The 113,489-nt window shown below is 41.5% G+C and overlaps 1 protein-coding gene across 1 annotated transcript; it reads right to left on the reverse strand.

Annotated features, from left to right (window-relative positions):
* Positions 1–1,033: 1,033 nt before the first annotated feature.
* Positions 1,034–113,156, reverse strand: grin2ab (glutamate receptor, ionotropic, N-methyl D-aspartate 2A, b). The gene is made up of 20 exons (XM_084931850.1): positions 111,792–113,156; positions 110,807–111,013; positions 85,063–85,287; positions 84,811–84,969; positions 31,336–31,502; positions 31,101–31,235; positions 30,900–30,999; positions 29,286–29,491; positions 25,766–25,880; positions 25,446–25,648; positions 19,763–19,931; positions 17,370–17,523; positions 15,733–15,858; positions 13,671–13,900; positions 12,804–12,964; positions 10,590–10,777; positions 9,584–9,822; positions 7,370–7,553; positions 5,715–6,492; positions 1,034–5,620 (listed from the first exon to the last, which is right to left on the reverse strand). The coding sequence occupies exons 1-20, from the start codon at positions 111,807–111,809 to the stop codon at positions 4,618–4,620; spliced, it is 4,767 nt and encodes a 1,588-aa protein (XP_084787976.1). The 5' UTR covers positions 111,810–113,156; the 3' UTR covers positions 1,034–4,617.
* Between the last annotated feature and the right edge of the window lie 333 nt (positions 113,157–113,489).

A 113,489-nucleotide genomic window follows, 5' to 3' on the forward strand; every position in this document is an offset into this window, starting at 1 on the left:
ATATTGACAGATTTTGATCCACAAAGCAATACCATCTGGAAAGCATCTGATTGGCAACAGCTTCATTAAAATCATACCTGGATAGAAAAACAATGGAGCGCTGTCAGTCATTGATTGGCCTCCCCAGAGCCCAGACCTCAGCGTTATTGAAGCAGTGTGGGATAATCTTGACAGAGAACAGAACAAAAGGCAGCCAACATTCAAAATAAGAGCTTTGATTGTCCCTGTAAAAGCCTGGAGAACTATTCCTGGAGACTACTGATAGAAATGAGAAGAAAGCTACGGCTATTTTGCCTTCCATACTGTATTTCCATGTATATTTTCAGATGTTTCCAAATCTATAGGTGTGAATAATTGTCTGACTGTATGTGTTAGCCCTGCAGCAGGTTGGCAACCTGTCTAAGGTGTACTCCACCTCTTATCCTATAACAGCTGGGACAGGCTCCAGCCCCTACCCCCCTGTGACCCTGAAGTGGAAAAGAATGGATGGATGGATAGTCATAGAGCTTATTTTTGTGAGGAAACAAAAGAACATGGAAAAAGTTCACTGGCTTTTTGTAAATGGAGCTTAGGCAAACCCAACTTAGGGGACTGGCCCACAAAAAGAAAATGTCTATAGGACCACTCTCAGCCCCAAAAGCAGGGTTAGAAGAAGTTTCAGTATTTCTTGCAAAGATGGGGAAGGAGTGAGAAGGTGAATTCCTCTGTCAGTTACAAGGACTGTGAAAGGTTGTCTCTGGGCCAAAAGCACATAATAAAGAAAATGAAGACATTGAAATAGTATTAAAAGACAATAAAGCATCAAAACAGGAAGATACTACCTGATGGTTGGCCATTACATCGCCTCAGAGTTCCTATTAGCCCTGCTAATGCAGACAGTAGAAATGCCAGGAAGGTTCCTGGTTCTCCGGATCTGTTTAGTCTAAAAGTGGCTAATGAATAATTGTGTTTTATTTTTCTTAAACTTCATGTTTAACACTTTAAAGGTGAATTAGTTAGTGGCAGACAGAAGAACTGACACAACCCAGACAAGTAGAAAAATGTAACCTTTACTTATTTACAGATTGTACAGAGGTACTGAGTGACAAGGTAGTATTTACAACACAACTAGTAGCTTAGAAACCCCTGAACTTATACACAAGTGAGATACACGGCAGGGAGACCCACAGGACTACACACCAACACACTCTGTCCACCTAGTACAGTGTATGTGTGTGAACACCTGGGCCAAACTGAGATCTGTACTGAGCCCCGGGAACACTAAGCGTGCTCCTCAATAGCGGCTATGTGGGAGCCAGCCGGGTGCCTTACCGCTGACATCATGGGGCCAGGAGCCAGGAAGTGTAACCATCCAGGCCTCTGACCAAGACATGGAAGGGTACGTGTTGGTTCGTGTAGTCCAGTAGGTCTAACTCAGGGAGAACTTAGGTGTTGCAGCAAAATATGTACCACCAGAAACACGAGCACGTCATGCAATTTGAAAAATCTGAAAGTAAAACCAAAAGGTTGGTGTAAAAACCTGTGATGGTGGACATACAAAAACGCATACCTCATGCTCGCTTAATCACAACGGTACAGACGCAACATGTGTGTGTGTGCCTAGCTGTATTTGTGTTGTATGAGTAAGAGCCAGGTCAGAAGGTTACGTGTGGGACGAAGGGAAGAGAGTCCAGAAAAGCACACACACACACACACACACACACACACACACACACCACAAACAACCTGTAAATACACACATCCTCTGTCTTATATAAATGCCTGCACGGTGTAAAACACACACGCACACAGACACACACACACTCACACTCGCTCACAGGTAAAACAGCACAGACTTGTAGTGGAACTACGTGGGTGGGAGGGGGTTTTTGTATTAACCACACAGGCTGGACGATCATTATTCATTGAGTGTGAATCAGATGACCCAGCTACGTGCAGCTAGTTAACAGGCATAGTTAACTAGTCATTAACCCAGCAGTGACGACTGTACAGTGAGGTCCCAACCAGCAACACACCAGAGGGGAAAAATAAAGAAATAAATGAAAAAAAGAAAAAAACAAAAGAAAACAAAATCACGATAATCTAAACCATGCCAGTCTTTTTTTGTTTTTAAGAAGCAGAATTAAAAAGCCACGCTGTTATTGAAATGAATTCAACACTTAATACCATTCAAATCAAACAAATGAAATCAGTTTCTAACATTTAAAACAAAGATTTTCTCTGTACAGAAGTATAATATTGCAACCTGATATTGTGCATATAACTCACACATCAAACCTGTTAAGATTACCAAAAGAGGGGCAGCGTTCACCGTTCAAAGGTGCTTTTTTTGTTGAAACTCTCTTGCATTTTTTGCAGCCAATATATATATTAGATATATGTGAGCGTGGTTTGCCTGTGTGTGTGTGCGCGCGTATGAGAGAGAGAATAGAGCATAGAAAGAAAGAGAATAGACAGACGCTCAGCTAATGGGATATCAAGTCCTTTTTCCATCAAAATCCTTGTGTTAAAAAATAAATAAATTAATAAATTTAAAAAACAAATCAGTGCCCTTACTCAGTAGATTATGGATTTCTAGAACACTCATACACACATTGCCAGCTTGTTGAGTGTGTCTGTGTGCGTGTGTGTGTCTGTGTGTGCGCGAGTGTTGCCTCTGTAACGAGTCACTTTGCAAACTCTCCGCGTTGCCACGTGACTCTCAGTGCTGAAACACAGCGCCGTGTTCTCGCCAACACAAGAGCCACACAAGTACCAGCTTACTCTGACGCGCGTCCAGGAGCATTCATTAGATGAGTAAATCTGCAACAGCGATACACTCAGCCTCTAAATTCACTACGGAGACATTAAAACCGGCTCCTTTGCTTGACATAGAAAGTTATTAGAAAAAAAGCACTGGGATCCTACAAGAGCCGAACGAGTTCTCACAGCTACTGATGTTTAAGTGATTTCCAGCAAAATGTTGAGTTTTTTTTTTCTTTTTTCTTTTTTAAAAACACCACGACTGAACTTTAATCTTCTCATACTCTGTCTACTCTACAGGAGGAAGCAGGGGGAATGAAAAAAGAGGAATCGAGGAGGAAACCTGGTTAAGGAGAGGGGTGGAGGAAAAGGATCAGTGGGAGGGGGCAGGGCGAGGGGATGGAGCGCGGGTAAAAGTTCAAAAAGAAGAGAAAGATTTAAAGTTTGTGTTGTGTATACTGTATGCATGATGCTGTACCCCATTATCTAACACTGTAAAACGTCCGACCTCACAATGGAACGGTGCCCTAAACCCCAATGCCGAAGAAGAAATTAAGAGAAAAGAAAAAACATCTATTCAGCGAATGACTGAGAATATTCATATTTTTCAGTATAAAAGTGTTTTTGGTCAAACGTCTTGTGTAGGTGGCAGGGTATAAAATCTACAAAGTGCACAAAATGAAGCTATCTTGTAGCCTCGACACACACACCCAACCCTACACTACTATCCTAGACTACTGCGTATGTGTATGTGTGTGTGTGTCTGCATGTATGCATGTGTGCATATATGACCCTGTATAGGAGTTTAACTGTAACACAGGGCAGTAGGAAGCATGCAGTATGACCTGAAGGCTAGCTAAGAGAGGAAGCAAGGATGCTATACTGTATGTCTCTAGATCGATAAAACACTAGAACACACACCCTCATCCTGAGAGGCTTTTAACTGGTGGCCGCGTTCGGACCACTTTTTGGAATGTTCAATTATCTGACATCAACAGTGACAAACAGTCTGTGGTCCCCCCCCCCCCCGTAACAACAGACAGCACGTGTGTGTGTTCGAGTGTTTGTACGTCTGCGGGCGGGCGCCGATACACTTCTCAGACCTGTTTCCTGACCAGCTGCCCGCTGCCCGGTCCGGTCTGTTACATAGATAGTGGTTTCCATTCAAGTCAAGGATTACTCTAAGTGAAGTTTACTACTCTTTAAGCCATGCTGGCAGTGCAGTTTGGAGGCTCAGACAACATACGGGTTGACTGTAGAAATCATAGTGCAACAGGAGAGTCCTAGAGAGGGGGTGGGTGTGTTTAGGTTAAATATGCGTGTGTGTGTAATCTCAGAAAGAAAGGGGTTTCTTGTGTGTCCCCTTTATCTCCAAGAGGCTGGTGAGAGGGCGTGACAGGTCGGCTCGTCTTCCAAACACTTCATCACAAGTTCCCTTACGTCCCACTGCTGGCGTTAAGAAACCGTGTACAGTGTCCCTCGTATTCCACAGGATGTCGATCCGTCTTGTCGGACAAATTGTCAGTTCGTGCCTCGTTGCCCGCGGCTCGAGGCTGGTGCACACACTGACACTCACACACACACACACACACACTCCCTTCATCTTGTATTGTGCCTCCAGCTGTCCCTGTGGCCCTCCCATCTCTGACCTATGGAGGGTGTGGTAAAGAAAACAATGATTTATTTACTCGCTGTTAACCTTTTTAGTCCCGAGCTTCCCGCTTTTCACCCGTGTGTGCGTGTCTGTCTGTGTGTGTGTTTCTTGTGCATGTGCTTAGAATCAGAGCTGCCTCGTCCGGTCGCACACACCTCTTTCTTTGCATGCGTGCGTGTTAGTGTGTTTCAGTGAGATTTTTAGTGTGCTGTGTGTGACTCTCAGACGTCAGACTCGATGCTGGGCATGCGGCGGTAGAGCCGGGGTCGGTTGCCGCCCGCGCTCGAGGCTCGCGGCGCTGTCACATAGCTCATTGGCTGCGAGGCAGCAGGTGGGACCATGTAGGCCACAACGGGAGGCTCCTGCGGAGGGTAGAACACCTGTTGGTCGACCTGGCCGCCATGCTGGTTGAAGTGATGGTTGCCATGGTTACCCAGGGTAAGTGACACAGGCATTCGCTGCTTATAGAGCTCATGGGCGGAATTTCTCTGTGGCATTCGTGTCGTAGCCTGGGAGGCGGGATCGCGTTGTGCCGTGCCCGGCGCCGACTGTAGGAAGGGGTTGTGGGATGGGCGGTCGGGGAAGAGGCTCTTCGAGCGCCGTGGCAGAGGCATCGGGGTGTCCAAACTGTGGTGGTGGGAGGGTGAGGGAGAGGGGGGGCTGCGGCTGCTCAGCGGACGATCAGAGCGCATTGTGAGAACATTAGCATAGGCCCCCTCATCCAGGGTCAGCTCCCTCTCCCTATCTCTGTCAGGCAGACTCAGCCCCCGCATGTGGGGGTGGGCCTGCGACTGCCGCTCGGGAATGCCGTCCGGAAGCACATTCTCGTAAGAGTGCTGGCGACTCAGCTGGAGGTGCTGGGCCGAGGAGGAGGTGGGGAGAGGGGACGGGGAGGAAGGGGTGGGCTCAAAGTGGCTGACAAGCCCGTCCCCCTCACCCACCAGGCCCAGCTCGCTCTGGGGAAGGTAGTGCGTGAACATGTCCGCGCTGTGTGGGTGAGGGTGTGTGTGGGAGTAGTGCGAGTGCAGGTGGTCTTCACTGATGTCATACAAATTCCCCAGGTGGGCGCAGGCATCGCAGCGAGCTTGTGGCGAGCGAACAGTGTAGAGGCTAGAGTAACCGCTCAGCTTGGTGAGGCAGGAGCGACAGTGGCCGGGCCTGACACTTTGCGTCCCTGGACCTGCGCTTGGAGCTTCGAATGAACCTCCGGCCTTCTCTTTCACACTAGAGGGAGAGAAGACGCCGCTGATTATACACAAAGAGACATAACAAGCACCTTAAACGGGGCTTTATGTGCGATTAATGCTAAATAAAATACCTGCTGTGAGTGTAGGTGCTGTATTTCTTATCCTTCAGAGAGTGCAGGTCGGCCTCAGCGCTGTGACTGTGGTGTAGGAGGCTGGCACTCAGCTGCAAAATGGGTGCGTCTGACTGGTGTGTGTGCGGGTATGTGCTGTCAGGTGGAAACAGGTCAGGGGGGTAAGGGTGCTCATCACTTCCCCCCTGGCTGTCTCGCTGGTATGGGGGAGCGGACTGGAGACTGGCCTGGTCTGAATCAATGGAGTAGATCTTGGATGCTCCACCTCCACCGCCTGCTCCTCCACCGCCCCCACCCCTCTTCCTCAGTTGATTGATTGGCTTAAATCCGCCCCTTGCTGCCATGGAGTCAGAATCTTTGTGTGACGGTGGCCGACTGGAGCACTCCGAGAGGTCCGAGTGTTGTGGGTCCTCGGGTAGGTAGCGCTGGCTCTTCATTTGTGGCGGTCCGGGCCCAGATGCAGGGGCGGGGCTGTGGCCTGGAGATACGACGCTCGGCTGAGTCTTCAGGGTCTCGACACTTTTCTTCCACAAGGCTCGGGGCTTTGATGCAGTGAGGCCCGCCCCGGTGAGGCGGGTCTGGCCGTTGTCATCTGTGATTGACAGCTGGGGCTTGTTGGGGCTGGTCTGGTGGGGTGGAGCTTTTTGTTGCCCAGGAAATGGGGCAGCATTATTGAGGAGGTTTTTGTGCCTCCCGGACAATGACAGGAAGCCCTGTGGACCCGCAGCGTTGCTATAGAGACCAGGACCCTTCTGAGGCAGAGTATGGAGGGAGTTACCTAGGAGACAAGGAGAGATGCACCTTAGACAGAAGATACAAAAGATGGACGATTGGTTGGATGCTCAGCCAGGTCAGCTGATACATCATCTACTGCCTCGACATGCAATGTGTGGCATCTAATGCATTTCTAATCACGAGGAACGCGTGAACATGTCAGTCAGCAAGGTGAAAGTAGTCACCTTTACTCACGCATACACACAATGTAAAGAAAAGGCAGCTGCTATGTGAACGATCTTATTACAGGTGACACGGCTATATTAGTTTTGAGCTCAGAGCTCAGAAAATACAGTTAGTAGAACCCCTCTATGGTTTAGAAATGCCCTTGTTCTTCCAATTAAAGCTTTTACTTATATAACATGAACCTGATCAGAAGATCTGCAAATGATGATTAATGATTCATGACATCATCATAAATTATGATTCATTTTTAACTGAATAACTGTGTAGGAAAACAGAGGCCCGTTTCCAGCAACAGTGTGTGAATTGCTTATTGCGTTGCCTAATGCAAGTTTATTAAGTTAGACAGCAAACTGATCGTGTTAGCCCGGCTGAAAACTGTTGATTTAAGAAGCAATAAATTGGATCAGTCATCGGTTCGTCTCCAAATGCCCCCCAAACAAGAACACTTTCTTCTGAAACTTGTCTACACCAGGCCATATAACAGTCGGTTTCACTCTTCAAAACCAGCACATAAACGCTTGGATGATTCTTTCAGTTGACGACCTTTAAGGCACCTCAACCGCTCATTGTTATTTATCATCAATGATTCCAACAACCACTAACAACATCTAACCAATGCCATTTAAAATGATAAAATAGACTTGTCTTTAAGAAGTAAGGACATTTCCAAGTGACCCTCTGAGTGTACTGAGTACCTTTCCCTGACATCATGTCTATGATGCTGGGCTGCACAACGACTGTGTTGCGTTTGGGAGAAGGCAAAGCGATGGACTTGGCAGACTTGAGCAGGTGCAGCATGTTGGCTTGAGGACTGAAGTCCAGCTCTGGTGCCTTCTTCTTCATATCTATGTGAACGCCGTGGATACAGCTCCATATGCCCTGAGAGGAGACGAGGAGAGGAAATTAATGGAAGAAAAGGAAAGGAAATGAGAGCCGGGGAGGAGGGAGATAGGAGAGATAATAGAGAGTTAGTGTAATTCACAACCCAGTGACTTCACAAAAAAAGTTCAGACAATCCCCGAGACTAATTTCCTTGTGAGGTAAATTAGCAGAGACCTCTGCATCCTCTCTCCAGTGCGTTTACTGCAAACCTTAACCTCATTTTGTTTTTGTAATGTGGCTAGAAGAGATAATCACCACTTTTTTAGATGAACTGCTTTCTGAGGCGCCTAGAAAATTAAATTTAGGTGATGATGTCACTGGAGGGGGCCTTTGAGTGCAAGGAGATGTTCTTCCTAGAGCCACTTAACCTCCAGCATCGCTGCTCTAACAGCATGTGCACGCCAAGAAACACACACAGTCACACAGACACGCACACACACATTGGACTCTTTTTGTAAAACACTTAATGTGTGAAATGCTGCTCGTCTGGAATAAAAGCCCTGCCTAACACAGAGACATGACATATGAATAATGAAATAGTGGTCTGTCTGTGTGTGCCCATTTTGTTTTTTGGGTGTGTATTTGTGTGTGCATGTGCATATATCAATGTGTACCCCTGTTTGGTCAAGCCTGTCCCTCATCTCACTCCACCTGCAAATGTGTTGCCATTTTTAGAAGAGAGCCAGCGACGCACCGAACGTCAGAATATTCGATATCGGATGCCATCAGCCTATCAGCAAACAGGATGACATTTAGCAGTGGTGAAACTGGGAGAATATCTTTGTTCTTTCACTATATTTTTTAACTTTCACGTGTGAGAGAGAAGGGCGTTGTGTGTATGTAAATGAACTCGCGTCCTCTTAGTTGTCTGATTCCTCTAACCTGTCGTCCGTGCGCGCAGCAGTAAATTCATCTCTGCCTCAGCTGGGCTCCATTATCACACTGCCCCTCCTTCCTTTTTAATCACACACACACGTGCAAAAAAATTATTGTATCCTAACAGTAACAACTGTTTGTGTTTCAGACAGTTTCAGACAGCTGAATCACAGCAACACACACAGGCCCGTAGATTTATGTGAGTTTCTGATTCATCTGATTCATCTGTTAGAAAAGTCCTTTCTGCACATCCCCGTGTGTATTTTCGATGCCCCGGAATAAGCATAAAGATTAGGCAAATTACAGAATGGATTAAAATTTGGATGCTTTGTTTGAGAGGAAATTTTTCACAACAAGACAGCAGCAAACTAATCATTTCTTAAAATTTACTGTGCTGTTTGAATTATTGCTGTTAGGCACCACAAATGCTCTCCACCGGCCCTCATAGCCGCAATAATGTGCTGAGTTGTTTTTCTCTGTTATTTCTCTGCTTTGGCCTGAAATAATCTACAAATATAGTTATGTTTGTTTCTCTTGCAGATTCTCTGTATGTTTAGCCCGCTCTTTCTCTTTATCCGATTTTCTTTGAGAGAACTCTGTTAGCCGGCTGTGCTGTTAAACATCAATAACATTATAAGACACTCACAGCCCTCATCCCATTATTGATATAGGAAGATCCAGTGCTTTCTTACAGTCTGAATGAGCGTTGTACATCAGTTGTTATACCCTATAGGGCCCTGTTTTATCACTAAGTGCCATTCACTGCTATGAATTCTAACAGCAGCTCTCTATTCCTCAGTCACACTAGAGTAAAAGAGGACGGAGACATCCTTGTGACTTGGAAAACTGGCGATTGCATTGCATTGAATATTTTCACATTTGGCAGCCAATTGCACATAGTTGAGGTGACCAACTCGTCAAAGTCTGTTTGAACTGACTGTGAGTGGTTGCAGACTCGGCCCCTGTCTGTGAAACAATCAAAGGCAACAAGACTGCAAGTCCATGCTTCAAAAATGCTGGCAATGCTCCAGTGTGACTGAAGCATTAAAGTCCTGCGTGAGATTTTGAAAACTAGGAACCAAAACTTCCTGCTGTGAAAATGTGGGTTCCTGTGCACGCTTCCAGGTGTGTGATGATTTCCTCTTTCTTACCCTGCTGATAGTGAAGAGAATGCCCGGCCTTCCAGAGCAGACACCAGTGAAGCAGTATCTCAGTCTCCAGTAGAAAAGGTGCTCTGAGATGAAGGTGAGGATGGAGAGGCCCATGGCCGTGGCCAGCATGTAGAATACCCCTGCCATGTTGTCCACATCCAGCTGACTGGACATTACCTCATTCTTCTCATTGTGGCAGATCCCAGTCAGCCACTGAGCTTCCAGCTCCTCCATCTCACCTGTTGCAAAGATGAATGTGAAGGGTTAACACTGGAGGGGAAAAAAGAACAACGTGAGGAATGAAGGCAAAGGAATTCGAGACGTAAGGAGAAAAAGTGAACGAGGTGATGGGTGGCAGAGGGCAAGAAAGGGATGTGGTGGGAAAAGAGGCATATGAGGCGAGATGAGGAGAAGGGAGGAGGGGCGAGAGGTGAAGTGGTAAATAGATCGTAATGGAAAGGAGACAGGAGGCGGAGTGGGAAAAAGAGGTTGTAGGAGGAGGGCGAAGAATTGATAGTGATGGAGTGATAAGGAAAGATGGGAGGAATTATTATCAAACTGAGTGTGTCTGAGAACGCGTGTGCTTGAGCACGAGGGTGTTTGCCCTGAATAAAATGGCCGTGTGTGAAGCGAAGCGCTTTAGTGGTTTCAGCAGTTTGATTTCTGTCCGACTGATTCTCTTTCTTCCATTCGCACCATCTCACAGCTTATTATACAGAACAATCTGGAGGAGTAAACATAACAGGACACGGTGGGCACACACACACACACACACGCATGCATGCGCGCACACAAACCCGGAGAGTAATGATGATGAAATGGTGTGTTAAGACTAGCCCTTGATAGCTTTCTGACAGAGGGAGGGAGGAGGGAGGCTGAGTGTTGGAGGGAGAGGGGTAAAGGAGAAGAAAGCTGAGCGATGGCACAACTGAGCAAAGTCCTCCAACAACTTAGAGACTATCAATTTCAGTACAGTGTGTGACTGAGATGGCTCTCCATGGCTTACCGTCTCCTATGATGCTCAGTATGGCCAGGTCAACCAGGCGTTTCCAGTAGGATCCTTTCTGCAGGGCAATGCCATAACCTGTAGTGGCAAAGATATAACCGCTGCCGATGGTCACCAGCTTACACCCATCATCTCTCCCCGCCATGTAGTTCAACACCGCAGCATCGTAGATGAAAGCATCCAGCTTCCTGTAAGTAGTATACAATATACTTATTAAGCACTAACAGATTAAAGCCAGAATATACAACAACAATCAGGACCTGGAGCTCGGTTTGGGTGAAGTCCCATTAGGTGATCATTGGGTCCAAGTTAGATGAAAGTCTCACCAATAACGTTGGAAGAGTAATGCTTTTTGTGAATTGTGGGCAGATGATGGATGTCTCACAGTGGCAGACACCTCACTGTTCCTTTGGTTAGATGAGCTAAAAAAAAGAGTTTACTAATGCTTGTACAAACTTTTATTTCACTGACAGTCAAACTGGCTCAGTTTTTACTGTGAACTAAATTATTAATAATAATATTTAATGTTATTAATTAAAATTGCAAGATTTTGAATGTGAGCCATTTTCATCTTCTGAAAGTGACTTTCTGGAAAAAGTTTGAGATCCACTGATTTAATACAAAGCTAAAACCAGTTAGCTTTACATATTACAGAATGTGTAGTCTTTAGGCTTCCTTTTTTAAACTAATATTGTGCTAATTATTCAGCTTTTGATATCATTTGGTGTAGTGTTCATAACATTTGGTGGAGTCAGGACAGCTGTTTTTGCTCTAAGCTAACTGGCAGCTAGCTTAAACTCCATTTTACATTTAGAAATCAAAGTGGCATCACTCTTGTTAAACAGTGAGAAAGAAAACGAATATGGGTACTTCCAAAATGCTCAGTTGTACAATAGCTGTAACAACTGGTTAGTAGTAACTGAAGTTACTATTTTTATAGTTTTTGTATGAACTTTTGCCTTTTTCTCATAAAACCAAGAAAAACGTACCTCTCCAGGGATTAACCCCCCCCCATTTCAGTTAAAAACAAATACAAGAAGGAAAGATAATTTTGTGTAACTGATATTTTTCACATAAACAGGCTTGTACTCTTCAGTTTTTAGATCTTGTTTTTGCACTGACACTATGGGCTGCTAGCTAAGAGGCCACAGTTTGTGTCTGATACTAGCCCAGATGTGAGCCTGATACATCTGAACTCAGCAAAGGAAAAAAAAAACGACAGAATAGAGCCTGATGAATGATTGACCAAATACAATGCAACAAGGACCCTCTATCATCATCCCATATAACAGAAGAAGCCTGCACTTAACTTCATTTTGGTTTTATATAATAGAATGAGTATACCTTGGGGCTAGACATGTGCATAAATATAAGTTATACTTTGGATGTAAATGCGCATATACTGTATGAAATGAATACATGGGCGATCTGTTGTTGCTGAGAGTTGCTGCTCCACAGATAATTTTAAACTAATATTCACTGGTGTAACTGTGCACAGCACTGGAAAACAATATAAATTAATTAAAGGATAGAGAGCGTCCTGACTGTGCGTCTTGGGCCACAGACCATTTCATGACTGGACTGAAATTTTAACTCAGACTCCCAAGTGTTTATAATTTTCTCTGTCAAAACAACATTTCTTTTGCCTAATAAGTTAGCTAAATACTGATGATGCTGCTGAACGTCTTCATTATACAGTTTTGATGCTGTATAAACAAAGCCTAGTGTATTAAAAAACAAACCTTATTTCTTTCATATGCAGTATCAATAAAGTAATTATTACGGAACAAGAAAACCAAAGAAATGAAAATTATTTCTGGAGAAAGATCAAAGCCTGCAAAACTAATGAACAAATAAAAGCACTGTAGCCATCCTTCTATTTTGTGTGTTTAGATGGAAGAATAAAGGTAGCAAACTCCAGAACAAATTACACTCTCCCTGTTTTGGCAGCTCGTTCTTTCCAGCAGCAACAAGACTCTATAATGAGCACTTGCAGACAATGTCAGCGACAGAAACACTCAGCACACTTACTGCAGCATTTTAGCATAAGCTACTGTTTAGCCCCATGGGGTCGAGTTCCTGCATGATGCAATGACTCTTTTTGTGTTTGTTTTCACATGTTCTTAAGCATATGTGGTGTTTGCCAACAGAATGACCGCCTCAGGTATAAAGAATCTTTCCTTGATGTGAGTTGGCTTGACAAGTTAACAGTACCCGGTCTTGAGGCTGACTAGTGCATCCACGACGCCGGTCTGATGGTATTTGGTCATGTACTGATGCATATCTGGGTAGTTCTTCCTGATGTTGCGCTCGGTGCTCCCGTTCGGAACCGTCCCGAACCGAAATGGAGGGGAATAGGAGTACGGGCTCTGGAACTGCAGTGACGAAAAATAAGTACAGCGAAATAGTGACATATTGTTCAAAGGGGGTAAAGACAGCGTGAGACAGGAGCACAAAGAGGGAAAGAGAAACTTTAAAACAGAAAGGCTCAGAGATGAAGAGCAGTGGTGAGAGACAGCAGGAAGACAAAGTAGGAGGGAAAAAATGGGGGGGGGGGGGTCTAAAGTAGGAGTTGGAGCTAAAGTGTGAAAACGAAGGAGAGGGAGAGGAGAGAGGAGGAAGAGTGGAAAGTGACAAGAAGAGACAGAGGAGGAAGGAGGTGGGAGAGACAGTGGAGTGGACTCATCAGTCATCATCATTGTGTGTCCAGTCTAGCGTAAGACTGGCTATGGTTCTGCTGACACTGCCAGCCCCTGGAAACTACACACACACACACACACACACACACACACACACACATACACATCCAAACACAAACACACACGGCTTTGATCTATGCAGCTTGTGTGTGTGTGTGTATGTGTGTGTGTGTGTGTGCCTGTAGGTCTGCTGTGCTGGCAGTGTTAGTGTGGTGACAGCTACGGCCAGAGGGTTTGGGCTGTTGAAGCCCAAGGGCGCTCCCTAGAGAGTCCTGTCTGGCTGCAGGGCTGGCATCCATTACAAGAGCAATCCTGACTGTGAATGTGTGTGTGTGTGCGCGCGTGTGTGTTTACATGTCCATTTGTGTGTGTTTAACCCCACCTTCTTGTCAGAGAGTCCAGTGACTTGGTCCACAAACTCTTCTTGGATCATGAAAGCAGCCAGGTTGGCAGTATAGGAGGCCAGGAAGATGACAGCAAAGAAGGCCCACACCGAGACAATGAACTTACTGGTGGTGCCCCTCGGGTTCTGCACAGGCACAGAGTTGTTGAACACCAGACCCCACAGCAGCCATATGGCCTTACCGATGGTGAATGAGGGGCCATGTGGGTCTGTGAGAGAGACGGAGACAGGGACCAGGCAGGGGAGAAGAAGGAGCAACAATAAAGAAAAAGTAAAAAAAAAACGGGGAAAGGACCCGTGTACAAAACCTTAAACTCACAACGTGAACTTCAAAAAGTTTGAACTTTGTGTAAAATGTAAATTAGAAAAATGATGCAATGACTTACAAGTCATTTCAACTACATTTAAGTGAAAATGGTGCATGTTTCAAAAAGAAAGTTAAGACAGGGGCAACAGAAGACTGGAAAAGTTGTATAATGCTAAAGAAAATAAACCCAGCAGAACTTATGAGGGTTTTTGGTAACGTGAGCAGCTGTTTCTTAACATAAAAATACAAAGAAACTGGGGATTTTATTATCTACATATACAGTGTTATTGCTCTTAATTGGTTCTGTGAAGCACTTTGGCATACCTCTGGTTTTTAAATGTGCTATATAAATAAAATTGTATTGTATTTTATTATTAAATGATTACAGTAATGTGTGGTAATTCCTGTGCACGGGCTCAGAAATACTACAGAAAATCAAAATCTTGGTGAATACAGGTCATTGCTGCACTAACAGTAAGTTCAAACTCTTCAAGAAAAACACAATTTAAAGCTCAAGTTGAGGGAAAAACGGTCCTGTGGTCTGGGGGAATCAATATTTGAAATTCTTCATGGACAACTTAGAGATGTTGTGTGCTCTGGGCTAAAGAGGAGAGGGGCCATTCAGCTTGTTTTTTTTACATACAGTTCAAAAGCTGCCATCTGATGGCAAAAAATGAAAAACTAAAGAATTAAATACATTTTTGTAACGTCTTCTACGGCTGATATTTTTAACTTCCAAGTATTTAAATGAATTTAAAAAATAATAATAACAATAAGAATCAGAAAACCCTTGTATTCTCTTACACCCGACTGTTTTTTTGCACAGGTTCTTCTTCCACCTCCTTCTCCTCACCATCATGTGATGCTTAAAACAATACGTTTTTATAACTGGCAGCCTATTTTAGAATAGAGACATAATTTGTAAATGAAGGAAAAAGTGCTTTATAATTTAATAGAATCAGGGGGATGATTTTTGTAAAAATGCACTCAACCTGAGCATTTTTCAATGTCACTGTGAAAAACAAGCATTTTCTTGGGTTTTAAAAAAAAGAAATAGTGGAAAAAGTTTTTGGCCAATTAAATCAAAGTCTCGAACAAATTTGTCCACTAACTGATCTAATTTCCAATTTGGTGGGTCGAGCCAAACCCAAATGAATGTTTTTCAGATTAATATGTTGCAGAGGAAAAGACAAAAAAGAAGATGAAAAAAAGCAAAAGAGGTAATCAGATTTCCAAATTGTGGCTTCAATCAAATCTAAATGGATCTAAATGTTCAGGTTAAAAATCTAGTTACAAAGTTTTAAACCTAGCATTCATTGTTCAATCAGTGGGAGGTGAAAAAAACAGCAAGCTAAACACAATGTATAGATTTCCTGAACTTTCAGAAGTGCTGAGTGGAAAATCAAAGGAAAAAACATTCACTTGCTACTTCTGGATCGGCTTTTAGCTGATTTAAATGTTAAATTAAGTCACAACATTTTATACAACATTAATCTCCAATTCAGAGCCGACAGGGAAGCTCCAAGTTTTGGTTTTTGATGACGCCTCAGATTACAGTTTTGGTAGTTCTGGGAGAGAAATGCTAATGCTCTGTAGCATTACCTGAACTGTCTGAAGTCAAGTGATAATAGGTCACTTCTTTTGCTTCAGGGCTTCTTGCTCCTGGGAAAAACGATTGGTGTGATATTCTTTGTGTGTGTGTGTGTGTGTGTGTGTGTGTGTGTGTAAGTCTACCTTTGCCTTGGGCCAAGTTGCGGTTGAAGCCCAGCGGACTGACAAACTCAAAGAGGAAGACGGCGATGGCTGTGACAATGAGCAGCATCACAAACATCATCACCCAAACCGATGCACTGAAGGGCTCTGAGAGGAAGGGGAAGGAGAGAGCGACGGAGCAGAAAGAGTTAAAGGCAAATCGAGTACACGAGACAGCGAGATATCGTGGAGGAGCAGGAGCGGCGTAAAAAAGTGAGGGACGTAGAGGGAAAGTGGAGGCAGACAGACTCGCGGAAATAAAAGAAGAGACGCACACACACACAAAAAAACAGGGATGAGGGGGGAGATAAAGTGAGGAAATGATGATAGAGAAGAAACAGAGAGGGGAAAAAGGGATACAGATGGAGTGAGAGAGGAGGGAAGGAGAGGGAGAGTTAGTCACAGAGAGTTTGACGGAGCACATTTCCATATTTCTCATTATTCCCTTGGATGAGAGCTGAGAGAGAGGGAGAGGCCTGGGGCGGGGGAGATGGTAGAGGAAAGGGTTAGAGAGAGAGAAAGGAAGAGAGAGGGAGAGAGAGAGGGGGAGAGAGAGAAGAACCAAGCCCAGAGTGATCTGCTGTGCCCTGCTGTGGGCATGTGTATGTGATCTATTTGTGTGTTTGGTGTGTAGCAGGGCAGGAGTTCAGAGAGCGGGATGAGTGCCAGAGACATTGAACCCAGACAAATTGTATGTGAGTGTGTGTGTGAGTGTGTGTGTGTGAGTGTGTGTGTGTGTGTGTGTGTGTGTGTGTCACTGCATGTGTAAGTATGCGACTGCCAGGGTTAGCCAACCCTGAGAGATTGTGCGCTGAGGTGCCTCTAATATGAGTGCGAGATACTGAACCGTCACTGATACCCTGGCGCAGGCTCAACACACACATTTGCTTAAACACATACACATGCATACATGCACGCAATCATACAATAAGCTTTAACATAAATACACGCACAAAGCATTCACCCCTTAACATACATACGGCCACAGCACATTCGTTCTCCACACATCCTTGTCTCACTACACAAACGTCCCAGTATATATATATATATATATATATATATATATATATATATATATATAATATTGCAAAAATGTCTTGTTTATTTTTTCTCCCAGCACACACACACGTGCATACTGACACATGGCTTGATACACTGGGACCAACACACGCATGGTCCAATACATCCCCTCGCTCCCTGCCTCGCTCCAATGACAATACAAGACATTAGGCAACCACAGAGGAGCGCTTCAATTCCTAGTCGTCTGAACAACTGGAGAGGAGGAGAAGGCAGGGGAGAGGAAAGGGGGGAGGGGTGTATCAAGAGTGCTTTGTCTGAGCTGATTTTTCAAAAAACAGCTGGCACGCTCCACTTCCTCTGCTCTGGTAGAAATATTAATGTGCTTAGGGTGTTGAGGCTCAGATAAAGTCAAGAGTACAAGTGGAATTTGGCCAGCATATACTGTCTGAATAAAAGATTCCATTTTATGTGCAAGACTTCGCCAACATGTAAGCACCTACCCTTTTCTCTGCCCCCAGTAGTCAACTGAGTTGGTGGACCGCCAGAGAATAAAAGAAAAAAAAAAGGGGGTCGAGTTAAAAAGAGAGCGATGGATTTACCAAGGAAGGCTGAAGGCGAGACGGTCCCGTTGCTGCGTGACACCATGACACTGATGCCAGTCTCCACAAAGGGCACAGAGAAGTCAATGACCTCCGACCTCTCCTCGTTAATGGTCAACGAGCCAACGGCCATCTCTGCCTTTTTATACACCACCTAGCAACCAGAGAGAGAGAGAAGCACTGTTATACCGAGAGCATGACTTGCTGCCTACACTGTCAGAAATAAATACAGTGAGCTCTGTAAATATTTGGACAACATCACACAGTTTCACTCTGACTTTTTCCTGCTTTTTATTTTGGATGTGAAATATCACATTGTATCACAGGGTATAACTCAGAATGTCAGTCGTAGTTGGAGGGCAGCTCCAGCCAATCCGATGAAAAGTGAAAGTACAGCTGTCTTTTTCATTGTGCCACCATTTGTAAATGTCTCAGTGTATTGTGACAGAGGGACATTCTGCTCATAAAGATGTCTTTTTTAGTAGGAAATAAAATATTATGTTTTTCTTTTTCAAATGTAATTGTTCACGGATCAGACCACTAGAAGCCTTTCGACAATCTGTGGATCGTAATGTCAGGTTTCATTATCTCTGGTGTAAATTTCAGTTTAAAGGTTTCCCTGTGGCAGCGTTTAGCTTTAATATGATCTGTGGCTGAATAAATCATTTCCAGATAAGATAATTGATAGGAATTGGGTAAGACTGATGGTGTCCTGTCCCCTTTTTAAATCAGGACCCACGGACATAACTGTTCAGTGAAAAGAAACAAGCGGATGGGCAGTTGTTGCATTTCTGTTACACTTTGAAGCTAATCAAAACAGATTAAACAGTACCTCCCAGTGCTGTTTTGAGATCTGAGAGTGCAAACTGTAGGTTTGAGAGCAAAGCTGATATTCTATGTTTTTCATATTGATAACAAACTATGTGAAACAACCAGAAACATTGAACTGATCCAACTAATCGCATTGTTTTTATAGCCAAAGTCTAAAACATGCCTCGGTGCCCCCAGGGCTCCATCGTTGTCCTTAAAGTAATAAAAAGAAGTCATTAGAATTACAAGTTCCCTCATTAGAATTAACACAGGCACTGCAGTTTATTTCAAGTTCATCCCACTTAAACAGTATTGCTCTTGTACTGAGACATTAATTAATTTAATTAAAAAAAACAAACAATTGCGATTACTGAGCCTCTTTAAAAGTGGGAAAAATGCCCCCCCCCCACAAAACATGATGAAAATGCTCTTACGGCTTATTCATTTTTACTTTGCTAAATATTATTGTTTAACTGGCCCCTTGCCTCTCAGCCCATTCACATTTCTGGGACCATCAATTAATACTCATTTGGCCAAACTAGCATGGCTCATTTACCCACGATGCCCTGACAGACCGGTTTATGGTTAGTGAGATAGGTCTGTCACCCCTAACTTGTCATTTGGCAACAAGTGTCATTACTAATGTGAAGAAGCATATTTTACACTGCATCTTTTAATAAACATAACTAAATGAGGGTATTTGGGAGTCTCGTTTGGTGCCTAAACGAAAGCAGAAAGTGAAAATAAGCCAAATTAAATACAAAACACAAAGGTCCCAAGGGTCCAACCTTGAAGCAGATGGCCTCTAGCAGCAGAAGACCACACACAGGATCTGAGGCTACAATTCGCACAGGCATACCAACATTTTCCTGGTCTTATCAGTCTGGATTTCTAATGTGATTTTTGGAAGTAAAGGTCAACAACATGAAACCATGGATCCATCCTGTCTTCTGATGGCTGCTTCAGGATAATGCGCCATGTCACAAAGCTCAGATCAACTCAAACTGGTTTCTTGAACATGACAGTGAGATCAGTGTACTCAAATGGCCTCAACAGTTGACAGATTTCAAAACAACAGAGCACCTTTGGGATGTGCTGAAATGCGATTTTCACATCTTAGACAATCAAAATCAGCAAGCAATGTTTTGAGCGGGTTGCTAAAACTGTTCCATGAAGAATTTCGGTAGTTCTGAAGGCAAAAAGGAATCCAACCCAGCGCTGGCAAACTGTAACTAGCTGTAACTAGCTACTAAGTGAAAACGTGGGCATTGTTGGTTTCCAAAGGCAGCCAATATATCTGTGTGCCAGTATGTGAAGGAACCAACTCTAAACGACATCTTGTGTGTAATTAGGAAACGCAGGTGGCATCTCACAGAACATCATTATATTACGCCCGGAGAGAGAACAGGTTTCATTTTGCAAAAGTAGCCCAGCAGCGTAAGCATAAAAGAACTTAGCAGGCAGCACTATGTCACTGCTATACTTAAAGTTCTATTTCATATCATTATTAATTGAAATGCTTGAACAGAAAGTCAGACTCACAGAGTAATACATTCATTTATTAAGACAGAGACAGGCAGTACCTCTCCAACCATGCCATTCCAGACGTTGTTGATCTTCTTTCCGTGTTTCCCGTTGGTGACCAGGTAGAGATCATAGGTAAACTTCACATTCCTGGCTATCTTCTTGAGAATGTCAATGCAGAAACCCTTGCAGCACTGCTTAATATAAGCGCCTCCTGATGTGCTGTTACTGCAACAAGCATATGCACAAACAGAATTAGGTCATTTTTTATATCAGAGGACATTTGAGTGTTATGTGTGTAACTGTGCGAGCTGCCTGCTCGCTCCACATCTGGTGGTTCCATCAAACTGTAAAACTAGAATTATGACACTACTAAAGGGCAGAGAGAGCTTTCACAGTGTGTGTGTGAGGGACTGTGTGTTTCCCTTAGTGCCAGCTACCCAAACCAGATGAAAACACAGGGGTACCGAGCATAAGCTACTGGGCTTTAAATAGAGCCAGGCTCTACAGAACAACATAATTAAAATATCAGCTGTCCTTTCCTCATCTGTCTTCTGTGTCCTTTTCGCTCTGCCTCCTCGGTGTTTCTCAGCTTTCGTCTGTAGGAAGATGCTGCCCCAAAAAACTCTGCAGCCACACACATAGGATGCACAGAATTCGAGCCGGTGTTTAAGTAAACTTTTCTGACAGCCGTCCCAGAGGACCTCAGAGCAGTGAACTAAACTGCATTGTTGGATCAAATGATTCTCATAATCTATTAAACCCTACCAGCATTTTCAAAAGCATTTCCATGAAAAGTTAATTCCGTTCCCATGTCAGCAATCTTTGATGTAGTGTACTGTATGCGGATGGGAGCAGCAGCTCTGTGACCTTTTCACTTGCCTTTTTCGCTGACTCCAATTCAGGAGAAAGTTCATGAAGAACTGAGGGATTCACGCGCACAGAACACCGAGAACGACTGTCAAAGACACGACACATCAAAGGATTAACAGATCCTTTAACTGCAGTCGACTGTATCTGCGGCGCATCATTACTGCGTGTACGAGAGAGACAGAAAGAGCCAGAGCGAGCACCGTATACATACGTGTGAGTGAGTCTGAGTATGTAAAATCTCAGTGTCGCAGGTGTTCTAATGCACACATACTGTATGCATTAGTTTTTCCCAGCTGGGCTCTCTCTGAACATGCAAACACACAGACACATATACACACACCAACAGGCTGTCTGAGGTTCACATACAGTACATCTCTTTGATTATTTTCATAACAACAAACAGATGCAAATGATATGGAAGTAGTGACTGTGTAAATGTAGCAGCTGTAGGGGGATGTATGTACTGTATACAGATGTATGGACATCTGCACATGAAGTGCTGCACATAAACATGACAACTGTAGAAGAAACTTGTCTTTTTACCTCAGATTTTACAGCAATCCCCACTAGCAGATGACTGGTTAAGGTCACAAGTTAAGCTCTGTATGAGAGGTGATTCAGATGTCTAATAGTCCTTGCCTGCAGTGCTGATAATCTCAGAGGTTGTTATGATGCATCCATTTCTCTGAGGCATCTCCCGTCTGCCTTCTTTGAGTTCTACAGATGCAAAACCTTTAATATGGTGGCTTCTGGCTGTTAAAGAAATCTTCAAAGAAAGTAATTACCGGTGAGTTTTTGCACTTCCCCTGTGGTTAGCAGTGACAGTCCTATCCTATCCTATCTATGCTAACCCACGCTAATGACTATCCTGAATAATTTCAACTATTTTCTGCTGTCTGGATGAACCGACGCATTGATGACACAGAATGCTTCGGAAAAGAGATGTTAGTTGAACATTAGGGCTGTGTTGTGGTTAATGAAAGCACACATATGGTACTCAATAAGTGACAAAATGAACCTCAGTCGATTATAATGCATATTTAGGGGCTCCAAACTGGACATCCAAAATGTGCAAATGAGCAAAAAAGAAAAGCTGCCTTATCTTGTCACGGAGAGCCACTGGTCGAGGTGTCCATTTGTAAAGTAGATAAATGGAGCAAATCCAAGAGGAGTTTAATTGAGAAAGTTTTACTTTCACTGAATATCTGAAAAATATCTTCTTTTTGTTTATACATTCAAGACGGCATGCGACATATTTCAGCCTCTACAATAATGCCTTTTAAGTTCTTTCAAAGAGAAGAGTCCTCAGTATTGTTTGACGTGCCGCTGCTGAAAAAAGGCTCAAAAGCTCTCTGCTGGGCTGACTTAAAAACAAATGTCATGTACGTTAAAACACATTGAACTGATACGACATCTGAGGAATCTATATTTGATGTTATTAAAGGCCTATTATCAAAAATATCTTTTCATCATTTTCATCTTAAATCAACTGAAAAAATATAAATTTGTTGCAACAGAAATGACATGCAGTGCAGAACAAACATCAATCAATGAGGTGGACAGTAACAGTAAAAGTGTACTATGTTGTCATATATATATATATATACACACACACACACACACACACACACACACACACACACACACACACACACACACACACACACACATAAAATAATCACATTAAATGAAGTAGCATGGCAAAGCCTGTGTGAATTTGTGATACTGTTGTCAAGAGTGCTGATAGCAGATAACAAAATGTTTTGGGATCCAGATAAATACATCAGATATCAGATAAAGACTTGCTAAAAATAATGATAAGAAAAAAATTTAAGCAAACGGGTATGAGGGATGTTTTTAATGTGAGTGAGGAATCGAGATATTCAAGGGAATATTTTACAACACAGGATATGGAGCAATTCTGCTTTCCCGCCTGGAGTAGAAAGGACATTTTGCTGTTGGGGAAGAGCAAGAGCAAAAAAAAAGAAAAAAAGAAGAAGAAGTCAAGGCCAGGTGAAATGACGACGAAGCTGCCGCAGGGAGCAGAGAGCTAAGTGGCCGGTTGTAGCAGAGCACAAAGCACAAGCTGGTGAGTTTGGATAGGCCGCAGCCTGCAGATATGGACGCACGACTCCCCGAGGAGCCTTGAGCGCCAGGACCAGAATTTAGAATTCGATGCGAACAGCCACCGGCAGCCAGTGAGGAAGAAGAGTGTGGAGGAGGTGGGGAGCGCAGGGAGAACTTGGGGAGGTTGACGGCAGGGCAGGCTGCAGCGTTCTGCTGAACAGAATACTTTACGAGGCCGGCTTGGTGGATGTTGCAGCACTCCAGATGGGAGATGACAAAAGGTTGGGCAGCGTCCCACATGAAACATCTTTTCATTTTCTGTCTCCAGGCATGGTGCAGGCTGGGGTTTGTTCTTTTTTTTTATAATATAAATTAACCTCTGCTAAAATTGTTACACATAACTGAGTGCCCCGGATTTGCCCAGAAAGCAAGATTATGTTCTTGGTATGAAAACAAAAAAGGCTGAAAGAAATTTAATGCCTCTGATGATCAACATTTTCTAATCTACTGAACACTGTGTTGATGCCAAGATAAGGTGCTTGTTTCACAGAATACCACATATCAATAATAAGTTTATTGATATAGCACCAAATCACAATAGCAGTAGCCTCAATGTGCTTTTTATTGGAAGGTAAAGACTATAATCAGACGGCTGCCTGTGAGCAAGTACTTGGCGACAGTGGGAAGGAAAAAGTTCCTTTTAACAGGAAGAAATCTCCAGCAGAACCAGGCTCAGGGAGGGGTGGACATCTGCCACTAGTGGCTGGAGGTGAGAGGAGGGAGACAGGACAAAAGACATGCAGTGGAAGAGAGTCGAATAATAACTAATGATTAAATGCACACTGGTGTATAAACACATAGAGAGTGAAAAAATGAAGAAATACTCAGTGCATCATGGGAAGCCCTAGCAGCCCAGACCTGTTGACATAACTAAGCCTAACTAAGAGAAGGTTTAGGGTCACCTGATCAAGCCCAAAAAGCTTTATCCAAACAACTGTCTTAAACCCAGTTATTTAGTGTACTGCATGTACTTTTCACATGTACAGTATATAATTTAAATAATCGGTCCATCAATTAATCAATTAATAAACAGTTAAGTGTAAAAATTTATTTTAAAAAAAAAACTTTTCTATAGAAAAAATTGTCCAAATTTAAACTGGAATTACCACCTTTGGGTTTTTGGCCTCTGCAAACCAATCAAGATGAGGTTTACAGCCATATCAGTCCAGATTCATTATGTATATTCCATGCAGGCTCTGATATAGTTTCAAAGATGGACACCCAAATATTAAAAATGGCCACAATGTCCCCTTCTGTTCCTGAGCTGTGACACAGAATAATAGCTACAAAAGTGTGTTTGCAGAACAGCAAAGATGTTGCTCGACCTTTTGGATATAAAATGTCCTTCTCTCATCATTTTATCCTGTTATAAAATTATGTGAAGTTTTTGTTATAATTGTCTTGTGAATTCTTGAGTTTAAAAATGTGTTTTGTGAGGTCAAAGTGAGCTTTGACTCTAAGACTCAAACCAGTGCCTCCTTGAGTCAGGCTGAACATCTGTGCCAGATGCAATGAAATTTAGTGTTCCTGTGACACTGCAATCAAAACAATGTTGTGTTAAATTTCCAGAATATACCCCCTTCATAAGAAAGGGATGGACAGAAGTACGTGATGACGCAGAATCAAAAGATCTTATAATCAAGCTCAGGCTGAGAGATCCGTTGGTTGTTTTTGAACCCATAAATTCAAGCCAACCTCTTTAAGAAAACAAAAACCAGGAAGAAAAAACTGTATTAAATAATATTTTGAATAAGTTCTCCAAGTCACACGTAAAACCCAAATCATGAAAGGTGCAGAGTACCACCGGGGGGGTTTAATTTTCCCATTATGAGTAATATCCACATTCTTCCAGGATCCAAGCACGTACGGCCTTAATGAGAGCAGTGTTAATGTACAATATGCAATATGAGGAAAACAATAAGCAGGGTTACTAATTAGCTGTATTGCAATATTTAAAAACAAGCAACACATTCAGAGCATTTAAAATAAAACACAAATCAAACCGAACTAATGAAACAATAAAACCACAGAGGGCTGCACTTGCCACTAAAGCGGCAGGAGAAACAAAAATCGAGTATACCGACAGATTGGCATTAGCGAGCTGACAGCAACAGAGAGCAATTAATTATTAATGCTGACAGAACTGATTACCTCTGAACCAAATGAGAACTCGGGCTGTGTGTGTCGGTTCTGTCTCTGACACAAGACTTTTATCTTGTACAACACTGGCAAAGAACAGACAGCGGGAAAAGAATACAAAAATTGAGCTAGGCGAAAGCTGCTCCTCTTATAAGTGCGAACGTTTTCGGTCAAGTTGTAACATGGGCTGCAGAGTTTGTGAGTTTAGTATTAAGTTGTGCTGAAGCATAATCGAGTTTGCCTCGATTACAGTGCAAGCTACGTACTGTACATTTGGATTTCAGACTAGAGGACAAACAGATGGTGAATCATTATTATATAAACTAAAAACGAGTGGGCCCAGTATAGATCCCGAAAAGTGCAAGAACAAAGGGCAGCTGATTGACAATCATCCCGTCAGACACACTGAGACTGGTTAGAGAGGTGTGATTCTGTTCAGCCAAGAGATACACTACCTGTGTCCTAATGAGACTGAACCTATTCAAAAAACAAACAGGTATCTGTCTCCTGTAGCGTCACCATTTCGGGGCATGCGAAGTATGGCTAACAACCTGGCTTGTGATTTTATGTGGGCAGTGGGCAGGTGTGGGTGCAGGTACTTACTTTTTGACGTGTTTGCGGCAGGGCACTGAGTTTCTCATGCAGGTGCCAGTGAGGATGTCTACGTTGTCCACAATGACGAAAGGTTTCTCTTCCAGAGTGACAATGGAGAGGTGGTTTTCATCGGCATCCTCGTCCCCATAGGAGTTATACCTCGGCCACACCGGGAACATCAGCGACAGCGTCCCGTTCTCCCAGCGGCCCATCTGTGAGCACGGGAGGAAAAACACACCAAAAATCACGGTCACGAAAATCACTCCAAAAATCCACAAAAAGACATCTTATTAAAGTTTTTTCTTTAAATTTTCGCGCTCATTTGTTACCTTCTCCCACTTCCTTTCCACATTTAGGACAATCACCACCAGTTTTGGGTTGGCCTGGTAACCGTCTGGAGTAAAGGATAAATCTCGGCCTTCGTTCCACACGTGCATCATGTGCCTGAAACACATGGGGGAGGGCAGGAAGATTTGTTGTTGATTTGCATCTGCTGGAGTGTTTGTATATGTGCACAACAGCAAATACGTTCAAAATAACAAGTTAAGCACTCTGTAATCACCGCAAGTGTCTCCACTTCAAATCAATGTTGTCTTCACCCACCGTGTGTGCACAGATGCCTGAGTGTGTACGCGTGTGCGTGCATATATTTGTGTGTAGGAGTGGGAAGAGTCAGAGGCCACGTATCTCCCATCAACATTCTGCATTGATTTCTCCACAGATATATGCCTGAAAGACAAGTCTCTGGTGCAACAAGGCTGCCCTCACTCTTTTACTCACTAAAGCTGTCCTGCATACGCAAACAGATCCTATGCTGAAACGTTTACACACTCGCTAAAGTGAAGCAGCAGAGAGAAGTAAATGAACCAGTATCACACACAATGATATTGGGATTAAAGATACACTCGCTCCAGTGAAACAATTTTCAGAAGGAGAGGATTTCTGAGTGTGAGGACTGGGATAATAGTGTGGATTCCCACTAGGGGAGAGAAGGCCTGTCCAAGAACGTTTACCTTAAAGACTGAATCACAGGCAGGACAGCAGCTGTCCAAAACAGACAACACCTTTTCTCTGACACCTTGTGTTCTGTTTTATTAGAAATTGTCTGAATCATCTCGACACCGCATCGTGTGATGCCGTACGAATGAAATATTATTCAGCTAAAACAGAATATTTCAGAAGGCAAACATCTGCTTTATAAACATATTCATACTCTGTACAAGATTCCCCTTTTCATCCAGAAGAAAACTGTCTCAGTCCATCAGCTATCTAAACATACATTATCTGAATTACTATTAAAAAGGAAGAGTTAAAAGCATTTTTTTTATGTAGAGCTAACCAGGGCATGGGGCCATGAAGGAGTCATGCATGCACTCAGATATTGCGACAGCAAGTCAAGATGCATAAAAAGAACCATGTGAGCACTGTTTAGCACGCACCCTGCAGCTGAAAACTATGATAATTACACTCCAGTTCAAACAGGTGGGATTTTATGTTGTCCCATCTCCAGGAGAGGTATTAGAGTCAACACACATAAATATTGTAGTCGGACAGTGGATTAGAGGGAGCTACATTAATCATCTGTTCTTACAAAGACTTGGAAAAAGGCCTGTGCTCTGTGAAAGCTGGCTCCACTCACACTGAGAAAAAGTAAACAAAAGGTCCCCGTCTCCCTCGTGTACTGGCACTGCAAAATAAATAAATAAGTAAATATAGATATATGCGGTTTAGTTTAGTCCTCTCCCAGCAAACACAATAATTAAATATAAACCTACACAGCCAAACATTACAGGCTTCACTCTACAACCAGACCTACCTCTGTCACCGATCACAATGCTTTGGACTATAAGGGGCACGTCAAGACAAATATATATTTTTTTGTGTTGGAAAAATCTTCCCGGTGCAGCAGGTGATGCCCTTGTCACAGCGCATCGCCACGGCTGAGTACATGTAGCGGAAACACTGTGGCAGTTTATTCTGGGAAACTGCTGTCGCCTCCTATTTCAGGTTTGTTACCATTTTGGGGGGAAAAAAAGTTTCTGATGTAAACGAAAGACGCCGCTGTGTTTTTGAGGCATGCAGGAGAACCAAATCCTGTTTGTATTGTGATTCCTTGTGTAATGAAAATGAAATGTAAAGCTACATTATGAAGTGGGTTCAGCGATTTTTATATAAATGTATCATCATCGCCTAGAAATTCAGTAGAGGTTTAAGTAGTACGTGGAAGAAAGAGTTGCATCATAGAAATATATGAAACCCCCTCCTTCAGTAAGTGCAGTTTTTAATGTGGATCCTGCTACCACTATGTGAGAAGCACTTTTCTATTAGCTGAAATACTCTCTGAGCACTTTTATGAAAGTATGAATAAAGAAGAAAGGCAGGCTTCTTCCCAAATTCTGTATTATGGCAGAGAGCATATTTTTAGAGGAAAGTGACAGCTTAGGGGTTTGCACGCTACACTGGTTCCATCAAAAAGAATAACCTTTTGAAATTTACAACAAGGACAAACCTTCCATAAAACCTGTATCATTGTGGAGACCAAATAAGCTCAACTAGAGTCTGAGATATTAATTCCTGTCAAGCAAGAATGACAGAAAATCCGGCGGGTCTGATAGTGTCTTTTAAGTGCCGGATTATGTTGTCCTATTCCTCCCCACCTCGCGTTGTTTATATGCACACTGCGGCAAGATTGTATCTAGACTAATGTATGCAGAATCCTGATCACAGCCTCACCACTTTTCCGAATCAGGGTGGGGGAAATCCAACCTGTCAGTTTATTATCACAAAAAAATTGGCTGCAGTTGTTTTGACAAATATGCAAATTCTATCTAATAAGTTAGTGAGACAAATGAGGTACCTCTGACAGTAAGAATAGAGCTCTGAATAAACATTTGAGTTCCTGTCGAGGTCTGAGTTATATTGGATTAACCTGTCAACAACAGCAGTGTTGTATATGCCTTGATATACACTGTAGCGGCCTAATGGGAGAGAAAAACGGGATAATAAAGCCATAATGGTGAAAATCGCACTGTGGCTCTCATTCTAATGAGCCAGCTCATAAGTCATCACCAATGTGCAGACCCTAGCAACATGACCTTTATATTTTTAGTTAGTTTAATATAGACTTCTGAATTTATAACAGCATATTAGCCACTGCATGCTTCATATTCAAGATGCAGTCACAATATCACTCCGAAAAAAAACTTTACAGAGGCAGTTTAGCTAACGGCCCTGTAGCAGCGACTGCTCAGTAGCTCAGTATGAATCTGCATGCTTGTGTTTCTCTGTGTGTATGTGTGCGCCTGTACATCACAGAGACTTCAGAGAAGAGTACATTATCTTGCATGCTGGTATGCACACCTACACACACCTTCTGACATACACTGTATGAGCCCCCCACAGATCAAGTAAAAAAGAAATCCAGACAACAAAGCTAGTAACACCTGCTCTAATCCAAACTTAATGGCAGTCGATGTGAAGCAAGGTGCACACGCAGAGGTTCACACTATCATACAGACACACATACACAAGACACATCCTAAGCTCTAGTTAACACAGGGTGGCAACAACAAGGAGGTCTGCCTGAGGTCTCCCAGCTAAGGAGGCAGAATGAGCTCACACACCGAGCAGCCGTGTACACAACATCTAACAGTGTTAAAAGCCATTAGAAATCACAGTGTTTAACACTGCTGTCATCTCTTCTTCCTTTCTCTCCTCTTCCCCTCTCATTACTACATTAAAAAGAGTTATGTAAGGCTGCCGAACAGTCAGCCACAAAGCCAACCGAGTTATGCAAGTCCCTGGACCTTGATCTCCTCGCAATCGTCACACATCCACAGTTACACACACCTGCGCAGGGCACTAGGTGGGAGCTTCCCCGGGCTCCTGTCTGATGCTGTGCTGTAGCAGCTGCTCTGGGCCTCTGGTAGCTCTCCCTTCTCCCGCAACATGAAGGTGGCTGCAGAGGAAATGATGCCCACCCCATCCCGCACCCGTGTCTCGAGCGGGTACTCCCAGTCATCATAGGACACAGAGATCATACCCAGGGGGAAGACCTGAGAGGGGGAGGAGAGGACATCTAAGAAACGACACATGTGGTTTGTAAGCTTCAAGTTTAGTTTAATTTGACATTTTTACCCCAGATTTGAAACATCCATATGCATTTCTCAAAGGTGTCAGGCGGATGATTTATTGGTTCTGTCTGTCCTCCGGAAATAATTCATAGCTGGCTACTAGATGCGTGTGAACAGACTGTATGTCTATAAACTGAATTACTCATTCAGGTATCGCCTACATCTCGCAGCTGTCATTGAAAAAAAAAAAACTGTATAGCTCAAACTTTATCTCTCTGAAGCAGATTGAGCAAACATCAGAAAAAAAATGCAGGCACAGCAATCTGTCTGTCTACCCTACAGTACTTTGTTTTTACATTTTAATTTGGCTTTAGTTGTAGAGTCAGATCCATGACTGAGAAAGAAATCAGAGGCGGAAACCCAACACAAACAGGACGACTCGAGTCAGAGATGGAGAAGAATTAGGAGAATAAACATTTGAAAGGCTTTTGAGAAGTGAGTATTTTATGCCTTTGGGGCTGATCATATGTTGTTACCTACAAAGTAGTGTAAAAGATGACTTTTTGCTGGATTATCTGTAAATTAGTATGCTCTGACGTGAACTGTATTAGCGGTCAACATGATTTGTCTTTGAAGCATCTTTTAATATGTAATACATGGATTAAAGATGAAGTTTCACAAATTCTGGGAATTCTGCACAGACACACAACGTCACTTGTCTATGTAATCGCATCTGCCTGCCAGCTCCTCTTAACCCTACTAATTAAGAATTTCTATCTTGCTTGTCTGATCTACAGACAAACAAAAACAGGTAGAAACACAATATTCCAACCAGGGTTCAACTGCCAGAGTAATTGTTTTGGCTGGAAGCTTTGATTTCCTGGAATCTTGCTGTCGTGAGGTTATAAAGAGTTTAACAGCGTTCAAGAGTCGAAACCAGCCAGCCCCTGTTAAAACATGTATCACAATTACATCTGATATTTTAATCTGTAATCTTCATATATATATATATATATATATATATATATATATATATATATATATATATATATATATATATATATATATATATATATATATACACACATACATACATACATACACATATATATATATATATATATATATATACATACACAATATGTCAGAGTTTTTATTCATTTAAACTAGATGTGAAACAATTAATCTGTGGGTACGGGGAATTATATTATTTTTTATTCAACTTTTCTCAAAAAAGCTGACCATGTATCGTATGTCAGCATTCATAAATAAGAGGGGAAATCTGGGATAGTCAACAGATGTCCTGCAACAGCCTGGGATCAAAAACACGGCTTGTTTTGTCAAACCACACAAAAGTGGCCACCTGTTACTACATATGGGACCTCACTACCTCAGGGGTAAAGTCTGGGTTGCCAGTGGTGAGACTGGACACGATCCAGATGTAACCAGCTCCTATCAGACCCAAGGACCGAGCCTCCTCCATTATATACCTGTCAAACAAAGGAGACAGATCCAAAGCTGAAGTCTGTGAAGGCAGTGTGTGACAAAGAGACAGAAATGGCGCAACGAAACAACACACGCAAACACTTACACGGCTTCATCCTTGGAGCAGTAGAGCAATATAACAGGACTCTGGATCCTCTTGAGTGCAATGTGTGATTTAGAGTTTGGGTCGCCATCCACAGCATCTAGAGTCACCACACTCTGCATGTCCCATCGCACAAAGCTGTAACAATAAACCATTAAACAATAACACACAGCTTGTCAGCTATCATAAATAAAGGAAAGAAAACAACATGTGCGTTTGTATGTGGTGTTTTCATTACCTGTGATCCACAGTTACCCTCAGCGTGCTTATGAATTCCTGGTACCCGGGGAACTTGGATGTAACGATAGAAAAAACATGCCAGTCGTATTCCTCCATGATAGCAAGCATGAGCAGAGCCTCCTGCTGAAGAGCCGCGCCGAACTGGAAGAATGTGGATTTCTCATCCTGCAATGACATGTGGGGCCAGCAGCACAGACAGTCAGCAGATTTTTCAGAGGAAGTAAATTAATTGCAGAAAAAGGGATAAAAAAAGGCACTGGAGTCTATGTGAGCAAAAAACCAGAATTAGAGCCCTTTTCAATTTTACAATCAGCGAGACAGACCGAGAGAAGAAGGGAGATAAGAGAGACTTGCAAGAGCTGGAGAAGCGACAAGTAGAGAGGGAAAATGGGAAAGGGGCGAAGAGATGCTGAGAGATTCAGACAACAAGTGAGACTGCACAGCAAGAAGAGTGACTGCCGGCAACAAGGGGGGCCTAATGGTAGGAGATAACTGCCTCATAACTCACAGGTTTGATTCACTTCAGCACTCCGTAGCCAATATACCAAACAGCCAGGCATTGTCTTGAAAGGTAATTGAGCCAAATACTGATGTCTCCGATCATGTGAACTGACTTAAAAACATTTGAGTCATTGAATGTTTTGTTTTTTTTCCTTTTTCCCCCCGTGCTAACTGCAACAATATATAAAGTCATCCTATAACTGTCTCATTTGGAAACCATCGTCTCTAAACTGCGGATCGAAATGTTCACAGCTTTGGAGCAACAACTCACAATGCCATACACGCTTAAATCATTTCGTCTCAGATTCAGGAGGAAACTGTGTGAGAGTAAAAGAGCAGTATGCACTATCAAAACCAAAGCAGCTGTTAAGCAGAATGAAACCCCAAACCGAGTGTGAAATAAGTTGCTAATGATCGCAGAATGTATATTTGCATGAAGGATAATCTACCCCCAACAAACAGACAGCAACACGGCCGAGCCACTAGAGAGGGAAGGAGAAAAGAGGAGGGGGTGGTGGGGGTGTGGACGGGGAGAAAGAGAAAAAGGCTGAGAGGGGTGAATGAGATGGAGAAAAATGTTCCAGCCTTCTGAGTGAGATTGAGATACCTGCTGCAGAAAGAAGTGGGGGGAAAAGTATGTGAGCGAGAGAGAGAGACACTGACATCAAACCCTCCTTCATTATGACTGTGCCTCTATTCTGCAGGCAGAAAGATCACACGCGCACATACATGCTTTAACACTCTTTCAACAGAGGGCATCGAAAAACGTGACACATTAAACATCAAAGCCCTCGTGAACACAGACGAAGAGTCCGTTCTTCTCTTCAGTTGTGCGTGCACGTGTGCGTCTATGCTGTTTGCGCACGTAAAAGGGCTCAGGCCCAGTACTTTGGTCCAACAAAAATTTCTCGGCTGTAGCCGTAACGCACATCAGATCCAACACGCCTCCCTCAACCACAAGAAAAAAAGGAGAAAAGTGGGAAGGGGAGAGGATGAAATTGTACTTCAAAAAGATCTATCTTGCTGTTTTCATCTGTGTGTGTGTGTGTGTGTGTGTGTGTGTGTGTGTGTGTGTGTGTGTGTGTGTGTGGCTTTATACTTTACTGAGGTTTAGAAAAAGGAAAAAAAAAAGAAATCTCCCTCTGTGTGGCAACAGGCACATCCTCAGCTCTTCCTAGATAAGAGGGACACACAAGCGCAGGTACTACCACACACTAACACTCGCTTATATTCAAGTGCACAGCTGTACACTCACATATAAATCAGTGCTGCGAGTGAGATTACAAGCAATCTGATTTTTCAGGTAGCCGGTCAACCTAATTATCTGCCAGAGCTTTAATAACGGTGATGATTTTGGGTCACTCTTTTCAACTTTTGACCACTGCAGATTATTAGTCGTCAAGGCAAATTGTTAAGATCCGGAACAAAGGAACATCCTGACATTGCAACAAAGTCCGACTTGCCTGATTGTCTGAGTCGTCTTGTAAACAAGACCAAATTTACATATAATAGCCACATTATCTAAATCATTCATGTGTAAATGAGTGCACTCAAAATGACTGTAATAATGCATGCGCACAAATGCAGCAAGTGCGTCAATATCGGAACGAGGAAGCCAGCAAACCATGAGTGATTTTTACCACTGATTAGGTAATTATTGTACTATGCACCTCGATTTTCACATTTAAATAAGTTTGCCTAGCCTGAAAGGTTTCGAGATTGTTGGTTGGACACATAAAGCAACTGAATATAAGGAGTCTAAGATATCTTGTTTTTAATTTTATCATTGTGCGCATTGTATTGCAACACACACAAAGCTACTTAGGTGGTGCTAAAAGTTATATGTACTGACTGGCCACTTCATTTGGTACACCTGGTCAACTGCTTGTTAAACCTAATATCTTATAAACCTAATCTACCCACACATGGCAGCAACTCAGTGCTTCCAGGCATGTAGACATGGTCAAAACAAACTGCTGAAGTTCAAATAGTGCTTCAGAATCAAAAAGAAAGGTGATTTAGGTGACTTTGAATGTGCATTGTTGTTGGTGCCGGACGGCCTCGTCTGAAACAAGCTCCTCTGCTGTAATTCTTTCACACAACCATCTCAGTTGTATAGCGAATGGTCCAAAAAAGAGAAACTATTGAATAAGTGGTAGTTTTCAGGGTGAAGATGCCTCGTTGATCTGAGAGGTCAGAGGAGAATGGCTGCTTGAAAGTGACTGGGAGGCAAGAGTAACTCAAATAATCACTCTTCTCTATACTCAAGGTATGCAGAAGAGCTTCACTGCAGAAGAGAATCTCTGAAGATGGACTACAGCAGCAGAGGACCACAGCCTGTCAGCTAAAAACAGGACACTGTGGCTATAATACGCACTGGCTCACCAAATTTGGACAATAGAAGATTGCCTAGGCTGATGAGTTTTGATTTCTGCTCCAATATTTAGATGGTAGAGTGCGAATTAGGTGTAAACAACATAAAGTGTGGGTCCATCCTGCTTCGTATGAGCAGTTCAGACTGCTGCTAGTGATGAAATAGTATGGGGAATATGTTCTTGGTAGCTTTGGACCCCCTAGTACCAACTGAGCATTGTTTAAACACCACAACCTACTGGAGTATTGTTGCTGACCATGTCCATCAGTTTATGACCTCGTTGTACCCATCTTCTGATGGCTGCTTCTAGCAGGTTAACACACCATGTCACAAAATTCAAAAAATCTCAAACTGATTTCTTGAACATGCGAATGAGTTCACTGTATACAAATGGCCTCCATAGTCACCACATCTCAGTCCAAATTTGGCAAGTCTGCAGCGGTGTTTCAGAAGCCAATCAGCCTGGGACTAGCAACGCATACCCAATAAAGTATCCAGTGAGTGTATGTTCATGGTACATTTACACCTGTCATCGTAATCGAAGCTGCGCTTTATTGAAAATGAACAGCCAAAAAAAAAAAGAAAAAAAAAGAAAGCCATAGAAAGAAACCTCTTTGTAGGAAATGAGTCTTCTTTGTCTGAGAAGGCCTTTGTATTAGAATAGTAATCTTATTTTAAGACAATATATCCAACTTTGTTATAATAGGATACTCCAGCTAACACTGAGCTACAGTTAACAGGCTTGAACAAATCGTTTACATAATATTCCAGCAGAGGAACAAGATTGTTTTCCCTAATTTAAGAGTAAGACCTCTTGCATAACTTCTCAATTTAAGCTTCCTGGTAAAACTCTGGATCTAACCAAGACTTGCAGTCTTACATCTCACCATAAAGTCCTATTCATCTCATTTTGGGAACAATATACTATGTAAGAGCTGATTGTGTAAGATTATCCAGATTGTTTTAAGAATATATGTTTTATTTCTTAGTGAAGCTGGTGGATCTGAAGCTAGTTATTCTACAAGAAAATTCAAGCTTAATTACCATCAGCTGTATGAGGCAACATCTTCTTACACTGCTTTCAGCTGCAAGACTGTTGCAAAGGCAAAGACTGTCCAGTAACAAGAGCTTAAATCACACTTATATTTCTTATTTATATAAATGCTGGTGTTGCATCTGCATCAAATAATTTATGTAAAAACATTTTGTGTTATCAGCAGTATCATCAGACACCCCATTATGGTTATTAGTTTCTGATTTTAAGTAGAACATCAGAAGGGTGCACAATGTTAGAATAAACCGGTTGAATAACCTGATGTGTGATCATCCACCCTTTCAGAATCTATCAGCTCTGTTTTCCTGGGCAGGTGTATTAGATTATAGTAGCATATGCTCACAGATCTCTATTCGGAGCAATAAAATGAACAGTCCAGATGTTTTTTTTTATTAGTTCACAGAAACCTACACTTCCTTTGGTCCTTTCATTAGTGAACTTATCACCAGTAAGAAAAAGTCACTTTACAATGCCTGCATTTTAACTCATCCCAGCCGAATAGGCGCAGGTGTAATGAATAACCCTAATGACTATTGAGATGCATTAAGTGTCCCATCAATCCATTTCAACCAGCCAGCAAAATACCTGGAAAGGACTCACCTAAATGGGATGCATCCATTGTTACTGGCATCAGTTACACCTGTGTTTTTCCTGCTTCAACAGTTAAAAAATGTTGGTTGTTTTCTCCTCCATATGCATCACTTTGGGGACTTGATCAAGCTCCTTCTTAACTTTAAAAAAAAAAAAAAAAGCCACCCAAAGCAGCTTTGTAGTTCAGTGACCTGACACAATTTATACAGTTGGAAAAAATAAAGTACGCTCTCAAGGGGTCGAAGGAGAGATTCTTTGCCGTTTGGGATACATTAAAACCATAGCCACCTGATAGATGCTTGACAGCTGCCGTACATCCTTTTCCTGTGTGATTATGATTAATTTTGTGCAAACTATTGCCCTTTAGGTGCACATCTTCAAATATGGTGAATTTCCTGATTTCCTGATTTTTCCTGAAAAAAAAAGGTCACCAATGACTTCCATACACTTTGAAATTCAGTTCAGACGGTGGTTTGATTCCTCAAACCTCTACACGCCAAAGTGTTCACTGCTCCACTCTCATTGGTACGTGAGCTCGTGTTTGAACGGGTGAATGAGAACGTCAAGCAGTTGTAGAACTGCAAATACAATATTTGCAGTTTCATATTTCACATTAATAAACAAAAAAACATTTTAAAAAAGAACTGACTAGATTTAAGTGTCATTTCTCTTGCAGTTTAAAAAAAAAACAAAACCTTTTTTCTGAATAAAGTCCTCATTGAAACATTCTTTGGAGAAACCCTTTTTACTGATCTCAGTTAAGAAAACTTCAAGGACATTTAAGCTAGTTAAAAAACATATTTGTACTGAACTGTGTTGCCATGGATAAGAGTATCAACATGTGGCCAGATTTAGGCACAACTACGGCACACAGGTATCGCTCAGACTCACTGGATGTGATGAAACCGATACATGTTGAGAAAGCAGCTCGGGTGAGTTGAAGGTTAATGCCAACAACGGATGGAAAGAATGTGACAGGCAAAAGAGGATGAAGCAAGGAGTGTTTTCCACCACAGAAAGGTGCCTGTTTTTAATGCCGTGCTGCCTGACACCTCAAAGATCATGGCCGTTCCATATTGATTTTTGGCCTTTTCTCTTGTGTACAGAGATTTTCACGGATTCTCTGACTGACTCTTTTAAAGATATTGGGAACAGCAGATGATGAAATTCCCATGTCCTTTGTTATTTCACACTGAAAAAGGTTATTTTAAAATTGTTTGTGTTTAAGAGAAAGTGATACCCTCCCTGTCTTTACTTCTAAAAGAGTTTCTCTTAGATACCCTTTTAATACCCAATTATTAAATTTACCTGCTGGCAATTAACATAATTAAAAGCGAGATTTTCCACTTGGTATTTTTTTTCTTTTCGTAGCTTTTAGACAAGATCATATATTTAAAAAGACATTTTCAGAGTTTCAAAATCTGATGTGTTTCATTTTTGCCTTTTTAAAACTGTAAAGACCCCTCATACTTTAGACAGATACTCGAGAACGTGTTTTCCACAGGCGCTAATTCCATAAAACCTCACATGAGATGTTGGTGAGGACTTTTAGCCTGACTCGCAGGTTTACCTCTAATCTTTTTCTGTTCTTTTTTGTAGTTAAACCACAAATGTTTGTGCTCTTTTTTTGTTTGAGGGGTGTTAAAAATGTACTGTGTGTGTTCGAATTACACGAGTGTGTTTGGATACCTGTGCATATCTGAGTTTAAAACATTTATGACAAAACATTATTGCAAACTGCCTTAGATTACCAACTTCGACTACTAACTGCCTGGATGACTGAGAACCTACACAGACATATATTTGTAAACTGCTACACAGATAAAGCTAAAGCCACGGGTGTTTTTCATTTCTAATATTTGTGTCTAGGCGTTTCTTTGTGTAGTTATTTAAATGATGATTTATGTTCCAAGCAGTCTGACACATTTTATAAGACTTGTTTGATTTTTGTTTTTTTTAGTGAAATGGGATGTTTTGTTGGTTTAGTGACGAGTTGTTCATTACTCCTACAGTTTAAAGATTGTAGCTAAGCATTCATTTATTTTCTTAATAGCTCACTCAATTCAGAGTTGCAGGGAAGCTGCAGCCTATTGCAGTGGTCACGGTTTAAAATGCGGGGCACTCCTTTGACAGGTCTCCAATCTATCACAGCAGTGAGACACAGACACATCCATTCTCATATTCACGCATACAGCCAGTTTAAAATCACCAATTAACTTAACATGTAAGTCTTTGGACTGTAGGAGGAACCAGAAGTGCTGTGCAATACTCTAAATTTTGGTATTGATCCGTTACCAACCAAACCCAGGATCAGTATAGCCAATATCAACACCAATACACATATAGTTTCAACTTATAAAGGCATCTTATGTCTCTTATGTCCGAAAAGCGCTATATAAATGCAATCCATTATTATTATTTCTATTAAATTACTTCACCTGTTCGTGATTAGAACCAAGAATCTTCTTGCTCTGACGCAACAGTGCTGCCGAGGCATCAGAACGCCCCTCCTTTAAAACAGTGTTTTGAAATACAGAAATGTTTGAAGGAATCAGTATCGTGGAGCTGTCCACCACTGACCTGTGCCTGCAGCAGGGCGTGGATAAAGCAACTGCACCCTTTGAGTACGGATCAAAGAAAAGGTCAAAGTCCGCTTACTGTCCAGACCTAATACCCAGACATGGCTTGTTGACTTTGATTTTACAGCTGTTTATTGTGTCCTGTAATGTGTTGTTCATTTAGATTCAGGATTCTTTGTCCTTTTTGCTTTTCTGTGTTATAATAATAATGGATTGCATTTATACAGCGCTTTTCTAGGCACCCAAAGCGCTTTACAATTCCACTATTCACTCACTCTCACATTCACACACTAGTGGAGGCAAGCTACAGTTGTAGTCACAGCTGACAGAAGCGAGGCTGCCATATCGTGCCATCGGCCCCTCTGGCCAACACCAGTAGACACCAACAAAGTGTCTTGCCCAAGGACACAACGACCAGGACAGAGGGCAACCTTCCGGTTACAGATGAGCTTCCAAACCCCCTGAGCCACGGTCACCCCGTCGTTATTACATGGAAGTTCTGATATTCACTATTGTACTTCTCTGAGTACGTATAATATACAATATCAAAAAGTGTAAGTACACTTTAAGTATACCTGTCAAAAAGAAATGCGACTGAAATGAAAAATGTTTTCAATCAGTTTTAAAACCATCTACCGGTACATTGTTTTAATCCTATGAGGCTAAACATATTCTGTTTGTGGTTTTTGGTTCTGGTTGAGTGGCTTGGTAAATGGCCTTTGTTTAGTGAATACAAATGAACTCACTTGTACACCTCAGAATGGCTTAAATTTACTGCATTCAGGCTAGCGGTTTCAGAACACCAAAAACCAAAATATGAATAACCGTGCTGCAGCTGACTGCATGCTAGACTTTTGTTGTTGGCAGAGACCTGACTGGACAGAGGTATCGAAATGAGGTCCTCCAAATTGTACCTGTGCCACTCTTCCAGGAGGACCCTGTCCTATGACTGTTCCAGCCGGACAATGCCCACCCAAACACTGCCAGGAACGCCAGAGCAGTGAAGGCCTTTCTGGATCAGGAGCATATCCAGACACTTCCTTGGCTAGCATTTAGTTCAAATACGTGTCCTACTGAGCATGCCTGGGAGATGCTGGGTCGACATTTTCATCAGGGTTAACCACAACCAATGACCATTGCACAGCTGCAGGCTACACTAACCTGGATGGAGAGCAATTCCCTCAACAGATTGGGACATTTTTACAGACCTTGGGCAGACAGGTGTGCTGTGTGCATTGCATCCAGAGGAGGCCACGCCTCACAGTAAATATCTCGCATGTACATATATGATAGTGTCAGTCTAATAAATTGATTTAAAATAAAAACTTGTGCTTTATTTTTGGCTAGTATAGATATTCTCAAAAAGCAAAATGCATTTACTTTACACATGCTTTTTCTGCAAACTGCAGTAAAGCACTGGTACCTTATTTCTTCTTGTGTAAAAAAAAATCATAACATTAACAGTCTCACTGCACGACCAGATGAATTCATCTTTCACAGGTACACATTCTCAAATCTCATGCTTTTTTTTCAGCTACAGATTTGTGCAGTGTGCCTTCATTACCTCAGCGGCGAGGGCAGAGCGAAGGACGGCGGGCATGTGGAGAATTTAGAATGAATGAGGTGAAAGTCTTTTTGGAAAACTGAAGGAGAAGATGATAATTGCTGGTGGTTGCTGAATTATAAAGGATAAGAGACGTTGACACAGACCTGCACCTTCTCATCAAATCACACAAGTCCACCAAGAAGCTTACCTATGAATAATGCATGAACATAACACGTGTGTACACACACACAAACTGCAAATGTGTCTCCACATTATAACCGCACATACCTAGAGATTCTCTGATGACGTTGTGCATCAATTATACAAATACAGTGAACTTCGCGTACAGTTTCACATCATTCCATGTGCATGCACACGGCACATACGCACGCGCACACGTGCACAAAGAGCGGCTAAAATACAGCTTTACTCATGAGCCAGCATACTGATGAATAATACACCATCAAAACCAAGACAGTATCTCACTTATTCTCGCTCCCCTTCACACACACATGGTGCTTTATGTCAAAATTCATTTTTGTTTACAGCAATCAGATTAAGAAAATATGAAAGTGTAGTGGGAGCGGTGCAGATTCAGGCTAATGACGGATGAACTGACACATTTCTAGAAATGGCTGGGAGATGGAGTCACACGGGCTAGAGGATGGAGGAGGAGTTGGAGTTGAAACTACCCTTAGTGAAGGTGGATGAAGCAAGAACTGAGCAACCACATGCTAAGACACCACAGCCAAATGACTGGAAGGAGAGTACATGACACGGGGCAGAAGAAAATAAAAGAATAAAGCCAGTGTGCGGGATGATGACAAATAGATGGGTGTGAGGGGGGAGAAGGAGGAGAAGGAGGAGGAGGGTGATGAGGCCAGCAATGTGCTATATTAATATTTAATGCAGCAGGTCAGTTAGGATAGAGCAGCTACATTAACTTAGACTGACAAAGTATGGCCCCCAAGTGCAAACAAACTAGCATGGCAAAATAAAATCTGTGTCAACAAAGTGAAGCTTCAAGGGTCACTTGTAGAAGAAAACAGCCACAGTGACAGTGGCAGAGGGGTTTTCTTTTTTTTCATCCCAGAATGAGATTCTGCCCAAAGTTGAGTTGTAGAAAGCTTAAAATAAATCCCCACATTATTCTGGTGAACTGAACATCAAAGTCTACTGGCTACATAGTGCAGAAAATGTACTACCTCACTTCCCTGTGGTCTGAGATACAGGTGACTGACAAAAAAAAGAAGTACTTTGGTATATAAATTATGGGATGGCATCAGTAAGCACATTTGGGGACAGCTGTACACAACAGATTTTGTTTTGGTTTTTTTTGTCCTAGTTGTCCTGTGATATTAGATCTTAGTGCAATTAGGAATAACATAGGGGCATGACAAGCGGGCCTGTCAAACATTAAAACTGAACTAAAGAGCTTCACTGGCGAACGCGACACATTTTCTGCTGCAGTCTAATTCTCTGTAAATGCTCAGCAGATGTTCTGCAAACCCAAGTGCTAACAAACACTGCTCTAAATCCATGCGCTAACATAGAATTAGCTCAGGAAATCTATTCGCAAACAAACACCTCGGGTAGCCAAGGAAAGGAATATTTTTTTACTTGACCAAAACCAGAATAATCAGGCCAAAGAGGGGTTATTCAAAGAGAGCTGCTTGTGTTAGAATAGCTTCAGTACAACGGGGGCATTTTATTCTACACGTGTACTTTGATTTCTTGGTGTTTGAACTGTGCTGTGACTTCAGGAACTCTACAAAGAGCAGTTTTATGAATATAATAGTAACACATGTTACATCAAAAATCAGTCTGTGGGTATTCCTGAAAACTGCGAGCAGGGACATCACAGTCGACAACCTCTGCAGCATTAAAAACACTGACGTAAGGCAGGTCCTTCAATAGCTAACAGGCAGAGGTCCCTTAAGCTCTAAAAGCTCTTCAGTTTTAGAACACAGAGACAGGTCCCAAAGCCCACATCCACCAACCATGCACAGGCTTTCTACTTTTCTGGGATTGACAGAGAGCTATAGCATTTAGCTTGCAGACATTGGTTCCCAGTGCTAACAAAGACTACTTTAGTATTTAACAAGAGGTAAGTCCCGCTGCTTAAATCTACTGTAGTATTTAAAAGTCTTGCACTCCCCATGGAAACACAGAATACCATTAAAGGGAGCGCAGAGCCCCAAAGCTAGCACAGCCTAGCTTAGATTAGGTCTCACCACAAAACCATGGGAAGCACGTAATGGACAGCAGCGCAGCCTCCGATTGACAAAGCTCACAACGAAACCTCAGAATGTAAATGGGCCTGGAATACGGCGGGTCTCCTGACATTTAAAACACTTTTTCGTCTCCGACCCAACACTTAAATGGTTTTAATGTTATCCAGAACACACGGTCCTAAATGGTCACACTGCTGAGGATGTTACTTTTAAAGTAAAGGTCTGCATCCACTGATGTAGAGAACTATGGAAGAAGAAAAAGTTATTTCTAAAATACTTTAAAAATACGCACTAACCAGCCATTGTATCAGGTACACATGTTCAGCTACTCATTAACACAAATATCCAATCAGACCATTACATATTAGCAACTCAATGCATTTAGCCATGCAGACGAGATAACCTGAAGTTTAAACCAAGCATCAGAACGGGGAAGAAAGCCATTTTAAGTGACATTGAATGTGGCATGGTTGTTGGTGCCAGATAGAAATGTCTCATAAACTGCAATTTTTACAGGATTTACAGAGAATGGCCTGTAAAAGAGAAAATATTATTTTAAGTACCTTATTCATTTGAGCTGTGCTGCTTTGAGCTGATAGGAAGGCAACTGTAACTTAAATATCCACTTGTTACAAGCAAGGTATGCAGAAGAGCATCTCTGAATGTGCAACAAAGTGAAACTTGAAGCAGATGTGCTACAACAGCAAAAGACCACACCATGTACTACTCCACTCTCTCAGCTAAGAACAGGAAACATAGACTCACAAAAACTGGACAAGAGAAGATTGGAAAAATGTTGCATGGTCTGATGAGTTTCAACTTCTGCTGCAACATTTGGATGCTAAAATCAGATCAATATGAAAATCTGGTTCCATCCTGGCTTATATCAGGAATTCAAACTGCTGCTGGTGTCTGGGACATTTTATTGAAACGTTATGGGTTCCTTAGTCCCAACAGAGCATTGTTTAAACATCAATGTTTTTCTCTGAAATTATAGGAGAAAGAAATCTTTCTATCTATCTGTTATGTGAATCACCAGACACCCCATGATACAACATTATCACAGTACTTACAATATGATATTATTGTGATTTTTAACATTTTCCAATATTTGCAAAAAAATTCAAATTCATTTATATATTTATTTGTATATTTATTTGCCTCATGGTGGTTTATATTGTGAGGTAAAGACCCTGTAATAGCAGAGAGAAAAGCCCAACAATCAGATGACCACCTATGAGCAAACACCCAGCAAGAGTGGGAAGGAAAAACTCCTTTTTAACAGGAAGATACTGGGGGTATTTGCACAAATTGCATAACTGCATCACTAAAAAAAAGGCTTCCATGAGATAAGATGGACTCACTCTGCTATCAGTCTGCCAACTTGAATGGGGTCAAATTGGTAATAACATGCAGACTTTTTATGAAAATACACCAATTAACTGTGAGAAATAACTGAAAATCACATATCTGTAGCTTTCTACAGAGACAGAAACACACATTTCACTATCACATTTGCGCTTATCAACCTTTCTGTTCTACAGGAAATTAACTAGAATGCAACCAGCTGGCAGTCAGAGAGTCAAATCCCCTCAAGTTGCACTCATTGACAAAGACTCATTCATAATGATGGCAACACTTTGGCAATCTGTCTGTATTTAGAAATTAGGCAGCAATTATTTGCAAACCTCTGAGAGTGACCGCAGGTTGCTTCCTGTCAGACAACCTGTGCAGTCACCGTGATCATGGTCATTTTTACTCGTGTGACTGAGCCATTAGCCTGCTCTGAATTGGGATCTAGCTTTGCCAAGGCGAGTGTGTCCAGTGTTTTTCAGCTGAACCAATTTAATGTGAGTGTGCTTGACTAATGTTATCTCAGGATGGTGTTGAAAGAGAGGACCCTCTTTTTCTTGTTCTGTTTATTTAATTAAATACATACATTTTTGATGTCCCAGTATTGACATAACATCACCAAGCAAAAATATCACAAAACTATGTTGTATCAATTTTTTTTTTTTTTTTTTTTTTAAATCAATCTATCAGTGTAGCATCATTTATATTTGCTCATTTACATTTCCCGTGCTGCGGGAGTATGGGGTGTCTGGCCCATTGCTACGGGCCATTCGATCCCTATACAACCGTTGCAAGAGCTTGGTTCGCATTGCCGGCAATAAGTCGGACTCGTTCCCGGTGGGTGATGGGCTCCGCCAGGGCTGCCCTTTGTCACCGATTCTGTTCATAATTTTTATGGACAGGATTTCTAGGCGCAGCCAAGTGGCGGAGGGCTTTCACTTCGGTGGCCTCAGAATCTCATCTCTGCTTTTCGCGGATGATGTGGTCCTGTTGGCTTCATCGGGTGATGGCCTCCAGCTCGCACTGGAACGGTTCGCAGCCGAGTGTGAAGCAGCGGGAATCTGAGGCCATGGTTCTCAGCCGGAAAGGGGTGGAGTGCCCACTCCGGGTCGGGGATGAGTTTCTGCCCCAAGTGGAGGAGTTCAAGTATCTCGGGGTCTTGTTCGCGAGTGATGGGAGAAGGGAGCCGGAGATCGACAGACGGATTGGGGCTGCAGCTGCAGTAATGCAGACGCTGCACCGGTCCGTCATGGTGAAGAGAGAGCTGAGTGTAAAAGCGAAGCTCTCAATTTACCGGTCGATCTACGTCCCTACCCTCACCTATGGCCACGAGCTGTGGGTAGTGACCGAAAGAACGAGATCGCGAATACAAGCGGCGGAAATGAGCTTCCTCCGAAGGGTGGCTGGCCTCTCCCTTAGAGATAGGGTGAGAGGTTCAGCCATCCGGGAGGGGCTCAGAGTAGAGCTGCTGCTCCTCCACATCGAAAGGAGCCGGCTGAGGTGGTTCGGGAATCTGACGAAGATACCTCCTGGGTGTCCTCCCAGGACACGCTGGAGAGATTATATCTCTCGGCTGGCTTGGAACGCCTTGGTGTTCCCCCAGATAAGCTAGAGGAGGTGGCTGGGGAGAGGGAGGTCTGGGCTTCTCTGCTTAGGCTGCTTCCCCTGCGACTCGGCCCCGGATAAAGTGGAAGAAGATGGATGGATGGACATTTTCTTACTGTATTAATTTGACGAAGTATTAAAAAATATATATAACGAAAAAAATATATATAATATATATAGTTTTGGAATATTTCATGCTTATATAAAAATTTTAAACCCCTTTTAAACACACAACTAGAAAGATTTTGATATATTTAGCAAAACCTTTAAATATGGATGTTTTTAGGACGCATTTAATTCATCATTATAATTACAAAGCCAGTAAAACTTTCCTCCTGTTTGTTTTTGCTCATGTTCGTCAAGTTTTGGAACATTTTCATGCTTATAAATATGAAATTTTAAATCCCCAATTAGAAATTGAACTTTAAAATGGGATTTTTATGAAGTCAGATGAATTCAAAGTAAACCATTAAATGCAATATTCACAGGTGTTAAAGTGTAAGTTTGTATTGAGCATCATTTAATTTAAAACTGTTACATATGCAAATGTGCACGTGTGTCATTTTTTATTTTTTACATGTAGAGAGAAGTGATTTACCTCTCAGACTTTTGCTGTCATTTCAGTGTAATTTATTTATTTTTGCCCCAGTCAGCAAAACTTTGAACCCACTGATGTATTTGCTTTAGTCAACAGTTAATACACCCATCTGCTGCAGGTTTACCTTCATTATCTCAGAGAAGTCATAAACTCACATTTGTTTTCCAAAAATCCATTAAAAACAGCTCGCGGACACGCTGCAGCGTTGAAGAACGTATTGTAATCCATCACACTCGTGTAATGCATTCCTCTCCTGCGAACATGTCTGTGAGTTGGATTTTTTTGTTTGTTTTTTTACAGTTTTGTTGGGAATCTCCGTGAAGCAAAAACAAATTATCAGTTATTAATGCACGATGAGATTAGCAGATTAGTGAGTTAGTAATCCGGTGTCACACTCCTCTTAACGTGCCAGAGCAAATCCGGATGATTAAATCAGGTAAGATATCTCTTCTCCACTCTGCCATCAACACCAGCTTTTATTTACAATGTTTCTGTTGTAACACTGCACTCCAGCTCTGACACCTGAGACGTGTGCCTTAGTTTGTCAAAGTTTGTTTTTTGGCGATGATTCGTATTAATTGAAGAATCATTATTGCAAATATTAATAAGGAATATTACTACATAAAAAAGGCTGGTTAAATAATTTCTTTTTGAAGCTGGATTTCACTGAACTTACAGTGTGAAGAGTAAAAAAAAAGGTTTTCTTTTTGTCCGATACGAAGTAAATGTGTGCAACTGAAACAGCCTGCTGTTTAGGTTAGGACTGTGAAACACAAACAGGCTCTTACAACATTTGGATCCAATTAGCAAAACTTTTGAATGTAGATGTTCTGAGGATGCATATAATTCATAATTGTGACTCCAAAGCTAACTGAGTCATCCCCCCCAAATGTAATCCTTTTGTTTGTGTTTACTCATGATCGAGTAATTTGACATTGATCATAATGGTGACACTTTATTCCTATTGCTGGCACGAAGGGGCTTCAGGAAAACAAAGCACATTAAAAAAAACACAGAATTACACAAACGAAAAGGCCTCGAAAACGAAACCTATTGTAATCCGGTGATAAATACTGCACGCACACAAGAGTTTGTGCCTTTTAGACTTTAAATATATCGCGTGTGCTCACAGAAATAATCCATCAGCTGTCCCCGATAAATCAAGATGCACTCTGCAGTGCTGACTCCATCACATATGTTGCTGCATCAGCGTGCAAAAAGTCAATGAGAATAATGTAAAGAAATAATGTAATTTTTTTTGGCACAGCCGCGGAAAATTCATTTCGAGCACAACTTCAACAAAGCCCATTGTACTGGAGGGCGGACGTGCGCTTGCCAAGCACTGCTGGTTAAATCTGTCTCCAGAGTGGTAGCTGATGGTTGTGTGTATGGTTGGCCCTGCCTATCCAAGTGTCAGAATCCTGCTCGGCAGAGGTTAATCACAACACCTGTTTAGGAGAGATTACAGCAGGATCTGCCAGAGTATTCAAAGGCCTCTGCTTTATTAAAACCAAAGTGTCCGTCCAGGCTGTGACAACCACAAACACGCAAGCATATGTGTGGCAGGAAAACGAATGCGATGCCTGTTTATATATGGTCTGCGTGTGTGCGTGTGTGCGCGTGTGTGGCCACGGCTGTTTGAGTAATAAGTGCTTGACTTATAGAGCTTCAGAGAGAAAGAGATGTTAACGTTATTTCATCCCTCTACATGGAAAATAAATGACAAAGCCAACCCTATTCCTCCCTCGGTTCCTCTCTTCCCCCATTGGTGAATGAATTTAAAGCAGCTCGAGAACTGAGCAAGACCCTGCATCCTCCTCCCTCCTTTGGCAGCCTTCATTGGTAAATCAAAGAATTGCCAGTTTGATATTTATAGCTGGAGTGCCTTGGGGGGGGGGGGGGGGGGGGTGAAAAAAATCCTACTTTCTCTCTCTTTCTCTCTCTTCCAGCCTACTGACGGTGACTCCGTTGGACTTTAGAAACCTTAGGCCTGGTGTAAAAATGGCAGCAAGCTTTGAGTCAGCCCATCCTGGCCGACTACCGCGGCGCTGATCGCCGGAGCACGCTGGTGCCGCAGGTATGGGAACCGGATGGTCAGTCATTGTCGGGGTCAGGGCACTTGTCCAGAGTCACTGCAACGCAAACAAATCTGGCTGATGTAGGAATACCGCGAGGCAGAAGATTAATTAGACAATTCAAAGAGTGTTAGTATTCCTGCGTTTAGAGAAGCGCTTCAGGCCCTGCTGAATATTAAAACACTGGTTTATCCACATTTTGGTTAAAATTACAATAGACTAGTGTTGCTTAAGTGAATTTATGACAGCAGCGGCATTATATCTACTAAATACCACAGTATAAGTTTATACAATGACACAGATGCCCCCGGGGCTTGTCAGTTGGGCACAGGGCTGATTCTGGGAGCAAATGTTAGAAAGCGGCGAAGGCATTTTGCGAAGATTGTTTGCAGCTAAAGGAGTGTGTGTGGAGGGGGGAGGGGCTTAGACAAATCACTAATTCTGCAGAGGAAAGAAAAACGGTAGCTGAAGGGGAATTCATTCATTATATATAAGCCTTACTCAGGTTTGTGTAAGCCTTTTTATACCAAAAACACTCCCACAACTCTATTGTGCACCCACTCTCCCTTTGTGAAATGCACACATAAAAATCTTGTTGCTACATTTAGTTAAGCCAGCAACAGGCTAGCGAGCATTACTCCTCCGTCTTGTGGCCTCTGTTGAATTTGTCCCAGTGTGAGTCCACTTGTGCCTGTTTAATGCCACCACCGGCCTCCTCGATTCCCCAGCTCCCCTCGTCTCCTTTCTCGGTGCCCTTCCATTCCAGCCACTTGTTCTCATCGCTTTTGTTCACACGACAGTCACCAGCCACTGTTACCATGGCAAATCAATGGCTAGTCTACAGATGGGAGCAGATTCATTTCGCCCTAGCACATTCTTGCACACACACTGATACACACAAACACACACACACATGCCTGAACACACAATGTATTTGGGCATTCCACCACTGTGTTAATGGTTTGGTGTTGATTTGCTGTGGCTGAGTGCATGCAGGCAGATGTGAGTGCACACGTGTGTGTGTGTGTGTGTGTGCGTGTGAGTGTGTGTGGCCAATATGTTGAAGATAAGATAAGCAAATCTATTTCCTTTACTAATTAAAGGCAGGCAGTGCTCCTAAGGAAAAGAGAGCATACCAAATGCCAGGGCATGGTGCTTTAGATGTGGTGATAACCGCACACACACACACACACACACACACACACACACGTGCACGGATACACTCACACATGCACAAATGACTTTTGGCAGTGTGTATATTATCTCTGCTGTGCGTCGGTATGGGGTAAGACTGTACATGTGTGTGTTGTCTATTAGTGTATGTGCTAAGTTATTAAGTGTCCACTGGGGGAGTACGAGCAGCTACATGGCAGATGCTTAAAGCCAGTGGCTGTTAGACAGCAGAGCAGAGATAATAGGCTATGGCTGCCATTACCTACTACGCCCTATTAGCCAGTACCCAAGCTGGAGATAAACAGACAGACACACAAATGGGGGCAAATCTGTACTTTTGTGTTTGTATCTGTGGGTGTGAACGAGCGTGTGGGAGAGAGAGAGAGAGAAAGACAGAGAGAGAGAGGAAGGATAGAAGGGCTAATTTACCAGGCCTCCTATTAGTGAGACAGATCTTTTCCAGATGGGGAGGGAGTGCAGGAGAAGGTAAGGCGAGACTCGGAGGATGGGGAGGAAGCAGAGGAAGTGCTAACACATTCAGAAAACAAAAGTACATTACAGTCCATGTAAGCAGGAAGATGAGCAGAGAGTTGACAGGCAGAGCGGAGGGGAGGGGGGGAGCAGTGAGAGAGAGAGTTAGAGAGACTGACAAACAGAAAGAAGGAGAGAGTGAGATATGCAAGAAAACCCCTTCCATGTGACATCCAGTGAAAAAAGAAACAAGAGGAAAAGCCTCACTTCTAATATCTGACTTGTCTGCAGATGATGCTTCCTAATGTGCATGCGTGTGCTGAGCAGAGCACGAGTGTGACACACACATCACACGCTGGCTCTCTATATCCATCTGTCTCTCCATCCACCCCTCCTTACATCCTTCTGTCACCCGGTTTGATGCTGCAACTCTCAACGCATGCAGGCTTTGCCTTCGTGGCTGCTCCTGCTCCTTGAGAGTTACTCTTAAAAAAATGGTGAGAGTGTATTGGGAACTGAAGGAGGGGGAGTGATGACAACGATGATGATGATCAGGCACTATCACCACCCCCCACCCACCCATGTCCTCCCTCTCCCCTCTCTCTGTGTCTCCCTCTTTCTCCCTTCCTGCTCAACACACTTTACAGAAGTTTGAGCCACTGGGAGATCATTAGCACAGGATCAAACCCCAACACTCACTGTCCACACACACACACTGGCAAAAACACACATACACACTGAAAGAAAATTCACACAGACCACACAAGAACACACACATAAACAAGAAATGGGGGCACGCACACACACACACAGAGAAGAGAACTGCAGCTTGAAATCCAAAACACAGAGCGAGGGAGACAGTGCGTTTTAGCATGAGTGTTCATATTGGTGTGTGTGTGTGTGTGTGTGTGTGTGTGTGTGCGAGCGGATCAGGCAGGGAACACTGACACACAGTGTGGTGAGACAGAGGGGACAAAGAGGACTGATTGACTACAATTTAGTTAGTTTTTTTTTTTTTTTTTAATACGAGCAAAAAAGTAGCCGAAGACAGAAAATACACATTTACTTCAACAGACTTGACAGACGTGTGTGCGCACTTCGCCACATGCACGTAAAAGTGAGCAGCCACCCACACATTGCGAGCCCATTCAGTGGCTCTGAGCAGCCTCTCTCTCCTACACTCCTTCTAGCACACAAATAAAGAAAAGTTCAGACAAATGCACACCAAACTTACATTTCTCTCTCTCAACAAATGAATTCACGTGCTCACGCCCATACGCGCATGCACAACGCAGGAGCCAGACATGCAGACACACACACACAGTCACAGTCAGTCTCTCCATCAGGCGGGTGCTGAATAATTCAGTTTAAGGGAAGTACACAAGACTGTTAGGAGTGTATTCAGCGCTGGCCTGAGGGCCGGCCTCTGCTCTAAAAGCATGATGTCACTTTCAGCCTCCTCCTCCTCCCAGTCCTCTTTGCACCTTACTTTATCATTTCCACTTTCCGCCCTTGATAAAGCCGATGGCTAAATTTACCTTGGTGGCTCCTCGTTGCCTAATTGGATCCATAAATCACAATGTGTGTAACCACAAAACAACAGTAAAAATAACCTTAAACAATTTTAGGAACGTTCATGCTTTATCAAGTATATTTAAACATGAGAGTCAGGCTACCCAGATTTTTTTTCTCCCGTCTCTCCAAATTTCTCCCTCATTCGTTTCATCACCCCTCCCTCCCTCTGCAGGTCCGCCAGCTGTTCTGCTGATCCACCAAAAGCCTCTCTCAGATGTAGGTCACTTTCTCAATTAAGGCAATTAGCAGCAACCGGGCGAGACTGAGAACGAGACTCTCTCATAACAGCAACAGGAGCCATAGGCCCGCATCACATGGCGAGCACTTAACACTCCACTTGGCACCTGCATTAGCCTCGCCTAGCGCCAATCTGCCAGTATTTACATGCACTAAGGCAGACTTGGCCCCAGCAGAAAAAAAAAAGAAAAAAAAAAAAAAAAAAGAAAGCCACACTGCTCAAACTGCACTGTTCAAATCGGATTAGATTTGCTCAGGCTGTAATTTCCCAGATCATTCATACAGCATAAAGAATCTCTGCTGATAGGAGTGATGTAAAATGTCCAGTTCGCTTCTGGTCTGCCAAAAAGAAAAAGAAAGGGAAAAAAAAGAAGCTAAATATTCCAGCAAGACTCCCAAAAATTCAGCCCAGCAGCAGAAAAGAGACATTTGCACCTAAAGAATGATGCTTGTTTTGAGGTCAAAAATCTCCCTCCCTCCAGTACATGTGTAATGACAATCTGCTGGCTGCTACACAGAAACGCCATTATTGAGATTATAGTGGTGTCACTTCAAGCTGGATTGCTGTTATCAGATGATTTTGGAGTTGCTTGTTCCCCTGTTGTTTTTCCCACATTGATAAAAAATGTAGACAAGACAGAAAGGCTGTCAGACAGCGCTCCCAAAAAGCTCGTTTTGTAGCGCGAGTCGTTCTCTGAGTTCAAGAATGAACCTCCAGTCCACACATCCTAATAACTACTATTTCAACATCTTGCAGTAAAACTAATAAAATGTGAAGAGTGCCTAAAATAATCTACATAACCCCTGCCAGACTTGTGATGCAAGCATCTGCAGTGTGCTGCTCTGCATTGCAATCTTTTAGGATGTGCCAGGCTTGTAGCACCGCTGGCCATCATTAACCGGCCTTAGTGATGTAGGCCTCTCTCACACTACTTTGATTCAAGTCCTCTGCTATGTAGCCTCGTACCAATAACACTTGATTAGCACTGGTCTGCAGAACAGTGTTCTAGGATGCATCACAATCAGCTAGCCCAGCAACACCTCTGGCCATCATTAAAGTGCTGCAGCGAGGTAGGCCATGTTGTTCCATATTGCTCACACACAGCCGGGATACAATTAATAACGCTTTAATTTTGTTTACGAATTCACATGTTCACATTTGATATAAATGATTTCCTCCAAACAAGTTTTATATATATAAACAAAAGCATTATTACAATTCACAATTAAGTTCTTTTTTTGTCCAATCTATACATCCATAGTATCATCTATTATGTCAGCTACCTTTGTGTTTTGATTTATTACACTGAACAGACTCATGTGCCGTGTAATTAGGTACATGCAGAATACATTTAAAGGAGGATGTACATAAGATAGACGGGGAATATGCAAACCCAAGATAATTAGTTGACAATCTATGAAGTACATTGCACTCACTGGACACTTTAATAGGTACACCTTGCTTTTGCCTCTAGAACTGTTTTAATTCTTCATGGCAAAGATTCAACGAGCTGCCGGAAACATTCCTCTGAGATTTTGGTTCATGTTGACATGACAGCATCGCAAAGATTGCTGCAGAGTTGTTGGTTGAACATCCATAATTTGAATCTTCCGTTACATCACATCCCAAAAGTGGTCTACAGCATTAAGTATGGAGGCCATTTGAACTCACTGTCATCAAGAACATGTTGGAGATGATTTGAACTTTGTGATATGGTGTGCTATCCTGCTGGAAGCAGTCATTAGAAGATGGGTACATAAAGGGATGGACATGGTCAACAGTTGGACTGTGGCGTTTAAAGCGATGCTAAATTGGTACTAATGGCTCAAACAGCACAAAAAATTGGGACCCTACCATCTGAATGTAGAAGAAACTGAGACTCAATGAGCAGTGCTTGTAAAACTTCCTATTGTCCAGTTCTGGTGAGCCCATGTGAATTGTTGCCTACTGTTCTTAGCTGACAGGAGGAACATATGGTGTGGTCTCCTGCTGCTGTAGCCCATCTGCTTCAGTGTGTTGTGTGTTCAGAGACGCCCTTCTGCATATCTTTGTTGATACAAAGTGTTATTTGAGGTACTTCTGTCTTCCTATTAGCTTGTTTGGCCATTCTTCTCTGACCTCTGATATCAAAAAGATTTTTTCAGCTGGAGAACTTTCCCTCACCCATGGTTGTGTGGTGCAATGGAGAATTACACCACAGAGAAAACACCACCAGAAAGACAACACCTTGTTTGTGTAGATCGACTAAATGAGACGTTGCCTGATGTTCCAAATGCTTATGTTAAATGCATGGAGGAAAATCACTAAATAATACAGGAACTTTACTGGCAGAATGGGCCTTGGGGGGGGGCACTATGCACGCAATAACAATTGGTCCATGTACAGCACACATAGTGAATCTGTCGTAACATATTTGGCAGAAATCTAAGCATTACTTTTTTGGATTTTTCATCTTCTGATGAACAAAAGAAAATCTGAGAAAGTTAAAGAGTTAACAAATAGTTAATGCTTTCCAATGCTGGTAATGTTTTTCGGCTCTGAATAAAACTTCTTTTAGTTATTAGTTCAATGAAGGATTTCACAACATGCATATTAACTGCAGTGTTAATAGATACAGTGATTTTGGAAAAATTCTGCTGAACACGCATGCTGCGGTGTTTGTAAGACAGAAAGGTTTAATAGATTTATATGGGAGAATACAAAACCCGGGCAGTAAATACTGCTTTCCTGACACATGTTGCTGGTGTCACAGAGATACATGAAGGTGCCCTTTGGTGTCTGTGACTTCATGCACTAGCTGCAGAGAGAGAGACCTCTTTTAAAAAGCGAGAAAGTCCGCATTGGAAGTTGAAAGGGTGGAGATGGAATCAGTCACGTCTGCCATCAGAGAAACTGGTTTGCTTCCTGCTTTGCACTGAGTTGATCTTTTGTTATCATCCATTCACTACATTTAAGCCCCAACCCCCAACAACAAAAAAAAAAAAAAAGCAAAAAACAAAAACAAAAAACAAACCTACTTGTACCCTGAATGTTTGTGATGCTTACCTAGTGTTCAAATTTTTTCCTTTACAAGCATCTGTATGCATGAGTTTGAAAAGAAACCTGACAGAGAATTAATGACATTATGATGAACTGGATTTCCTGCTTCACTTCCAGTTTGTTGTATTTCAGTTTATGAGAATATTAGGGGTGCACAGCAACAAAGTCCTGGGTTAGAATCCCTTCTGTGTTTAGTTTGCATGTTCTTCCTGAGCCTGCATGGCAGAATTTCAAGCTTGCTCCCACATACATGTATGTCAGGTCAATGGTGATTGTAAATCGGCTGTAGGTGCGAATGTGACCCCTTTGATAGACTGGAGACCTGTCAAAGTTACACTCTGTTTTGGCTGGGATACCCCCCCTGCGACCCTAAATTGGATATGCACTTAAGAGAATGGATAGATTTGAATATAAAAAGTTTGTATCTGGTCCCTGGGCTATTCAGTTTAACAGGCAGTGTCGACCAAAGCAACTGGAGACAAACCGTTTGACCAGCTGGGAGCACTTGACAGCACTTTGGAGGTGAAGCGGAGAAGCTTTCTTTGCTATGATACAGAATATCCACAAAGGTATTTGTACAGGTACATCCACAGCTAACAAAATGTTCCTCCGTGTGAATATTGTGGCCGTGTGGTGGTGCCATTTGCTACAGATACGGACACTTATAGAGCAGCAGTGTTAATTTCTCCTTCACACTTGTTTGGCACTTGTACTTGCAGGATGTGACCATTGATCTGTGTCATATTTGCCTCCTTCCTCATCCACTAGGACTGGACAGCTGGGTAAATTGACAGTGACGAGCACACGTACATGAAGTTGAACGTTTTTCATTTCTTGCTTTTTCAGCGTAATGTGAAAAAAACTAAACAACAACACTCGGATTGCAAAGATGTGAAAAAAAGTCCACCTGCCTCGGGTAAAAACCACTTTGATGGACACACACACACCCCGAGAACATATTTAACATTTTGTGAGAGAAAAGCTATGTGACCCGACTGAATTTAATTACTGTCACTGTGACAATGGCCACTTAATTATTTAGGGATCATGTGAAGGGTAGAGGGAGAGGTTTTGTCATCCATAGGGTGATGTAAGGATGGTTTTTAACGGCTTACTGTGGCAAAAAACATTGATTTAACTACACAAGTTCGTCCATTAATTAACGTTTATTTTTATTTTAAAAACCCCCAAAGATTTAGGAAGGTGTTATTTCTATAAAACGCCTACACAAATTGTATAACTGTCATTTATTTCATCTTTAGGAACGAATCTGCAAAAACTACTGTGACGTGTGTCTCACTGTAAACGTGCGGTATCTGTTCATTGTGTTGTGCGTGTGACTCGAACATGGGGAAAAAATGGCAGAATTAGCTGTTGTGTATGTAAGCAAAATGATTAAAGATCTGCTGTTTGGCAGTGATGAGCTGCTGCAGTATCTTTACACTATTAATCATCTTCACCGTGACTAACGCTGATGGTGTCACACAAGCACCGCCTAAGACAGTCCATCTCATGAGATCACAAACACACAAACACACACACACAAAACTCTCCCTCTCTGAAGGGTTCGTACTGTACATCTTCACATCCATTTCTCTCTCACACTTGTTCTTTCTCTCTCTCTCATCTTTTCAGATCGCCTCATACTTAACTGTTACCATATATGGTTCAATTATTCTACAAGCACTCTCAATCTCCTCCATCTCTCCCTCTCTCTCTGCAGTACTTTTCTCTTTGCTCTCTTTTCCTCTTGAACACTAAAATCACTCTGATCAACTGTTTCTCTGTCTTTCTCTTTCTCTCACCATCTCGCTTGCTGTAGCCCCTCCAACATTCAAGCCCCCCCCCGCCCAAATCTCCCTCACCATCTCTTTCTCTGCTGTTACAGCCTCCCTCATCCTCTCTCTTTCTCTTTCTCTCTCTCTGATCTGCTCTGAGAGTGTTATTTATACAGCAACAACCCACGCAGAGTAGAGCAGAGCAGAGCAGAACAGAGCAGTGAAGGGAGTTTGACTTGCCAAAGTGGGCATCACCTCAGAAACACAAACAAAACTCTTCTTTCTTTTAATCCATCTATGGCCACGCCGCTGCACTTCTTTATCTTTGCCTCATCAAATGCTTGCAGTTCACACTCTTAAAGCGAGGTATTCTTAATAGTTCAAGGGCAGCAGCTTAAAAAAATGACAGTAAACAGGATAAGAAATGACTACGTAAAACACGCAAGCTCTCCTTCCAGTGTAATATGGCGGAAACTGTTTGAAGTATTGCAAAATATATTCAAGTATAATTATCATAAGGGATTAATAGCGAGGTTGTTGAAAGCTGTCTAAAAAGCGTTTGAAGGCTTTTTTTTTTCTTTTTTTTTTCCCCTGCAGCACATTTTCCTGATTTGGATACTGAAACATCATATTATGTGAAGTGAGTCAGAGCTCTGTATGGAGGTCAGAGAAGTGGGACTATGACTCAAAGGTTGCTAGTGTGAATTATTGACTGGCTGGGAACATCTAATAAAAAATAACATGGATACTCACTCAAGTTTAGTTGGATAAAAATAGAAAAACAAATCCCACTGCCTACCCTGACTAACATGACTTCCTCGCTTATCTGTACTCTTTTTGAACTCACACATATTGTCCTTTTTTTTTTCTTTTTCATATTTTAGAACAACACTTTTAGTGTGGGCTGCAGCTACTATGATTGGCCCTGACAGGGATAACGGGTCATTTTAAGAAAATTCAGCAGGAAACCATTTGCTAGACTTACCCTCACAAAGCACGGTGATAATGTAAATGGCCTGTAAATGGGCTGTATTTGTATAGCGCTTTACTAGTCCCTAAGGACCCCAAAGCGCTTTACACATCCAGTCATCCACCCATTCATGCACACATTCACACACTGGTGATGGCAAGCTACATTGTAGCCACAGCCACCCTGAGGCGCACTGACAGTTGGTTAAATTAGCCCAGAAATCAGCTTCAGCCAAGTGTGAAAACAACAACATACATACATATATATATGTGTATATGTCAGTTATGTCTGAAAATGAAATCTGTGTGTCACCCTCCAATGACCATTAGATTTTAATCACTTTAGGCAACAAACACACCGTCAAGTACAAACAAGGCTATGAAGACACATGAGAAGGAGATTATAGCAGCTGTTGATGTGCAGCCCAAAACTAAACAAATGACTTCACTGAGCATCACTGAAGCACTCACTAGTTGGACTCCTTATGACAGGAAAAGGAAACGATGGATAGAAAGAAAGTACTGATGCGGCTTAATGGAGATATAGGACGGCTTTAAGCAGCTGGCTAAAATGCTCAACTCAACATACAACAGCCCAGGTAGAAAATAAGCTCCTGATGAGGAGAAAGTTATTTTAGTTATCTTTACACTAGTCTTATGTGCAGTTATGTCACAATTTTACATAATTTTTTTTTATGGGAAAAACGCTAATGACGCCACTTTTGAGCTTGTGTTTGACTTATGTTGTATCAATGGATATAATGCTGTGTCACTACCGTTACACTATAATGCTGCTGCTGCTGGCACCTTGTTTAGTAGATTCACACTTTGAATTAGGCAGTCTGTCATCTACGACAGCAGCTCGTTGGAAACAAAGGATGGAAAATGCTCTTCATGTTGTTTGCACTAACAAATGCTGCTGCCTGCAAGCTGCAATCTTAGTATGTTTGTTTTCTGTATCATCAGAAATATCGTCATTTCAAATTTCCCTGAAATGTTGTGATATCATTTTTAAGCTATATCGTCAACTTCTAATGAGCAGAAATTTTTAATTATCTTTTGTTTTTTCATAGTAGACTTCATTGTGGCTTAATTAACATATTCCTCATGGATATTTTTTTAATTAAGTTAAAAGTTAATTCCCTAACCGTTTCAGCTCTAGTTCAGGTAGCTCAGCTGGTGAAGCTACTACAGGGTACGGTACTGTCAGTGCATAAATATAAATTTTCTGAAGCTGCCAGTTTTTTACAGGAATATAACTGAATGTGAGCAAATATAATGGACAAGAGACAATTTCCCAGGTAACATCCTTCAGCCACTCTTAAAGGATCCAGTGGCATTGGCAGACAGTTATAAAATATAATTACCTTTTTCTTTCGGATTCCTTCCCAAGGTGACACTTCCAGTAGGAAGCACCAAGGACAGTTTCTGCCTGGACACGCTGACCGTTCTTGGAAATTTTAAGGCCAGCAAACCTGTGGATAACCACAGTATCCATATCCCCAATTTCATTTCTCAGAAACAAGCTCAGGCTCCTGAAAAAACAATAGATGAGGACTGTGGTTTATCTTGACCAGCAAACTGTCTCTTCTAAATTGGCTCTGCCTCTGCCACCGCATTCTGGTGCAGCACCCACGTAGCAACAGCACTTGTCAACTTCCTGGCCCCTCCTTTACACTCATAAGTGACAACGACCCAAAGGTATTCTAACTCCTTCACCTGATGCAGACGCTCCCCTCTGTCTGAACACAGCCAGCCACAACCTCCGATTTGGAGGTGCTAACCCTTTTCTCACCAGTCAGAAGTAAAAAGCTCAAACTGCACACTGGAGGTCGCGGACTGATGAAACCAGAAGGACAGCACCATCTGTGATTTAAAGAAAGCGACATAAGTGGAGTTTTTTTTCTTTCTTCTCAGCACACCGCACCACAGCTGCAGCTCCCTGCCTCTCTCACATTTGACAGGAAACCAGGTAAAAATGCAAGATCCTTGTATTCTTGATCTGTCTTGAACATATTAAATATAATGGCAGGTATAACAAAACAGCATTCACTTTGGTATACAAGAACTAAACGTGTCATATTAGGAGCTCGGTGCACAAAATTGTCCAGTTTGCCCGTACCAAATAAGCCTTAAATCAATATCACAGGTGGTGGGGTCACAACACGGCAGCTTCCTGTTGCTTTTAGTCAAAACACAGACACTAAGTGTACAGCTTGGGTGCAAGCTCAAGTCCCCAGCCCAGCTTAAAGAAAAGGAGCCACTAAAAGCAAACTAACTGCCACAAGTACTGAAGATAAAAGTCTAACAATAAAATATGAGATATTCTGACTTAACAGATATAACTCAAGAGACAGCTTCTCTGCAGCACAGAGACATCTGCATGCATGTCTCACATAATTATTGGTGATTGAAAATAACATTTAGTGCTCCATTGCTATAAAAAGGAGAAAATTGAGTCTAAAACAAACCAAAACGACAAAAAGATAAAGGCTCTCCTACCATCTAATTAATACTTCAGTTGACTTCACTAACTAATTGCATCCTCTCAGCTTTAATGTATAGCTAATCAGTGACATCAGCTGCCATATGGTGACTATAAAGTCACACAATCTCAGAAATACAGGTAAAGTAAAAGTCTATCTATGTCTCTACACATGCAAAATACACAGGGCCAATTAGTGCACCTTAAAGTAACCATGTGCACATTTTCAAAGGATTAAAAAAATACATACACATATATTCTTCAGCAGTTAACACATATTTGCACCATGTTTGATGTTTTTTTATGGCGCTGTTTATTTGCTTATTATTTGTTTATGTCAGTCCTGTGAGAGACTGGCAACCTGTCAACATTTCAACAGTCTACTCCACCTTTCCCCCTTGATGGCAGCTGGGATAGGCTCCAACTCCCACCCGCAACCTCGAATTGGATAAGCTGAAGAAACTGCGTGGATGGGTACTCAGGCTTCCTCCCACAGTCCAAAGACATGCTTGTTAGGTTAATTGGTGATTCTAAATTGGCCGCAGGTGTGAATGTGAGCACGAATAGTTGTCTGTCTCTTTGTATTAGCCCAGCAGTAGGCTCACTGCCTATCCAGGGTGTACCCAGCTTCTTGTCCTATGACAGCTGAAAGAAAATGGATGGATGGAAAGATTAATGGGTACTCCTGTACGCATTTTTGTACCCTTATTTAAGAGATCGGCTTTTTTCTCTCGTTACATAACAGTGCAGCACTTCCACCAGGGGTTGGATGTCAGTTTTATCATGACTCAGAAAGCTAGGGCCAAAAAACGATCCATTTATTTTGCAAAACAAGCATCCGGAGACATAACCTGGAGGGAGTTTGGAGGCTTTCCTTGCTCGCGACGGCAACAGTTTTTTCATTTTTTTCATTAACCCTAAACTGTCTTCAAGTTGATGTGACTGAATAGCTCACACGACATCCCCCTATGTTACCTTCTACAGTAATGTGCTTTATACCTTATTTTCTGAATGCAGAACACTCGGCTACGGCCAGTGTAGTAAAGAGATAATCATGTAAAAGCACCTGGAGAGACTGTGTACTCCTGAACAAATACATGGATACTTCCCTGCATTTAGAGATGGGCTGAAAGCCTGATATTACTCAAGATCAATGGCTTGGCATTTCCACTCTCTGTGCACGATAAGCTACAGACTAAATGAAATGTCATGAGAGAAACATGAGCAAATATTAAAAAAAAAAGAGTTGTTTGTTTGAATGGAGATGCAGCACACACAGAGAAGTCAGCTCTCCAAGGCATATAATTGAACAGCACAGCTGCATGTAGTGTTTTGTTACCAAAACTATCACTCTGCTTTTGTTTTGCTATCTCCTCATGTCCTTGCTATTGTTTCCAGTGTCCGTGTCTCTTCTTCGTTTCTGTGTCTCAGGGCCAGTTGGTGTGTTTTCCCTCTGAGGGAGAGAGAAACTTCTTAACATGGAGGAAGAGGAGTGGAACTGACACCAACATGGTATGCCTCTGACACAGGCTTCACTCAAATCTACTTTTTCTCTACCTTTTCTTTGTCTGTTTCCCCCTCTACCACCTTCTTCCTCTCTCCCAATAGATCACATAAAGCACGTCGAGGGTGGATGCCTCGAGGTATGTGCTCACAGTCTTAGCACAAATGGTTGCCCGCCTGTACAGTAGATAGTGGTGAGAAACACTATGTTGCACGTATGCAGGTTTAATCATTCATTGTATCTGTCTATTATGTAGAGCAACAGCTCATTTGTAGCTGTTACATATGTCAATAGTTATGTCAGTGTTACACTGACATAACTATTGGGCAACTTGCGTAACGAATGCTACTGGGCTGCTGTGGTAATGATAATCAGGGATTGTAAATATAGTACCACATATTCATGAACCATTTAGCAAGTACAAAGAGTTTTTTTTTTAATTTATCTTTCATGTACACCAACAGAGCTAACTTATACAGGATACATTAGCTCAGCATTCATATTTTAGGATGTCCATCACAAGCCCCTGGAGGCTGTTCAGTGACCCCCTCGCAACATCCAGGCCAGTCTTGATTTGCCTTGATTTGTTGCTGGAGGTTAAATTGGTGTCAAAGAGGTAGACGGTGCTGTCTACCTCTTTGTCTGCAACTATTCCCCAACTACTCACCAAGCAGTAGCAAACCTGTAAAAAGGTATGTTTGAAAGTAGAAACAGTTTGCCTTCAAAGGAAAAATAAGTGCCTTCAGCCAACGTGGTTCAAAGGGCACGTGTTTGCAAACAATCTATAGCAACTAAAGCAATCACAAAGAGCTTTCTGCTGACACCAACATGGCCATTGGCTGCCCACTGCTTCACTGAGTGAATGGGTTAAATGCAGAGAGGAATTTCCCCACGGGATCAATAAAGTATACATTATTATTATCACTAGTATGTCAGACCAATGACATATGTTATATAAGTTGCGCAACAACTAATTGTTCCTGAACTGATCGGGGAGCACAACTAGAGGTTGCTACAGGGTGGCCGACCTGCCTCTAACCCTAAATTAAAACAGCAACAGGACTTTTTTTCATGAAGAATTATCTCATATACCTTGTATATTCTATTCAACCTGCTGCTCCAGTGTTTAACTACAATTTAATAAAATGGATCTAAAAATCTCCTTCTTTCAGTATTTTGCAGTTGCTTTCAGTTGCGAGATGAGTGATGTGAAACAGAAGCTACTGGTCCCTCATGTCTTGTGACTTTGTCAAGCACCGTCCTAACTGTGATTGATTGGGTTACATGGCAGCTGCAGTAATTGGCATATCAAAACAATCGAAAAGTTAGGAGGTGGTATTCCACCTATGGAGAATATCTGCTCTGGAGAATTCAGCCCTTTGTTCACCAAACCAATTACCGTGAGTGAGAATTGCAGCAGTAACTCTACAGTAGAAGTATCAATAAATACAGAACTTTTAGCCTGCCACCCATCTTTGTTTCAGATAATTACACAACACTCTGCTAGTCAATAGATGTTTCTTCTGGCAGGGCTGGAATAGGGAAGGATTATTACAGACTGTGATCGCACCCAGATTTTATAAAAGTTTTTGGGGGATTATAAAATTAATCTTAACTACTGGGGGTTAACTAGGAGGGGAGCACTCATTGGCTTGAGAACTGAAAAATATGGCAGCATTTTAATGTTATTTTTACCACCACTGAGTCTTTGCATACAGTAAGAGTGTGACTGCTTGATTAGCTGCCTCTGCCTGTCATGCTTTCCTGCAGCAGAAGAAAGAATAAGCTGCCTGTTTGCAAAGTTTAATGAATGCAGTATGAGCCTGAGCCTGTAACGCAAACAGGTCCTATTTATTCAGGCCTGAGCTCGGGTCCGGATAAACAATCCAAAAAAATGTTTGAGTATGCATTTGCCTTGAACTTTAAAACTATAATCTCATAACAGTTTTATTACCTCCTAATTAAAATATGCTCTGAACGTTGGGCCGCTATTTTGGCTTGGGGGTGAAGGCATGGCCAATGAACTGCAATGTCCCTGCTTTGCATCCACTGCTGACCTTTGTTGCGTGTCATTTCTCATCTCTTCTCCTCGCTTTTTTCTCGCAGCTACTCCTCTTCTGCCATCTGTCTAATGAAGGCAAAACAATGCGGTGAAAACACCTTTAAAAACGCTCACGATGCATCAGCTAACTAGTGGTTAACGCAGTGTTCTTGTCACCAGTCTTCCGCAAATCATCAGCCATCCATCTAATCCAGGCGAAATCCTTAACACTCCTCCCAAGAGAAGCATCACTGCCGTCTGCCGAGCGGCTTAATGGACAAGTTTGTTCAATCGACACCAAACATGCTCACCAAAAGTATGAGCATGTGTGTGTCTGCATCATTAATTAAGTTATTGGAATAATAACGAATGTCAAAAAGATACCATGAATAAAGAGTCACCACGGCTTCTGGTTTAGTCAGTGTTTAATTGCGTTGATTTGTCTTGATTTGAATTCCCATGAAAGCCTTCGCGTCACTGTCTAACAACTTAATTAGGAAATGTACTTTCCTAACGCTGATGATTTGGATGATGCTGTTCTTAATCTGTGGTGCTGAGCACATGTTTTCGCAACAACAGCTCTTCACTGAGCCGAATCGCTGATAATATATTCAAACAATAACTTTGAAATGAAATTCTACATGATTAGTGGGATTTTGAAGGCAAACACTGCAGTGAACAGCTTTGTTTTTCAGGGGACGGACCACTTTAATTACACAGCAGATGTTTACATTATTAATGTAGATGTTATTTTACCGTTCATTAGCATATAATATGAACACTGTTTCCATATAATCTGAATATTGCGCAGAGACATGTGAAATCCTTTTTAATAAAAATAAAAAAATACATAAAAATCTAATTACAGAGAATGACCTCAGTGCTGCTGTGATGACTATTATTTCCTATTTCCTGACATCAGAGATAAAAAGAGCTCTCTAGTCTTCACAGTATCTTCACCACTCATCACCATCTAAATCCTTGTCATTGTTATCTTCATTGCTGTCATCATAGTCGTTATCATCTCTGACATCACTGTCATTATCATCGACAACTGGAGCTTAGAAGTCCATATGTCAAAGACTTGGACTATTCTAATATAAAAGGCTATTAAGTTCTTTGTCCTGATAGACAGTGACAGTGGTATGTAATCTCGTCAATGCTGATCTTCTCCTGGTGCTACGAAGAGGTACTTAATTCTCAATCCCATAAATTCACTCATGCACAGAAAACACTGTGTCCTCATAAAGTGCAAAAAAAAGCTTATAAAATCAATTTTGCTGTGAGCAACATATAAAAGAGTTGATTTAAATACTCTATGCCAGCATATGTCAATAGTCTAAGAAAAGGCAAAGGTGACTCCTCTGAATATAGATCAATAAAGAATCCCCCAACATAAACAAACTGTAGATAAAGAGGAACTGATGTTTGAGCCATTTCAAGGGTCTTTAAAGAACAACCACAGTTAGGCTTACAATGCCAGACCATACGCAACACATCTGTGCTATGAAAGCGCAAGTGTGAGATTAAGACAAGCCGACGGGGAAATCTGGTTTACCTTTCTCTTATAAGACTGGCAGCAATGTACTATTCGTCAGGCAGGACATGAAAGACAGACCAGTCCATATGTGCGAGGATTTAAGTAATCCAGCAGAAAAAGGATAAAAGGCAGTGGTCTCAGAATTGGAGACAGTCTATAGATGCTATGTGGTATCCTATCGGCCTATGTTAATACAGTTTTTTTAGTAAATGAAAAAAAGATATGAATAGAGAAGATATTCTTCACACAAAGAGGAATTATAGTTATACAATAATGTGCAAAGGTGTTGAGCCACCCATGATTTCTTATATTTTGCTTCTAAGGAACAAAATATAATGTCATTTTTGACATTTTTGCTGTCAAAAATGATTAAACTATGAGTGCAGAGTCGGCAGTGGCTTCATTTTTTTTGCCAATGCGGTAAAAACATACCTGGACAGAAAAGCACACAGTGGAACGCTATCGGTCATAGATTGGCCTCCCCAGAATTCAACATTATTGAAGCAGTGTGGGATCATCATGACAGAGAATAAAATAAAAGGCAGCCAAGATCCGAAGAAGAGCTTTGAGTGTCGTTCAAGAAGCCTGGAGAAGCATTCTTGAAGCCTACTGACTAAAAGAGTTCAGGCTGTGCTGAAGAATAATGGTGGTCATATTCTTCAGCACAGCCTTTTGAGACAGTAATAATTTGTACAATCTCAGTTTTTACCTTCTATTCTGTATTTCCATGTATGCTTGCACATTTCGATAAACTGTTGCACCTTTTTTCTATTTTTTTAGCAAAATATAAAAAAAGAAGCGGGTGACTCAAAACTTTTGCACAGTAATGTATTAAAAAGATAAAATAATGTGGTTATTATTTATATCTTTGCAGCAATACACTAGGTAAAAACAAGACAAGACAAAAAGCTTTTCATATCAGAACATATTAGATAACATATACAATTGCAACTGATAATACTGATAAAAACAAATAAGTCCAGACAGGCCAAATGCAGAGTATTTCCTCACAGTGTGAATACTCCATTTCTGAATTGTACAAATCAATAGGTTTTAGCAGGACATATCACTGGGTGTTCTCAACATAGCAGTGAAAGGAAATGTAAATCTTGAGTTTATGACTTAGTAAAGTAGCAAACTAATGTAGAAGACAAATGTCTTTTGAATCGAACCCTGTGGGACCCCGTGAAAGATCTAAGTCGAAGTAAATGAAAAACTGTCCGAATGATTCTGGTGCCTGCTTATGATGTAAGCACAGCCAGGACAGAGCTGTCTGCACTAGCCCGGTTCTCAGAACAATCAGTTTTAGTTGTATGATTTACTTTATCAAAGGCACTGCAGTAGTGTATGAGGAAAGCACAGACAGAACCAGCAGTCAGGCAAGTGTGCTTACTATTCAAAAGCAGCACACAGTCACCAATATGTAAATGGTTCAAAAGACTGTGTAATTTTAACAAGAGTCCGGCCCATTGCATGTATAAAACAGGACGGAAAAGCCCCAGTGGCCAAAGAGCTATTTACAGTGGAGATGACACTTGGACCGACAATATCAGAAACCCCTTAAGGGGGCTTGTGGGGATAATGTCAAGAGGCAGGTTGTAGATTTCATGTAGGAAACAGTCTCTATTAAGAAAGAAAACTCACAGCAGTTCAGCACAGCAGAGTTTCCCAGTGAAATAGAAATGTTGGGGGACATTTGTAGGACACCACCAGAGCAACACATTTATTAGTGTGGAACAGGGCCCGTGAGACTGTCCATTCCAGAAAACAACAGTGCTGGTCATTTGTTTGAATTTGTAACAGCAGATGTTAATGTTCAGAGCGGCGATGGTGGAACACACATACAACCACATTTAGTCGCATGCTGGAAGTATTCACTTAACTTGGTCTATTTTCTGTTATCATTTCAGTTATACTGAACCAAGAGATTTATGATCAAATTTACGACCTGTTAGTTTTATGCTGTGCTCCTTTTTCATACTAAAGCCACAAAACTCCCATTTGTAGGTGATACAAAGGTACTTTTACATTGTTGTATCTGCTATATGACTGTAGTACTTCTATCCATCCATGAATCCACCTATCCTATTCAGGGCTGCAGGACGACTGGAAGCGATCCCAGCTGGGATTGGGCAAGTTTCTGTTGCACTCTGGACAGACTGCCTGTCACAGGGCTTATGATTGTAAGGTAATATATACACACGGTGACCTTTTAAATATAACAATTTAGTACGAAATTATTTTAGTATAAAGTATGTAACAGCTGTGTACAGCAGTATAAGTCTAAATCAGCTATAAAGTTTAAATCTAGTGTATACTTTAGGCTTAAATGTTAACAAACTGCAAGGCACTCCCTTTCTAAAATAAAACGAACATGCCTTTTTTTCACGGTGAGGTTATGTAAAAACTCCACCATGTTTTGGCACACAAAGCCTATATGTATCCCTTCCAAAGAGCACCTCAAATAGAAGCGGGCTGAATTCAGGAAGCGCTCCGTCTCGAAACAATACCAGAGTGTACTTTATTTTAATGAATCAGTCATAACACAGGATAATATATACAGGACATATGACTTTTGCTTGTATTATTTAAAGCTGCTAAAATGCATTTTGTTTTCCTTAAGTGACACTTTATTGCTGGGCTTTTACCCTGTTGGAGTAATTAGCATGGTGAATTTTTTACTGTGAGGGCAGAGAAGTATATTTCTGTCATGACCTTGAATGTCTCGTGATGTTTTAAGCAGTCTATCAAATAAGCGAAAATCCCTCCTCTTTCTCACCTTTCCCTCCAAGGAGCACAGGTGCAGCGCTGGCTCAGAGCCACGGATGTGCCACTCTTTATTTTTTTATAAGTTTAAAAGGGGCAATGACTCAGAAATGGCAGACCAAGCGCTACGGAAAAGAGAGAACTGCTACTCTGTGCTAATAACGGACATATGATGAAGGCCGAGGGATCAAACAGTTCACAACTGGAGATATTACACTGCTGTGGCAAAAATGAGCAGGCAATATTCTTTGAGTCAAGTTTTACTGCCAGGTTTATTGTCTGGAGGTCCCGCCTGTTTTATTAAAACACCGGCTTTGCTTTTTAAATATTCAAGTTGACTTTTTTTTTTTGCTGAGACGCTAACAGTTTTATGACCCAGCAAAAACGCAAATGTGGCTCTGCAAAAAAATTAACGTAGCACATATAGATTCAGAAGCGACGGCTGTTTTCCAGGTATACACTTTCTCGCTGTTCAAAAAGGCTTTGAGTTCATAATTTTGACATGAAGCCTAAAAATGCTACGTGCGCTCAGCTGCCATGACTGAAAAACAACCATAACTAAATACTCACACGCTCACTCTTTCTCGCCAAACACACTTGGTGCACAGTACGCGGACAAGCTTTCCCCATCGAAGCTTCTTTGAAAAGGTTTATAGAATCTTAAAATAGCAGTGTGGTCTGTGAGCATGGGGATTAAAAAAGAGAGAGCCACTATGGAGCTGCTGTAGTGTGACATCACACAGACAAACACACCGCACCACACCACACAGCCCTGCCGTTGCCATCTCATTGTACTCCCCAACTGGGGCGTGAGAGAAGGAGGAGAGGAAAAGGAGGGGGGGTGACAAGAAAAAAGGAGAAGAGATGAGGCAGTGGCAAGATGTGACGGTAAGAAAGGGAGTAAGTAAAAAGACAATGACTGAAAAGTACGAGGTTATAAGAGGAGTGAAACAGGGCAAAAGATGGAAAGCGTGGACTGTGAGAGATGACAGTGGTAAGCAGGAAAAAAGATGAAGATATATTAACATAGACTCGGAGCGGGTGCGTTGGGCTGGGCTGTTTGAGGCAGAGATGACTGCTGACAGATCTGAGTGATTCGTGAGCACTCATGCACACATTCTTTTTCATAAACACAAACACAGGTGGGGGACGGCGGGTCCGGCTAACGCAGCTCGCTCAGTGCGTGTGAGACACGGGAACCTGTTGGCTGACAGCGACATCCTGCTGTTCCATCACACAGCGCAGACAGACATCAGGACGCACCAACACAGTGTATGCTAAACAGCTGCAGCAGCTCTGCTGTGGAGAGACTGACATCCTCAGCAGCCGCTTCCAGCGAGCAAACACCAATAACTGAGACTCACTGCCAACACAGACAGATAAACAGAGAGCAGACACACACAAACACATAATTACACAAGTGCTGTTACACTGTCACCAATGTTTCACAGAAAAAAAAAGCCAGAATTTTGCAGGGGTTTTGTTGTTGTTGCTTAAAATTAATGAATCGGTGGACGAAACATAAAGTTAGACATAGATTCCACTGATGTGAAATGTGTGGATGTGTGAAATTAAACTTCAGTGAAGTTTTATTGATTTCTTTTTGATACATCAAGGCAACTCGGATCTTTCTGCAAGCGATAATTTGAATCTGTTTATTTCCTCCATGTGGAAGATGGACACATGTAGTAACAGACTCTGTCAGGATGAGTATTAAGGGTACCTAATAAAACCCAGTGCCCCTCTATGTCTCATTGTTTGTCATGGAGTCTTGACTTAGGAGTCTTCATGTTCATGTTATTCACTTATTATTATTCAGATTAAGTTATTCTGGTCATCTCAAACTGGTTTTGTAAGGATGCTCTGTACCTAAATGGCTTCCATAGTCACCAGAGCTCAATAAAAAAAGCACCTTTGGGATGGGGTGGATCCGGAGGTGCACATCAAAGGTCTGCAGCTGACAAATCTGCGGCAACTGTGTGACGCAATCATGTCAATGTGGACCAAAATCTATGAGAATGTTTCCAGCACACCTTGGTGAACAAAGAATTCAGCTCATTCTGAAAGCAAAAGGTGGTTCAACTAAGTAGTAAGAAGGTGTACCTAATAAAGTGGCTGGTGAATTTATTTGCGTGTCTTTGTGTTATTTTTCTTCCGTCCTTCCTTTTTTGATTGCCTGAGCAACCCCAGTTTAACCTGAAGTTCACCAATACAAGGCTATCTTTATCCTTATCTGGCTTCACTTACCCTAACATCAACAGGCAGCGTCAGGCTTTCACAGACGTGGCTATTGTTGTGATAAATCAACCCAGGGTTTCCACACATAAAAGAACGGAAACCTATAATATTAGAAAAATCCAAAGAGGTTAAAGATACAACGCAAACTAAAAGGAGCACAGCTGCTGCAATCAAAGTAGCGCTGCGTGAGTGGTGGTGATGTGAAAAGCACCGTGCATGGCATGTAGGTCTGTAGTATTAAAAAGCCCTCCATGAACATTTGCGCGCTTTAAGGCCTTTGAATGTAAAAGCTCTATTTACTGCAAATAAAGATATTCAAAGCCAAGAAGAAAAGCTTGGGGAAAAAAGCCCACTGCGTCAGGTATTAGAATTATTAGTATCACTGCCCCATCATTAAAACACAGGGAAGATCTGAGTATAATTACAAGAGTGCAGCCTCTCCCGCTTGAATTAATTCTGCCCTTAATGGACAGAATTTCCTACAGTGTGCAAGACACTTTTTGCCTTTTCCTACAGCTCCAGCAGCCCTTAGCTGCTAACACCTGAGAGAAGGTAAAGAACAAAGAGAATTAAACCTTTTAAGTAGCATATGGTGCTGCATTAAGGCATATAGAACAATACAGGTTTTTAAAACTGTTTGTAACCATCAGGGAAACATGTAAGGAAAACAGTTTCTCGTGAGAATATGTATATTTCTACTGAATTCCATCAGGGAAAGACAAAGACTTTAAAAAGTCTCCTATAACGACTGACCCTCTTCCCATCTGTGCACCGAGGCCAACTGGATCTTTCAGGAACTGTAACTATTTTCCAGAGAACTGATTGCCCAGTAGGCTGCGATTTCTTACCTGCTGGCCTGTTATCACAAACACAACCTGCCCCAGAGAAGTGAGCCAGTGAAGTTACCTCCTTATCCTAATGCAGGCCTCTGTACTTTGCTCTGCACTCCCCTCAGTCTTTTTCAGATTGCCTGTGTGCGCTGTGCCACTCCACGTCTGTGTTCCTCATCTCTAGGCTTTGTCAGTTCCACTAGTTTGTGTCTCATTTAGTTTTTACCTTTGTTGCACAACACTTTGGTTTGCTTCTCCACGCTTTCTCTATTGAGACTTCTTGCTTAGCTAAGTCTAATAAAGATCGATGTTGCTTCTACCTGTTTGCGTTGGCTGCATGTGTCAGCGTGATGGAAGTCCATGGCAGCATTTAGTGCTAACCTTTTCTCTCTACTTTTAGAGATAGAGCATTTTAATGTGGACACATATTGCTTAGCTGTTGCGATGCAGGGAACTTTTCCAACTTTAAGCCAAAGGAACGACACATCCTTTACTTGTTATCACTATGGCCAGATGTACCAGAGTAGTTTGAATCCGGTGACATGTTCTGACTTCAGCTGATGGTGAGAGAAGTGCAGAGGGAGTTTTTTTCTGAGATAACATTCAGGTTTTTTCTTTCCCTTTCCTTCAGCTCTGATGAGCTAAGGGCACCCGAGTTGACATCGGCATTTTGGACAGCCAAAATGACTTCCCACTATAAGCAAGCAGATGACGCTATGGATTATTTCACATTTGATAATAGGTTGTCAGCATTGCCTTGCTCAGGCAGTTTTCAGGGGCATGGGCAAAAAATAAATAAAAGCTCTAATTCTAACTCAGCTGAGCCAGAGAAGGTCATGAACTATGAAAGGGCCAGGGCAAGGCCTGAAAAGTTTTGATTGCTACTTGAAAAGGGCAATTTGCACCCAAGAGGAAAAAGGGCAGACCATTCCTGCCCCCATGAACGCCAGGCGTTGTCAGTGTCAAAGCTGACTTGTATGAGCCTGAGTCACCACAGTAGGAAAAAAGCAGAGGCTTAGGCTGGGCAGCAACACCACTAGCCAGGACCTTAAAGACTATTCTGTCAAATATCAGCTGCGACTGACAGCACTTCTGCTCCTGGTGTCAACAGAAACCAACTGATCACCAAAGGCTTTTTACATCTACGGACTTTTAGCACAACATCATCGCAAAGAATGGTTCTGTGTTACTACAATCACTGGCTTAAAACAGTAAATAAAAAGTGAATCTGCACGTCCTTTAAAATGTGTGTTTCAAAGGGTTGGTAAAGCAGGGATTACTTGCAGAGCCTGATCCTAAACATCTTGCTGCGTGCTTAGCACACAGCAAGATGGGAATATGACGGTGCTTGAGCATCACAATAGCTGAGATTCTTTCCATTTTCCTCATACTGAGTCATTTTACTGACATTTCGAACATTTTGAATACAATAACGAGGCGCTGAAATGGCATAAAACATTTCTGAACAAGCAATTTAACTTGGTTTATTCAAAAGACATATTCGTAGTTCTGTTTAAAGGAGTCATTGGTACATATGGCTGTCTACATCCATTTATACTGTCATACAAAGGAGGCAAAATTAAACTAAATTTCATCATAACCAATGCATGTATAATTTCAAAAGCTGCAATTGTGCATACCGTAGAGGTCGGAATCACCAGACACCCAACAATATGATATTATCACAATACTTAACTCTCAATACTGCTTTTATCAGTATTCCAGTAACATATACTTCAGCTATTTTCTTACTGCAAAATGACATTGTTAAGCATATCAACACTCACACTACAACCTGCCATTAATGCTGCCATAAGACAGATTCAGTCTGCTATCAGTCTGCGACTGAATGGGGTCAAGTTAGAAATTACATTTAATCTGCTTCTGATAATACAGCAATTAACTGAGATAAATAGCCAAAAATGACATATCTACCGCTGTTTAAATGAAAGAAATTCACATTAAATAGAAACACTGATCAGAAACATTTAATGATTACATTTGCACTCAGCAACCAAACAAAATACTACCAGCTGAAAGCCAGATGAGTCCAGTCTTCTTGAGCTATGCTCACTGATGAGGACAAAAGAGCTCGAAAAGAAGTCAACTGGACTAAGATGCTTCACTTCTCATTTTCTTTTCAAGCTCTTAAGACTACCATGACCTGGATGATCCTATCTGGTGACCTGTGCCATCACTTTGTAAACAAAAGTGGTTATGAGTGTGAAACACCCTCAAGCTATGGGTAATCACTCACTCACCAAAGGTTGCATTCAGTGGGAGAATGTGAAAGAATTCAACACAATCACCAGGCAGCCACTGATTTTCTTGTAGATACAAGGAGACTGCTGTTCTATCTTTACTCATGTGACTGAGCCATTAGCTTGTTGTGAATTAAGAGCTAGCTTTATCAAGCTAAGTGCGACCAGTGGTGGATGTAGTTTGTTCGGCTGACGTTCTCAAAGGATGGTGGTACATCAGATGAGCCCTTGTTTTTATAGTATTGCCAGAGTTTTTATTTTAATTTATTTAATAAAATATTGATATTTATTGTCCCTGGATTGATGTCACCACGCAAAATATCGTGATAGCATACTGTATCTTTCCCCTCACCCATAACTGTTTGTATTCTTACTGTAATTATGTACTGTATTTGTAATTTTGGATAGAAAGTGGGTAAGTTATCAAAACGGACATATTCCCTGAGTAAAAATAGCAGCCATAGCTTAGATGTAAAGTGTGTGCCTGCCTTCCTTTCTGAGTATAAATATAGAGTTTAAAGTCACGTCCAGGTAAATACACTCATTCTCCTAATTGATAGCACTGAATAAATAGCTATTATAGTAATGAATACATTGTGCACTGATATTCAGGGTCCTTTAATAGATAAACTGTAAAAAGAACCAAAGTAGAATGGCTTTAATGGATGGTATTGACCTTTCAGACTGGTCGTCCACATCACTGGATGCAAATTATTTCACTTAAAGCAATCATGTGAAGAGTGGGAGCAGAAGGTCGGATCAGAGGAGCTTTTGTTTAACGGAAACAAATGGATTGCTCTTCTGTCATCCTTCAAGGCAGTGATCCACTCATTCAGCAGTTTGCAGATTAAATGAAAAGCAACTTTTGCTAATGTGCTTATATCTACAAGCGTCGACTTTTAAACAGGGACTGTTGTTATATGTCTTTTCCCCTTTTTTTCTAACATCTTTTTCCTTTTGTGATCAACATTTCACTAATAACTGTATTACTATAATAACAAAATCCATTTCATTGATGGTGGTGAAGAAAGAAAGAAAGAAAATCAAAAGATGCGTGTAAAGCACAGTTCACCAGAACTGAATATGAGTATTATTTTTCTCCAAGTTTTTGTTATCTTACTACTGTGCCTCAGTTGCCTTCTGCTTGAATTTGGATTTAATATCTCAAAGGAGGTCCAGTCAAGTAAAATATATATGTTTTTTTTATCAATCGTGTACTTAGAGCAATGTTTTCTTTTTCTTTTCTTTTTATCTTTCCACAGAAATGGATGGCAAAAGCATGAATTCCCAGATTGATCTTTAACAAGTCTGTAAGGCCTTGTCAGTTTGTTGTAGGTTTCTTTAGGACAACCTACAGAAAATCAAACTTCATAAACAGAAAATTCAAGGACAAGGAAAGTGGAACGTGTACTAAAAGGTAAGAACAAAAGTAAGAGAGAACATCATTGTTCACAGATAAAAAGCACTCCAAGTTAAAAGGTAATGATGATGAAAGGGAGACGTGTCAAAGCTGACACTAGATTGGAGGCTGATCTATAGAGGATTTCTTGGGAAGATGTGGTTACTGAGGGCAAAATTCTGATATTGTTTTAGATAGGTAGATACCATTGTCATACATACCATACTGTATGTATGACTTTTAAAGACTATATATAAAACATTTACCTAATCCTGCATTATTTCTGTTAGCAGGAGGGGGTCATTCCCATGCATCCATGCATTCTCTTCAACTTGTCTAATTGAGGGTTGCATGGAGGCTGGAGCCTATCCCAGCTTTCAGGGACGGTACAACCTGTAACAACCATCAGATTTGCCCCTACAGTCAATTTAGACTGACCCCATGCATATCACTGAACAGCGGGAGGAAGCTGGAGAGAACATGCAAACTCCACACAGACACCTATGGTCCTCTTGCTGGGACACAACAGTGGAAACCACCTCATCACCAGGGCGCCCATTTTAATACAACATGATGTTCATTCATGTGTTCATAAGTTATTGTCTCTATTGTAGACAAATAAGGCAATAAAGTAGGAACACCTTCTCTGTCACGTCCAATTTTAAAACTCTGGGTTGGAAGTAGCAAAAATGCTCAGCTCAAAGCTTTAGGACTGCAGAGCAGTGGGGTCATGTCAAGGTTACTTAACAACTTGACTTCACAAAAATTTTCAGTTTTTTACTGAAAAAGAAAAAAATGATGATGTCTATTAACGTTACACAAGAGCCGGGGGATCTTTGTGTTTTCACCAAATCCACTTTGTTACATTTGGTAAAAGATACGTGGTATCTAAAAGATTGTGGTATATGGTCCGTCACAACATTGATCCTGCACATTGACAAACGATTGACTATGACTGAGATGCCAAAACATCCTTAACAAGCATTCATATTTGACAAGTTGCGAGTGAGACCGACCACAACTGATGATGGCAGTGAAGCTTTTACAAAATGGCAGAATTTGACACCCAGCAAATTAAAACAGGCTGTAATACTTTGAGACTCTAATGAAAAAAACATCAACAGAAAACAGCATGACGAGGAGACGCGCTTCAGCTCTTTTCTTCCTGGAAATGGTGACCTCACCACCCGACAGCCAAGTTCCAATATCCTGTTTAACACAATAGGGCATAGACCAGCTGCTTTTTTAAATCTTTCAAGTTTCAAATATATTTCTTCAACCCACAAACAATTTTGATGAATTTTAATGAAATATGCAACAAATGTGATGTATTTTTGGTCTTTTTGTTTCTCTCTCATTTTCAGTTGTCCATTTTCTGATTTGTGTCAGTGCACATTTTGTGCTGTTCTATGTTCAACAATGGAAAAAAAAAGTCTCAAAATTTAGTTTCTATTTGAGTTAAGCACACCGGATCTTTAATTATACTGCGTAGTAAAAGTGACCCTGTTTTTTTATAAAAGAGAAACAGATTGGATATAAAGTATGAACATGCCAAAGGTGGAAAAACACAAACAGTGTTAGATATTTAAGAGTTCTATAGGACCAAATATTAAGTGCATGTAGTACTTACTGGTACCTCTGAATGCACACAAGGTATTATTTTTATTGGTAACAGCTTTGATACACTTTATCATGTCAGCTGATGACAGCAAATGCTGCAACAGGAAATGACCTTAGATGAACTCAGTAATGTTGATGTTTGAAGCAGTAAAATGCTGCCTAGTGATGAGCTGGCAGTGGCCACATATATTATTTCATCACCACTTTTAAGGGTAGGTGTGTAACATTAAAGCAATGATAGTCTTTGATGTGCTGCATCAGTTGGCAGATGTCTGGCTCTGCTGCAAATGGTGACTTCACTGTGCACTTAGGATAAGTCAAAGCCTGTTCGTCAGCTATGTCACATTCACAGACTTGATGAACAGAATATCAGCATAATGGCTATTTCCAGGATAACCGTGATATGACCCACATTATGGTATTGTTTAGTTGTTTTTTTTTACTGCATTACCATAAGAAAGTGCCAAACAGAAACTGTAAACACATTTTTCCCCCTATGTGTCGACAAAACCGGAGTTTCCATTCACTAAACACATTTTTTAAAACAGTCTCCAAAGTGAATGACTCTAAAAACTGAGGTTTTGGAAACAAAACAAATGAATTTCTTATATCTTTTGTACATAAAACTGAGAGACATTACTGTGAAATAGGCATGGGCACAACTCACCGCAGATGGCTGCAACTCAGTCATATTTACACTCTGGGTGCTATAACATATATTTTATATTATACATATAGAATGTATGTATAATATAATCGTGTGTGACAGACAGTATTAGTCATGTGATAGACTGCTAACCTATCCAGGGTGTAACCTGCCTCTCGTCCTATGATAACTGGACTAGCAACCCTGAACTGGATAAGCAGAAAAAATTGGATGGATGGATTCTTTAGAACTGTCTTCTGATTGGTTTGAATAGGAGGTGGGTGGGGCTTTTGCGAAAACAGCCAGGCAGGATCTTAAGGATATTCACTCTCTCTGATATCATAAAAAGCCAAGAGTATGGAAAATCCTGTCAGAAATTGAGCGAGCAGTATGAAGCCTGAACCTTTGGTTCACAGTGATTACATGTAAATACACCGGCCTCATTTTTTCAGACTCTGGCCATGTTTAACAGTGTTTATTCCAGAAAATACTGAAGACCTCTTTTAATTTCTTTAACCTACATTTGAAATACACAGCTTCTGCTTGCTGTGAATGTTGCTGCTTAAATGTTTGTCAACCAAAACAATAAGACAGAGAAGAGGCTTCCTATTTTTCAGGTATTTTAGTGTGGATAAAGACCTTTGCTAGTGTGGACATACTTCATATTTTTTTTAATTAGTCATAATTGGTTCACTATATTTGGAGAAAAAGATCTCAAATGTGGTTCACACTGCCAGTCGGTTGTGTCAAATTGGTGCTCAGCCAAGCTCAAGGAACCAGGCATCAAACCCTGTGGAGCCAGAGAAGCACAGGAGCCAGGAAAACAGGACTAAATCATGTAGTCTGGTTTAGTCACCATTGTAACCATACTAACCGAGCTACTCTCTCTTTCCCTCCCTCCTCTTTTGAGGTTTTTCTTTATTTCTCTCACATACAGACCCACAAAGCCATCATCCAAGCATGCTTCACAGGCTTCAAGGCCAGCAAGACTTCCCAAATCCTTCTAACATGGCTGGCTGTTCTTCACACAACCCGAGCCTTCTGAGAATAACAACCACGGAAGTAAGAGTGGATAAAATGAAAAAAAACAGAAGAGAGAAGGATAAGGTGGCAGCACAAATGGAGATGTGTGGGAGAAGGGAAAAGCAGAGGAAGCTCAGAAAGAAACGTGGGACTGGAGGAGACAGGGAGATACGAAGGAAACAAATGGCAGAGAAAGGGAAAGAATTAGAGGTGAAAGTGTGGAAGGGCTCAGCGAGTGAATGACACAGTAATGTGTCTTCAGCAAGTGACAGCAGGTGAGGGGAGCAGGTGTTAAATATTAAAGAGTCGCAGCAGAGAACCTGGGCAAATAGCCCCTACTGATATGGGACATCCCAGGCTGGGACAGACGCGCACACACACACACACACATGCACACGCAGATACAGAGACACTAAGAGTAGCATCCGACCACAGTGGCAGAGCAAAGCAGAAAGAACATGCATGTTTAATTCACAACCCTCCATTTCAGCATGTTCCTGTTCCTACACACTGTGACCCTCTGCTCCCCCTCCACATACACACACACATACACGCACACATGTGAAAATAGAAAGTTTAAAGTCGAGATGAACAAGGCTGGCAGAGAATAAGCGAGCATATATGAGGCTGAGGTAAAGCCAACAACATGTCTTATTTCCCAAAGCAGTTTCTTTGAAATGGAAGCACAGCATTCCAAACTAATCCTGTTCCTCTCCCGGGCTTACACATACACTCTGTCCACATCCATTCCACGTTCCCTAACCATGTCTCTCTCCTGACTGCACAACATCAAACTTCCCACTGTTTATCCCCTGACATGCATTATGAGGGATGAGGAGGAGGCAGAGACTGGAAAAGAGAAAGAAAGACAGCGGGAAAGAGTGGACAGATCTCTAAGCTGTTTGTCTTTAATTAGGAGAAAAAAAGCATCTTGGTCTGCAGCTGGCAGAGGCTGATTTAACTCACTTAATTTCAGTTCAGGAGCCTCTCTCTACAAAAAAAGGCAGACAAAATCTGGTTAAAGACAAAGTCTGCTTTTCTGAGGAAATATAGCTTTGTGTGAAGCATTCCTCGATGACAACAACTTGTAAAGGGGTTAGAAAATCTTTATAGAGACATATGAAGCTGGAAAGGCTGCAAAAGCTTCTTAAAAACCTAGCTGGTCATCAATCCACAAAGACAAGCTGTCAGCAAATGGAGGCAATTCTCCCTGGGAGTGGGCGTCCTGCAAAGATAACACCAAGAATACATTTTGAAATCCTGAAAGATTTGAAAAAGAACTCAAGGGTGACAAGAAAACACCAGCAAAAACTGTGTATCATTGATGAGAAAAATCTGTATAAAAAAGATGTAATGGAATGGATAGCATGCAAACCACATTCAAAGTAGGTGTAGATGTTAAAGAACACTTTGTTCTTTGGACAAAAATCCACAACACTATGATAAGGATGAAATTAACTGTACCCCGAAAACTTGTTCTAACTGTGAAGCACGGTGGAGTGAGCATCATGGTTGGGGGCTACTTTGGGTCCCGGATCCAGTGCAGTCTTTGGAGGAACAATCCACTCATTAATCCAATCTTAAGTCAGAAGCTGTATTTAAAGAGGACTGATGACAAGCAGTCCAAAATTCCTTTGTGCTTTGCAAGAAGCTACATGAAAGCCTGGTAGACGGTTCATTTAAATATGTGCTCACTTAAGCCATCTTGTTCAAGTAGCCCACTTCTCAGGGTGTAATTGTTCCTCAACACCTGACGTGGACCTTGCCAGGTGTGACGTCCGAGCCGGTATTGCTTCATATTTATGTCTCTTGCTCAAGTTTGAGGGAGGCTTAGTTAGCATAGGGGGGGTCTAGCCTAGGGACCCTTACTGGATGTAGAAGTCCTGGTATGGAGTCAAACTCATAACTCCCGTTCCATGTAGTCTTGCCACTACGCTATCCAGCTGCTTATTGAGCACAAGATCCATAGAGGCTGGGGTCTATCACACCAGGTGATAGATGTAGCGATACTGAATGATAGCAACATCAGGAAGAAGGACACGAGAAGCTGCAGAAGTACCAAGAGCTCAAAGAAGAGCTCGAGAAAATGTGGAGGGTAACAGTGTGGCCAGTGGTAGTCAGAGGGCTCGGTGCAGTGATCCCCAAGTTAGGTGAGTGGCTCCAGCAGATCCCAGGAATAACATTCAAGATCTCTGTCCAGAAGAGCTCAGTCCTAGGAACAGCTAAGATACTGCGCAGGTACTCAAGCTCCCAGGCCTCTGGTAGAGGACCCGAGCTTGAAGGATAGACCACCCACAGCGGCGAGAGGGGAATAAAAAAAAAAAAAAAAAAAATGTATATATAAATATATTAGTGCTGTCGGTTAATCTTGTTAAAATGACGTTAACGCCATAACCACATTAACGCGGCAATTTTCGGTTAACATGCATGGCACCGTACAAGGTTTGCACAGCATCAACGCGTTAGCACAGTTAGCTCCTTAACGTGCTAGTGCCGTGCTAGTGCCGTGCAGGCCCTCGCACGGGGCGATCCGCATTAACTCGGTAATGGAGATTTGCCGTGTTAATGCAGTTATGGCGTTAACGTCATTTTAGCGAGATTAACACTAACAGCACTAATATATATATAAAACTAAGAGGACCTCTGCCTTTCCCTTACAGTATAAATAGCTCATTGTATTTTTGGTGACTTAGTAGAAGATGGCCAAAAATTATGAGTAATCACTTCAGAAATCCTGGTAATTCCAAAGGATTCATGAAAGATTCTTGAAATCCATAAATCTGACAGAACAATCCTGCTCATAAGTCTCCAAGCTTCCCTCATTCCAATCTACAAGATGCTGAACAAAAGATAATCCCTGTACATACATGCACTATCCAAGCCAACTGGATGTGGTCATGCACCATTATGTTATTACAGTACTTTATTATACAGAAGCCTGAAAAACCAGAAAAATGTACACATACAACAACCTTTAAGACTTTGCTTAACTGTGAGATATAGTAACCTGCCAAGATATCTGAAAAATGTATACATTAAAAAGCAATATTGCTTTTTTTAAAGGTGGCTGGGGGCACGAATTTCAATTCCCTGATTTGCTTCTAAGACAAACATTGTGGAGCAAAAATAAGCATAATTATTATTTTTATGAAAGTTGACCAAAATCACTGATACTGATGGTTTTGATCGGTTTAAAAATGGCCCCCAAAGCTACATTCTCACTACTATGAAAAAAAAAAAAAACTGAACCAAACACAACTTGACAAAAAACCTACTTGAAATATAGATATATATATAAATCCTCGTTTTAACACTTTTATTTATTTTATTTTTTTTAAATAGAGAGTCATTGCCTTAAGTCACCTCACCCTGGTTCTTTATCAGTTTACATGGATCGCTGCAGTGTTTATAGCTAATAAAAGTGACAACTGGAGAAAGCCTTTACTTGAAATGTGACACAATAATGACAGTTAAGTTGGCATTCTGGCAGCTTAACACTGCTTTAACACCAAGGATTTCACACTTGCACTGCCCACCTCTATGTATATCCATTATTTTAGAGCACAAGTTTTTTTTTCTTCAGTATTTTCTTGGCATCATCCTCTTCCTTCTGTTTTTGCTCTCCATCTAAAGCATGCTGTCTAAACTGATACTGTGGCCAGCTAACATACCCAAGGTACCACAGGAGGATCCGCTCATTTTTCCACTCCTCTAGTACAAACTTGATTGGCACACTAACAGAGTGAAGTGTATGTATACGTGGTGACAGAGAGCACACGACTCGCTCAAGCTGCAAAAAAGCACAATATTGTTTGTTAGTCCACAGTAATCAAGCTGAATTGTTACCAGCCCACTGGGATTTATTTCGATCCTCCAGATTATCGCTACACCACTGACAGCAGGTATGAAAGCAGTGGTCACACTGCCAAGAGATGTTTCACATAGCCAGACCTTTTTTTTCTTCCTCCACAGCATATCATGTTTGCTGGAGTTGGTTTGTTTTTATTTTTCAAAGTCTTCAGACCATTCCTGCTTAAATGTGTCTGATGTTGTGAGATTAATGGGAGCTAATAGAGCTGAAAAAAAAGTGCTGAAGGGGGTTATTGTGATGCTGTCACGATCACAGAGGGAGCATCAAGTGCAAGTCCTCGGCACCTCTGTAATTATTTTTAATAGGCGCCATCAGCAAATGCTGTAGCACACCAGTATGTCTGATGCTCAGAAATATTATCAAAAGAATCAATCAGTTAATAAACAAATAAATGCCAGCTATATTTTACACCTAATCAAATAAAAATACCAAACTTTTGATTGTTTCTTAAATGTAATATTTTTTGTTGAATTTATGTATGTACTGACAGGGACTAGAAAGAGAGAGCATATTTCTCCTGTTTTGGCTTCCCTTCATTGGCTTCCTGTTAAGTCCAGAATTGAATTCAAAATCCTGCTCCTCACATACAAGGTCTTAAATAATCAGGCCCCATCTTATCTTAATGACCTTGTAGTACCATATCACCCTATTAGAGCACTTCGCTCTCGCTCTGCAGGCCTACTTGTTGTTCCTAGAGTATTTAAAAGTAGAATGGGAGGCAGAGCCTTCAGTTTTCAGGCCCCTCTTCTGTGGAACCAGCTTCCAGTTTGGATTCGGGAGACAGACACTATCTCTACTTTTAAGATTAGGCTTAAAACTTTCCTTTTTGCTAAAGCATATAGTTAGGGCTGGACCAGGTGACCCTGAATCCTCCCTTAGTTATGCTGCAATAGACGTAGGCTGCCGGGGGATTCCCATGATGCATTGAGTTTTTCCTTTCCAGTCACCTTTCTCACTCACTATGTATTAATAGACCTCTCGGCATTGAATCATATCTGTTATTAACCTCTGTCTCTCTTCCACAGCATGTCTTTTATCCTGTCTTCCTTCTCTCACCCCAACCGGTCGCAGCAGATGGCCGCCCCTCCCTGAGCCTGGTTCTGCCGGAGGTTTCTTCCTGTTAAAAGGGAGTTTTTCCTTCCCACTGTCGCCAAAGTGCTTGCTCATAGGGGGTCATATGATTGTTGGGTTTTTCTCTGTATCTATGAAGCGCCTTGAGGCGACTTTTATTGTGATTTGGTGCTATATAAATAAAATTGAATTGAATTGAATTGAATGTATTTGTATCTATTTATTAAGATTCTGAACAGTAACAGTATCCATTCACGAATGTGTAAAGAGGCCTTTTACATAGCATATCTGCCTCCCAAAGAAAATAATAGTTATCTATGACTAGCCGCCACATCTTGTTATTATCATGCGATGTGCATTGTAGCAGTTTTTATGTGGCTCGCCTTATCTGCAAATATGCAATAAAAAACCTCTTATCTCAAAGAGGTGATCATGTCTCCCCTTTAAAATATACGCATCTCTTGTTAAAGGTACAGTGTGTAAAATATCACGACTACATTTCAGGTGACTGCAGATTACAGTCACCTGAGTCCTTCCAATTCAAGTGCATAATCCTAGCTATGGTGGCAACTCTGGTCGTTATTCATCTGTAGTGAGTGCAGGCTGCTGGTTCACTGTTTACCTCCGCTGTCAATATAACAAGTGTATTCACTCTGGAGGGCGTACGAGTCGGTGAGTCAGTAAAGCTCATGTCTGTGCAATGACAGCAATACTGAAGTGAGTTGTTGACGATATATCAATAGCTAATGAAAACCTATAGTCCCAATCGCGTCTACAGGAAACTTTAACACGCACAAGGAGGTTCACTCGTGCCCTCTCATGTCCTTTCCCTACATTTCTGATCTGACAAGGTAGATGTGAACTCGAGCAACTGCATGTCTGAGAATTTTCGATGATCTGCTGATTCACTGTGCTTCCATACCTGCCTGCTAGTGGGATGGTTTCGCCCCAATTTAAACCAGGCGTGGAGTCTTTGTTATTTACAGGTAAACCCTGCAGGAGCTGTTGTGGAGGAGCTGGTTAGTTACAGGCCATACACACTCACTTTTACACCTGGGAGCTGCCAGAAATGACCGCACTCTTGTACTTTTGGCCACCGAGCTGTTCAATTAGAGCAGTCGGGGGCTAAGTACCCTGTTTAATGGAACATTAACGGCAGCGATTGAGAGCGAGAAAAATGTTATTTATTTATTTCCCCATCGTTATAAGCTCAGTGGGGAGTCCAAACTGCTGACCTTCACGTTACAACCACAGACCCCCTCACCTTCAAGCCAGTTCTGTCTCCTTTACCTCACTCCTCATCTCTGTTATCGTTCTTTCTTGTCTTTTTCTCTCGCGCACGCTCGCGCACTGCATCCCCCGTCAAGGAGCACTTCAAAAGGCTGCTGTACTGCGGCAGTTATTGGTTCCTGTGTTTTGGCTGCTGTGCCCTGAGAGATTTAAAAGCTAAAGAACCAGTTGTGTTTGTCTGTCTGTCTGTCAGTCAGCGAGGTCTACAGAGCCAGCACCAGAGAGAGAATTCAGCTTAGAAAGCAATGTACATCCTTAACTTTGCACTGAGCACCGCACCAAACCAAACACACACACACACACACACACACACACACACAAATACCCGTTCTTAAAGGATATCTCCTTTTTTTTCTTTTAAAACTAGAAATCTGTTTTTTTGTTGTTTTTGTTTTTTCTTGCATCCCACTGAGCACTAGACATAATTTTTTCTTGTTCTTTCTTTTGGTTTTCTTTGGGGGTGGGGGGTTAGGCTTTGCATAGCCCAGTTCTAGACAAAGCAGAAAATGCATTATTACATATTTAAACAATCCTGCTAAAATAAAAACGATGTACCAGAGGATGCAGCGTGCTCCATGCAAAGGCTTCTTCTGACCTTACAAACACCTCACTTCTAAATGTGCACTTTGTAACCTTTTAAAAGCCTAATTAACATAAAATTACTTCGGGTGATAGCAGCCATCAATTCAGAGCAATTAAAATTCTGTTTAACTTTGACAGCAGCATTTCCACTTTCAACTTAAACAAACACTAATCTGATGGAGCTGTTGATAGCACACACATCATTCAGAAACCTCCCGGTGTATTATTTTCTCATCTAGAGCATTCATTTATAAGACAAACAACCTCAAAGAGGCATCCCCAAAGAAACTCACTGGAAGCAAATGATTTTTCCACTCATGTACCTACCAGCTGAGAACATGCAATTCACATGTGTAACGCATGGAGCTTATCGTTTTTCATATTGGAAACCAAGTGGACTATATTGCATTTTCACATCAATCAGTGCCACAAACATCTGGAAAACAAAACTTAATGGGGGTCCTTATTTTCACTTCCAAAAAACAAACACTGATGTATGCAAAGCAGTCCGCCTTGCATGTGTGTCCTCGAAACACTGCGTCAGGTCACTCACCTTGTCAGCCATAATCATAGAGGAGCCTCCGTGGACTCCCAGGACTGGAAGTTGAGTTTGAACGGACAGGAAGTCAAGGATCTGGGCAATGGCCTCCTGATCGGTGCCATCAGCAAACACGATGCCATGGAGACGAGTGCGAGAAAGAAGCTCACACACCTTGGGACAAAGTAAAACAAACTCCTGCATCAGTTTGTGGCAGGCGATGCATTCGTGTGTGTAATGCTTGGTGAATGCCAATGCGTTTCTCACCTGTGTAATCACAGACTTTGGGTCTGTTTGGTTCATCTTCAGCGTGACCACGGAAACATCGAGCGCATCTTCGGGGCGCCGAGGTGGTCGGAGATCCTGGTCGATAACGGTGCGCGTCTGGCCCATGATCACGCCCACGCTGAGCCCTGGGGGCTTTTGGGATGCCACAGGCGCCATCATATGGGAAAGTAGGAGCAACATCCAGCCCACTACACCCATTATACCCTGTAAAACACAGACACACACACACATCAATACAAATAAGAACCAGTAACAGAACATTTTACTCCTGAAATGATGGCGGGGCTCATATACTGAGCCTGTAACAATATTTCTTTACCTTGACAAATTCTGCCTGTTATCAGCAGCCTGTCACAGGTGCAGATGAGAGATGCAGCACCGTGCACTGTCAAGGTAAGAAAATACCTGTATATTCATATTTTATGAACATCTTAAATCTTAAAATAATAATCCTGGAGGTTATAAAGTCTATAGCCAAGACTTTTTAAGTAAAATAACCAACAAGTCACACAGTTTCCGCCACAAAAAGTGAAATATTTACTATTTTAATATAAAGAATGATTTTGAGTCATAAAAAAACAAGAACATGTTCAAATCTACAGTACTTTACTCTCTATTAGGCAGGATAAATTTTGGCAGTGTATTCACGTGTCTTCAAAAGGCACAGAAGTGATATCAAAGCTTTCTCACAGACTGGGTTTTATTTATCTAAACGCAGTGTGACTCAGATGCATTTAATGATTAATCTCAAGTGCAAAACCAAAGATTACATGATAGGAAATGACTGCGACTAGAAGCCCATCATCCTCTTTTTGTCCTCTAGTGTTCAAAAATAACTTCTTTCAGTGTCAAAGTGGGCAAACGCATGGAGACCAGGGCTAAACCTAACTAACCGCTAATCGGCCTTCATGAGATGCCCCAAATCTCCCTTCCACTGTCTGCTTTTATTTGAACACAGTCTATGCCTTCAGGCAGTATTCACAGCAAAGTGCCAGCTATTAACAGATAAAATAACCCCGAAATAAATAATCTGATTTTACCTCATTCCTGGGGTGGGGGATATGAGGGGAAACCAAAGTGCTAAAGGCCCACACAAGTGTCTGCATCAATCAGTAACATTTGCTGAGATGAAAACGCTCTTTAGCTCTATATCCTAACCAAATTCTAGTCTGAGACAAGCTCCTGCTCCCTGTTTCAGCTTACTCTGTATTACCTTCTTTTTTCTGTAATACGAGCAGATCTAAGAGAAGCAGATGAGTAGAGGAAATGCAGTGTGAAATGCCTTGGGCTGAATGAGAGCTAATGAAACCATGATGCAAATGCTACGTTGCATCTCAGCCAATTTCTTACACCGCCACAGTCCAGCAGAGCTGAAAAACACCCCAGGAGGAAACATCACGTCCACAAAATTAACCTACTGTCTTTTTATCTCTTCATTTTCCCCTCTCTTGGTTTTTAACTTTCCACCCATTTCTCCTAATCATCCGTATCTGTTCATTTTCTCTTAATGCACTCATGTTGTTTTTTCTTTTTATTTAATTTTTCCCAATCTGTCTTTCCAGCTGGGTTAGTATGTGTATCTGATCCATGTCATCTCACACCCGGTCTAATCAGGCCAGTTAGTGAAGGCAGTACTTTCCCAGCTTGCTCTCTCTGCCCTGGTGCCCACATACTAGCCCGGAGCTCCAGCAGCACTTAGCATACGCCGCTAAATCACACACCGCTACACTCCTGTCCCAGGGAATTAGTGTCAGCTCCAACCAATGGGACAAGATTACACTAACTTTCCCTGGAGTTAGCATCAGAGCTAACATAACTGGGAGTCAGAGTGTGCTGCACCGCAGTTTTCAAAACGGTCAACGTAGCTGGAAAACTTTGGGTCACTGAGTGCTCACGCTGTCTTGGAGGATTTGCATTTGTGCTTAAAATCACATCCACTGACTCCTGTGATGTGTCATGAGGGATAACTGTTAGCATTCATGCTAATGTTGACAGATGAGGGCCAAGCAAGATCTTAATGAAGTAAAATGTTCAGTGAGATAATTCTCTGCCAACAAAAATTGGTGTTCACTCTTTAAAAAAATGACTATGAAAAGGAATTTTTATTTTTTCCCCCAGTGACTGATTTACTGCAGTGGAACAGACTGCAAGGAGCTTTTTCATTTGTGATTATTAAACATGCTTTCTAAATTGAACAAGTTTGGCTCCAAGCAGAAAATAAGCCTCGTCTAAAAGAACAAAAAATGTTGTTTTCGTAGCTGAACTTGAATCTAGATTTGTGAAAATGATGTATCTGTCAAAAATCGAGACAACACACCCAATGTTCGAGCAGGATCTCGCATTAACGGGCCCCTCAAGCCGCAGCTTCAGTGACAGTGAATCAGAGGATGTCTGCGTGCACGCTGTAACACAACCCAGAGTGATTTTCCTCGGATATAAGCACATTTTGTGGTTCAACAATGTTAGCCCCAACTCCTATTAAAATCAAGCTCATGTGGGCGTAATTGCTTAAATCTATCAGTCCACAATTTCATCCTTTCATTCATCGCCAATGAAGCAGACCTACATAGTGCCTCTACATGACAACACAAATTATGCTCTTGGTTATACGGCTGTTTCCCCAAAATACCTTAAAGTGGTATTCCACTCGATATCTCTCCTTAAACCTTCAGAGGCCTCTTGTAACAGATTAAGCTTAGCCAGTCACTGACGGAATTTAAGTGACAAAAGTCATTTGCACAAATATGCAAACAGTTTTTGGTGGAGATTCTCTTTTAGGCATCTGTCATACAAATCTGAATTGTGCGTGTGGAAATGCTGCTTCGTGTTAGAGTTGATCAAATTTGTCTTGCTATTTTTCTAACTAACGATCTGCTGTCATATGCGTAAAGCTGACAGGCATTTATATGCACCCTACTAACCTGACTAACCACTCAAATCTATCTATTCACACACATGAAACCCTCATCTATCACACTGACACGCTGATGGATCCATCAGGGCTATTTGGAATTCAGCATCGTGCTCAGAGACTGGAAGTGCCAGTGATCGAAACCCCTACCGCCAACCTCCTGATTAGCGCCTTCTCTACCGCCTTAGGCACAGCCATCCTATGTCAAGTGTTCAGTGCAGTGTAAGAGCTCAACATTGTATTATACAGTCAGATTTCGAGTATGATCAAATCGGTGGTCAGCAACAATGTAGCTGCAGTGGAGAGCTTAGAGAGGGAGGAAGAAAATTAGTCCAATAACAAATCAGTAAAACAGGCCTCTTTAGTGCTCCTCTTCATCATGCTGTAGCAATAATATTGTTCTCAATGGTATTGGTACAGAAGCACCTGGGAAATGTGTTGCCCTTTTCCTGAGAAAGCATGTAGCAGCGATCGCTATTAAATCTACTTTTGCTTAAGGGTGAGTTTCTTTAGCGAGAGAAAACGTTAAACTGCACATTAACGGGAGCACAAACGCAGGGTTTTTTGCATTATATCAAACCGGTAGGCTGTTCTCCGCACTCTCAGGGTTCAATAACTTAAAACATATTAGCATTTCTTTTGATATGCACAGCCCCGGTGGTAGCACAGGACAACAACTTCCAAACTAAAATATCACCACCCTCTTTCTAGTGTGAGTGGTAAAAAAAAAAGCTTCTTTTTTTATCATAAAAAATATATATATTTTTCAGTTTGGTATGTTAATCCCTGTAATACCCGGTTCTAAAATATTAGTGTCAGGGCCAGATTTATGTGCATATTTGAACTGGCAATCTGCATGAAATTAGCGTCTGATTTTCTAAAGCAGAAGCTAATTATCAGTAACTGGGACTGTCTTTAGGTGCTTTCCGCCTGTAAACGAGATCTCCAAAGATGCACCTCAACAGTGAAACTAGGATGCAGAGGGGTGATAAATCAAGAAAGAAATCAAGCCTAGAAAAGCAAATAAAAATGTGCTGATACTGAAATAAAGGTCCCCCATTAAAGGAAGTTTTTAACTTTCCGAACCATTTACTGAGGTCTTGATTAAACGCTAAGTTAGAAAATTACTGGAGCATGTGAGGCAGGAGTCACTCGGAACATAAAATGTTTGGGGAAATAAAAGCCACGGCAGCTTAGATCAAGATCAACATCACAATCTCCACAGTGGCTTTGCTCGAATTAGCTCTAGTGTCAAGTTCAAGTTCAGCTTTAATGATCTCAGCTTTCCATCCTGCTACTCTGCACAACCTTCCTTTAACAGCTCATTTCAAATCTGAGAATCATCCTCCCAACACTGACCCCTGACTATTGGGCGAGCCTTAATAAATGTACCAGAATGTGTAGTCGACCACAAAATGTGCACCCTCCCTCTGATGTCTGCGCAGTCCCTTAAATGCTAATTGCATTTGCATTAAGAAGAGAGGCACACTTCACTGGATGCACACAAGCTGCATCTCAAACTGCGCTTCCAGGCCGATGCACCCGGTCGATAAATAACACGCACGCCAAGTAAACTTGCACTGATGTCGGCTTTCATACTTGCTTATGACTTGACGAGACTGGCAATGTTAGCAGCGTTGTCTTAAGAAACTGGCAGCCAGTGCATAATGCATACATATATGAGAAGGATGAAGAAAAAGGAGTCCATGTCTCTGTTGAAGAGAGCAGTTCAGCGTTTGGAAAGATTATAGTGCACAGAAGTTAAAAGAAGAGTTGGCCACCCACCTTTATTGTTTCTAAGTTTTATTTGGCTGCAATACTACTGTGAGAAGCTAACCATGCTCGTCACATTACCAGCCAGTCTGTGCTAAACTGTGTCTCAGTTGGAAAAAACTTGCAGATGGCAGTGTGACGTCTTCAGGGGCATATTTCAGGAAAATGTTTTAAAAGGTGTGGAATCCTTGAAAAAGAAAAAAAACTCTGAGCTTGCCTTTTTATACACACGTATATACATTTATATATACAGTATATATACAGTATATATATATATATATATATATATATATGCATTAAATTCTACCTTTCAGAAGTAACTTTGAATCAGTGTGAATCAGCAAATGTCTTGAGTCATTTACAGTCTTGTCTTTTAACTGAGCCAGTGCACTGTCACCCTAATATAGATTACTGAGTTTGGACACAGCGCAACTGTAGCCTGTGATGTTTACACAGACCTCGGCAAGGCAGAGACACTAATGTGTGACTGATGGGAGCAGAACTGCACGAAGTCACCCAACATCTCGGGCACGCTGGCTGCTGTAAACATGTCAGACGTGGTGTGGAGTTGGTCTAATGCAGGTAAACAAGTGGCAAGCACTATCATTAGGTATCAATGTCAGATTTACAGAAAGGAAATGGCTGGAAGGGGTGAATATCGTTCAATGGATGTTTCTTCTTTTTTTCACTGCTGCACAGACAGTAAATAAATCAATGCGTGTGCATGTTTCTGATTTGTTAAGGACTCCTAAGAGACAATTTGTAGACAGACAGCTGAATTTAGCACCGTAAGACTGCAGTATTTGCCCATAATCTGCTTGTTTGCAGGTTCAAGTATCGTGAGAAACCTGAATGCTTAAAGAGGGAAAGTGTTTTTTGAATGAAATTTATAGCAAGGCAAGTAAATATTGAAACTAGGCACACACACACACACACACACACACACACACACACACACGCGCGCGCACACTTAGACACACACGCTCTCAAACACTACACACTACATTTAATGGGTATGAAAAATGAGACTGACAGCTTAACATTCATCCGTCTGTCATTTAGCATTTAAATCAATTTTAGCTGATAAAAGCGATATTTTAAAAAAGTCACTAGAAATACAGCACTTGCAGCTGACATTCATGGCACTGAGCGCTTAATGGTGATGCTGGAATTATCTACATCAGATATGTCATTTTAATTGTGATAATATACATCAAAAGTATTTGATACTTTGCAGCTATGCCTTTCCTTTATGTAGGTTTTACCCCATCTGTTGGCAACCAATTAAATCTCTCCATTCATTTCCGACACAAAGAAGCAGATAAGTAAGAACCTACAGCCAGCGGCTAGTTGCTTTAGCTCAACATAAATACTGCAAACAAAGGGAAACAGACGGCCAACATAAAGAGAAAATCTGCAGATATTACTGAATGAGTTAAATGGAACAAGAATCCGTCGGGTAACAGGAGCAAACCTATATTGTGGAGATCAGGATCAGACAGGAGGAGAATCAGTAGTTTGCCTTTTAATTACTTGGGCTGCATCCTCGACAATAACCTAGTAATGAGGTGCAGCTTAGCCTGCTTCCAGACCTTTTGAATCTCTGCCCACCTCTCAGATTTGTTCGGTCATTTATTAAAGGATGATTTTGTGCAGAATGATTAGCTGATTCTGCCAGTTGGAGGAAAAGCGCTGAGGTCAAGCTGCTCCAAAAAGGAGATGATGCATTTCAGCCAGTTTATCCTCAAAGAGCAAGCAAGATAAATAACAGGTGGGTGAGATCAATGCGCCTCCAAGCACAGAAAGTCAGCATGCAGACATGGTGAATCAGCATATCAGTTTGTCAACTGGAAATGACACTGACGGGCTGGTGCTTCTAGTGGTGGGTCGTTTGCTTTAAAACATGGAATCAGTTAATGCATTTCAAGAGTAATTATAAGCCAAACAACTCTAAGTGGTCCACACATCCACATGCTGCATCTTTTGTGAAAACAGAAAGGAAGAAGCAGTCGAACATTGTGCAGATTTTCAATAGAGCTGTTAATCAATGCTCTGGGCTCTTACAAAGACCTTAAAATGCAAACTTCAAGCAGCACAAAACAAACCAGTCAGCGTCACTGAATGCTCCGAGGCATGTTGGCAGCTCTCAGCTTCTTGGGCTTTCATCGGGGGACTGAGCATGTCATTTTCAATTAAAAACAGTCCTTATAGTACTTGTAAGTGCACCCAGCCAATTTTACAATTACTTCAACAGACTAGATATGCGTCCTAATAAATTTGAATGCAGTGTTAATGTGGTGTGGCTGGTCTTGTTTTCATTTTTTTGTACGTATGTTTGTATGTGTGTATATTCTCTGCAAAATGTTTTTACAGACACAAATCAGCAGACGCTACCATGAGAGCAGGTTTCAGGAGTTCGGCAGGTGTCAAGTCATTCTGTCTATTTGTATGTGCACAGACACTGTCAACACAATGAAGTGCAAAACTTCATGGGTGTGTAGTTAGAATCAAATGAAGGCCAAGTTTCAGTCTTTGAATTCAGGTGTTCTCAGTCCCATTGTCACAGCGCCCAGTCACGCAGTCTGGTTTTACAAACATCTGTGAAAGACTGGGTCGCTCCCACTGAATTCAGGTGTGCTAGTCTGTGAAATTTCTTCCCTCCTAGATATTCCACGACTAACTATAACTGGTTCTATTGCAAAGTGGAAGGATCCACAGCAGCACAGACCACAAAGTGGAAGATTGCATAAAGTTAAAGTGCTAAAGTCCATAAAAAGTGTGAAAAAGTCACATATGCTCTGCTGAATAAATAACTGCAGACCTCCAATCTTTCTCTGGTGTTAACATCAGCGCAATCACTGTGTGTCCCGGGAGCTTCATGGCATGTTTTTCCATGGCTGAGCAGCTCCTGTTAGTGTAATGTGTAGGTGTCCCAGTGCTTTTGTCCGTGTAGTATAGCTGTGTCCATCTTAATGAAGGTTCTTATTATACAGTTAAAGCAGCATGGAAGGGTTTGTGACATTATTGGTTAAGAGGAACTGAAAATTCTTCTTGTTCCTTTTTTAAATTAACATCATAGAAAAGTCAAACATCAAATCCATAAGCATGGATATAGTGCACCAGGTTGACCCACATGCTTTAAGGCTATTGCAGAGGTTTGGTTTCAAATCTACGTTCATGTTTTCCCAGTCTCTCCCTGCTTTCCTGTCTTCTCTACACTGTTCAACCTCAATAAAGACTAAAGAGCCCCCCAAAAGACCAAGTCCACATTCAAGGGGAACCTGTACATTTAATCCAAGTATCTTCTGTCACTCACCACAGAATGTCTAACTTAGGGTCAGACATTATTATCTATAATGAAACGCCTTCTCGATTTTGTAAGTGAGTATGGCTGTCGATAGCTCAGGTTCTTTGAGCTGAAGAATGAATGAGCACAATCAGACTCCTTTCACATGGTCGTGTTTGAAGAACAGAAACATCTGAAGCAGGGGTGAAAATCTCATTTAACTTCATAGACTGCATGTACTCCAGTTTCATCTTAAGTAGGCTGGACCATTACAGCTATTGCTTAATAACATGCATAAAAAAAGAGCTCCAACTTTCAGTGTTACAAAGTTTAACTACAGATTCAGTCCCTGAGATGTCTGAATTAAAAATTTATTTGGCTGCCACAGCTACCCATCACCATCCTAGCAGATGCAGCTATGGTATAAGATAATCCTATGTGATTACATTATTTTTTAAAAACACTTGATCTCTGACCTTGATCTTAAGGTCAAGGACACTGAGATTCAGTCCAAAGATTTTTGTAAATACACCTTTGGTATCAAGTTGAAAATCCTGAGTGAGTTTTTCTCAAGTTAATTGTCAGTTGTTCACACCCCCCTCTTGGCAGCCTGACAAAGAATGACAACAATGCCCCATCAGCTCCTTATGGCTGAGGGGTTAACAGTGTAATTGTAAGCATGATACTGGTCTTATTTTTTCCATATTATAAAGAAATGCTGCTGTATGAAATCAGGCTAATCGGGTTTATACTGTTAGAAAAAAAGAAAAACAGGACTTTATCCTGTAATTAAACAACACAATTTACCTGTGAATTCACAGAAAATGTCTCCTTTTACAAAAATTCTATTGTACATGGTGAAAAAAGACATGTTTTTGTTATCTAATTTTAACTAAGTTTATCTTTTTAAAAAAGCTGTCATTTTTACTAAGGCAGTCTCAGTGTTATGTCTTTGTCAGCAAGAAGACTGTAAAAACTGCTGAAATTACAATAAAAGGTCCACAATTTATGCTCTCTTATTTAAAATATTCAGGTTTTCCAAAGTCATTGAGTGGGCTGCATTGGACCCTTTGGTGAGATGGTTCTGACTTGTAGGGCTGTATGTTTGACACCCGATCTAAAGTAAAGCTGTCAGTAAAATCATAGTCATTTATTCATAGAGAAATTTCATATTTTACAATCTTACATTTTATAAATCTCAGAGAAAATGGTCAGGAAAACAAATTAAACTAAAAATTACTGAATTAAATCAAAATCATCCCAGAACAAAAAAACACATTTAAGTGCACAGCACAACACTTAGATGACACAGGATCATTTAAAAAATGGTTTCACATTTCCACAGGTGCCGTGCATCACCTGTGAATAATCTTAATACATCTTTTCTTTCAAATTACACATTTCGATGTGATTCTCCTGACCTTCGATTGCCGCGGTTCATTTTTCCAGGGGTTGTCGTGCGTTTGCTAAAGCACGGCGTGTATCATTATCCACCCACCAGACACTAAATTGCAAAACAAAAATGTTTGCTGTCTTGATTTGATGGCAGAATATGGTGGAAAGAGCTTGTTTGAAATATCACACTTTTATTTGTTTAACATTGACACGAGTTCCAAGTGCCTTCCTGCTTGTCCTCGATAAAAACGGCTCCCTGCTCCCCTCTAGACGCAGTCTTTTAACAGCCCAACAGCCTTATCCCACATCAAAATTTCAGTAACTCTGAGAAATGTGTGTTCATCTGTTAGCGGGGCAGACTTTCAGCCAATTCTTTTAGTCCTCTTTTTTTTATATCAATGTTGTATGTGCGGATATATGTGGTATATGTTAACTCTGCATGACTTCTGTCATTTATATTTCATTGCTGATAAATATGAAAAACAAGCACAATGCCAAACACCAAAAAGGACATGCTGTCTAATTCATAAGGGGCCTGCACTTGTTCTCTTTGTTACTGTGTTTGTGGCTATGACTATATGCTGTGTGAGTTTGACTTTGAGGGCATTTGTGTTTCTGTGCAGCACCGTGTCAAGAAAGAGACAGGTAAGAAAGACGCAGCCCCTATGGAGGAGACTAAAAGGCAAAAGGTGAGACAAGAAGAGGGAGGAAAGAAAGGGAAAATAAAGTTATTATGAAAGTGTGCCAAGGTGCAGAAATGTAGTCTTTGAGGCTCGATGCTGTCTGAAAGATGGAGAGAGGACTTATTATAAGGTAACGCTAACTCTCATCTAGGATTCTGTATTTGGGATGTATGAAGTCTGAGCTGTGATTGTTTTGGTTTGGTTTTTTAGTTCCAGAACTAATTAGTTTACATGTAAGAATTCTTTGCATATGTCTGAAGCAGCTACCAGTCAAAGTTAATTAATTAAAATGAGCATGTAAAAAGTGTGTCTGACCCAAAACTGTAAGAACAGCAGGGTTACAAGAACACTGCGCAGCGTGCTGAGCTGGGACTGGCCCGCTCTTATGAATATACAATGAGATTTTTTTCTAGATATCAATTATTGAAAAGGACCTGAAACATTAAAATGACACAGGACAGTTGTAGACAATCATTGCCTTGTTAGACAATCTGATGTAATGATGGAATAAATTCACGCTTTAATTTTTAACCAAAAAACAAACGTGCTCTCGTTTTCATGCATGACAAGTGCGCCAATCTATTACACGATCCATTATTAATGAAAGCAAAGACATTTATTAATCCGCAGAATGCCGTAATGTCTAAAGAACATTACTCTGTACAAAGTTGAGAAAGTGACTGATTTCAGCAGAGCAGATTCATGCATGTAGAATGTTGTTTAGTGATTATCTGCGGACGAATGACAGAGCCGAGACACAGATGTGTAATCAGTACTGTCGTAGAAGTATTTTTGCAAGCAAGATTAATCATAACCTAACAGGATCAATGTAAATAAACTTAGTGTACAGGTAGGGCCTTGGTAAAGGTAGAAATCCCTACCTTGTGGTATGAATCTGACTCCCTATTCCTGAATTTCCAAACTTGAGAGCATTGACCTTGGCAGAACATGCACTCTCCAATAGTTTTTCCAGTTATTTGATTTGGGGATAATTTGGGACTGACTTGGCAGGTGTGCGTATGTGCTGTAACGGCATTTAAAAATCAAAGGTTTTGTTTATCGCTACAAAATGATGAAAATGATCCAGGCAGCTTATTCTTTTCGCTTCCATGCCCCCGGTCAGAGGCACTCATCATGGTCTAAATGTGCTGCAAATTTTACAAGCTCCAGGTCAGAATCACTTCTCTTTAAAAATCATGATAGTAATCTTATCAACATGAACCTGATCCAGTTCTTAGTTTCTCAATATCAAATACAGTGCTTAACAGAAACTCTGAATCAAAACAATATTTTTAATGCTAAAATATAATTATTTTTGTTATCAATTAATTTTCAAATGTTTTACAAAAACAGAAACATTACGATCGCATTGCATTTTTTAATTTACATTTCTAAAAAGAAAAATGTATTTTATTGGCTGAATGTTATGCTTAATTGTTTTCTGACTTCTCGTAGGTCCAGTGTTTCCCCTCAAAGGTTTGTGCAAAAAAAAGGTTTGTGCAAAAATATGTTTCCTCCCTTAAGATGCTTTGCTCGGCCTTTACTGCAGCCCACCTTCAGTAGCTGCTTGTTAACCTGATACAACTGACATCCATACATGGCAATGCCCTAACATTACTTCCACCATGTTTGACAGATGATGCATTATGCTTTGGATCATGAGCTGTTTGATTCCTTCTCCGTGATTTTCTCTTTTCATCATTCTGGTCTTGGTTTCATCTGTCCAAGGACATTTTTTCTGGGCAGGTTCTTCTAGATTTCACATCTCAACTGTCACTGTTCGAAAACTTCTGGAGCGAACTGTGCCGAAGAAGCCACAGTACTTCTAATCAGAGCAGTAGTGGCCGTTTTCCCAAAATGTCACCATAAACACTGTAATACTTGCACAAGCTCTGAAAACAGATGGGAATGTGCTTCAGATTTGGCACATGGGTTTTCACTGGAAATCAGTTTGTGGCAGCTCAGACAGCGTGAAGGACGCTGCATAATGTCAACATCTATGGATGCATCCAAGGAAACAAACCCAAACTCTAGCTTACTCTTTGGCAACAAACTCCAAGATAAAATTTTGCTTAAGAACACGAAGAGACATCTGATGAATGCATTCTTTGATCAGATATGACAAAGATAAATTAATTTTGCTGATGTGGAGTCCCACATGTTTGACGTGAACCTAATCGGGACTACCAAACTGAATTCTTAGTGCCTACAGAGAAGCACGGAGGCTGGAGTGTGATTTTAAGGGGCTTTATGAGTGCAGTCTCCAGAAACATGATCAAACGCACGCTGCCAAAACCGCACACGAGGTTTCTTTAAGACCAAAAAGGGGAAAAGATATGACCTGACCAAGGGTGAGTCTGAATACATAAGGCACCTTAAAGGAACGAGCAGATATTAGAAAATTACAAACATAAGGATTGAATCCATCATTAAGGACACAGAACGTACTGAAAAAACAAAAGACTTCATCTTTGTTGTGAAATTATACTTTGGAGACTGTTTTTTAATCATAGCCAATCAAAGCTCTTACATAAGAGCAAATAACCAAGCAAACCTCAGGAGTAATGTAATTATGTAAGGTGACACAATTTTGAGTCATTGGACAATGAAGTGATATTGCAGAGTGATGTGCGCACTTCTGTTTTATACATAGAGAAGATCTAGTGTGTGTTTGAATGCGATGGACAGCTGAAACCTGCAACGTTACACATTCGGCATCTGAAATATTGTGATGTGAAATAATACATTTGATGACAGACTCCGACATGAAATCAATCCCTGATCATGCGTGTTTGAGCACGAGAGCCTGGTCAGCATATGGTTTTTGATGTGCTGCTCATTGCTGTTAAAAACTACACTTGGCAGAAGGCGACAGAGGCTTCAAATATTCCCACATCACCAGATGCACTGTCTGGCTGAGACAGCACCTGTCACCGGCGCAGAAGGGAGCATTATACCTGGCGTAATATATTTTGGATGATCTGTGGCTGTATTGGGAATATTTTTGGCCTGTGCATCCTGCTGCCTGGCAGAGTTCTCAACAAGATCGTGTTGAGGGAGGAAAAGGAATGAAAACTGACTGGACGTGACACACTAAATCATGGAGTGATCAAGGTCCTATTCATGGGGAAAGCTGGTAAAAATTACAGCATCTCCAAGATTTTCAGGAAAGTAACAGCATCATTTTATTTGATGATGCCTTAAAAACTTCATCGTATTTACCGAGATGCATCTCGGCTGCTTCACTGACCATTTCTTTTTAATACACCACATCATCAGGAGGGCAGAATCAATCGGGCAGTGTCATACTCCCAGACATTTGATTACCATGTTATATTTTATGAGCATGTATTAGTATGCAAATGTGTTTTGGATTGGGAAACCAATTGCTGATAATGCTTTTGCTCACATATTTATCAAATCAGCGTGTTTGTATCTTCAAGGTAAGAAGTGGACTTTTGAAAAACTGCTGCACTGGGTTGTTAGCATTAAATTACGCTAACTGCTTAAATCAAACAGTGTTTTTTATTAAAAAGCAATCACCCCCCTCCCCCTTTGCAGATTTATTGTTTGTTTTACAGTTACATAATTAAAGCAATAATTATTTTTGTGCAGGACTTTCAGAGCTGCACTGCCCTCCACACGGCTTGAATAACACAAAAGAATCAACAGCAGAATCAATAAAAACAGAGTTGGTGCTCCAGGAAGTCTCTTAGGTGCCATGTTTGTACAAATTGGAGAGAAGAGAGGCCTCTGACTGAGGCGAAAAAACACAAAGCAACAGCTGACTACATGAGAATACATAACACCATGGATGACTTTAAGCAAATCAATAATAGATAAAAGAGCCTAAATTTTGAAAGCATTTCTTTTCTTGACAGAAACAAGTACAAACAGTTCCTCCTCGACATGGGAAATTAGGTTTTTTTTTAATAGTTTTCTGATGAAAGTGCAAATATCTGTGCATAACACCGTAGGTATGCCCCCTGGGTGTCCATTGATACTTTGAGAATTTACTTCTATTCACGCCATCAAAAGATTTGAACTCCAACTCCATTTTCATGGTGAGGTATCATCGCTCTGATCTCTGGAGGGACATATGCCCTATTCAGACATGAGATACGTAATCCTGCCGCTTTCATCACTTGATAATGTGACAGTTTTCTGCCATTCAGACGCAGGTCACTTTTATGCTCCTCACGTCCTTTTAATGTTGCTGTTTTCTGGCAGAGACATTTTATAAGGAGGAGGAGACTGAGCGCTCTGCAAGAACGTGACATGCTAAACATGGCGGTTTTCCTGCCCTCCTTCTAAAAAAAAACAATCAACGGCCCAGATAGGAACATTTATTGGCCACTCATATAGCTGACCTGATGCATGGCACATGCAATTCGCAAATCATCATCACAGGAAAGATAGGTGGGTAAATGTACTTGCCTACTTTGTTTTGGCTTACTGTCTCCATAACATGACTGCTGGGTTGAGATTTGCCCCTAGAAGGATACTGGACATTCCCATGAGAGGGAGACAGAGAGAGAGACAACCACGCTGGGCGTGTTATGTTTTGCCATATGAGCAAAAGATTTGGTGCACTGATAACGCGCACTGTCAGCACCTAATGAAGTTTACCAGACTTTCTTTGCTGTTGTCACTGACAGAAGAGTCAATATGTTTGTGCAGCAGCTGCCCCCACTCCTGGATTGGGAATTACAAAAATGCATCACAGAGGATTTTTTTAATCATACTGCAAATTAGAAGCAGAGCTGATTAAATACCGGAGCCACGTATAGTTGACATTTTGTGTCTGCCTATCAGTTAACACGATGGCATGCAGTTCAGGCCTCTGATATGTCAAAGTTAAGAGATCAGACGCAGCTAGTTCTCATAGTCATTCAAATACGGCTCTGATATGTAAAAGAGGGCATGTCTGAAAGTCCACTTTGTGACTGGAGGTCGTGGCAAAACATTTGTCATACACACTCAGTTCCTGGTATCCATATTTTTATTCAGGATTCTTTTAGAAGTGAGTCTTTTTCTTCTGCCTCCAAAATCAAACAGGTGAAAAGGTAATGACAGAATATTGGTCCAAAAATTTGAAAGATCTCCTAAATTTTCCCTCTTTTAGATGTGCCAAAGAAACAATAATGTTATAGATAAATAATTCCATGTGACACCTTTCTCAGCAACACTGTTCATGATTGTCAATTCCCTTAATGCTTAATATAGTGTCTCTATGCTGCAGAAACTGAAAGATCCACCCCTCTGTGTTGAGTCCAAGAAAATCTTTCTTACTTTAACATAATAACGCGCAGATTTAAAACCACTTTAAGTGATGTGACTACAGCAATTGCCAGTATTTTTGTGCTAAACTGAGTAAAAAATCATCACAAAATCCCCAGTTAAAGAATCTTAATGTGATAACTGAACCATAAATGTTTTTTCTTGAGTAAATAAACAGGTTTTTCCTGCACTGAGGTTTTATTTCAAAATTTAATTAGAGGAAAAACCCCTTTGAGATGCACCATGTAATTTTTTAAACAGGGTCCTCAGACGCAAAACTTATTAAAAATTAAAAATCATTTAAACAATAACAAAAACAAAAATTACATGCATAAATAATGATGCTAATTAATTAAACAGCCTAATAACACAAAAATAACTAACAGTAAAATCAGTAAGGTCATACACAGGAGGGCTCTCCGCCATACAAACCGAACTACCTAACACATCAGCCACAAGTGATATCCAGTCAGTTTAAAGTCAAAAACTGAAATTCTGAAGTACTAAAAAAACAATCAGTTCAGTTCCACCAAAGTCCTAGTCACACAGTTAAGTACATATGATGATTGAACTAAAAGGAGGTTTTAATAAATACAAACTGTATTTATAAACGATGGATGCATCCACCATGACATGATCCCATGTTCCTCGATTGACTCATTTAGGGTGCTTTGAAACCTCAAGTGGCTTGGAATATTAACCATTACTATTTTGGTGTTTTGGAGACATATTTGGATGAACCAAACTATTCATTTGTGCTAGCTAACATAGCTATAAAAGTGCATCCACACTCACAGAAACCTGCTAATTAGTGCAAAAATAAAATGCTGATATTGTTGAAAGCACTTACTTCTCCAAAGGTTTGTTTTTACAGTTAACTGCACAGCAAGCCACAGAAAATTACACCACAGTCCAATTAATATAGTCCTTATTTGTAGAAAAAAAAAGATTAAGCACAAAAAAGAAAAATAGTAATTGAAAACTAGGGCTAATGACAGGCCAATGGATAAGGATTAGGGCCTGATTAATATTAGCCATCTGCTGATATATCAGTGTTTAACAGCTGATGCATGAAAAAACGAGAGGGAGAAACACCCTTCAAACACATTATGTGTTGATATTGCACAGTTGGTCCACCAGCGGGCACTCTGCAACTTGTTACCCTGTTGGCAGTACCTGATTGGAGCAGCACAAACAGACCCAAGTGTGCTGATTGGAGCATAAACAAGTTTTCCACAACTTTTTGTGACAATAAAACAACATTACTTTTAAACTGCATTTTCATATTATCTTAGTAAGAAATATAACTACATATAACACATGTTAGGGAAATCTGCTGGTGTCTCTGAAAGAATATTGCACTTTTAACTCACCAGAAATCATGATTATCAGCAATTTCCTTGCATCTTCAGACTTATTCCAGTCTATTGCCATAATTTCAGCAACTAAAATATCAAGATTCATATTTTTAACTCTGCCTCATGCATATTGGAAGATGTTGGATTTTAATATTCCAAACACAGAAGAGAATAGAGTGGTCACTGAAAACGATCAAAAAGCATGTCTGAATTATTAATCTGTAAACAACATGGAAAATTGGAACATTATGTTGGAAGACATGGAAGATTATGATGTTTCAGTAAGTCTAAGATTAAGTTACATTTATGCAGTCAAATGCATTTTTATCAAATAGACAGCAGGCGGAAAGCCAGTCATGGGCAATATACATTTAGTAATGCACTAGGTTTGTTTTAAATAAAATGTATCATAAAAAATGTGACGACATCAGTCTAGAGGTGACATATGTCAGCCTCCAGCCCCCTGAAGTGCATAAACTAAAAATAGCACAAAGACAAGACGAGCAGACTTGAGTACAGATTGTTCACATTTTCTTTTCAGCAGTCCTAGAAAGTCAATAATCCAGATCAGCAGGCTGACTCATTTACTTGAGGCTAGAATTTACAGTTTGAAAACTCCAAGTCTAAAAAGTGTATGGTGTAGTGACGCTACACTGTATACAAGATAGAACAGGGAAAAAGCTCAGCAATGACGAGGAATAAGATAAAGCAGGCACAGTAACAGACTGTTCATGTCAGCAGATCAAACGGTTAACTAAATTTAACTTAATGCATCCCAAAACAAAACATAAGAGGAAAAAACAGACATACACAACATTTTTCATTCAAAGAAACTTCAAAATCAGATACTCTGATTACACTGTGGGAGAAGGGTATTGTGCATTTCATTGTGGAGATTATAGTAAGAATTCAAAAAGAAAAAAAGACTGTTTCTTCAAGGTAATGGAAAAGTCAGGGATTGCCATCATCACCATGGATGGATAAAGCACAGACTATTTTAACCTGAGGTCATGAAATTTCCTGTAATGGAACCATTTTCACCTTTCCTTGAAGTGAAGAAACTGTACCAGTGTTGGTAATGGGCGAGCTCTAGCCTACAGGGTCAGGGTCCTGCCATGAAAAGTCAATCAAAATTTAATGAAGCCATGCAAAAATTTACCTTGACACGATGAAAGATTTTCAAGTCACGGGCACTCAAAGTTTTCATTTTTTTGTGTGTTATTTTTCCAGCATTTTTAACTGTAACCAAATCAGTTTTATATGCAGAATTCCAAATCTCACAATCTGAAGCCAAATCTGTGGATTTGGATTCTGCATGATTTTTATAAACCCCAACTTTGAGCATCAGTGTCAGAGAGTGGGGATAGGTTAACTGGAAACTCTAAATCACCCATAGGTGTGAATGTGAGTGCAACTGGTTGTTTGTCTGTATGTGTTAGGCCTGTGACAGACAACCTGTCCAGGGTGTGCCATGCCTCTCGCTCTAAGAGAGCTGGGATAGACTCCACCCCCACCCCCCCATGACCCTAAAAAGGATAAGCAGAAGAGAATGGATGGCTGGATGGCTGGATGTCATTGGAGACGTCATAATATGTCTATGACACAGACTTGCTGAAACACTGAATGTTTTCTCTGTTGAAAAGTTGCACTTGGGGTTTGTGAAAACTCTCATTTTTCCCCTCATATTTTCATACCAGGCACATCTTCTAGCTGGGATTCCTCCATTGGTGTCCACATATTCTATAAAATAGTTTAGATAATGTTCCTAAACTTCTTTTGAGTTTTGAATCTGATATTCTTTCAAGTTCTACTCTGATAGTGTTAAATTCTTGTTATGTCAGTTTGTACTGGTGGCCCATTTCCATCATCAGATTGTAATTTTCTGCTGGGCTGGGGAACCGACTGTATGGCACCAAGTAAGCTTCATTTGCTCAGTCTTATTTGTGTTAGCTCTCTGTTGTACTTCCGACAGATGTACCCACATTTTAATCACCAGTACTTAAATGTTACTATCATTATAGATTTGATTTGCTGTAAAGGATCCAAAATTGTTTTAAGAGAAACCTCATACAGGTCCGCTGTGAAAAATGCATTCCAAAAAACTGCCAGTCTACAGCTCAAACAACCATATTTGATGAAGCATCTGCATCACATGACAGCAGCCGATGTGTTTTCTTGTGTTTCAGCCCAAACGACAGGAAAATTACAAACACAGACATGTTAAGAAGTTATAATAAAAGAGCAATTCAAATCCTTTTCAAAAGTCTTTAATAACAAATTATCAAACAACTGCTGAACAAGCTGCCTTTGACGTTCCAGTCAGCTCGCTTCAACACACGCTGGATTGGACAGCAGGCAGCAGCCAAACGAGACAGTTATTAGGTTTTTACTGTGCCCAAATGCTCCCAGTATAAAGTATAAAAGTCGTAAGTTTACAGCTGTGTTGAGTTGCCCTCTATCCAGGGTCACTCTGAGTCTGAGGACAAACCTTGTTAAGCTAGCAAAACAGGTGGTGCTCAGAAGTGCCACACGGGTTTTTTTTGTTTGATACACACAGAACGAGAGTTTCGTTTCAGCTAAAGTCACCTCACCAAACTGTCTGGTAAACAAAGTTAAGCACGTGCTCAGAAACAAAACGAAGCATTTGTGGGCTGCAATTCTCAAATCTTTTTAGAAGCTTATTTCTTGTGTACGCATGAAACAAGCCTTAAAAGAAAACCCTCAGTGATGTGTGTGTGTGTGTGTGTGTGTGTGTGTGTGTGTGTGTGTGTGTGTGTGTGTGTGTGTGTGTGTGTGTGTGTGTGTGTGTGTGTGTGTTTTAACTCTAATTATATTTACTGAAGTAAGGAAGAAATAATATGGGGAAGAAAATAAAGCCATGTTACTTGGGCTAAAGCTGATTGATAAAATTCCTTATGGACTTAACATCATTGGCACAGTTAGTGCTGTGCACACAGTGCCAGCCTTTCCTTTTTGTAGCTGTAGCTGCTGGGTTTTCTAGAGAATTACATTTACTATTTTTTTATACATTGCCTTTTGCCAATAAAAAGACGGTGCTGCAGTAAAAAAAAAAAAAGTGTGTGTGTGGCTCCATAATACCATTGTCTAAAGAAAGCCCTACTGTGCATGTGTTATCTCCTCTGGTTTAATAATGTCTGATTCATTGTAAAAATGTCTTAATCATCTCAGTCACACATTGAGCTAATTGTGCCATAACATATGTAAGGCATGAAACTGTGAGAGCAGGAACTACATTTCATGGAATTAGAGAGACTTCAGCTACACACCGATCTGTGTTAGAGACAAAAAAAGTGATGATACCTTTATGTGAATGATCTGGTCCTCGTATCCATGAAAAAGTGAATCAAATTGGATTTAAAAAGCTAAAGAATGTCTTAACTAGGACAGTGTTATATCAGTCTCAACCAAAATCTGGTGTCTGTAAAAGCATAAAATTGGAATATGGGTTTTGGGTGTTAAGTTGGCCGAAATGACAGAGCCAGGCTGGCCGCACTTAGGCACCTCCTAAGCCTCTTTCTCAGCCTAGGAAAAAAAACCCTTCAGTGACAAAGTGTAAGAGGCATCATTTAAGGTAACAACCCGGCCTCCTAGGAATCTGGATTCTTCTCAGAGCCACATGTTGTGCCTAATACTAATCAAGCTAATTCTAAAGCACAGCATTCAAATAGGCACATAAGAGGGAGGTTACAATCCAAAATGAAACTTCCACCATCTTGAAATCCTTAAGCTTTCAATTGAAAGATTAATACTGACATCAAAGGGGAGCAATCTGTCCGCATCCATTTTTTAAAATATATATTTTCAGAAAAAAGCCTGCTATCAGTATTGAGGATTAACTATTTTGAAGGAATTCACAGTAACCCCAATCAGTAGCTTTATAATAATTATGGATATAATAAAATTATAGGTATTGATCCTCCTGCACTACACTGCAGCAGATCCTCTTGGCAATATGACTTTTAGGTTTTATTTTTGTTTTTACCCATCCGTGTTTTGGGAAGGTCTCTCCACTCATCGACTAGATTTCCGGTGAGAACAGGCAGTTTGTTTTTTGTTTTTTTCAGTAAAAACATCAGATAAATCCAGTAAGTGCTCTCAGCCTCGCGGTAGTGACTCTAACTAGTGCCATATACAGTGTGTTTCACTAGGGAGTTACTGTAATTGAAAACAGTCATTAAAAAGGGAGCATTCTTACTTCATTAAGTAGCTGGAGGCACCTCTCAACATGAACGTTTATGTTGATCCATGCCTGCTGGATTTCTTAATAAGCAATTGTTTGCTAACATGTCCGCTATAACATTGGAGGGTGCTAATTTATTAATATTGTTTTTGCAGAAATTTATGCTATGGGCAAGTACACCCCCGCCCCCCAAAATTAACGCTGCTTTAACAATAAGTTTTACTTATCAGCCAGTTTCAGGTCCTTGAACAAAGACTGTATATAAAAGATGCGCCTAGCCATTGCCATCCCTCATTGGTTAGTAAAGTCCTGTCTTTGGGTGAAGTCGTGAGCGAGGGAATCTGACAGAGACGCAAACACTACAGTTTTCACTTGTTTCTTCAATTTGTCCTGACGCACTTAGATTTAAATCCAGCTTCCTGTCTCTCTGTGCACCTGACCTGACCCACTACATGATATTCACACAATAGTGTGATTCTTGTCTGTCCTTGCATGTGATTGGCCACATGCTCAGCCCTGAGCAGGAAGGGCTGAAGACTTGGCTCTGCCCGACGGAGTCGGCTCTTTTCGTGCGCTACAATCGGCTCTTAGAGTCATTTGTGAACAACACATCACTAAATGAGATCATAAATTTATCAGGGAAAGAGTTTACTGAGGTCATAGATAAATGGGAAGGTCTTTTTTTTCACAAACTTCTTTTTGCAATCAAAAGAGTCGACCCCCTTAAAGCCCTTCAACACTGTCTTCCCTTTTCAGACCCAGATGTTACATCCATCTTTTATATAGAGTCTTTGGCATTGGGCTGCTTGGAGACGGTGGCCAGTAATGACAACCAAGATTCGCCTCAGATTGATAAGGGGCCTGGCAGAGCAGTTCTATTAAGACATTTTTTTACCTATTAAAAACTGTTCTGTTGAGTCTCTCCCCAGAATGGGACTCCCTTCACTTTTTACTGGGAGAGTATGACTGTTATGTTTCGCTCAGTGATAACCTGCTGAGATGTACTGACGTTCCTGCAGCCCTGTCAATACAGGTCAATAAAAGTTATAAATTACTTAACATCCCACCCTTCCTTATCTCACTACAAGCTCAATACAAAATGTTAATAATAACAGATTGCTTTTCAGCTAAAACTATTTGTATGGACAAAGTGAAAATGGCATGAACCGCTGTTATAAGGTAAAGTGAATACGGCAGCATGGATGGTGTCGCTAAACAGCTACCATAATGAAAAATAAAATTACTTTTATGATTTCTAATTGTATTACTGAAATGTTAATGCAGTATAGCAGTCTACATGAATTCAAAGACATCTATAGAAAAAAATAAAGGAATTGAAAGGCCATTTGATGGACTATCCAGCTGGTCCCTCCATCTGCAACAGAGACATTTGGGATGAAACTGTTTTGACAGGTTTGCTGATGAAAATAGAATCATGAAATGCTAATTCTTCTCAAGATGTATAGATGGCAATTTCTTGGTTACAGCCCTATTATGCTTGTCACGTCTCTAAATCCACCCCGAAAGCACCTCTCAAGCAGGATGAAGATTATCTCGATTTCCAGCATCAGAACTATCTGCCTTTGAGTCATGAAAAACACAGATACAAGTTTTGAGATTGATTAAAGGTGGGGTTTTTTCATTCTCAAATCCAAATCCTCGCCTGAGCAATGAGAATATGATTTATCAGGTTAAAAAACAAACAAACAAACAAAAACGCCAATTTTAAGATTTATTCCAATCCGATTACTTAAATCCTATCCATAAAGTTCTGAAAGACTGTGCTGAAACTGGATAAGACTTATCTGAAATCTGAAGCAGATGGAAACACTTTAAAACCATTAAAAATTCACTAGAGATGTCGTGCACCAGCTATAACCATTAGGCACAGGCACATAGGCAGGTCAAACTGCCAACAGGTTCAGTTAGAATCTAAACTGTAGGGCTACAGCTTCAACTCGCAATACTGGTAACAATGATGCAGTCATGTCTTTTATTCTTAGTTATGAATTCATATAACATTTAGAAAAATTTAGGTTAGGCGATAAATTTATCACCACTAGCAACTTTTGGGCCTATCATGTTAAAGCAGGGACTCTCACACACCAGAAAAGTGTGTTAAGGCACGCAGTGGTTCTACGAAATGGCATCTACTGTCAGCTTGATTTAAAAATGATCGGTTCAAAAACCTGTATTAGTCAAACCCTACTTAATATCACACATGGCTCACTAACTCTTTAAATGAGAGTACCAGCTGTGTTTTGATTAAATGATTAAACAGTGCACGTTTGTAAGAGGCGTTTGGGTTATTAACTTGCATCTGAGACTGCACTATCACACATCAATGTACAGAAGATCAGCAGGGGTCAAAATACTCATTATCATATGTCACTCAGTCCTTTTTACTGGAAATGGCTAAGAAAAGGAAAATGAAAACACTAATTTTCATCCTCTCAGCCCTCGGTGTAAGACGAATCTGAACTGCCATTGTATTTACAAAAAGGCACTGGCTTTTTCGTTATTCTAGGGGTGAACAAGAAAATGGGTTCAAACTGTCCGTCGCCATGTCGCGTGTAACCAAATTTCGACCGCGGATGTTTTCTTGCGACAAGATTATCCGAAGTAACAAAGTGCAGGCCCAGCAGCGGGTTTAATTGACTTTGAAGAAAGCACTCACTCAGCAGATGACAGCTAAAAGGCCACGCCAGAGGCTCGGTGGCTGCACGTGGCTTGGCTGTTAATGTCGTAGTCAGAATTCCGACATCGAAAACCTTAAACCCACAGTTTGTCAACTTGGATAGGGAGCTCCAAACAAAAACAGTGTGGACATAAGAGGATTATTTGCTGTAGCTCCTATCATGGGATATGTCAATACCTTCTTCTGGACAAATACAGCTACAACACAGGGCAGGAAGGTAAATAATTCCACCCACAAGTTTCCCTGGCTTTTCTTTTCCTTCGTTTTTGTTTTTTTTGTAACTATCTTTGTAATTTTTCTCATAATGCTCAAGATTGCAGTCTTGTGTGAGCACTCCTACCTAAAATCCACTAAACTGTAGGAAAAAGAGACCATATGAGTAAAAACTTAAAAATAAAAACACAGTATCTAGTACCTGAGAGGCACCAAAGCAATATGTGTACAGTTCAGTCAGTGTTATAATCAAAGAGTCAATCTTCACACAAAGCCATTCTGGTGGTACGACCACGTCACAGTAAATGCACAATAATAATTGCATAGTTTTGGATCATTTCAGTATATCTCGCAGTTCAACAGAGGTAAAAAAAAAAAAAAAAAACCTCTATGTATCTTTCATGAAAAGAAAGACTTCTGCATGATCGCTCCCTGAACCTTTCCCACACTTGCAGGCATATGTAGATTTTGGGCTAAATTTGGGGTCTGACTCTAAAAATGTCTTGCACAATATTAAAAACCAAAACACGGAGCCCTGGTTGACACAGAGCAGTGTGAAGGCACACCTCCTGCAGCCCGTCTGATGCAAGAAACCTCTCCGAATCCCTGTGTAAATGTAGTACATTTGTGTTTCAGCAGAGCCATGGGGAGAGAAAGACAGTTCCACTTAGGTGCCACCAAAATAATCCCCAAGAGGACTGCCTTGTTACAGGCAGCACAACAACATGTTGGCACTGGCACATTAAAAAACGAGAAATTAAAATCGATTTAACTGCGGAAATCCAAAACAACAGGGCCTCACTTCTGACAGCGCTGACAAGAAGCTTAGACGCAATGAGTTCTGATGTACTTTACCTGCTTGTCCAACAATGGAGCCGGTTCAGTGCACAGCTCAGTCAGATACATCTCGACACATCACTTCAACACTATGTCATCCCGGAGCCCAAATGGGACTCAGAATATGGTATGCATCACATCACAGAGATTTTTTTAAGGTCTTTCCTGTTTAGCTTTGTCTCAGTAGTTGGTTAATAGCAGACTGCAAAGCGATGAGAATACAAGGCCCAACTGAGCAGGAAATTCTCTCTGGAGTGATAACAACAAGACAGAAAGTGAATAGAAAAGTAGGCCTGTTATAAAATACTGTTGAGCTTTTTTAAAAGGTGCTGTGACATCACACCCAGAATTCATTGCTGCTTTGCACGAGATATTTATATTAATGAAGGTGGCAACAGCACTCGACATTCTCTGCTCCCCACTCTGTTGCGTTTATGCCCTACAGAGTTGATCTCCTTTTGTGTCATCCCACTATTCAGGAAAATAGGCTACTGCTGAGCACAACATCAGTCTCTCTTCTCAGTTCTCTACAACACCACAATGAGTCTGGCGCAGCACGGATGATAATTTGCTCTAAATGATTATGATAAATGTGCATGCATTCATACATAATATTAAGTAGTCAAAATTGAGGGCATCCGTTTGCCAACAGGAACGATGGGGATCATTCATGATGAAGATTTATGGCCATTCAGGGCTATACATCCTGTCATCCTGTCACGTCACACTCCTATTTTCTTATATTTACCCCCTCCAGTGTAACATCTGTGTGTGTTTATGTGTGTGCATGTCCATGAGCGTGCGTGCGTGCGCGTTCGTGTGAAGGCCTCAGTGTCCCTGAGAAGAGGAGAAGACACTTTGTGTGTCAGACTTGGCACGCCAAGCAGGAGGAAAACGGAAGAAAATGTGTTTCTACAACGTGACTGCATTCAAAGCCTGAAAACTGTAATTTGAGATATGAATTCATTACATGGCTTCTCATCAGCAGCCGGGGGATAATGTGATGCAACAGCGCCGCTTAGCGTCGCTCGGCGCTCCGTCTAAAAGAAGAGCGTCGCTCTCTCCTCCTTGAACGCAGCTGTCCTTACCTTCGGTGTCACAAAGCGCGGCTGTTGCGGGGTTGTGTTCGCGGAGGTTTTGCGCCTTCTTCTGCGGAGTCCGTGCGATGAATGTTGACTTGTGCTGCCGTGGTGCGAGGGCCCGTGCGGGCAGCCACCGTGACCTGTCCGTTTACTGGCATTTTGGTTCCTTCTCACGGCGTCGGTGAAACCAGAGGAAAAGTGTTCAAACTTGATCTGAAAATAAAAAAGAAAGAAACGAAAAGATACCAGATTTTAACACTGCGCCGCAAGCTCCCAGGACTTGATGACTTTGTCGCTTTTCTATAAATAGGCGCGAGCGTACAGGCAGGTACTTATGTGAGCTATAAACATTTTTAACCAATGTCGTTTTACTTCTCGCACCTCATTAGCATTTTAACAGTTTGAACAGCATCAAATACCAGCTAGCTGTCTGCGTGTTTTTTGTTTCCGCGCGCGTGCGTGGTTATATGTTTGTGTGAGTCGGAGCAGAAGTGCGCGCGTGCCCGCGTCTCTCTATTGGGGGATTATTGGAGGGAAAAGCTCGCCGTGACGAAAACACAAGTTCATATCATAGGTGTAGGCTACGGTGAAAAGGACGAATTAGTGCTCTCTCCCTCTGTGCGCGCGCGTGTGCTTGTATGTGTGTCTCAGAGAGAGAGGGGGGGGGGGGGGGGGGGGACGGAGTAAAAACAGCCTGTGGCTCTTTGGCGAATATTCCCCTCACGCTCCTCTCTCCGGTGCCGGGCTTCGTTTATGTAGGGCATGCAGCAGGTTGTGTGACGAGGACTCGGACAAGCGTAAGAGGAGGAACCCGAACCAGGCACACACCACCCCGCCGCTGTTCCACTTTAAGGAGAGTGAGAGTGCGGCAGATATTAAAACCACCGGACCCCGACAAATGCCGCTCATTTTCTGCGTCTTTGGTGACAGAGTTAGTTTTGACCCAACCTAAAAAAAAGAAAAGAAAAAAGAAAACACTAATTACGCTCACCCCATTCCCGTGACACATCTCTCCAGGCGGCCAGGTGGAGATGACATTGCAGCCTGTTACTCCATTCGGGTGCCCTCGGCAGGAGTGGGAATCGCATACGACTCTCCGTCAGATTAATCCATCAATTTCTCCTCCATTCAATTTCCCTTCCCCAAAAAAACGAAACCACACGGATAAATCCACCTGTCTGGTTCTGAAGACTTCCCCCCTCCACCGCCACCTCTCCCACCCGTAGATAGGTAGTATTCCTCTCGGTTTAGATGTCAAACGCCGTCCATTCAACGGGAGAGACGGGGGGGGGGAAAAAGCCCCCTGGCGCGCCGGGATCAGTTAGACTCTAGAATCCAAAATAATCGTTGGTTTGGAATCTCCAGCGGCAGCCCCGCGCGTTCCGCAGTGAGGGCTCGTGGACAGGTCCGCGCGCCGCCTCCTCCTCCTCCTCCTCTCCTGTCCTCCTCCTCCTTGCGCCGCTCGCGGATTCTTGGAGACTGAAGGGGGGGATTCCGTCACAAATAACATCAAAACACACACACATACATATATATTCACACACTCTCTCTCTCTCTCCCTATCTTTTCTCACTTGCCCTCCCTCTCTCCCCCCTCTTCTCCTCCTCCTGCTGCTGCTCCCCTCACGCGCTCTCCGACGAGCACCGCACTCCAAGCCGCCCTAAACAATTCGGAACAAGTTCAAACGGGTCGAGTTATTTTTGTAGCTTTCCGCGCCGCACGACCGAGGTGACGCTCGGCAGCCGACCGAGCCGTCCGGGCGGAGAGGAAGAAGGAAATATTCTCCCGACAGTGTCTTTACCCCGCAGCAGCCCGGCCGCCCACGCTCCGCTAGCTGAAGGTACTTACACATCAGCCTAGTTAATTAAACATATAAGGGGTAGAGGAGGCAGTGGTGAGGGGGTGCAGACTTGGGTGACTTCATCTTCCCATTATAAAAAAAACGAAAAAAAAAAAGATATGTGGGGAGTTAAGAAGGAGCGTGCTAGGGAAATTTCGCCATGTCTACCCCCCTAAGAAAAAAAGAGCGACTCCAACTTCACAGCTCGTTAAAACTGACATGTCGCTTCCTTGTCTGTCCTGGTCGTGTTTTCTCCCTCTCCGGGTCGTTCCCTTTCCCTCGTGCGTCCTCTCCCAGGCAGAAAAAAAGAAACGAAAGCGCGAGAGGGGGTATGGCGCACAGCATCATCCGTCGTTTATGGCATCACCTGGTGCCATCTCTCTAAAGCGAAGCCGCGCGCGCGTGTTTGTTCCTGGATGCCGGTGTCATTGTGCGCGCGCGCGCGTGTGTTTGTGACGACTGTCTCGGCGTCAAAGAAGTCGCCGCGTCGCGCCTCCTCTGCTCTTCAGCTGCGCGCAGATAAAACATTTCAATATCCGCTCAACTGTTATAACCCAATCTATTGGTCCCCCTGCAGACACCTCAACTCTTCCTCACAATTAAAATGCAGAGCCCTTAAAAAATAAATAAATAAATAAATACAAATTACCGCACCGGAAAACGTTTTTATTGCTGATTGTGTGTCATGTTCTCTCATCAGCGCCGGAGTTTGTTAAGAGCCGCGGCTCAGATAAGGGGGAATAGAAGCAACGCGAGTGAATTACACAGTCTCAATTGAACATAATTAGCAGATCAAAACTGAAGCACAGGGGGTCCTCGGGGAACGCTGACACCCCCCATCTCTCTCTC

This window comes from Perissodus microlepis, chromosome 6 (assembly GCF_051167445.1).
Source record: "Perissodus microlepis isolate ML-2025 ecotype Zambia chromosome 6, ASM5116744v1, whole genome shotgun sequence".
In the NCBI taxonomy this organism is placed as follows: domain Eukaryota; kingdom Metazoa; phylum Chordata; class Actinopteri; order Cichliformes; family Cichlidae; genus Perissodus; species Perissodus microlepis.

What these genes read in the sequence shown, in the direction of transcription:
- grin2ab (XM_084931850.1), bottom strand. An exon ending in AGGGTAACTGTGGATCACAG is followed by an intron (nt 31,236 to 31,335) that starts GTAATGAAAACA and finishes TTATTGTTACAG; the next exon opens with CTTTGTGCGATGGGACATGC. An exon ending in TTCTCTTCACTATCAGCAGG is followed by an intron (nt 7,554 to 9,583) that starts GTAAGAAAGAGG and finishes GTCTCCTCTCAG; the next exon opens with GGCATATGGAGCTGTATCCA.